Below are 122,500 nucleotides of genomic sequence, written 5' to 3'. Positions count from 1 at the left end.
CAATATATATTCCTATTCAAATAAAAATTATAGTTATAAAAGAATATTTTATTATTGATATAATTAAAGATAGCTCAGCTATAAAATTGAAAGTTAGAGTAAATGATACGTTTGTTTAAATTATGATAAAAGAAATAACACTTAGTAAAGGCGTAAAAATAGTTAATCCTTTAAAATATTTTACAATTCTAGAATAAAATCTTAAGTATATAAACATCCCTGAACTGGATAATACGTGAGCTATCATCATGAGTAAAGCGCCTACTATTCCTTCAATTCAATTAGAAAGTAGTCCTATAACTACTAATCCCATATGTGAGATTGAAGCATAAGCAATTAAACGTTTTAAATCAACTTGACAACAAGAAGTAAAAGCTCCATATAAAATAGCTATCGTACTAATCACTATAACAAATGGACTGTAGAATTTAAAAGGTAAAGGAAATAAAGGATAACATAATCTTATTAATTCATAACCGCCCAAATTTAATAGTGTTCCAGCTAATAATATTGAGCCTGCAATAAGAGCTTCAACATGCGCTTGAGGTAATCAAATATGAAAATCTTATGGATTTAAGACTAACTAGAGTACATATAGGTATTAATGTTATGCTTAATCCTATGAAAAACAAACGAAATTCTGTCAATAGCAAAAATTGAATTAGTTCAATTAAAAATAATGAAATTAAAGTTTGATCAATTTAAGGTTTCATTAAATCAAAGATTTAAACTCTTAAAATATAAAATTAAAGTTATTGTAAAATAAACAACTAATAATAGTGATCACAATAAAGATATTTTGAAAATATTTTTTTTTTTTTTTTTAATACAATTATATTTAATATTGCTAGTATAGGGATTATATAAATAATTATTATAAACATCATTTGGGTGATAAGCATCAAAAAGCTCATAGAACAGAATTTATTATTAAAACAAATGATATACTTCAAGGTAGATAACATTTTCATAATAAATACGTTAATTGATCATATCATATCCTTAGGAATGATGCTTTACTCATACAAATAAAAAAAATCAATAAAATCAACTTGATAAACAGTATTACATCATCATTAATTCAAATACTAAATTGTTTTCCAAGTAATAAAATTGTAAAAAATATGCTCATAAAAATTATTAGAGAATATTCTGCTAAAAAAAAATAATGCAAATTACATAGAAGAATACTCCATATATCAGATACTAATTCTGATTCACCATTAGTTAGATCAAAAGCTGCTTTTTTTGTTTCTGCTAAAGAAGAAATAAAAAGCATTTAAGGTCAAATTATTATCTATAACTTGAGCTGATTTAATAGAAGTAGCAATTTATTCTGTAATCTCTTTTTGATAATCAAACTGATATCTCCACACGTTCCGTAATCTTTATCTTGTCTTCCGGAATAGACAACTTCTCTTCTTCTTGAAGAGAGTGAGAAATTTTTTTAATTTCAGCTTTAAATACAGAATCTTGTTCTGATAAAGGATCCGTAGTATTATTTTTAATAGATTTCCCTTTATTCTTGAAGCATGGAGAAAGATTGTATGCTTACTTCCAAATTGATCTTCAATCCCAATTAATGCTCCGTAATGTGATGAAGTAGTAATCTTCCAATTGTTAAGTTTTAAAATTAGCTCTTCTTCAGATATAAGATTAGGAGCAGTCTAGAAGTCTATATCATTGAAATTTGGTAGCAAAGTTAAGCTTAATGGATTCGAGGTTTAGACCTTCCTTAGTGTCTGAAATTCCTTTATATTCATCCTTTATTTCGATATCTCCACTAGAGAAACCTTCTTGAATATTAAGAGGTTTTTGAGGATTAATACATTTAAGCAATTCAGGGTCTTGAGATATATTTACACTCTTTTGAATGAATTGGGTTAAATTTTCTTTAAGAGTTGTGAATGATTTTGTAAAAATTACTGAAGAGTTTAACCAGCATCTTGCTCCTGTATTGTTTTTAATGCCTTCTTGTTTATTTGGTAATAAACTTGGATCGTCTTTTACTGAATATTTAACGACATTAGCATCTTCTTTTGCTTTATCTAAAGTATTTGTATTGACCTCATCTCTTTGAGCATCATTGTAGCTATACCATTTACCGTCATTTTCTTTTACATACGCTATGTAGTGTCCCGAATTTAAGCTTCCGGTATGCCTGATAAATGCAGTTATTTCATAATCTTGCTCATTTACCTTAATTTGATCAAACTCTATAAGGTCATTAATTTTGGCTAAATCGTTCCCAAAACGCTTTATGCTAAAACAGATTTCTCTTCTATTGTCTGGAATTATTGTCTTTGTGGTTTTAACTGTGTCTATTTTTACCTTCGTATTACCATCTATTTTTTCAAACTCGACTTTATTGTCGCCTTTCATATCTTCTGTTTTATTTAAAGAAGCAAGTAGCTGGCTAAATTTATTACTTTTGTTTATTTCTAGCTGTATTATCGCCGTAGGCTCTTCTTTAATCTGTGGTTTTTGATGATATTGATCTACTTCATCTTGGTTTTTGCAAGCAATATTGGTTATTATCTTATACATACCAAAAGCATTAGAAAATAATGGTTCTAAGAATTCTGTTGCATCCTGATGTTGATTGTCTGGTTGTAATTTTAAGTTATTAACTGATTCTTCATGCTCTGCGAGTTTGCCTAATAACTGCTCTCTTAATTCGATCGAATTAGTATTACTTAAAAATTTATTGGCCAAGAACTGTGAGATATCGATTCTACTAACCTTATTCAAGTATTGAATTATAAAATTTTTAACATGCGTACTGATACCCTCTATTTTAGCTTCGCCTTTAAGAATATTAATTAAAGTGTCCTTGTGCTCAGCAGAAGCCGTTAAAAGATTCTGAATACTTAAACTATTCTTATCTTTCATGTATAGTTCATGCCAATATTTAAAAGCTAATTCTTCTCTATTATTGGAATGAAGATTGCTAAGGTTAGCAAAACCCTGATTTTTCTTATCAGAATTTTCAAAATTTGAACTTGAATGGTCTTCAATTTTTAGAACTTCAAATTTCTTTCTTGTTTCTTCTGCACAATTATTTTTGATGATTGTTTGCCAAACTTTACCGTATATGTTCAGCAAAGGATTATAACTATCAGATTTTGAAATTTGTTTATCAATGTTTTCCCATGGAGACTTTGTGTCCTCGTAAAATTGAATATTAGCTTCGGGATCTATATACACTAACTTACACTTGACATCTTCAGCTTTTTTCTGAGCAATTTTTATTGCTATTTTAGTATAAGCTTCTTTTAATTTGCCTACGATCCCCTTATTAAAACATTTGCTATTACCACAATATCTATTAATATATCCACCTCTGTGTTTTTTAGCGATCTCTTCTCTAAAAAATTCTGGGGAGCCATGTTTTTTTGATATTTCATTATTTTTGTTAAAAAAAGATTGCTTAAAAATATTCTGATAAAAAAGACTTTCTGAGCCAGTTTTTGCATGATCTTTAGATAAATTAGGAAATATTACCGGCACTGCTGCAACTATTTGCCCTTCAATTATACCTCCTAAAAATGCAACTTCTAGCTGATGAAGATAATGACAATCTGATAGGATTCTAGCGGTTTTTATGAGCTGAGTTATATCAACTTTATTTTCGGCATTATATTCTCCTAATTTATGCAGAGTAATAAAAATCATACCTGCCAACATATGTTTTGGTATTCCATCTTTATTATATTGAGGATCAACAACTTTCTTTTTATCATTTTCAAAATGGGCTAAAGCAAATTTAAACGCATGTTCTGGTGTTTTGCTGGTAGATATTATAGGACTAGCAGAGACTTCTAAGCGTGTTGTATTATTTATTAGATTATAAAAATTATCTGGCTTACTACAAAAAGTATTTACATATTGCTGTATTAGACGATTAAAATACGTTTCATTAACTTTATTTATATATGATAATTGTTGCCCAATTTTCCTATCTAGAGATGTTAATTGATCATCTTGATCCTTATTTAAAGTTGTATAAGGATTTATTTCTTTCTTTTTCTGGTTATAGGAAGAATCAGAATGAAGATGTTTATTAATATGCTGTTCTACGTTTTGATTTTTTTTATTAGTACCGCGTACAGCATACTTGCCAAAATCTCTACGTTTGATATCAGAAAAACAATCTTTAAGAAAGGGATACCCATAAAAATGAGCCACAGCATAATTATTATATTTTTCAGCTATATCTATATTTTTTTCAATTGAGCTGTTAGAATTAAGTAATGCTATATTCTCTATATCATGTACACTATTATTTCTTATATTAGTGTCTTCCAAAAGTTCATCCATAATATCAGAATAGCCGCTAGAGCTTGCGTCTGAATCTTCACTCTCTGAATCTGGTTCTATTCTTTTACTCATTTTTATACCATATACTACTAATAATAAAAAAAGCGCAATATGAAAATAATGAAAAAAGTGATAAAAGTTTCAAAAAAAAACAAAAAAAAACACGCGGAAACCTTCTTTTTTTGGTCATAAACTTGAATGCATTCTGTAATACATAACAACCATGTTAACAACCAAATAAGTATTAAAACCGTTCTGCAAAGTAGCAAAAAAAAAAATAGATTGGGGATTCGAAAAAAAAACAATCAACTTATGAATAAATTGTACAAAACCGTAAAACAACAATCCAAGTAAGTCTTAAACAAACCGTTGTTCTAAAGAATTCACGCCAAAAAAAGATCAACATTAAATATTTACAAGAAAAAAAAAAATTTGCAAAATGAGTGCACTCCGTCGTTAAACATACTCAAATAACAATTGCATATTAAGAAGAAATGCTATCTTTAGATAAAAAACTTTCCACTTTACAAAAAAGTTTTTTTAACATTCAGAAAAGTCAAAATGAAAACGCGATTAAAAATTTTGTCAAAATTGTCTTTGCTTAAACTTTCTATTTAAATTCCACAAAAATGTTTAGACCAAAAAGGAAGAACAGACAGGGAAAAAAATTTTACCCCTCGTTTTTAGCCTAAAAAAGGCAGATTTAAACATTATCTATTAAGAATTTATGAGGATAAATATCCGGGGCCAAAAAAGGTAAACAGAGTTCTAAAAACAAAAACTCTTCTCTTAATTAAACTTAACACTGTTCCTAGTTATAACAATGTTAAGACTTCCTGTAATTTAAAAACTTTTAGTAATTTTTATAAAGCTTCAAAAAGGTTGAAGTGCTAGAGCTAAACCACTTAAGTTGAGAGTAGGAGTTTTTTTCGCATGCTCAACAGAAAAGGGACAAATCTAAATGTTTAAAAGAAACTGTTATTGTTTGCATTGTTGCCAAGAGAATTATTTGTGCAACATAATTGGCAGTTTTACTTTTTAAAATTGAAGTACATTCGTTTTGTATGAGAGAATGGATCCCACAAGCTTGATTGACAAAATAAAATGTATATACACTTGTTATTTCTATCAAATGCTACTACTATAAAATGCCGGTTCTAGCGCATTGATACCCTTATATATTGGGAAGTTTCAATATTTTTCCAAGATGGTGGCTGTTTATAAAGAAGTAATAAAATATTCTTGTTAGTTTTAAAGGTTTTTTTTTCAATCTTTAAAAAAATTCCAAGATGGTGGGTTGTTAAAATTAAAGTTTACTTACCTTTTATTCAAAAAAATGTCTTGCTACAATAATTGCTAAGTTGTAAAATATTTTCTTCCCGCAATGAATTAAAATTATTTTCTTCTTAAAAAAATGTTTTTAGCGAGAACAAAGCATGCAGGTGAGATGAAAGCGTTGTTTGATCTTTTGTTCAATAACATGAAGATGGTGTGTTTGAAGATAAGTAAAGAAGGAATTTGTGTGAAAACCAAAACAACGATAAATTAAATGTTTGAAGCGGAGCATTTAGCAGATCGGTTTGAGGAGTACGTGTTTGATTTTGAGAAGCCGTTTTATGTGGGTGTAGAGAGTTATATGAGCAAGGTGTTTAAAACGGTGAAAAGTAGTTGCGAGTTGACTTTGTCGATTTTGAATGCGGGAAGTTTGGAAATCGCCGTGAGATCTTTAGACCAGTTTGCGTATAATATTAAGGTGGTGATAGAAAGCGTTCAAAACGTGAAATTGAGTGCGCGCTATTCTTTTCGGTCAAAGAGAAGAATTTCGGCTTCGAGGTTTAGGGATAAGTGTAAGATGATAAAGCCGACGTCTGAATTTAGAGTGTGTTTAGAGAAAGGGCTGTTGATATTTTCAATGGAGACATGCGGTGTATTTACTGAGAGTTTTAAGTTTGGAGAAGAAACTGAAGATGAATTGAAGGTGAATTTGGTGCGTCGGTCTGAGCAGTTGTATCGAGTTTTAAAAATAGTTTCTTTTTCAAGCGTGTTGGATGTGTTTATTGGGGAGACGTTGATGATTTCATCGACAGGAGAGATTGGAACGGTAAAAGTGTATTTTCTGTGATTTTTTATTTGACAAGAATAAAAAATTTTTCAGATCATTTGGACCCATGGAAATCACAAGTGATTTTTAGAGAATGGCTCCTAAAAAAGGAATGCTTGAGAAGGGTTAATTGGGTCCGAGCAATAAACCGGCTCCAACAGATTCGTAGCCTTTGCCAGTTTTTAAGAAAAGTCCGTCTCCGTTGACGCTTTTAAACCAAGGTCTTAAGTATAATCCAGAACCAGCTGCGGTGAGTTTCATTCCTTTTCCGTTTTTGTTCAAGTAAACAATACCACGTCCAGCGATTTTTTCGACCATGGCAGAACCGGCAGAAGAGCCTAAACCGGCAAGAAGTCCAGTGGCAAGAGCAGGGACGACTCTTGTGGCTAGAGTGCTTCCGAGCATGCCGAGCAAAGGGAGTAGTGCACCGATGAATCCTCCTTCTATTTTCGAGTTGTGCATGAGTTGTTTTTTGCTGAGTTTGAGCGTGACTCATTTACCAGCTTCATACGCTTTTCTAATTTTGTTTAATTGCGCGTTAGTGACAGCTTTAGTAATAGCGCGTTAGTAACAGCGCGTTAGTGATAGTTTGTTTAATTGCGCGTTAGTGAATGAGTGATTTTTATGCTGTCGTCGGTTTTGTCTTGAATGGCTTTTTTAACTTTGCCAGCTTGTCCTTGCGAAATGTTTGTTCTGATGTTTTGAGAGCTCATTTTTTAATAGAAAAGAAAAAACTTTTTTAAGATTATCGGTTGAAAGCGCTTCCGGAAAAAAGATCGGATAGAGTCGAGGATATTCTTTCTCTGATGTGATATCTGACGATGATGTCTTCTCCTTTAAAATCAATCAAGTTTCCATTTCGGTCGACAAATTGCGTTTCCATTCTTAAAATTTTGCTTACAACAATGGGAAGGTAAATCAAGTGAAAGGTTTTTCAACAATTTTGTATCCGGGTTCAACCTGTGGGTAAAAGGAGTAAATATCGTTTGTTGTTTTTCCGTCTAAATAGGACGGGCCGATGATGTCGTTGGTTACTCGGATCACTGCAGTATCTTCAATTCTTACGATGTTTTCAGACTCGTAAGTGTCGATCACGCTGGTGACTTTATTGGGGTCAACAAGGTCTTCTTTTTTTTCCACGTAGGTGTATTCGTTTTTGCCGAATCCGAAGAGCAACCCTATGCTGTTGTTCACGTTAAAGTCTACCCAGTATTTAGTCGTTGCTCCAGGCTTTCCAAAGGTTAATACGGATTTTAACGAAGACTCGTTTGCTGTAATGGTGACTCCGTCTACTCTATACAAGTTTCCTGTTTGTTTTTGCATTTCAGTTTGAAGGTATTCGTTGATCTTGTTGATGTCATAGTCTCCTTCTTGAATGTAAATGGTGTAGCTGTTTGAGCCAGCGTTTGGACTGTATCTGAAAACATTATTTTTAGAGGTGATGTTGGGATAGCTGCGATAGGTTTCGAGTCCTACAAGAGCCATTTCGTACTGTTTGTTTAGATCCAGCTCGATGGGTTTTTCAAAGTATGTTTTGATGGAGCTGTTTGATACGGTGGGTGTATCATTATTTGATTTTGCGAGCAAATAAAATCCAGCCATGTTTTTTATATGTTTGGAAAATAAAAATCGTCAAATCCGCTTCGGTACTTTCCCTCGTTCTTTTTAGAAGAGAGATCGATGACGGCAAATCCGTGGGGTTGAGACCAGCAATGTTTGCAAAAGGCTTTAAATTCTTTTATGTTCATGTCCACAGCAGCATGATCCGTGTAGATGTGATCCACGTTTTTTGAATCTTGAGGAAAGAGGCAAATAAAGTTGGCATTTTCTCGGATGATTTGTCTGGGAAGCGTGAAATAGTTTTGAGCGAGATAAAAGCAGTCGATGTTAGAGTGTCTTCCTCGGATGTAATATTTTTCGCACTTGTTTTGATTGGTCAATAGCAAATCGTCAAAGATCATCAAATTGTTTTTGGTTGCATCGAGATCTTGAGGTTCGGGGACATCGTCAGCAGTTTCAAAGAATTGACACTCCATATCATCGTTGTCGGAATATGTTTTCGAAAGGTCGTTAATAACATCTTCAGGGTTTAAATTTAATTTTTCCATTTCGTTTTGATGGTGAATAATTGAAGAATGATTTGTTTTGGCAGTTTCTTCTCAAAGGATCTTTTGAGTATTTTGTATTCGGTTTGGAAAAGGGATTTGCCAAAGACTTGCAAGCGGTTGTAATCTAACCATCCCGGTCTGAGCAGTAAATTGAGCAGCAACGTTGTTTTTCCGCAACCGAACTTTCCAACGATGATTCCTCGAATGCTTTTTGGTAAAAGCTTGCTGTTGTATCTTTTGGTTTTTCCGATATTCCATGACAAATCAATGACTTCCATTTTCTAATAGGAAAAATTTTTTATTGTATTTAAAATGTACTGTGTTAAATGCAAAAGAGAGACTGAAACCATTCACTTGAAAAACGAGATCACAAAAAACAACAGGCATATGTTGAAAGGGACTTGCGACTCTTGCGGGACAACCAAATGCAAGTTTGTTTCTTCGCATGCGCTCACAAAAGGAGGAGACTTGATGGAATCGATCAATAAGATGTCGAGCAAAATCAAGCTTCCATGGGCTGAATTTCCAGGAGAAATGCATATTCCTGGAATGAACTTTGCAGGACCTGGCACCAATTTGGATAAGAGATTGACTTCCACGGACATGTATCAAGATTGGAGCAAACCGGTGGACAGAGTGGACAATGCAGCGTATCACCATGATTTGGCTTATAAATATTTCAACGACCGACAAAACAGGAATGTGGCAGATCAAATGATGCTTGAAGAGATGAATTCGATTCCTAATCCCACTCAAAAAGAAATCAACGAGAGAAAGCTCATTACGCCGGTGATTAAAGCCAAAGCTAAACTTGGATTAGGTGTCTCTGCAAAAAAAAAAAATGCCCATGAAATGGACGGATCAGCTTGCAGAGGAGCTTCATAAACCGGTGATTCATCATTTTAAAAGAAGAAAAGTGTTTGTGAACGACATTGATGAAATATGGGCAGCAGATTTGGTTGACATGCAATCGTTTTCAAAATTCAACAACAGTGTAAAATATTTGCTCATGGTGATCGACGTGTTTTCAAAGTATGGATGGATCGTTTCGTTAAAAAGCAAAACGGGACGTGAAGTGGCTGAAGCGTTGAAAAAGATTTTCATAGAAAGAAAATGCGACAAAATGTGGGTAGACAAAGGAAAAGAATTTTACAACAAGCATGTCAGAGCGTTGGGTGTTCAATTGTATTCTACTGAAAACGAGGAAAAAAGTTGTGTTGTCGAGCGATGGAATAGAACAATGAAAGAGAGAATGTTTAAATATTTTTCAGCCAACAACACCAATAAATACATCGACGTATTGGATGAGATGGTGAAAAATTACAACAGCACAAGACACTCTTCCATCAAAATGACGCCAGTTGAAGCCAGCGATGAAAAGAATAAATATAAGGTCTGGATGAACCTGAATGGCAAACAGAAAGAAAGAAAAGATCCAAAATTCTTAATGGGTGACAAAGTGAGGATCGTAAAAAAGAAGTCTCATTTTGAAAAGGGCTATACGCCGAGATGGACTGAGGAGATTTTACCGTGTCAAAAGTTCAATATACGAATCCGCCCACGTATAAAATCTCTGACGCTAACGGTGAAGAAAATCAAGGCACCTTTTACGAGCAGGAGATGCAAAAGACGCATCAAGACATATTCGGAACTGAAAAAATCATTCGCAGAACCAAGAGCAGATCTTTGGTCAAATGGTTGGGTTATCCAGACTCGTTTAATTCGTGGGTGGACAATAAAGAATTGATCAGTTTGCTTTCGAGCGACATTGGTCATTTTCTCTGTAAAAAATCACAGATTTTCCCGGATCCAAAGGATCTAAAAAAATTTCCTTCCCATTAAAAAATGAGCAGGATGATGGTTTTGTTTGAGCCTTTTATAAATGAGTACCTTAAGACGGAAGATTACGAGGAGTCGTATTATTATTCTCCTTATGAAGAAAAGTATCATTACAAGATTTACAGCTTTGAAAATGATTTGGATTTCACCATTATTCGTCGAATGGATGAATTTGAGTTGAAAATAAAGTGTGGAGATATTCGTTTTGAAAAAAGCGGTATGCCAATAAAAGATGTGTTCGAATACGCCCGAAGAAAAATAAATAAAGCAAGGAGCAGAATAAAGTTAAATCGTTTAATTTTGAAATGATCTAAAGAAAATTCTTTCCCGTTAAAAACGATGAATTTTGTGACGATTGAAAATTTTGATGAGAGCAAATTATTGACTGGAGAGACTTACTCAAGCACAAAGCCCATTCAGTATCAAAAGATTCCGTTGTATTATGAGTATGCGAATGGAAAAGGTCCTTTTATTTTAAGGACCCCCGTTTTGTTTTCTTTGGGTGTGTTTGAAAGCTTAGACCTCAAGACAAAACGGCTGACGGGATATTCCATGTCCTTTGTTTCTTTTGACGAGAAAAAGGGTATGTCATCAGAAGAAGAAAAGTTTATGGAGGTGACTGAAAAAATATCAAAATTTCTTCGAGAGCAAGTCGTCAAATTAACACCATTGTTAAAAAAAGGAGGAAGAACGAAAAAAATAGTGACGGAGGAGTTGTCCATTTTTAAGAAGAAGTCTGAAAGTCAAACCGCCATTTTTTTCGGAAAGTTGTATACAAAAGAAAAGAGCATCACTTCTTCGTTTTGCAAAAAGGAGAATAAAAAGCTTGTAATAGCAGATCCATTGACGTATGTTCGACAAAAGTGTTACACCATAGCCTCTTTGAGAGTGGAAGGTGTTTTTTTTGGATCGCAGATCGAGTCCATTCAGGTTAGAATTCCCGAAAATCAAGGCTACCTTTAACGCAAACGTTCCTGCAGACACTCAAGCCTTTGCCGTGGTGATCTCTGACAAACTGCTCAGAATCAAATCCGACGGAAGCCAAATGAACGTGGTTTATTAGTAAAAAATAAATGGGCTCTTAATAAAAGGATGAATTATACAAAAAAGGATTTGAAAAATTTACTTATTGAAAATGGCGTTTCCAAAACGTCGAAAAGCAAAATGGGATTGGCGATGATTGCGGTGGAGAACCATCTCATCGACAAAAATGCGCTGATGGAGGACGTCAAGCAGATAGATTCAAAATATGAAAGACTCCGTTTGATCAGAAACAATCCTGTGACTGTAAAAATGACTCATGCTGAATCAGGCAAAGTGATCGAAAATGGATCTCTTTACAAAGCGATGAAAGAGACGAGACACGGCAACAATTATTTTGAGAAACGATACGGAAAATTAGATGAAAACGGATTTAAGATAGAGATTCTGAAATAAAAAAATGTCGTTTCATCCATTTTTTCTGGAGTGTAGCAAAAGATAGTCGGATGAGGTTAAAAAAAGACAGCTCGAGGCTCTTGCGTTTAAGGATGAAGACGTCTCGTTCAAAATTCCTGAAATGTACAGCGATGAAAAAAGAGACGAACTTTACGCAATTTTGTGGGAAGACAAAGAGGATGACTTTTCGCGAATGGAAAAAGAAATCGAAGAGCACAACAGAGAATGGTGCAATTTAAAAAAAGCAAGAAAAGTTGAGAGAGATCGACAGACGCGTGTTTGTCTTGGACTGCGATCTGAAAGAGAAGAAAAAAAAGGTCTGGAAGAATAAAAATGGATTTGCTTCTAATAAAAAATTGAATTCGTGTTAAATAAATTCCAGCTCTAATAAAAGATGTATTACACAAAAAAGTTTTTGAAAAAATTACTTATTGAAAAACGGTGTTAATAAAACAGCAAACAATTTGATGGCTTTGTCACTGATCGCGATTGAAAACAATTTGCTTGACAGAGACGATTTAATGGGAGAGGTAAAAGAAAGGAGGTCTGTGGGAAGACCGAGATTGCCTCCAAAAGAAAAAAAACCTGCCGATCCAAAATGGGCAAGACTTGGAAACATTAGAAATCGTCTTTTCACTTATAAAATAACTCATGTTGAAACGGGTAAAGTGACTGAATATGAGTCTCATTACAAATTAGCAAAAGAGACTGGACACTATTGGAAGTATTTTGACGGCAAACACGGATATAACATAGAAGTAATCATTCCCGAAATTTAAATTTGTTGAAAGTTTAAATTTTTTATTTGGGGGCATCCATAAAGTACGTACGCAGGTATGGGGGGAGGGGGGGGGGGTTACCAAAAAACGTACAAATGCGTACAAGGGGAGGGGGGGTTTCAAGACAGCGAGTACGTACGCGGTTTGACTATCTTTCTCTGGAGATATTTTTAAAACTTGATCCGTACAAAAAGCAATCAATTTTTCGAATGTAAAAAATCTTTTTTTTTTAATACGCAACCTGGTTTTTATCTTTTCAATTAAAACATTACAACAAGTTAATTTTTTATTATTTTAAATTAATATTTTATTACTAACTTTTTATTAACAATGTACTACTTCAAATTATTGTTAAAGTTTTAATGTATTTTTTCTTATTATAAAAAACAATTATTTTTAAAAACAGCAATTTTAATGCTAATAGAAACCAACACCTTTCATTGCGAAATGTGATTGCAATTAATTTGAGTCAAGTTATTTTTTTTACGTTCTTCGCTTTAACGACACTGAATCTTATGATTAAATCGTTTATTTCCAAATAAACAAAAACTTTTATCTTTCCATTCAAATAACTGAATACGTTGCAACAAAAAAAAACTGCTTATTTCCAAGATGTCGAACGAATTTGTTGGGAACGAGAAAAAGTATCTTCAACTCCTTGAGTTATATAAGAAAGCATATTCAACACTTGAAAAACAAAAGCAGTATCAGCACGCACAGGAATTGTGGAAAATAGTAAAATATGATCAGTCTTTGTATGAAAAAAAAAGTAAACGAATTAAAAGTGAAAGCAACAAAGTCAAAAGGATCAATCATGTCATTCTGGGGAAATGCTTTATCACCGCCTAGCAAAAAGAAAAAAGATATCCATCCAGTGCCGTCTTCGTCAAATAAAATACAAAGTTTTCCGAACGCAACTACGACAGAACCTGAAAGGATTGAACTTAGTAAGCCATTTTTTGTGATAATTTACAAACTTTTTCTCTCGTGATTTTCTATATATTGAATTCAACCGAATTGGTAATTAAACTACCTTGTACGACTATATTGCAATCGCATAGTTTTATTCATCATAACTGGAGATCTTGACCAATTTCTCTACATCCAATCTCTATAACTGTCAAGAATTTATAAAATTTTATTTTTGGGTATTTCCTAATTTAGATTTAACATCAAGCGAGAAGGAAAGAGCAAATCCGGCGCAAGTTAAAAGTCGGAAGAAAATCTCAGATCTTGAATCACAGCTTTCATCCTTGATAATCTTACGCGATTCTGGTTTGTCTACTGTAACGAGGAAACAATTAGACAATGTGAAAGAAAGCATAAGAAGAGAAAAAACAAACTTGGACAGGTAAATGTTAAGAGATATATCGAATAGAGCTAAGAAGTATAGACAGACCTCTTGGCCATAAAAACCAAACTTTTAAGCAGGCAGTAACTTTCAAAATTTTGTTTTTCAAATTGTCAATAAGAACTTCTAATTGAGGATTTACAAAGTTCGCAGAATCAAGGAAACCTTAAATATAGAAGGTTTTATTACGGAATCAAAGATTTGTGTAATATTTTGCTTTCAGATTGATTCGTGAATCGGCACGTCAAAGAAAACGGAGACAAAAACTTAAAGAGGGCATCGAAACATTTTGTCAAAACAACCCTGAAGTATCAAGTGCTTTAAAACAGTTTATGCGAAACCATCCTGGACGACCACGGCTCGAAATTTATAAGCCAGAACTTTTATCAACAGTCATAAAAATTGTGCAAAGTTCATCAGCAGCAGATGAGCGTCGAAGAACAGAATGTCTTCGCAGTGTCTCCACTTTGGATGATCTTCAGAAAGAGCTGACGAAAATAGGCTTTAACTTGAGTAGAAGTGGTTTGTACCTTCGTCTTTTACCACGACGTGAAAACACTCATGAAGGAAAAAAGCATGTAAAAACAGTTCCTGTGAAGCTACTACGTCCAGAAAATTCACTGCGAAAAAGAAACGATGAAAGAATGTTTGCCAAATCTTTTATTGATGACATGTTTGAAGTTTGCAAATTTTTTGGACCAAAAGCTGTGCTTTTCATGTCCAATGATGATAAAGCCAGGGTACCGTTGGGTCTTACTGTTGCAAGCCTTCAAGCGCCGTTGCTGATGCATATGGAATACAAGGTCAAACTTATGGATCATGACTTTTTCGTTGGCCCACAGCACAAGTTAATCCCATCGGTGAATGGCATATGCGAAGTTAACAATAATTTTTTCAACAAAAATTTTTTCATACGCATAAGAAGTGAGAAACACTATACATCGAATGCTTTTACACATGCTTTTGATGTTAGGGAGCTTTTTGAAACCAAGTTGGTTAGACGTAAACCAATTATGTTAATGGAGACTGATGGAGCTCAAGATGAAGCACCACGCTTCCACCATGCTTCCCTAAAACGTTAGCAACTGCTGTTGATCTTTTCCGCTTGCTGGATTTAGATGTCTTGCTTCATGGTGTGAATGCAGCTGGGCTTTCAGCCTTCAACCCCATTGAAAGAAGAATGGCACCTCTTTCTCGTGATTTGGCTGGAATAGTTCTTCCCCATGATTATTTTGGCAATCACCTTGATTCTTCTGGGAAGACAATTAACCAAGAACTGGAGGTAGAAAATTTTCAAAAAGCGGCTGACGTTTTATCCCAAGTTTGGGAGAAAACCGTCATCGACGGTTACCATGTTAATTGCCGGGCAGTACCAGTTGGAAAAGCATATAAACCGCCGAATCCTGATCCTGTTTGGGTAGAGAAACATTGCCAGCAATCGCGTTATTGTCTACAAATTGTGAAATGCCAGGACAAGTTATGTTGTTCATCGTTTGAAACAAATTGGCTGAATACCATCCCCCAACGTTTCATTCCATTTCCGGCCATCTACGAGTACTGCGAGAATGGTTACAAAGCGATGGAACCATCTCGATATTTTAAAAACGTATCAAACCATTCAAACTTTGCACCTCTGACGCATAGGCTTTTGCTACAAGACATACCTACAGAAGGCTTAAAGTACAAAATTATACCATTTGATCTGTATTGTCCTTCATTGGAAAAAAAGCTTCTAAACGGAATTTGCGACAAATGCAATAAATACTGGCCGAGCAAGGCAGCAATGAAACGGCACAAGAAAGCACACAACAAACAAAAGATAAAGATTGATATGGAGAGTGATTTAAGTGAAAGTGAAGAAGTCAGTGAGAAGATTACTAATGAAAGATTAGAAGCAGAGTTCATGCCTGTTTTCCATAACATTTTCAATTTATTTAAGTCACCATTTGTGGAAATATAAATAGCTAAATTAAAAATACTCGCAACACGAATCCTTTCTAAATCATTTTTCTTTCCTTTCGTTAATAACTGCCCATTTTTTAGTTAAGTACAGAAAAATCTCTAACTAAAAATGTTGATCTTTTTTGTATTTAATGTTTTGAAAACTTTTTTTTTTTGGGTGGGTGGGTGGGGAGGTCATACTTTTTTAATAAATAACGCGTACGTACGCAGAGGGGGAGGGGGTGGTTAAAAGCGTACAAGTGCGTACAAGGGGGGAGGGGGGTCCAAAAGTATTAGTTTTACTGCGTACGTAATTTATGGACGTCCCCTTTGCTGAAGATTTTTTCGAATTGACTTAAGGTGGTAGTATGGTCAAAATTCTAAAATCGTTTATTTTAACCAAAAAATATTGATTTTTTCAGATAATATTAAAAAACTGCATAACACATTTAAAAAAAAAAAAAAAAAATTAAAATTTCACATTTGAACCCACTTTTTGGGTCCCAAATCCTAAAAAGGTCAAAAAGCGGTGCGATAAATATTGAGACAATGGTAAATGCTATAAAACTCAAACTTTTACTGTTTACTTATAATATATCAAAGAACTCATGGAAGCAAAATTATAATGTTAGCTTAAACCATCAAGGAGATACAGCATATACAACTAATGGGTCAAAATTCACCCTATAACAGCCCCCTTTTGGAGCCCATAACTCAGCAAAAAAATAATGTTAAAAAAATATACTGCTTCAGTGAGTTCACCATATATTTTATTATAACTGTACAAAATTTTAAAGCATCATAACAAGTAGTTCTCAAGTTATTTATCGCAGCATGCTAAAAAATGCCATTCTGAGAAATCAGCAATTTAATACAATTAACATTAAAAAAAACAAATTAAAGTATCAAATAAGCTCTCATTTTATTTCTAAAAATTTTTAATCACTCCTTAATGTAATAGCAGTAGCAAACTAAGTTTTTCATGAGTTTTATCTAATTTTTTAAGTACCATACAGAAGTTGATATCCTTGTTAAGAAAAATAGAAAAATTTTAAATTAAAAAAAAGTATTTTTAACAGCAAGAATTATGATTACCTAATTCAACTTTTTAAATTAAATAGCTATATCAATTGGGAGATTGAAATAAAATAAAACTCTAAAAACTTCTATAGTCCTTGTTTCTGTCATGTACCATCACAAGAAACAGTAATATCTGAAGTTCCAGTATCATCTCTTACTTTAATCTCAAGAGCTGTATTGTTCATTGATTGTGTTGCTATATGGCAGATATATTTTATTCTAAACATTAATAAATGTGGCTTTTTGAAGTGGAGGTGGTAAGTTTAAAAAACCAAATAGTTTTTCTAATGCACTATGTCCTTTTCCAATTTCATGTAATGCAATTACTGAGCGTAAATTTATATCAAAAGATTTCTCAGAAGTTTTACTTGAAACTTTTTTACTGGTATAGAACTTTGTATTCCATAAACACTCAGTGCAACTCAATAGCAACAAAGAATTTAAACCTTTTTTATTTTTATGATCTTTATTCATGTTGATAAACAGGGCATATTCCAACTAAGGTAAAAATTTGTAAAATAATATCAAGATCAATTAAAACATCGGTAGACTCATTTTTATTACTTTGAGGTTGTGGAATGGCTTCATTATTGGCAATAACATTGCTGGTTGATGCTGTAAAGTTAGATAAAATGCTTAAAGTATTTCTCTCAATTAATGGCAATTCTTTGCTCACAAAAATATCTTCATTTTGGAAAAGAATTGGCAAACTTGATTTTTTAGAAGTGCTTTTTCTTTTTTTAAACACTCTGTAGCCACCAACATTTCTTCTCCTCAAAGCATCAATTTTCATATTGAACAATTATAAATAATATATCTTTTTTAAGCTATATTAAATAATTTAAAAAACAATAATAAATGATTATACTCAGGCTATATTCAACATCAATAACTGAAACAGATAACATTTGCTTTTAAGTCACTTTACAAATATGACAAAAAATAGTGATATCAGCATATATAAATGCTGGTTTTGCAATTTTTAAGGCAAAAAAGAAGCCAAATATTACTTAGTATTTTCTAAAAACTTACAATAGAAAATACTTGCTTAAGGTAGTTCAATAAGAATTAATACATGATGTTTACATTGTTGCTATGCCGTTGCTAAGGAGCAATACTTCATAGTACTTTTTTTTAAATGAAAAATAGAAGGCTTTATGTAAATTATATTGGAAAATAAATGATTCTATCATTTTCAGCATAAATGAAAGTCCCAAGAAAAGTTATTTTCAAAAAATGAAAAATTTTGATATTTTTGACCATACTACCACCTTAAAGAATTTTTTTTCTCTATATAAAATGGATAGAATGAATGTGAACAAATTAAAAATAATGGCTAAAGACCGTGCCATCAAAGGCATCTCAAAAATGAGAAAAGCCGAGCTTATTGAAGCTATAAAAAACACAAGACCAGTCATTGGGTATGGTCCTCGTAGACTACCGATTTCAAGACCTGTTGTTGTGAGACCTATACCTGCGCCAAGGTTAAGGACTGACGACTTGATTTCATTTGGACCTTCTGCTCTCTTTCAAAATCGGGTGACAAGAGATGAACCCTCTATTCTTAACACACCGGTTATTGATTCAAAAAGTGTCATTACGCCGAGACCTGCTCCAAGACCTGGAATATTTTCAAGGATTGCAACGGCAGTCTTTAACGGTTTTAACCAAGTGCTTACTGCTATTGATCCGTATGTTCCAACACCTGTGAAGAATACAGTGAGCAATGTCAAAAATGGAGTGGAAAAAACAATAAAGTCTCTCAAAGGGCTTGTATTTGATGCTCCTGTTCCAGCGCCAAAACCTTATAAAATAAAATTTAAGTTGACTGAACATTCAATAGAGCGCACTGTTAGGCAAATATCTCATGAGCCTTCTTCTCGATATCAAGACATTGCAGCCTTTTTTAATTTGGTAAGAGAGTCTGCCATTCAAACCATGGAAGGAGAAAGAAACACCAGAGTAAGAATTATTTTAACGTGTGAAATGAAATCCGTAAGCCTCATGACTGGTGAAGAAACGACTCGACAAGCAACCTTTTCATCAAGATCAGAGATTATTCTAGCAGCTACGGATGTAAGAACGTTAGTGAGCGAAATGAAAGAAAAAGTCTTGGAAAGTAACGCTAAATACAATGCGTTGGGATCTAATTGCGTGATGTCTAAGATATTAAAAATGGACATTAACTTTATCGATTACGTGCCTCTCAGGGGTTCTTCCTACATAGAGCTTCCCCATGACTTGAAAAGCAAAAAGGCCATCATCAACATGGAAAACGATGACAATCAATGCTTCAAATGGTCAGTCACTCGAGCGTTGAATCTGAAAAATAGAGACAACGAAAGAATTGACATTGATCTTATTCTAAAATCAGAAGAGTTGAATTGAGAAGGAGTAATATTTCCTGTGGATTACCATAAAATCGACAAGTTTGAAGTGAATAATCCAACTATCAGCATTAACGTTTTTGAGTATGAAAATGAAAAACCCAACCCTTTGCGAATATCTGACTTTGTTGATCGAAAGCATTGCGTTGATTTGCTGTATATTTCAAACGAAGACACTAGCCATTACTGTATCATTAAAAGTTTCAGTCGGTTTGCTGGTTCTTCAGCATCAGCTCGTCAACATAAAAGATATTTTTGCAGAAGGTGCATGCAAGGTTTTAACCAAGAAGAAAAGCTTCAAATCCATCAAGAAGACTGCAATGATAACGCTCCAATAAGAATCGATCTTCCTAAAGAAGGGGAAATCCTTGAGTTTAAAAACTTTAATAAGACTATGAAGCACCCCTTTCAGTCTATGCTGAATTTGAAAGTTTCATCAAACCCATCAACACTTGCACCCCTGACTCAAAACAGTCTTACACCAAACAATATCAAAAACATGTTCCAAGCTCCATCGTCTATTATATCAAATGCTTTGACGAAACCGTTTGCAAGAGGAAGCTTGCTTCATACACAGCTGAAAGCGATGATGACGATGTGGCTAAAAAGTTTATCACCATGCTTGAAGCCGACCTTACAAAGATTTGAAGCGATAGCGATTTACAACAAAAACAATGGGAAAAAAAGAAAATAATCACTGATAAAGATGAAAAGAAATTTAAAGATGCAACCGAATGTCACATTTGCAATAAAGATCTTAAAGATGATAAAGTATTAGACCACTGTCATTTAACCGGAAAGTACCGTGGATTATAAAATTCCAAAATTTATCCCCGTTGTCTTTCATAACTTGTCTGGTTACGACAGCCATTTGTTCATCAAGAAATTAGGTGGAATACTCAATTGCATACCCAACAATGAAGAAAATTACATCAGCTTCTCTAAAAAAAATCAAAGTGAGAGACTTTATCAATAAGAAAGGAAAACTTCAAGAAGTTAAGAAAGAAATAAGGTTTATTGGCAGCTTCAGATTCATGGGAAGCCCGTTAAAAGATTTAGCAGACAACCTTGTTAAAGATTTGTGTGATGAGTGCTCTAAATTAGACCCAAAAACGTGCAAAAAGAACTGTCTGGATAAGAAAGGTAAAAAATGCAAATGCAAATCCAATTGCGATGATTGCGCTTATAGAAGATCTAAAAAAGGAGATGAAATGTGTAAGAATCTAAATTCACTATTCAGCGGAACAAAACGAGATTTGCTAATAGGAAAAGGAATTTACCCTTACGAATGGGTGGACTCCATTAAAATGTTTTCCGAAACTCAATTACCTCCTATCAAAGACTTTTATTCCAAACTAAACGACACTAAAATAGAAGAAGAAGACTACGCGCATGCTCAAAAAGTTTGGAACGAATTCGGATGCAAAACGTTTAAAGATTACCACGAGCTGTACAACAAGTCTGATGTGCTGATTCTAGCAGATATCTTTGAAAATTTCAGAGACGTTTGCATAGAATATTACGGTCTTGACCCTCTTTGGTATTACACCTCTCCTGGATTGGCTTGGGATGCCATGTTAAAAATAACTAAAATTAAATTGGATTTGTTAACCGATATTGATATGCTCAACATGATTCGAAAAGGAATACGCGGTGGGATTAGCATGATCTCCAACCGACTTGGAAATGCCAATAACAAATACATCAACAAATACGATCCTTCACAACCATCAAAATTCATTCAGTATTTAGACGCTAATAACCTTTATGGATGGGCCATGAGCAAACTTCTTCCCGTTGGAGGATTCAAATGGATGACTGAAGAAAAGCTTAAAAATTGGCGTCGCATGCCTTGCATCCTTGAAGTCGATTTAGACTACCCCGATCACCTTCACGATTTACACAATGACTACCCTTTGGCTCCTGAAAGATTAACCATTGGAAAAGTGGATAAACTCGTTCCTAATTTAAACAACAAAGAAAAATACGTCGTTCATCATGAAAACCTAAAACTCTATGAAAGACTGGGATTAGTCATCACCAAAATTCACAGAGGGATCACCTTTAGAGAGGAACCTTTTATAAAAGAATACATTGACCTCAACACCAATAAAAGAAAAGACGCTAAAAACGACTTTGAAAAGGAATTTTTTAAACTCATGAACAACTCCGTCTTTGGAAAAACCATGGAGAATATTCTAAAGCGTGTTGATATCAGACTTATCACCACAAAAAAAGAAGCCTTAAAATTGTCCAAAGCCCCTCGTTATGAACGAAACACCATTTTTGATGAAAACTTAATTGCGGTTCACATGAAGAAAACAAAAGTCTTTTACGATAAACCCGTTTACTTGGGAATGAGCATCCTCGATATAAGCAAGACTTTGATGTTTGAACACCCCTATGACTACATGAAGCCTAAATACAGTGATCGCGTAAAATTACTCATGACCAACACAGACTCGCTCTTTTACGAAATTGAAACGGATGATTTCTATAAAGATATTGCCGATGACTTAGAAAGCAAATTTGACACGAGCGATTTTCCTAAAGACCATCCTTCTATTCAAAACGTTGGGTTTAAAGTGGGAAAAGATAAAAAGATCATCGGAATGTTCACGGATGAAACCGGTGGCAAGCAAATCACACAATTTGTTGGGCTTAGGCCTAAACTCTACTCTTACTACATCCCTGAAGAAAAAGAAGAAGAAGATAAAGAGCACAAAAAATGCAAAGGGGTTAAAAAGAAAGTTGTTGAAAATCACATCAAACATCAACATTACTACGACTGCTTAATGGATAAGAAAAAACAACTTGCAACCATGAACGTTTTCCGATCCCGTCTTCACGAAATTGACACAGAAGAAATTAACAAAGTCGCACTCAGCCCTAACAATGACAAGAGCATTATACAAAATGATAAAATCAGCACCTTAGCTATTGGTCACTACAGAACAAAGCCCGATTACATCGCTGAATAATTTTAATTCATTGCGGGAAGAAAATATTTTAAAACTTAACAATTATTGTAGCAAGACATTTTTTTTGAATAAAAGGTAAGTCAACTTTAATTTTAACAATCCGCCATCTTGGAATATTTTTAAAGATTGAAAAAAAACCTTTAAAACTAACAAAAATATTTTATTACTACTTTATAAATTGCCGCCATCTTGGAAAAATATTGAAACCCCCCAATATATAAGGGTATCAATGCGCTAGAACCGGCATTTTATAGTAGTAATGCTTGTTAAAAGTAGTTACACCCAGATGTGGTAGAAACTCCCAGAAGACACCTGCAAGACAGATATCTCCAAATACGATGAAGAAAAAAAAGAAAAGAAAAAGGTACTAAAATCACAACAGACTTCTGACCATATTTATGAACAATCTTTGTTTCTAATAACTTTAAAGTTTTTAACTGTTTTGCCTTCTTTTGTTTCAATTATTCTAACATCCTCATTTGATGTGCTTCGGATATTTTTAAAATCAGAACATTTTTTTCTGATTAGATAAAAAGATAGTGAAAGTTATTATTACATTTACAGATGTTTATGCATGTAATGTTGGAGAATATGAGATATTTACAGATTGAAGATTTAGTTGATCTGGAAGAAATTTGTTAATATTAATAGATAATGGCACTTCACGATTTAAAACAATTAGTCTCCCCATGCCATTTTATTGGCGATAAATATTGATTTAAACTATTACAAAGCAATAATTGTTATTTTTATTTTAACAGTCAAAACCATGTTTTGATGCAAATGTTTTTAACTGTTGATGAATACTTATCACATGTACTTTTTTATTCCCTCCAATTCTTATGAATGTGTTACATATATGTGTTGAGAAAAAATGAAGAATTAATCACTCTTTTCAACTTCAAAGCCTTTTTATGATTTTAAATCTAACCTGTATAAGATCATACAACATGATTTGCATAAATATTCAGGATGAACTTTTTGATTGTCTGAGGTTATGTCCAGCTAGTTAAAACTAAGTATTGCTTGTTTAATGATAACAACACGTTTTAACTGGTAGTGACATTCCTGTTTTATTATGCAACCACACTTTCTACGTAAATGTTTTAAATATTCCTCATGAAGACTCATTATTTATACAGGTATGAGATAATAGATAAGAATATAAGATTACTTCTTTTGATATATCTAGAAAAGGTTAAAAATATGGTTGTACATCACTTGTAGAAGGCTCAAGAATATGCAACGAAAGGTATCGCCTTATTATTTTTATTATCATATGTTGTTACCATTAGTAACAACAAAAATAATAAAAAATAATAAGATCATTATAAGTTAAATAGAAGCTTTACATGACTGACTGTTTAAAAATGCTTTATCAAAAATACTCATTAAAAATACATACTTAATATTTCTTTCTAAGTTCTGAAATCATTAGTTTTTTATGAACTTTAAGATGCTTTTAATTATAATACCTTTTGAGATAATGCAATTTAGGTATCGAAAATAAGAAAATTTATAACTAGGACGTTCGCGAAAAAAAAAAAATCACAAACTCAAGAGAAAAAAGAAGCGAGGTAAAGAAGTTCGACATTTCCGACAAAAATAAGAAATACTCTCTGATTTGAGCCTTAAAGTTTAAAGCATAATCTGAGAGTGGGGTAAAAAGAACACTGAAAATCTCTTATTCGACCTTTAAACTATATCATAGCAATTTCAACTTAACAAAAAAAAATTTGTTTCACTTTACTCTATTCATTCTAGTAAACAATACATACTCTTTTTGAAAAAGCCTAGTTTTAGACGTCAATGTTTAAACACAGTTAAATTTTTATTAAACAAAGTTCATAGGTCAAATCAACCTTTTTCAGATTTGTGACCTATTCTTGATTATTTTTTTTTTGCCATTTATAACTATAAGCTTCAGTAAATGCATATTTGTAATGGGTTTACTGAGGGAGGTTAAGTGAAACAAATTTGACGGGTAGAAGTCGGAATATCTGTTTCAGGAATTTAGAAAATTGACGGTAGCACATATAGTTTTTGGCTAATTGGCAGTACCTTTGATCTATAACAATGCGTTGAACGTCCATCTATAAATACATCCTTGCGTAAATTGAGTTTCTAAAAAGTTTTTTGAATACCGATAGTTTAGGGATGAAATTACGCAAAAGCTTGAGAAAGTTTTTTTGAAACGCAACTGGGCAAGTTTGGTGAATACGACTTTAACAACTTTGAATATACGCTAAATTAATGCTAAAAAAAGTTTAGTCAATTTGCCCTCAGAACTTTTACGGAACGTTCTTATAACGTGTCCGAACGTTTCTAACGTTCGCGAACGTGCTCGAACGTTTCTAACGTTCGCGAACGTGCTCGAACGTTTCTAACGTTCGCGAACGTGCTCGAACGTTTTCTTCTAGCTGGAATATTTCAACTTTCGTTTTTTATATATTGTGAAAGCGGATTTTTAAATTAAATAATTAGTTTTGTCTTGTGAAGACTGGGACTGAGGTTGATGGTTTGGAAAGTATGAGGTTAGGAGATTAGTTTGGAGTTTAGTTAGAAATGGGTAAGGTTTAATCGCTAAATGGTTAAGATTGTGTTTGCCGTCCTCAGTATAATCTATTATACAATAACTCAATAAAAGTTCTATCAGTGTGTGATGATTTATTTAATACAAATGACACTTTCCAACTCTACTTGTAATATTTGATACTTTTTTTTATCAGTTATTCCTCTTTTTGTTCCTTTTTTTAAATACGAATATCTCTTCTTTATTTGAAACTTCTGATTATTCTTAGTTAATCCATATTTCTTCTGATTTCTATTAAAATCTTTCTTTCTTCTGATTTTCAAAAATTTCTTTTTCTTTTTCTTTTTTGTTTTCTTATAAAATTTCTTGTGTCTCCTAATAATTTTTAATCACAAAATTTCTCTCTCTTTAAATTCTTCTTAAAAAAATTTCTTAAAAACTCTCTTTTAATTCTCTCTAAAAATTTGCCTTCCTCTCTTTTTGTCCTTCTCCTTCTCCTACTCCGTCGAACTTTTATTTTTTGAGTGTTTTAAATCTTTTGGTTGTTTTTTGTTGTGATAGCACGGTCGTTCAAACTATGTTAATAAGCGACAGGTTATTGTGCAGAAGCGCAGTTGGATTATGAAAATTTTAGAACTTTCAAAATGGCTACGGACCTTCGCTACAGAATGAATTTTTACTTAGCGACCAATTTTTCATTACTTATCACGTTTTTTAAAATCGTCTACGTTGATAACCAGCTTTTAGGCTGATAGTAATGTCTCGGTACCTTAATTTTATGAAGAAGTAAGTAAAATGAAAGGGGAATATTAACAGAACAAATTATTGAAAAATTACGCAGGAGAAATGAGTTGAAATTTTTGTATCATCCTTCCCAAGTGTTCAAATTTTTTTAGAAAAATAGATATCTACCATTAAATAACTTTCAGAATATTCCTAAAATCAATAAAGCACATTCAAGAGCCGTTATTAGTCATTCTTTCACTCATTCTCATACCAGCAACAATTGCGAGTTTGTAAAAGGTATGCTGATTCTATTTGTTTTACCGGACAGAATATTGATTTACGAATCAGATTTATAATAAAAATAACTTTAAAAACTTGCGATTTATATTGCACTCTTACGAAAAAGAAATAAAGCCATTGATGAACCACTAGAAGCAGGAACTATCTCTAGTCGAGATACCAAAAGGATCCTAAGCTAGACTAGAAGCAGGAACAATGTCTAGTCTAGATATCAAAAGCCAATTAGTGTGCCAAACGAGCATTCAGGAACTTAATACTGTCTGCAAAAGCAAGAAAACGCTGTAAATTAAATCTATTCTGATCAGTTAATAGTCATAAAAAACATTTATTAGATATTGTCCACCGATTAGAAACTTTGTGAACTCTGTTGATATTGTTAGATATATGGGTGTTACTTAATAGATACTGCATATACACACTTAAAATAAAGTTTGTAAACTGCATTACTTGTGTTCGCATTGGAGTATTCTAATATTTGAAATAACTCGATTCAAGCGTTTGACTTAGTTTTCTCATGTAAAAATTTTTCAAACCATGCTACAGAAAAATTACGATGTAAAAATATTACATATATTATTGATAATCATGTTTTGAGACAAAGAAATAATCTGATATTAATTAACAAATAGAATAATTCTTAACATATATCTAACTAACTAATCGTGCGTAGATGCTTTACGTTATTTAACAAGCTAATAAGTTAGTTTAATAAGCTTAGAATCTTTTTTGAAATGAAAGTCTTTATTCCATAACTTTGTAAAATAAAGCAGCGAAATTTTATTGAAATACCTCCGTGCTTTATGATGCTAAGCCCTAAATGCTCCGTTATGGAGAAATGTAACCGGTATGCTAGCAAGGGTTTGAAACAACCTGCTCATGAGGGAATCTGTTCTAGGTATGGAGGGCATTAAAATTTCATGAGCAACTAAAACAAAATGGTCGATAAAAGACTTTCAGACCAACCATCTTTTCGTTTTCATCACATAATGTATAAAATAAAATAAGCTTGAAGCAGTTACAAACAAAACTTTCATAGAACATAAACACAGATTTACAAAAGTTTGAATAAAACTTACCGCGAAACTTACTCAGCCAAGTAATTAAAAAAAAAGCTGTTGTCTGTCTGACGAAATCTTTTAAAATCCGCAAAAACTTTTCACAACTATGATGTAAAATCATCTAACGTGATAATATTGAATGTAATATTGATCTTATTATTACAGTAGCAATGCAAAAGAATGGGTTTAAATATAGAAATGATAAATATTAAATAGGTTTCAATATTGCTTGAGCATAAACCAAAACTTAAGTTTAAAGGACACGCTCTTATCTTTAACTAATTAAACAACCTAGAAATACCAAAAAAAGAAAAAAAATTTCATTAACATATCATTATTAACTTAGATTTTTAGTTTTCGACCAAACAATATGAGGATTTAGAAATCTGCTTATATCCTTGTATCCTCAGTTAATTCTCATATCTGTGGGAAATTCTATTTCCTTGAAGATTTTTTTTTAAAAAAGTATTGCTACCAAACAAGTTTAATATCCATAAAGGTATACTGCTCAAACAAATGCACTCTCTTTAAAAAGCTAATAATGTAAGTACGAACTATCTAAACTAAGAGTTTTTTTTATAGAACCATTTTACGAAACTATTGCTAAAAACCTTTTTTCGTTCGTCCAACTAATAGAGAAAATCTATCGTTGATTGAATTATGCCAACTAAGTTATAACTTTTCAATTAGAATACCACTTAAGAACAACTTATTATAATAAAACTATTAAGCAAAAAAACAATTCAGCTTGAACAACGTTTGACTAAAGGAAATTAGCTCCTTTATGACGTGCGTTGAATAATATTAATAGCATATTCATGGCCTTCAATTATACACAGCGCACGTAGGAGTATTTGACGATTTTAACTGGCCAAAATTGGAATTATTAAAAGTGGCCGTACCCACTTAATTACCTACCCTTATTATCTCTCGATAATGGTCGCTTAATGAGCAGTTAATTGTTTGGTTATAAAAGTAGTAATTGGAGCTACACAGTCTAGTTAAATATCCGATCTATATCTGCGTGGTTCATTTTATTTACAAGCGATTTTAGTGGTGTTTATTGAAGCTGTGTACAAGTGTTTACAACAGAAGTTTTACAGTGTTATATCATGGATGAATCTATGACAGGTATGTACATTATTTACTCTTACTACCGTTTTGAAATATTAATTACCACGAGAGTTATGTACCATGAAAATTAGCATTTTTTTAAACGAATTTTAAAGTAAATTTTGACTTTAAAAGTGAAAAAGTTGTAGTGCGCATTGAAACCCTCTTAGTTTTTTTCGTTTTTCTATGAGTTTATACCACTAGCTATTTAAAAATCTTAATTTCAACTGCCTGTTGATGCCATCTAAATTTTAATCATGTTCTAAGCACATCAAGGTCCAAGATGAATTTTTCAATTTAATTTTTTTTCTAGATGAGTCATTAGGAATGCAAACAATCTCTCGTTTGGATTTCTACAACAGTATTCAGCAGCAGGAGGCTCCAAATTTCAAAGAAAAAATGGACTTAGCTGATCAAAATTTGTTATCAAGAAATCAATATACCGAAGAACTAAAAACAGTATACAAGCGTCAAATGTAGCGGTTGAAAACTATTTTTAGAAAAATGTGGTCGTCTTCATCCAGAACTCATGAAATATTTATTAAGAAGCATGGCCCTTGGCTGCAAGGGAGTTTCCAAACACCGGATACCCCATCCACTCCATCATCAGCAGGACGACCAAGAAAAAGTTTTGTCGATTCTAGTGAACGTTCAAAGAGGGGAAAAACAGAACAGCTCAGGAAAGATGTGGTCTGGTTCCATGCTATTGTTTTTGCAGCTGAAACTTGTTTGACAACAAGTGACAAAAGAAGTGCTGCAACCGTCCTCAAAGATCTTAAAACATCTTCCAAACGAGCGGGAAAGTATAAAAAAGCCTATCGCAGCAGTCTTGAACCAACAAAAAAATCATTGACACCGTTAGAGACTTTTTTAATATTTACTGACGCAGGCCTAACAAAATCTCAATATGAAATCGTACGTACAAGTGACAAGAAGCAATGGCCCTGCTACAGTATTTTGGTCGAAGAAAAAAAAACATGCTATCCTGATCCGTAAACAAATAAAATTATCTACGAAATGGGGTTGTGATGGCTCCCAGCAGACACAGTTTAATTAAAAGTTTGAGGATGACTCTAATTCTGATGCCAGTATATTTCAATGCTCAATGGTTCCATTACAGCTGACTTGTGGAGTAAATAAAAAGGTTATCTGGCAAAACTCTACACCATCGTCTCCAAGGTTTTGCAGTCCAATTCGAATTAGGTTCATAAAAGAAACTGCTGATGTAATAGCTGAAGAAATTGCTTACATGGAAAACAAAATTGCAGGCTTGAAACCAACTCAACTTCAAGACATAGCAGCAGAACATGTGATGATGTTAACTATGATTGACGGAAAAGTCTGTAACGCAGCAACCACCACTAAATCGACCATGCGATGTTATATTTGTGGAGCAACATCAAGACAATTTAATGATTTGGACAGAACATGTGTTGACAATCAAAGCAGCTACAAATTTGGACTATCCAATCTGCATGCTAGAATACGGTGTTTTGAAAGTCTCCTTCACCTATCATACAAATTGCCTGTAAAAAAATGATAGAAAAGGCTGAATGAAGATGAGAAGAGACTCATCTCAGATAGGAAAAAGAAAATCCAAGATGAGTTCAAGAGCAAAATGGGCATTCTCGTTGACATACCTAAGGTTCGATTTGGGAATACCAACAACGGCAACACAAGCCGGAGATTCTTCAACGACCCGGAAACATCTGCAGATATCACTGGAGTAGACTTCCGTTTAATTTCCAGAATGAAAATTATCCTAGAAGTAATTTCCAGTGGCCACAAGATTGATGTAGGAAAGTTCAGACAGTATACTTTGGATACTGCAAAGCTTTATGTTGAATTATACCCCTGGTGTCATATGACTCCAACTCTGCATAAAGTTTTAGTACATGGTCCTGATATAGTAGAGAATGCGCTTTTGCCAATTGGACAATTGTCGGAAGAGGCTGCCGAAGCCAGAAACAAACATTTCCGGGAGTACAGACTTAGCTATGCTAGAAAATTTTCTAGAAAAGATTGTAACCAAGATATCATCAATAGGTTATTGTTAACATCCGACCCTCTGTTGTCCAGCATTCGGAAAAAGAAACACAAACAAAAGAAGCTGTGGAATTGCTTCTTCCTGGAGAAGTCCAAGATTCCGACACTGAAAACAACGAAAATGAAAAATATTCTGACAATGACGAAGTCGAATCTAATTAAATATCAAAATATAGTATGTTATTTACCATAATTTAAGTTTAAAAAATAATATATCTTTTATTTCCTCAAATCCTATTGAATAGAATAAATTGTAATCCCTAAAGTACCCATCTTTCCCCTATATTGAACGCCACTGACTTGGATTTGTACAAAAAAAATTTAATTTACAATTTCTTGTCATATGGTAAAGTTTTCAGCTGTTAAAAAGAAAGAAATAATTTTGGCCAGCTAAAATCGTCAAATACTCCTACGTGCAGCGCATGTTTAACACATATTGGTTTGTAAAAAACTTAGAAAAAAGAAAACTTAAAAAAGTTTTGAAAACATACCTGAGTAGGAGGTCATGAAATAGATTTTAATGGACAGTCCTGCTTCATAGCTCATTTAAAACACTTAAACACGTCAGCTACTAAACTTCTAAAAATAATATTTCAGATGTATTTTTAGCTTCCTTATTTCAAAAATAAATTCTTTAATTAATAAGGGAACCCGGGGTAAGACGGGATACTGGGGCAAGAAGGGATTATGAATTTGCGCTACATCAGCTGCATGTTTTGGAAAAGGCAAGGTACCAGACTGTGAAATTTTGATCACGTGATTTTTTACTACAACGAGAATGAAAGTTTTAAAAGCTTTGAAAAAATATTAGAAAAAGTTTAATTTTTAGATGTTGATGTAAAATGCGATGAAACTGATAAAAATATATAAAATATAAAGAAGTAAGTTTTCGCTGAACCTTCAACTCGTTACTTTAATGCTGGCTTATATGACTGAATTTGTGATAAATTAATCGAGCTTACACGGCATTTGTTACTGAAAACATTGATAACTTATCATCACACCACTTGGGGCAAGGTGGTCTAAGGCCTTTGGGACAAGATGGTATAAGTGTATCCCATCTTGCCCCATGCACTATATATTTACATAGTTTACCATTTTCTGAAATTCACTTTCTGTGCTTTTTTCTTTTGCATATGCTAAATAAATAAATACTTTCTGCCTTCTGGGCAATAGGTTATAGCAATATGCCCATACGTAGCATACTTTTATATGCCAATAGTGATTAAATTTGGCACTCATTTAAATTTTTTTCACTTTTATTAATTTAATGTAATTTAGCATCATTTTTATTCATGGGATTTCTGTGTCACTCCATCGTGCCCTGGTGATTGGGTTAAGATGGTTTGGGTATCCCATCTTACCCCTATACCGGGGGCAAGATGGGATTTTCAGGACCTTTGCCATATTGAAGCTAGCCATCATGGTGGATGATATATTACTATGTTTACTACGGAATCATACAGGATATACATATGGCTTCTTGATCAGTAAAATAGGGGGAAATATGTAGGTGTCTTCGTGTCCCAATCTGACTGTTTTGCTTAAGTATTTCGTCTTACCCCGGGTTCCCCTATAATTAGAGTAATATTAAATTATAACGAATAACGTTTACTTTCAACATATATTGTTAACTAATTTTCCCTGTGCTAAAAAAATATATTTTTTTAGCACAGATAAAAAAAGTTTATTAGATTTAAAAGGGAATCAAAACTGTAAATCTGGAATAGAAAATTATCAAACTTGGTGTCTAATAAACTTTATTTGTGAATTGAACCAATTTTTTCTAACCCAATCTGCCCAAAACCAGATGTGTAGAAATCATTGAAAACCATAGGAAAGTATGAGCAAGTTTTGTTGTCTAACAGCTATTTCACAGTTATTGTTTTGAATTGATAAACTGTTTTACACAAGTAGTTAAATAATTTAGTTGATACACTGCTTCTCCCTAACAATTAGCTGAAATTAATTCTAACGAACTTAAAACGTGAGTGTAATTTTTTGAAACGAAACGTTCATAATGCAGCAAATCAAAATCTAACCAAATACTGTTTTATTTATTTTATTACCAATCGCAAACTAAATAGGAGAATAAATTACTTCTTGAAAAATGTAATCTACGCAAAATAATAATATAACATCAGCTCAATATATTAGTGCACAGTGAATCGCTTTACATAAGTTTGATGGGCTAATATCTGTTCAAAGAACCAAGTTGCTGATGATGCTATTTCAATAATAACCAGTTATTGGTGATAGACTAAATCAATAATTATAAAAAAACATTCCGAAGCAAAAACTCAAAAGCAACTTTTATTTTTTAATTTTTAACGTATTCAACATTTTGAATCCACATTTGTTTTAGCTTATATTTTGAAAACTGTTTTGCGAAAACTCTTTAACTGAACAATTGTATATAATTTATGACCACAACAATCCTCAATATTCTTAATTTAATTTTTTTTTCTAATTGTGTGTATTCTTTTTCAAAAAAGAAACTACTTGAAGGTTGTTGGAATTACAAGCGAGAAGAAAAACATTTCGGTAATTGGACTATCTTTTTCAAAGGAGCCGTAAAAATGCTGTGGAAATGCTTTCTTGATACTGCTCAGTTGTGATGCGAAGTTATTTAGGTAAATAAGATGCTGACTCCCAAATATTTGGGAGTCAGCATCTTCTTAACAATAATTTTGAAGTCGTTTGTTCAAGTCTTCCAAGACATTTAAAAAGTTGTCCACTCCTGCTCCGGAGTGGACAAAATTATTGATATTGTGATTGCTTTTTAAATCAATTTGGAATTTCTCAGGTAGTATTGTTTAAACAATGCGACACTTCCTTTTAGATGTAGTCTTTTGTCCACTCATAAAAGTAAAGTTTTTTCCCGTTCAATTATCTTTACAAAAATTAAGCATGCGGTTGAACTTCTTTCCATTTCCAGCAGGGTATGTCATACTGAAAAATTTTTGAAAATGACATTTGGAAGTGATTTTATTATGGGTTGGTGTAATTTAAACAATAGTCAACCAAAAAAAAATAAAAAAAACTTCATCTACGCGACAAAAAATTAAAAAAACTTTTTTGTCTTTTAAATTTTTAATCATCTAACTTAGACAAATGGGCTTAAATTCTAAGTCCATTTGTAATGAAGTATCTTCTGAAGAAAGCTCCAATAAAATCAAGCATAAAACTTCCCCACTTGTTACCATTAAACAGAATTACAAAAAGATCCCCAATACAGCTCAAGGATCTCTTCGATTTGGCACATAAGCTGTTGTTATATCTGCAATTGTATCTGCTTTCCTTCAACATTTGATAAAATCTAATAACTTTACTCAAATAACGTCTAGTTTAGCATGCGATCCAAAAACGTTTGGAGAACCAGACAAAAAGTTATGGTTAAAACTAGAGTTTCGTTAGAAAAACTAATTGTTGAAGTACCTATCAAAGGGATATTTCTAGACGGAAAATATGATCCTACTCTAATTTTGATTGAAGATTTAATTACTAAATCGTTTTGTCGAATACTAGAAAAGCAAGAATACTGAAGTGTTACATCTGAACCAGATGGAATCTATTTGATCCATTACACACCTTTAAAGGGTCCGAACGAACCAGTTAGAGAAGTTGCAATCGGGTTTTATAACTCGATGATTCCTAGAAGAAATGATCTAATTTTCTTGCCTTGAATCAAGTATCTTAAACCTTCACTTGTTAACAAAAAGTGTGGAAATATTTTCCTTAGCAGGTGGCTTAAAACTGGTCAGACGACCCTTCCAATTAGTGAACATGGCTCGGAAAACGATGTTTTAAAAAATCTAAACGTTCTCTCTCAGTTCGTCGCTTAAGTATACTTTCATATGTAATTTAGAATCAAGGGAAAACACTCTATTTTCGATGAGCTCCATCATCTAATTAAACTTCTTCAGTTATAAAGAGGTCAAACAGTCGAAGTTAAGAATGTTGTTACAAAGCCTATACAAAATTAGGTATTTCATGCTGACTCTGAGCTTCTTCTTTATTCTCTTCTTGCAAGCTCATTAAAGCTGAGTTTAGGCTTTTTTCGGTTTCTTACACACTTGCATCAGGTGATGCAAGTGTGTAAGAAACCGAAAAAAGCCTAAACTCAGCTTTGATGCTTTGATCTTCTTGAACGCATAGGCTGGATAATGAACAAATCTCGAACCGAATTTTACATGGAGCATGACAAAAAAAGTTTTTAAAAAAGTAATAGATTTTTCTATGGAAGTACCTTACCATTCTGTTAACACCCAGTTATGTGAAATAGTTGTAAAGCAAGTGACTGAAGCAGCAGCTACTGCTCATGATTTTCAGAAACGCGATGGTTTCATCAGAGCAAGAATAGAGCACAGAGATGTTGTTCCAAACCTCAAATCTAAGAAAGATTTAATCAAACTGTTTAGTTCATGCTGAAGCTTGATTAAATGAAAATTCAGTTCAATGAAGATGTATTTTTTTATTTAACAATTTATTTAATTATAGTATATTCGGACTAATCCTTGTGCGCCTACAAAATACTTTGATATTTCACACATAACAATTTTAGGCAGTTCATCTGCAGGTTTTAAATTCCATATAATACTTTTTCAGTGTTAAAAAGTTATGATCATGAAAAGCTTGCAATTCTCATTTTAGAAATAGTTGAAGTCTACAATGTCATAACTTTCGAACGCCAAAAGATTATTAGATCAAACCTTTTGAAGAATATACATAGAGTATAAGATTGTAAAAATATATATTTTATTAGTTCATCGCCCTTACGCATGAGGACAAATGAGCTAACACGTAAGAGAAATCTTTTTAGGTGCTTTTTTTTCCAGACTTTAGTTGGTGCTATTATTTGCAAAACATTGTCATTTGACATAAGCATCAACATACTTAAGTTTGCAGTTAAAAATGGCTCAAGATTTCATATAAAGCATAAAAAAATAAATGCTTGCCCATGGACAAATCTAATTCAAAACATTTTATTTTAACCTACTTTACTTGGTTTTTTAACTCATATATAAATTTAAAATAATGTTTGAACAACCACGCGTTATATAAATGTAACGTGATTTTATCCATTGTTTTCATTTTAACGGTATTTACTTAAGAATCGCATTACTCATGTTAACTCAAAAAAGAAAAAAAAAATTATTTTAGCTTAGAAATACCGGATAATTAAATCATTCACCGAATTGTTATTTTTGAAAATTCATAATTTTTTATAAGTATGAAATACCCTAACTTTCATATTTTCATTTTTAATATGCTCTCACTCATTTATAAAATATTTATTTTGTTTGACGTTTCTTAACAAATTCCTTTTTTCTGATATGCAAATAGTGCATTAAATTATTTTTCAATCGTAATGATGAACATTATTAACAGATAAAAATTACGTGTGTAGCTTAGACTTAATAAATTACTCAAATTAAAATGCAGCATTTGAATGAAGCTGAAAATCTTAAACTTAAGATTAATTTAAGATGCAGCCATCTAAAATAGTCACCCGAAAAAGATTTATCAAAATACTATCATCTGTTATCTTACATTTTAGAAAGAGTTTTAATTTCATATTTATATATTTTTCTAGAAAATCTACTACTGTGGAATTTGCAACTATTAAAAAGAGGCAAGGATAACCCACTTTATTATTAGTTGTTTCAATTGTATCAGCGATAAAAATAATTAACTTTAAAAGATGTTAAAAGCAGATTTTGTTTTTACAGTTGAATATATAGTTAAAAAAATTTCTTCTTTTTCGTTTGATTTTTTCTTTAATCATTTCTTTGTTTCTGCAATCTTTTCTTTCATAGAATGCAACTCATTACAAATAATTACAATTAAACAGCATTAAACATTGCAAGTAATGCAGCAAAACCTGCATAACCTACTATGGTTAACGATGTTATGAATGTAATGCCATTGCTATTTAATTTTTGTAGTATTTTCTTGCTCATAAAATTAATGTTCATATGAGTAAATACTTTTGTATTTTTGGGGAGCTTCTATAAAATTGAAAATATTCTTTTAACTACATGAAGAAAAAATATGTCTTTTAAACCTAAATCTGTGCAATAGATTTTAATGTGTCATATATACACGTATGTTACGCAATTAAATACATGTGAAAGAATTTTTTCTGATTTGATGTGAGCGTAAATCTTACCATATACAATATTGTTATATATTTGAGATATATAACGGTAGTAGGTCTGATATAACCGTACACTTCAATTTCTTTAATTTTTTCTACATTTTTAATACTCATCACGACAAAATTCCATTTTTTTATCTATGCAAAAAAAAAATTGTTTTTAAAATTTATAAATGAAAAATTTTAAAAGTTTTCTAAGATAATTATTTTACAAGACAAACCAGAAAAAATCTGCGCGGACATATTAAACTATTGTATTTCGATATTGAATATTATATATGTTTTGAAAGTACATATATTAATATGATTAAATTTCACTTAAAAAAGTTTGTTAAGTGAAACAAACTTTTTTAAGTGAAATTTAATCATATTAACATATGTATAATATGGGCCAAATTAACGGGTTACCCGTGTGTGTTCTTAAAAACGACAAAGGACGTTTCTTGAGGCATACTTTAATGTGTTTTTTGGTGTCAATTGTTCCCGTAGTCATAAACAAGAGCTTCTTTCACCACATTCACAAATTGCTTGCCAAAGTAAGAATTTCTTAGCGAGTTTTTGCATTCCAATGCATTTATAATTGGAATTCTGTTTCTTGCAACTAATTGCTGAATAATATTGGTGTCCTGGAAGATATCGGAAGTATGCAGCGAAATAAGTTTCTTCTTAAATAATCAAACAAGATTTTTAGCGCATAAGTTTTTATAGAGCAGCTTTGAACATCGAATTGCGACATTTTCTTGCTTTTCTTAACGACGAGGATTTTTTTTTATAAGATTTACAGCCACAAGTTCTCTTTACTCTTTGTATAGTGGAAGCACTTGTCTTAAATTTATTTGCTTTTTTAAAAAATTAAAGTTCGAACAGAAATCTCCGGTTTTCTGCCTAAGGCATCTTTCACTTTCTTACCAAGATCTCGTCTAACAAAACATTTTTTTCTTCCACTTCCTGATTTTTTTTTTATTTTACTAGTGTCCTTAAATCGTTTCACTATGCTCTTCACTGTTCTCAAAGCAATCTGCAGCTCTTTAGAAATTGTTTTGCTTGCTTTTGGTGAGAATATACGTCAAGTAAGATACTGAAACAGCAAAGTTCTTCACCAATATTCCCACTTGTATTTGTTCAAGTAATTGTAACTGTTTATAAAAATGTTTAGCTGTATTGGTTTTAATAGATATTTAAATTTTCGCAAGTAAAAAACTATTGTTGAAAATTTTAGCCGGGCAAAAAGGTGTAAGAGAGACCCAAGTGTTGTAGTCACCTATATTGTGCAACAAACAACAACATTTTATTAGATGTTTATGTGTTAATAGTATGAAGTGTTAAGGATAAAGAGGTATGGTTCGGAGGATTGTATTAAAGGTTTTGGAAGGTAAAGCTTGGGCATGATGGTTGTGTGGGAAGGTAATGTGGAGGTAGGGATTAATATTGATGCTGTGAGAGCTACTTGGTTAGGAAAGGGCAAGGTCTGGGGATAGTTTGGTTAGGAATGGGCAAGTTTTAATCGTTGTTGAATTAAGTTTATATTTATCGTGCTAAGTTTACTCTTTTATATAGTGTACCTCAATAAACATTCTGTTAGTGTATAATGGCTAGCATTATTTTTATTCATTACGTTTTTAAATTACATGTAATACTCTCTTACTCTATATGTAGAGTTCAATACTCTTTTTATCGGTTAATCATTTTTTCATTCTCCTTCTTTTTCCTCTTTTTATTTTTTTTCTTTTTTATATAAAACGGCCAGAGCATCTGTTTATTCTTCTTTAATCAATATTTTCTCCGAGATCTGTTTGATTCTTTACTTCTTGTGTTTATTAAAGTTTTCTCTTTTTTTTCTTAGACCACTTATAAAACTTGTTGTTTATATAAAAAACCAGAAATTCCTTTCTCACTAAATATTCTTCTTAAAAACTTCCTTGAATCATCATGTGTGCGTCTTTACCCAGTAATTGTTTTTAACTTTTCTTTTTCCTTTATCATTTTCTTGGCATTTTATGGCAGGTTGAATATGTCTCCGAGTGTACGTCTTTTCTCAGTTGTTATCTTTTATTTTATATCTGTTCGCTTTATTATTTATTTATATGAAGAGTTGACGAGTCATCTTGTGTACGTCATATTCCGATTGTTGGTTTTAATTCAATTCTTCTTCCACACAAAAAGTGATGACAAAGTTTTCAGGATTGGAAAACCAATTAAATGCTCAAGAAAAAACGTGAAAGTAACTAAGTTTTATACTATTCATATATTCAATATCTGATAAACTGGAAGTCTTAACCAGGGATGGCTATAATGCGTATCGCGAGCCGCATGCGGTTCTTTGAATTTCATTGCGGCTCTTTTCGTATTAAGTTTACTTTACAGCAAAACTAATTATTTTAAAATGGAAAAAGCAAATACAAACGACAAACAAACATCACAACAGAAGCAAACTTTGTTATAGCATGGAAAAATGCAAGAGTAAAACCTCTTCACACTGATAAAGAATTTGTAACGCAAAATATTTCAGATGTTCTCTCAGTTTAGATCCTAAAAATAGCAAAATCCAAAGATTAATTTCATAAATTCTTATTTGTCGACATGCACCTGAAAGACGAACATCTGAGATTAGCGTTGATATTGAGCTGCAATTGTTGAAAAACTTAAAAAGCTGTGATTCATTCAGTTTAGTTCCGGATGAATCAACAGATGTTAATGATAAACCTCAAATGACAGTATTTTTTAGATATGTAATATCAGATTTAATTTAAAAAGAAAAATACTAGATTGGGTTGAACTGAATTACACAACTTGTGGAGTTGATATAAAGGAAGCCCCTGAAACCGTTCTAGATAAAACTGAATGCACCTATCAACAAACATGTTAGTGTTGCGACAGATGGTGCACCAGCAATGGTTGGCAATGTAGGACTAATTGGCTTGTTAAAAAGTGATCCTAAGTATTCAGAGTTCATTGTGCGTTCCAGTTCATTACAGTTCATTGTGTGATTCCTCTAGAACATTTAGCAGCAAAACATTTTAATTTTTCAATCGTTTTAAAATCAGTGTTGGAAATTGTATGTAATATTTAATCAAATGCTAAAAATCCCGCGCAGTTTAAAATCTTTATAAATGAACCAGATCTAGCAAACAAACTAAATAATATACCATTTTTTATAGATTTGAAGAATTGTTAGAACTAATTAAATTTTTTTATTGAAAAGGAAAAAAACCTAAAATTCTTAATGATAAGAATTTTTTTGCTAGATATTCTGTTTTTGACCAATGTAATGCAATATTTACAAAGTCTGAATTTGTTTCTTCAGGGAAAAGAAAAATATTATTTCTGATTTTTTTAGCTTTCAAAAGAAAACTTTCCTTTTTCAGTGAGATGCTACTTTAAAAACCTTTAACCATTTTACTCAAATTAAGAAAATGATTATTTCTAATCTTTCAATTCACTATGATGATTGTAACATTGAATCATACAGGGAAAAATTACAGAATTTACTTAAAGACTTTTAAAACAACTTAAGTCATCTTTAGGATTTAGAGTTAATCAATTTTTAATTGATATTATTAGTGATAGTTGTACAATTCTATCAAAGATGGTTAAAGAAATATCTCAATTTAAAACGGACCTATTAGATCTCCGAGAAGATAAAAATTTTCTGATGTTACATAAATCACTATCTTAATTGGAATTTTAGAAGATAGTGCCTAAAGTTAAGTATCATCAGCTGAAAAAGGTTAGCATAAAATTAATTTCATTTTTTGGTTTAACATTCAAAAGTAATTTTTTTTTTCCAGTATGAAAACTGTCAAAATATTTTTAAGCAATACTCTTTATTGCTATAATGTATTTTAAATAGGAGTAACATGAAAGAGATACCTTTCTTCGAAATTTGATAAAGTTTCCGAATTTTAGCTTTTAGAGTTTTAAGATCTCTGGTATTTTTTGGAAAAATAGATATTTTTGAGTAGAACTTGTAAAAATAATGATATATATATATTTTTTGTAAGAATCAAACTCCTTTTTTCTATATCTTCTATGTTTTCTGGCTCTCATCATTTTGGCCTCCTTTTTTTTTTTTTTTTTTTTATCAATTGTCTGTTTCGTTTTCTCAACACTTGTTTGCCTTCTTTGTACATGATTTTTATAGTTAAAATAGATAACGATAAGAGTTGTTTACTTATTTTTTATTGTTATTTCAGAAATTTAAAAGAATTAATTAAACAAATTTGGCTAGCTAAATAACCTTAGCAAGTATTAAAAAGTACATAAAAGTGCTTGTAAGTAAATTTAATTAACAAACATAGGTCAATAATTACAGATTGTTCCAGATGGTTGGCATTTTTTTTAATTTTAACGCATTTTAATCTAAATAGTTATACTTGATACCAATGCAAGATAACTCTTTGAAATCTCCGAATTTGGTTTTTCAAGTGCGAATTATAAGATTTTTAATTAGGTTAAATTTCATTGACTTTCTAAGTATAATAGTTCCCAAAAAGTTTCTGTCCCCCCTTAAAAGCCTTATTAAAATTATCATATTATTATTGTACAACAATATTTTACAAATTCACAATGAAACGCTGAAGTATAATCTTTAACAATCCTTCGACCCTACAATAAAATTGGGTAATGAATTGTCTTGACAAATCATATGTTTAATATTTCGTTGGTAATCCTTTGATTTTTTAAAATAGCAGTAATACACGAAGGCATGCTGCTAAAGGTTTATGCACTAATCTCTTAACCTCTCCATTTTCCAAACTTATTTCAACAGCTTTTTAATTCTATTTCAGAGCTAAGGTTGGTGAGCTGTAACTTTGCGCTTTATAATAATCCAACAATATTCGATAAAATTTGGATCTGACGAGTTCGAAGGCCAATTGTGTAGAATTTCTACTCGACTGTCAACAAAGCACTTCTGCGTCAGTTTTTCCATATGGAAAGATGCTTAGCCCTACTAACTCATAAGATTCTGTTACAGCAACTAAGGCTGTTATTGGACGTTAAACCATCAGTTGTGATAGATGCTTCACAGTTTCTGGATACTTTTTAGCGTTTAACAATTGTACTTGAGAGTATCCTTCATTATATTAATATCACAATTTGCTTCTAACAAATTCGCCACACTAAATTAGTACAATTAAAATAATCTGTTCAGAGTAAAAAAATACGTGCAAAAACATATTGATACTCTTTGATTACACTATTTCATATATAACTGAGTTATCAATTTTTAGACAACTTAACAAACAGAAAGCAGATAAGGTAAACTTATAGTAGTTTTTGAGAAAACTACTCGGTATAACTTTGCTATTATTAATTTAAACAGGTATTACAGTCAATTGAAAGTGTTTTATGTTTTCAATAAAGTAAAATATAAAAAACAGACATTAAAAGTTATAATCAAAGCTCAAACAGTGGTTTTTATGTAAACTGTAATATTTTGGCCGCAATTGTATAAAATAGGTAGATATCTAAAGCTTTAAAAAAAGCAATAAATGGATTTAAAAAAAATTTGGCTGTACCAAGTATTTAACGAATTTACATTTTCAGAGCTCAATTTGTTTGCTAAATTTCATTACATATATTTCCACTAGTAAAATTAGTTATATTGGATTGCTGAACGATTTTTAACTTTGGGAGGATGGGTAGGAGTGAGCCACTTTTTTTTGAAGCAGTTATAGCAATGAAACAAAAAATGAAAAAAATACTAGATTAGTACCTCAAGACAGTTTGGTGAATTGGGTACCTAATAGTCATGAAAGAAATATCAAAATGTGTCCAGATTTTTACAGACTTAAACAATAGTACATGTATACATAAACAATAATAAACGTATTTAGGTAAGTAACAAACACTTTATCATTAAGAACAACATAATTAAGTAATGAAACAATAAATTTTAAGATCATTTCAAATTCATTTCATAAAATTTATATAAGTTATAAACTTTAAGAGAAATTACTTGTTATAAAAAATTATTCTGTGTATAACAACATAACGACAAAACAAACAACTGCAATTGCAAAAACTAATTTGCAACGAGAAAGCGTTGCATATGGGGCGTTAAAAGTAATTGCTGTTCCTCAACTACTTATTCTTTTTTGGATTAAAATTTAAGCTACTTTCATACCTTTACTGGAATCTTTTGCATTAGAAGTAGGTCTTCTATGCTCTCGAGGCATTACAATACTTAACAAAAACTATAATAACTTGGTGATGTTTTTATGCAGAAGACGAAACTTTTTAAAGTAAAACTTACACTAAGTCCGACTGAGCCGCAGTTCAATCCTACCCCAGAATGAATTGTTCATTCCTCCCCAAGCTGTGCAACTAGATTAACATGCAAAATATGTACGTGGTTTATACATAAAAAACCAACATTTTCTTTAAAGAATTTTCATAAAGTATAGAAATTTTACTTCTGCATAGAAAAAAGTGGAATACACCGCTAATACAGACACCCACACCAACATCAAGTAAAAAATTAAACAGCCTTAAAAATAATTTATCTATAATTACTTAGAGAAAGTTTGGGGTCTTTTTCAAAGCTTATTTTAGCCATGGGATCAATGATTCACTCCAACCCGTGGCTTTCTCCTACCCATCCTCCCCAATATATAGATATTATATGCCGAAAATTTGTTTCTCTAAAGTCCATTTAGGATTACAAAAATGATTTAGTAACACAAAGAAAAATATAGAATTAAAAAAATCCTATCGACTTAAAAAAAACTAAAACAAAACAAACCAGAAGAAAGTCTATGTGTAATAAGTATATGTACTTAGAACTTTTATTTATTATATGCATACTTTAAAAAAAGAAAAAAATTACCTTAATTGAATAATCAAATCTATCGAATGAATTAACAAGTAGTATACCATTAAAAAAAATCTTGTATTTCAACTTTTTTTTCAATCTTTAATAGTGCATAACATATATAATACAAGGTGTATACTTAATTTCTGACCCCCCACATGTTACAAACACAAGATTTTGAGTTGCTCTCTTAAATGCTACTTTAGCCCGAAAAATACTTTAGTATGTATTTTGGTGTAACTATACTTTCTGCACGTAAAACGCTCACTTCAGATAGGATATGACCTCAGAAAATGTTTATGGGAGCCATTTTGTCAACATACATAAAAATGATATTTTCATTCTCCTTGTCTTCCACGGCCTTTGGCATTATGACTATAGTTTTAGCACGATTTTTAAGTAAATTGTCCTTATTACTCCTTAATATGTGATCTTAGTTTGCCAATTAATAACACATTTTTTCTTCACTGTTTATGACGTATTGCTACTCTTCGAAACCGGGGTCAGAAAATAAGTTTACACTTTTTTAATGTTTAGCATTTTGGCTACAAGAAATAATCAGCATTATTTTTATTTGCCTTATTTATATCAGTGATACTTGGTGTCTGTTTATGATTTACATTAATTACTCTGTGTGTATTTATATGTATTATATGTATATGTTACTAACATGTATTATATAACATGTGTTTTTTAGCAATTTACTCTGAAAATGAGTTCTGATAAACAGTTACTTCGTCACCGAATTCAAGTTTTATGTAGTCAAGGATTAAGCATTAAAGAAATCACTAGACAGTGTAAAGTTTCTCGAAATACTGTAAGGAAGTGGGCAAGAAAACAAGAGGGTGACGTCACAGACGCTCAGCGACCTGGAAAGCCAACAAAGTTTTCACCAAGAACCAAGGACAAGGTCAGAAAGTGGGTCAAAGACAAAGTCGGAGTTGGAACGAGAACTGTAGCTAAGAAACTGAATTTTTCAGACAGTTACAAAGAAAGAGGAAAAACAATTTCACACAGTGCTATCAGTAAATACTTGCGCAAGACCACATGGGGAAAGCATGCCTATACACAGAAAGTGAAACCCATGTTGTCGCAGAAAAACATCACTGATCGCGTAAATTTTTGTACTCGTTTGCAAGAAGAGGGATTCGCAGATGACTCACCGGATGGTAAAGTGAAACGAGCTCACGTATTGTGGACTGATGAGAGTCCGATTGAATTATATCCGGCTCCAAACCGTCAAAATCAAAGAGTTTTTGCCTAGTAGAAAGCCTGCCAAGGAGAATTACCCAATGCATAGAAAGAAATGGACAAAATACTGATTACTGACTATTAACATATATTCTTTGTCTAATTAAATTGATATGACAGTAATAAAATGGTATGTGTTGAAATACCGTATTCTTAAACCGAGATATAGGGGGTCAGAAATTAAGTAAACACCCTGTATGATTAAAATAAAAGTAAAGATTTTAAAATTTAAAAAAACTAATTATGCGCATAATTATTGATAGACAAAAGCCTAAAAATGAATAACTGGCGACAGGGTTTTTTCAGCAACCGTAAATAAATTTTTACTTATGCAATTACAACATACACTAAAAGTTTTGGATTTTGAGCAAAAAAAATCAAAATATATGCGTTTTAGTCATATTTGGAAGTTTTGGTGATAATTGAGTACACAAAATCACTCACAAAAGTAGAACACAATTAGCTGTAAACATAATTCTAGTAGAGGTTGCAAATACATGTGTTAGAAACAAGTATGCCAAATTTCAGATCAAATCGGTTATCGGTTTGAAAAATATCTCCGTCGCCAGGCTATAAAAGATGATTTTGAGAAAAACTCAATTTAAAAATAAAAACAAAAAAAAAATTGTTCAAAACTCCCCACTTCCATAAACTGCACCATTCTAATGTTTCGCTTTGATCACAAAAACCTTTTTATATAGCTCTTAAATTCTTGCATCCTTATTTCACTATACTTGTACATTGTTTTTCTGCTTTAGAAATGCGCTTTGAGTCATTTATAAGACAATGGTTATGTAGATTGCAACCTACTGTTATTTTAAGCTTATCAATTAACATAATTTACATGTTTTTGTTTCTATTCGAAAGTCAATACATTTACCACTTTTACCTGAAATTGCCATTTCAGGTAACTTGTACTCAGACCCAGATTTTTTTTTTCCAAATCTGTTTCATTTAAAACACTCAAGCACCTATTCTAAATGCAATACCAAAGTTTCACTTTGCCTTTCTTAATAGTTTTTGCTGAATCTTGGCCGGCGCAAATCATATTTTCTGCTTATTTTAGGGGTTTTTTGGGGTATATGCAACAATCGTTGACCAAAAAAAAAGAAAAAATGTAAATTTTTTGTTTTCATCATATTGTATGTTAGATTACTTAAAAAGCTTTCTTCTATTGTCTATATTTAAATTTGGGGGATAATCCCCCTTAAGCTTCAAACTGCCATTTTAGAAATGCTAAGAATCCAAATTTTTGATTTTTGTTTTTTTATAATTGTGTCTTTGTTGATGTGTAGTGTTACATCTGCAAATTCCAAGTTCTTTGATAATGTGTAGTGTTACTACTAAAAGTTCCATTTCTTTTATAATGTGCAGAGGGCCCGAGTGCAATCCTACCGCTTAAGCAAAAAAATCTTAGTGCGCCTACTTTTTTTAAAACCATGTTATCTATATAAAGATAATACAACATTCTACGATTTAAAATAAAATGTCAAATTCTGGAGCTGCTTTTACTTTTTTATTAACTAATTCAAGTTCAAATCCAAAATATCAGCGAGTTGGATCGTGACAACAGGTAGATATTATTTTCAGAAAACAGCAATTGTTAGAAAAAGATTGCGAAGAAAAGATTAAATGCTCCTCATCAAATTTATTTATTGAGCTGCCGTAAACTTTAGATTTTCCAGTTTTGATGGTGGCAACTTCTTCGATATTTTCTTCCTATGCTTTTTTAACCAACAGAAGAATGTTCCTTCGTTAACCCTTATTGTTAGAACTGTCTACTAAGTTAAACAGACTGTATGAATTTTTTAAATGTATTTCAGCCTACTAGTTATAATCATTTTAAAGTTCAAAAGAAAATACAAGCAAAACTAAATATATTATTACAGGGCGACAGGCATATTTTTTATAGATGAACTTAAAGTTAAACTTAAATTTAACTTATAGTTAAATTTAAATTTAACAGAAATAATTCAAATAAACTTTACAAGAAATATTTAGGGGGAGGTTCACTGCTCAAAATCTCATGCGATGCGGAATGAGCTTCTTTGAAGTGTTCTAGGGCTGTTCTTCCCCAACTTAAAATCAAAATAAATCTCACTTAAATGAGTAAGCTTTTACACAGATGAGGTTTGAGTTTCTGCTGTAGATTGAACGACGAAGTGGTGCACCTTTGCTCTGTAAGATTTAGTAAATAAAAAAAAATTATTGAGTATTATGATGTGCTTCATCGGTAATAAATGAAATAATATATTGTAACATAAAGTTGATGAATGCTAAAACAACCACAGCATTCTAAAAACCGAAAAATAATTTCATCTTACCGCTTTTTAGACCGATGTACAAAAAAAGTGATGGCAGCTATAAATATAACAAGTCCACAAAAATAGCAAGTAAGAATTATTGCCAGAGAAACGTTTATGGTTTTGATATTGCTCTTCGTACTTTTCTGCACACCATAAGATATAAGCGCCATTCGCTCATTTTCGTATTCAAATGTTATTCCTAGGTTTAAACCACCTTCTACTGTTTCTTTGGTCAGAACATCTTTAACAGAATTGATGATGAAAAAACTTAAAGTTAACCGGTTGTTCTCAGAAGAGAATGCCGAAAGATATGCACTAAACTCAAGCTGATCAACCATGTTAGTCCTTAGAAAGCAAAAAAGGGGCTCATAAAAAGAAGATAAAGTTTAAAACGATTTTTTGTTAGAGAAACCTATCGCCTTTAAACTTTTTGATTTGGAGTTATTTCTTTCACTTTAAAATTGCTTTTAATAAATTGATTTGAAGAAAGTTTTCTTTCATTAGCCAAATTAAAAACTGTTTATCTTTCATGAGTAACTGCGGCATAAATATTTACGCATTATTTAAATTTAAAAATTTGCAAATAATTACACATACATTAAGATTTATTTTTTCTTTTGAATTGTTTTTAATGATGCGCTTTCAATTATTTAAATTTTAAAATGTATTTTATAGTAAACTTATAATGGGTAAATGCATACACCGCATCTTGCATTATAAAACTCATTCAGAAGTGTGGGTAAAATGTTACCCCCCATTGGACTTAACATAGTAGCAAAGGCGTTGTGAACAAAAATTGAAGAAACTTGATACCAACATCATCTTAACGACATCTTTAGTCACCTGGTCGAAAAAAAAATGTCTATAAATGTTAATTTTTATAAACAAATATTATACAACTTTAAAGCTGTACCTCAAATAAATCTTAAGATAACTGTTTCATGATTTCTAATAATAATAAATTTATAATAATAATAACATTAATAACAATAATAATAATAAAAAAACTAACAATAATAATAATAATAATAATAATAATAATAATAATAATAATAATAATAATAATAATAATAATAATAATAATAATAATAATAATAATAATAATAATAATAATAATAATAATAATAATAATAATAATAATAATAATAATAATAATAATAATAATAATAATAATAATAATAATAATAATAATAATAATAATAATAATAATAATAATAATAATAATAATAATAATAATAATAATAATAATAATAATAATAATAATAATAATAATAATAATAATAATAATAATAATAATAATAATAATAATAATAATAATAATAATAATAATAATAATAATAATAATAATAATAATAATAATAATAATAATAATAATAATAATAATAATAATAATAATAATAATAATAATAATAATAATAATAATAATAATAATAATAATAATAATAATAATAATAATAGTAATAATAATGATATTCATAGTAATAGTAATGAAAATAATAATAATAATAAAAACCCTTATTACAATTTTTACAATTAAAAATCAAAACAAACTTATAAAATTGCTTTGTCATAAACTAGAATTTCGTAGAGAATTCAAGAGTGTCAAACTTAGCAATGTTTTTTAAAAAAGTTTTTAGGAGGCACTCACCTGAGAACTTGAGACGTCAAAAACTGCAGTTACCTTATGTGAATCTGAAAAGAAATAAGTAATTTTTTTGATACAAATAAAAGCTTAAAGGGAAAATCGACGAAAAGTCGCATTTGCATTAAAGTCATAATTATATTTGATTTAAGTTCGTGTTGGTAACCTGAGTCTGTGAATGATACTAAAGAGGAGAATTATTCCAGGAAACCGAAAAACAATTATCTCTTTCACAATAAACTCGGTTTAGCGGTTTTTTAAAAAAATTTTATATTGTTTAAAAAAATTTTATATAAGTTTTATGATTTTAAGCTTGCGCTACATTGAATTCCCATTTAAAAATTGGGTTTGTTAACGGGATTTGTTGATTTTTTATGGTACTTGTCTCAAGAGGTTTTTTTTTTGGTGTTTAAAAGAAATGGTAATAACTTCTTTAATTCCAATAAATTAGTGAAGCTTAATTTAATTCCAATATATTAGCGACGCTTTAACTAAAATCTTTTACATGTTTTTTTTTTTATAAGCATAACGCTTATAAGCATATAGAGGCTCAGATTTGGGAAAAAAATAAGCATATGTAAGCATATTCCTGAGCCTTGATAAACTATTTAAAAAATTAGAATTTTATTTAGTTAAAGATTTTAAATATATTTCTAAATTTAAACCAACAAAAACAACAAAAATCGAAGTTTATGTTTTGCAATGCAATGACTTAATGAAGTAATGAAGTCATTGTATTGCAAAACCTAAACCTCAATACTTGAACATAAAAACATAAAGTTTAGAAGTCGCTCTGAAGTGTTTTATTTCTCTCTTTTTTTTTCTCTCTCTCTCGCTTTTAATGTGTAGTTTATTTAATACCTTATTTAAAATGTTTATTTTATTTTTAAGTTTTATTTTCAGATACTGATAAAATAATAATAATAATGTCAAAGATAATAAAGAGAAAGCAGCCTACATTGGCAGCGTTTGGTTTCACAAAAAATGTTATGCACAGAGGAGAAATGAGTGCAATCCGATTGCCGTTAGAAGCTGTTGAAACTAGTGTTGAATGCAAACATTGCAAAAAATTATTTAAAAGCCAACAAGGACTAGCTTTTCATGTTAAAGTTATTCACGGAATTAGCAAACAAGATTGTAAATATTCACAATCACAAGTTCTTCAAAGAAACGAAGAACTTATCACTCTAGCAGTGAAAGATGTGCTCAATAATATAGTCAACAAAGTTGTTAGTGAAATGAAAAAAAGTGAAGAGTCTCGCCAATTAGCTGGTAAGAAACGCCACCAATATACTGCTGCCTTTAAAGCAGAAGCAATTAACGCCTATGGTTATGAGGCAAATCAAGAAACTATAGCAGAGTCGTTTGGTGTAACACAAAGTCAGATTTCGCGATGGCTTAAAAAAAAAGAAACTATTATTAAAGATGCCGAATCATCCTATCGCAGATTGTTTCTGAAGGGAAGACGTTCCACAAAATATCTTGAACTGTACGAAGCTATTTACAATGAATTTTTACAAGCCAGATCGAAAGGTCATATTGTAAACTTTTCCTGGCTTTGGAGTAAAGCTAGAAATATACAATTAAACATTGATCCAAACGTGGAAATAAAACTTCATGTTATAGTTCGATTTTTACAAAAAAAAGAGTTAAAATGAGATCGAAACAAAGAAACAAAAGGAAACATAAGAAAGAAATGGAACCATTATTATAGAAATGGCATGCCACATTCAGAGAAAAGTGTATCAGAACAGGTTCTAAAGATCCAAGTTACGACAAAAAATGGGGACGGTACCAACCTGGACAAAGGCTCAATGTTGACCAGAGCCCACTTCCCTTTGTTGTTCATGGTAAGAAAACTTATGAGTATGTACCCAAGGGTCAAGGTGCAACACATAATACATGGATCTCACAACCCGGCTCAGGATTGGAAAAAAGGCAATGTTCCCTTCAAATTATGTTTCGCCCAGAAGGAGAGCAACCAAAGCTAGCCATCATTTTTAGAGGTCAAGGAAAACGCATTTCAAAAGACGAAAAGTTAGCATGGCACAAAGATATTCACGTTTACTTCCAGCAAAATGCTTGGTTAGACCAAAACGTCTGTAAGCACTGGTGTGATAAAACACTTCTTCCATTTGTAAAAGAACAAAAGCTTGATAAATTTGTTCTTTTGCTGGACAACTTGAAGGGACAGATGCAGGAGGATTTTAAAGATGTTGTGGCTGCTGCTAAAGGACTTCTCTGGTACGGTCTACCAAGTGCCACTGACCTTTGGCAACCAGTTGACGCAGGATATGCTGCCACTCTGAAAAGACTTATTGCCATTGAACATCAAAAATGGCTCGATAGAGATAATCATTTTGATAGATGGTTCAGTAATGAAATGCCCTACACTGCAAAAGAGAGACGAATTTTGATTACACATTGGGCAGGGGAAGCATGGAAAGCTTTAAACACTTCAAAGTATGACAAGCAAAGGAAGAAATGTTGGACGATGACTGGATGTTTAATGACTTCTGATGGCTCAGAAGATTCGCTAGTTAAACCAGAGGGCCTTGATTGTTATAAAGTTCCCCCACCATCCATCATTGATCCTGGAAGTGATCAACCCATAGGAAATCAGGGTGATATTCAACCAGTGGAGGTAGATGATGCTATAAATGAAAGTGCCAACGAAATTCTTCCAGATGACACCTTTATTGGTCCGGACGAGAAGGAATGCGAAGTTCATATCTTTGATTTTATTGATAACATTTGTATATAGTATATATGTTTTATTTTTTATTATCATACTATAACATTAATTCAGCTACATTAAAACCAAAGCAAATACAGAGCATAAGTCAACTTTTTATTTTTCTTATACCCATTAACCTTAAGTAACGCGTACACTTTAAGAAAGTATTGAAATAAGCATATTTTATTAGAAATATGCTTAAGCTTTAGCATATTTTTGAGCCTCTTTTAACTTTTTGCTTAAGCATACCCGAGCCTGTTTCAAAAATTTCATATGCTTATAAAAAAAAAAACATGTACTTAGGTTTGGTGGCTAAGAATAAAACTTAGGCTTAGAATTTAGGCTTTAATATTTTGGTTTTTATAGTTAACGCTGATAAAGTGAGGTAGGATAAAATTCTCAAGGTAGGTAAAAACGGGTCTATTGACAAAATACTGCGTTGCTTTATATGATGCGGCAATCACTCTAAAATAATATCTAGATGGCTATAAAATCTGAATAAATTTTACTCATTTTTCACCCTATAGAAAACAAGTTCAGTTTTATTTAACTGCTCTCATCATCCTAAACAGCCCATTTTATTACACTTATGTCTAATTTTATTATGTTCTTGTTTATGTTAAAATTGATGCTATTATTTTCAGCATATTTAGTGTGAAGCAATAAAAAAAATTTCAGAAAAATGTAATGGTCTGGTTAGGCGTTTATTCGAAAGAAATTACTCATTGAACATCTTCCAGAAAGGAAAGGATTGTATTGAAAAAGCAGTGTTTTGTGACAATTTGACGTTTCAACAAGACAGTGAAACGGATCACATTCATTACCTTTCACGGTCGTTCAAGTTCTGTTAATTTGCGACAGGTTATTATGCGCAAGCGCAGTTGAATTATGAAAATTTTAGAACTTTCAAAATAGCTACGGACCTGAATGAATTTTTACTTAGCGACCAATTTTTCATGACTTATCGCGTTTTTTAAAATCGTCTACGTTGATAACCAGCTTAAAGGCTGTTAGTAGTGTATTGGTTACTTAATTTTATTAAAAAGTAAGTAAAATGAAAGTGGAGTATTAGTTTCTGATTGAAGTGGATCTACCTAAAAAAAACTTTTTCTTTGATTTGTTTACAAATTTGGAAGTCTTTTTACATTTTTTTTTGAGCGGTAAAACTTTACAGTTTTTCTACATTTACTCAATTTTTAAATCAATTTTTCAACTTTTTATTACTTATAAAAAATCTTAGCATTAAATTTTTTTTTCTTTTTCAAAATTTTCATCTAACCATTGTCCTAAATTGACAACATTTTATTTATATCGTTTGTGAAATAAAAATTGTCCTGATGTAAAAAATTTCACAAAATGTTTCTAATAATTTTAAATAAAATCTTTTACTTTATATGCAGTTTTTTATTGATTTATTAGCTTAATTTACTTCATGAATATAGACACTACGTAATGCATGTGGTTAAGTTTGATGGTTATTCACAAGAACTATCCAAAAAGTTTTATTATTTTTAGATGAAAATGCATTACAAAAATATGAATCTTATTTACAGGGTCTGTGGATATTTGGTTGGGAAAAAAAAGTATCCTATTGGAAGAAACCAAAAAAATAAAATTGAAATAGGTATTACATGTTATGTTGCCAGATTTAGAGAATGTACACCTATCAAAAATTTGTCAAAACGTTATGATACCATAAAGAATGTGATCAAAAGAATGAAATCAATAACACTTCTTTTAAATATAAACTGGCAAACTCATTGCAATAAATGCTATTGCTGTCAGCAGGTAGAAAAACTCAGTAAAAGTTTAAATGTTACTAAATCACTAAACCAAAATAAAAAGCTTATTGGTCACGCTGGTATTGGTAAAAGAGTGTGGTCATTTTCCATGATTGCTACCATTAAAAAAAGCATTTTGACAGCACATGACTTGGAAATAGATATTGAAGAACTAAAAAAAGAAGTTAATCCTTATTGACAGCTTTGCCAGTGTAATTTTTGTGGTAAAATACCAAAACAACTAGGAACTCTAAAAAATGTGCACACTTATTTTGTTTTTTCTGTCTTGTGGAAAATGTAAAGATAACCAACTCAAATGAAACATGTCCAAAATGTAAAGAGCTTATTTTACCTAAAGATTTGATTTCCAGTATTAAAACAAATTCTCTTTTAATTATGTTGATTGTTGCATGTATATGTAAGAAAAAGTTTAATTCAATCAAAGTATATGATTTAGGTATTAATCATAAGTGCATCTACCTTGATAAATCAATAATAGTAGCACAATCAGCCCCATCGTTATCATCATTAATATTCTCATTTGCATCTAATTTGGTTTCATCATCATCACCGTCATCATCATCATCATCATCATCATCATCATCATCATCATCATCATCATCATCATCATCATCATCATCATCATCATCATCATCATCATCATCATCATCATCATCATCATCATCATCATCATCATCATCATCATCATCATCATCATCATCATCATCATCATCATCATCATCATCATCATCATCATCATCATCTATTTATTTATTTATTTATTTAACACCAACATATTTCGTTTTAATTAAGGCTTTTAATATGCATTTATTGTCAATAAAATGACTGCATAGTCTTTTTAGATGTAGTTATATTCTCAATAACTGTCACTACATTACCTAAATAGAAATCAAAATTGCTGTGGCAAAGGAATAACTATGACAAGGGAAACACACACACATAGCCTTGTAAAAACCAATTCATAAAAAAGAGTTTTTTGTCGCATTTGATACTAATTTTCTCCTCAATTCCCATTGATGTTAGTAAATATTTTGATGAATTGGCAATTTGTTTGCTTAAGCAGAGGCTTAAACAAACCAACAGCAGGAAACTCCTTACTCTTCCAGGTTTTTCTGCAATCCGCCAAACCTTTTGCTTCATATTCATGAACAACTTCTATGAATTGATGCAATAATTCATCAGCTGTTTGGCAACTTCTAACTGGTGCACTAAATATATATATATATATATATATATATATATATATATATATATATATATATATATATATATATATATATATATATATATGAAGGATACAAGGGAAAAACAGGGAATGTCAATTTTTCAAAATTTTGAGATAGCGCTGCCAGCCGATTGTGCATTGCGATAGCTAGCTTCTGTCAAAGTACTGAAGTGAAAAAACATGCATTCTCAGGTAAAAATAGCCAATTAAAAATTACCCTGCTACAGAAAAACAGATAATGTCAGTCCTCTGCAACATAAAAACAAGGATAGTCAATTTGCCGCTTCACTAGAAACCTTTTTATTTGTCGTATTTTTGTCACTTTTGTACAGGTTTTGTGGGCTGGGTACAAAAGACGAACAGGACGCCATGATAGCTGCTGCCATAATTCCAATAATGGTGAAACAAAGACGACCTAGGAAAGAGGAGAATGAGGCCGACCTGCACAGTTACTCATATCAGTATCATTTGCTTATTCCTGATGGAGATTTATGCTCAAGAATGCAGATTTGCTTCAAGGCACTCTTTTCAATATTTGGAGTGACAAAATCCAGACTTGAGAGAATTCAGAAAACATTGACACCATCAGGTGAGTAAATCTAGATCTTTTAGCTGTATTTTTATGCTTAATCTTAATTAGATGTAATTTCTTTATTAGAAGTGTAGAATAACATCTTTATATCTCAAATCTATTTCACAGGTTTACCACCAACTGACAAGAGAGGCAAGCACAACAACAGACCGTAATCTTTCATGGAGGAGAAAGTAACCTCCATCATAAATCTCATACGTTCATTTCGAGGACGACAGTCTCACTATACTTTGAAGGATACAAAAAAACAATACCTCCCAGAGGAGCTGAATTTGACCAAAATGCATGCAATGTACCTGATAACTCATCCAGGGGAAGCATGTTACAGAGAAAAATACAGGTATCCAATTTCTATAGTACTGCTAGTTTAAAAAAACTTTCCTCTTCTGGCTTTTTATATAATTTAACTTAAAATTATTATTTCTTAAAGAATTGTTAGAATTTTTTTTACGCTATGCTCAGAGTGGATAGTTAAGTAAAATAAAGATTTAATGAATTTTCTATATTTTGTTTACTTTTTATTTTGTGGCTCAGTGACTGTTAAAATTTTGTAACCTTATGCAAAAAATAATGTAAAATTATGTCTCATTCTACCTTTAGCTAGGTTCTCTGCACTTTCTTTATTGCTCAGCCACCTGTTCTGCCTCAGTTATGACCTTATTGTGTTTATTGGGTGTGAAACTCTTAACTTAACAAACAAAATAAACAAAGTTAATAATGTATTTTTTCTGTTACAAACAGACGCATCTTTGTTGATAAGTTCAACATTGGATTTGGGTATCCACGCAAGGATACTTGCTCGACTTGCGACCATTTTAAAATAGAAGTTGCCAAAGATCACTTAGAAGAGGAGTTGAAGCGACTGACAACAGAAAATGAGCTACATTTGAGGAATGGTCATATTTTTTATGACCAAAAAACTACTGCATTGCGGAAAGTCTTAGAAAAGAAAATTTTGCGCAACGCAAAAACTAGGAATGTCAAATTTTGGACATGGGTGACATAATGCTCTGTAAAATCCAAACAATACATTAAAAACGTTTTACATAAACTTATTTTAAACCTTGTCTGGATACTGATTACAAACAAACAAAAATTACTGTACGCTTCACTGACAGGTATTTTTAGTTTTCTCAGTTTGCGAAAAGTTGACATTCCCTGTTTTTCCCTTGCATCCTTCATAAATATATATATATATATATATATATATATATATATATATATATATATATATATATATATATATATATATATATATATATATATATATATATATATATATATATATATATGAAAACATTTCATCAGTATATGTCCTTGATCCTAAAATAGCACACAAATGGTTATTGTAATAACAAACAAAAAAGAGACCAATTATGAATACAAAGCGAAAGTAAATAAACCTGAAAGAGTAAGGAGTGGGAAGAGAAGTAAGTAAAGTTAAAAAAAAACACCTGAAAAACTAAATAATTCTTGCTATTGGTTTGCCTAAGCAAACGAATAGCAATTAAGCCCAATTCAGAAGGCAAAAAATATCAAAATGTAAAAGAAAAAATATATGTTTGTATGTATTTATGTATGTACAGTGGGTTCAAAAAGTATCCGACACAAACGAAAAACTTTATCTAATTAAAACCTATTCAACAAAATAACATAAACAAATACTATTCTAATGTAATTTTACATGGGAAATAAAAATATCACATAAAAACAACATTATCATTAAATGTTTACTTGATAATTGCAATTTTGTAAAAGTTAAAATTCAAAAAGTATCCAACACATCGTAAAAAATTTACTTATTACTTTATGTGACCTTTAGCAGTCAAAACTGCTTCTAAACGATTGGAATACTTGTTCACAAGATTAGCACATATGCTAATAGGAATTTTAGCCCATTCTTCCTTGCATGTTTCTTTCAATTGGATAAGATTTCTCGGATCTTTCTCCTGTACCCTCATTTTCAATTCCCGCCAGAGATTTTCAATTGGATTGAGGTCATGTGATTGGCTTGGCCATTCCAATAAGTCAATTTCCCTCTCCTGAAACCATGCACGAGTTGCTCTTGCCGTGTGCTTAGGGTCATTGTCTTGTTGGAATATCCAACCTCGAGGAAGGTTCAATTTTTCGGCTGACTTCACAAGACATCTCTCAAGAATGCCCCGATACATTTGGAGTTCATCCTTTCTTCTATTATTTCCGATTCTCCAGGGCCTGCAGAAGAGAACTAACCCCAAAACATTATGCTGCCACCTCCGAACTTCACTGTTGAGACGGTATTCTTCGGGTGAAACGCAGAGTTCTTCTGTCTCCAAACACGACTGACACAGTTCCGACCAAACAACTCTATTTTAATCTCATCTGATAATAGTATTTTATCCCGAAAGCTTGAAGGTTTACTCAAGTGCTCTTTAGCAATATTCCGGGGTTTTTTTTCCGCGAAATTTCTTCATGAGAGGGGTTTTTCTTGGTGACCGAGAATGGAATCCTCTCTTTCAAAGAACTGTCCTAATTGTATTCTTGCAAACATTTGTCCCAGATTATTGCAAGTCCTTTTGCAGTTCTGAGCGAGTGAGTCGAGGATTATTCTGTACTTTTCGAACTAAATTCCTAGCTGTACGGTCAAGCATTTTTGTAGGAAGGCTTAAACGAGGCAGACTAGTCGAAAGATGGAAGGATTTCCACCTCCGAACAGTATCACCAACTGCCGAAATTGGGATATTTAACACAGATGAAATTTTTCTATATCCTAAAACATCTCTGTGCAGCTGAATGATTGATTTTCTAGTTGATTCAGACAATTCTGCAGTTTTAGGCATTGTTGACGAGCGTAAAGTTTAGGCCCCCTTCCAATGAAGATGTCAGGTAATGAATAAAGTTTTTCCTTTTTGTCGGATACTTTTTGCACCCAATGTATGTATGTATATCTGTATGTGTGTTTGTATGTGTATTTACAAGAAGGAAAAATTGAGTGCTAAGATCTGATAAAAGTGTTTAATGCTATAAAAACTCATCTAAATTAAAAAAAAAAATTATTTAATTTCTACGCTCAGAAAATTAGATTATGTGTTTTTAAAAGTGTAAACAAATCAGCATATTCAAGAATGTTAATTTACTTATAAATGCACAACTTTAAACTTCTTGATATAATCTTTTTCCTATTTTAACCATTTTCTTATGCAACTAAGATATGCTTATTATGATTTCAGTTTTAGAGGGAGTTTAAAATGTTGATTTATATGGAAATATATATAAGTAATCAGTCAACAAACTATAAAAATTCGTTGCTCCGGACCATAGCCATTACTAAAATTGGAATTCTTTTAAGTTACTACTGCGCTTGCGTATAATAACTTGTCGCTTCTGAACGACCGTGCTTTTTCCAGCCGTAATAGACAAAAAACATTGGCCATAAAACTCTCCGGGCCACAAATTTTTGGTCTAATTTGCTTGGGACAAATTTCTTCACCAAACTCAGTGGGAAATAGTTGAAGAAAAACTTGACAAGTTGAAGCTTGGTGCATTAAAAAGCTGTGTGTTTTGGAAGAAACCTTTTTATGTCTGAGAAGAACGTAAAAACAATTTGCATTATCGAAAGTGAGGTTTTCTTTGTTGAAAAAGGAAAGGTAAATTTTTTTTAAAATGTGTTGACCAATTTCACTAAAGCTGGGTAAAACAAGTAAAAAAGAAAACTTTTCAACAAAAATTAAAAAAAGAAATGGAAGAAAATGGCTAACTGGGGTAAGTGTCAATGTCTTTTTCGTTTGTTTTATAAATGTCTCAGTTAACAATTAGTGAAGTTTATTTATCATTTAGCTGATGATAAAGATCTTTCAGGCATTTCTTTTATTAATATAGTTGACGCTGTAAATTAGTCTTGCTCAAGTTGTTTGCAATCGGATTTTAGCTTATGCTAATGATTCATTGATAATTCATACACAATATAGTTGTTTAAATTTAACTAAACTTAAGTTACGGTTTTTATTGCTCTTTTACAGAATAAGTTGCAATCTGCTATATTGATTACATTTGTTGTAGTTTTTATCATGTTTTTTAATGGCATATTTGACGGTATATGTGGAATGAATTTTTTTTGGTAAACTTCATTATTTAGTACAAAATAAAGTTCTAATATCATTGGCATTCTTTACAGCACACTTGTTAAATATAAACAGATTTTAAAAACTGCAAATTTTATATGCTTTTTCTAGAACGATTGATGGTTTGGCGCAGTAAACACCCTGGAACCCAGAAATGTAAGGTATTTTATATTCTGGGTCCTAAAGGCAGTGGCCAATGTTAGCTTTTCAACTGTTAAATGGGGCTGGAGATTTTTAATAATATAGTTTTTTAAAAATATTTTATTTAAAAATATTGATTTGCAAAGGAATAACACTCAAACACACATATTTACTAGCTAACAACATATGCCGATCACAAAGCTATTAGGTATAATACAAATTATAGTTTATTGGTAATCACAAAATTGCCTTTATTTAACAATAATTTTAATGTCAATAGGCAACTGACTGGTTGCGATTCTTAATGTATTCTGCAAGTAAGTATCTGTCAGTACAGATCCTGTTTTGGATTTTGCAAATTTCATACGAGAAAAAACACTTTCACACAAATATGTGCTACTAAACAAGACACCCATCATTTTTGCATTGTTGACTAAGTTGGTGTACTTATTTTGGTCAAGATTTTTGTAAAATAATAATAAATTTTGTTTATTATATGCTTCTCTCAAAGCATCGCCGCATTGAAGATCAATTAACTCCATTTGGAATTTATCTGGTACAGTTTCAATATCAGCAGAGAATGGCTCTGTGAACAATTGGATTTTGCCTGCATGATTCTTAACACCTGAAAACCTTTTTGAAAATCTTGTTTTCAATTCAGCAATACAGGTAACAAATTTTGCTGTGTTTCCAGGATTTAGCTCACCCAAAGTTGGAAAATGACTGAAGTTTCCAGTTCTTAACTGCTGCTCCCACAAAATTAGTTTCAACTGAAAAGCTAGAATAAGGTTGTAATTTTTCCAACTAATTGATCTTTTTCTTGGAGTTCTTTGTTATGTATATTGTAATGTTGGGTCAAGTCTACTAGAAATGCAAATTTTTCAATAAGCTCTTTTTCTTCTGGCGCTGGCAGATAATCTTTGTTGATAATTTTGAAAAAATCCAACATATTTTGTCTCAAATTGTAAGTTCTTTTCAGCATATTACCTCTAGAAAGCCATCTCACCTCAGTATAATAAAGCAGACCACCATATTCAGAGTCATTCTCAGCAAGAAAAGCCTCAAATTGTCTACTTCGTAATGCACTGGACTTAATGCTGTTTATTGCTTTAACTACTACAGACATTACATTTTCCACATACATAGACTTTGCTTTTAAATTTTGCTAATGAATAATACAATGCAGCTTAATTAATGACAAGTTGTTTTCTGCCATTTCATTTTCCAGTCTGGAAACAACATCCATTTTTTTTCCAATCATTGAGCTGCCGCCATCTGATTTAATTGAAATTAATCTGTTGTAAGTCAAATTGAACTTTTTAAAAACTTTCTTTATGGCAGGAAAAATGTCTTCTCCTGTTGTTTTGCCTTGCATAGGATAGATGTCAAGTAGCTCTTCAGTAAAAAGGAAATCATTATCAATACCACGAATAAAAATAGCTAATTGAACAGTTTGTGATATATCAGTTGGTTCATCAATAACTATTGAATAATACTGAAATGCTTTTATTTTTTCAGCCAATGAAAAACTCAGATCATCAGCAATATCACATGTTCTTCGAGTAATTGTTTGTCTTGAGAGGCAGATATTGTTTAAAATTTTCAATTTTTCAGGACAAATGTTTTTGAACACAATTTCAAGAGATTCTTTAATAATTTCCCCATCACTGAATGGTTTACAACTTTTAGCTAAAAGAAGACTCACTTCATAACTTGCAATAGGAGCATTTTCTGTTTCAGTGTTGCCCCTTTTTAACAAATCTTGTTGTTTAAGTAACTTATTTTTCAATTTAATTGATTTTTCTTTCCACACCTCGTTGACAAACTGATTATAAGTTTTTGAATGTTTTGTATCATAGTGCCTCCTTAAATTATATTCTTTGCACACTGCAACCGATTCATTCCATATTAAACATACTAGCACTGAATTACATTCAACAAAAAAGTATTTAGTTTACCATTAATTATTAAATAAACGACTTAAAAATATATCATAAGTTGTATACGTCAGTGCTCAATAAAGTAGTTTCTGGATTTAAGACACTTTCAAAATCAAAAAACCGCTAAACAAAAACAAGGTTTCTGAAATGAGTATAAGGTCTATTAAAAGATAGCAACGCAAGCAATACATTTTACCGTAAACGCATTCCAAAGCATCAGGTTGAAAAGTCATAGTTGTTGAGCAATAGCAGCCATCAAGTAAATCAGGACAGATACGAGAACAACCTTGATTGTAACAGACATCTACACAAAAAATACATTTTTCATTCATAACACCTTGCCAGTAATTATTATAATCACACTGGTATACAAGGCGGATTAAACAAATATTGTTTACACTAAGTATGCAAAAGTACTTAAATCGTGTTAAGTTTAAATGGTCTTTATAAAAACAAACGTTGTATTTACAAACCACAGAACAAAGTTTTTTAAATGGCTTCTATTTGTTTAAAGAACGGAAGAAGTATTGTTTCCACGACAATATCTATAGAATATTTCTCTTCGCTGCATTTGACAATATTGTACAAATTACATTAAATATTAACTCAAATATGATTTGATTAATACGAATTTACACCTTGAAGATATAAACATCCTGGATTCCATTCAGTTTTAAAACCATATAATTCATCAATCAAAATAGTCCACTTGATCCCAATAGTTTTTAGAATTTACAAAAAAATTAATACAAATAACTTGGTTTCTACCTGAATTGTGAATAAAGATCTTGTATTTTGATTTTATTAGATTGAAAATAATTATGCAGTTTATCTTTTAAACAAGACTTTCGGGATAGGAGGAAGTCTAAAAAATTTAGCCCTTGAAAATTAAGCTGTTGCGTACCCATTTTTTTTAAAACGTAATCTAGTTATAGCTGCCTGGTGCATGGTTGTGAGAAGTGCCGAATTCATAACGCATTAATGACAAGCCTCTTTAACCAAGCACAAAATTGAACACTTTCAATTCAAGACAAAAATCCGAATATAGTTGTAATTTGTTCCCAATGAATTATTCAGTTGATAAAATTGTTATAAAGTTTCACAAAATAACAGTTTATTAGAAGAAACCCATTTTATAAGCAAAATTTTTGCAGCATTTAAAGACCACACTCCCATTTGATCATGTTTTATGATCCCTTGATTTTGCTTAAATGGTGAAATGTATTTTGCTTCTTGCATGCCAGCAGTTTATTTTACTTATACTTTCGGCAACTAATATTTTTTTTTTATCCGAAGTAAAGAAGGGTATACTTGCCATGTTTATGAAGTGATCTATAAAAAGAACCCTTAAAAGGTTTTTTCTGTAAAAGAAAGGAGTTCATTTACTATTTTTTAGAATGAAATCTGTTTTTGCGGATCAGAAAACAGGATTTTTCATAAGCTTTATTTTATTTTTAATATATTAATATTTCTTTATGATAGTTTAAAAAAGTTGCATACTACTTCCCTACTATGAAAAATAAAAAGCATCTAAAATGATTTCACATCATTATAACACTTAGAACAATAAAAAATCAAAGTAAACTGATTTTGAGTAAAAATGTTACTGTTTTGTTTACCTTAGCAAATGAATTCAGGTGTTTGCTTGAGAAACTCATCCCTTCATAATTTTGCTAGAATTACAAATATTGCCACTCATCCAAAACAGTTTTACTTTTCTAAGTTACAAAATATTGAGGATAGAGGTTATATTAAGAATGATTAAAGTTTAAATTTTTTTGTTAAAAGATCCAGATTAACTTAACTATTCCAAGTACATATGTACAGGTGCAAAATGTTATTTTTCAATTTAAATCACGGGTATTGCTACAATCTATTGAACTTCAATTACATCTTACAAAACAGGGTTAAATAGCCAGAGGAAAGCTGCAGTATCTGGTTGAAAAACAAAAACTTATGATCACTAAGGTGCTGCGGTTATAAATGAAATATTGATATAAAAAAAAAATGTATTTGACTTTGAAATAATGACGTAAAAAAGAGCAACAACAATAAAAGAAGCAACTCAAAACAACGTACAATTTCCAAAAAAATCTTTTTAGTTATTTCTGTAGCAATTTATTATTTCTATATTTCTTAAAAATTACTACCGAGACTGTTTAGAAATCATATAAAGTGAGTAATCAAAGATGATAGAATCTAAAATGAACAACTTGCAGAACTTCTAAATTAAATTTATCAAAAGAAATATTCAAGGCAAACCTTAATCATGGAACTGACTAATGCACCCTTCCGTACCCTCCAGAAAAGAAAACTGATTATATTTCCCTTAGGATAAAGAATGCAATATTTTTTCAGATATTTAAATGCAGCCTCTGTTTTTCTAAATTGCATTAAAACCAAAAAGGTGTGAAAGAAAAAAGTTGAGTGTAAGAAGGTGTGAAACACACCTTCTTAGACTCAACTTTTATCTTAGTTTTTAACTTTTTTAAAAAATACTTCAAATGATTTAAAGAGTAATTGGGACAAAAAACGCTAAAAGTAATTAACGATAATCAAACCTAGATTATTTGAAGAAAGACCCATTTCAACATCTATATTTACTTAATCTAGTATTTGTATTAAAAAAGAAACTATTAAAAAGTGTAAATGAGTATCTTGATAGACATAGAGGTATACGCTTGTAAATAAGATAAATAAGTATAAAACACGTATTAGTGTAAATATTTTTTTTGAAGTTATCCTAAAACAAATTTAATATATTTTTACCATAACTACAAGTGCTACCACCCAGCTGCAATTTCATTCCAAATGGGCATGAGCATACTCCGTAACCTGATTCTTCAGTGCAAGTATGAGAACAACCTCTGTTAAAGCAGGGATCTTAAAGAAAAACAACACAACACTATTATTTTAAAGCATGTGATGCTACACAGCTGTATTACATTGTTGAAGCATAAAATCTCATTCAAGTGATTACTAATATTTCTTAAAAGACAACAGATAAATTGCCTTGCCTACATAGTTGAGATACAGTTTCTTAGGCTACCTAAAAAGTTTAGCTTTTGTATTAATTTAATTAATTGAGATTTAGGTTATTCCTTATTTTGTTTTTGTCATAATTTTTTTCATGATTTGTTTGAAAATAAACCTTTGTTCAATTAATTGTGGGAAACTAAAATGTTTTTCGATGATTTTTTTATTGAAATAACGAAATTTACTTAAAAATTTAAATATTCAATATAAAACTTCAAAAAACACATTTTTAGTGAAACCAGTTCAAAATAATTAATAGACAAAATTCAGGCTAGGATAATTTTAGGAAACTTCAGAATAGATTAGAGAGAGAGGACAACAAACTAGTTTTGAAATCTACACACGAAAGGAAATCTACTCACGGAAGGAGATCTAAAAATGGAACGAGATTTATAAAAATTATAGAAAAAAAGAGAGCTCACAAAAATTATAATTGAAAGTGTTGAATTAAAAATTACTGTTGAAAGTGTTCTGCAAATAGTAGAAAAAATGGACAAGAAAGCTAATTACTTTTTTAAACCAGATATTGCAACTAAAGCAGCATTAAAAAGAAAGTTTATTGTTCTATATAGGAGAACTTTATCATGATGATTGACTTTCGTTTAAAGGTAAAAATAACGCCATCTTTGTTAAGAGATTAAGGAACAGCCTCTATTTTCCTAAAACGCATCGAATGCGTTAACAAACCACACTGAGTAAGTTTCTTGGGCTCAGCATTCTTTTAAATTCTTCATTTTTTCATTCTATGTTTAACGAGTTGCTATGGTTTCTATTCTTTTCTTAATATCAGTACTCGTTTTGTTTGCTCACCTCTCAAAACATATTAATTTTCCTTCACATATAATAATTCGCTTCTCTTCTACCCCAGTTAAAATTTTTTTGTCCACTATATATTAAATAAAAAGCATAAATATATTATCTTTTCCTATTCCTAAAATAACGACAAAGGAACCTAACATACTTAAAGATATCTAATTGATAATGTTTGATTTCGAACAACTGAAATACAAATCTTATAATACTCTTCTTTCCTAGTTTAAAACAAATTGCTTTGTTGAGTTAGGTAACAAGTATGAAAGCACCTCAAATTATTTAAAGAGTAATTGGGACAAAAAACGCTAAAAGTAATTAACGATAATCAAACCTAGATTATTTGAAGAAAGACCCATTTCAACATCTATATTTACTTAATCTAGTGTTTGTATTAAAAAAGAAACTATTAAAAAGTGTAAATGAGTATCTTGATAGACAGAGAGGTATACGCTTGTAAATAAGATAAATAAGTATAAAACACGTATTAGTGTAAATATTTTTTTTGAAGTTATCCTAAAACAAATTTAATATATTTTTACCATAACTACAAGTGCTACCACCCAGCTGCAATTTCATTCCAAATGGGCATGAGCATACTCCGTAACCTGATTCTTCAGTGCAAGTATGAGAACAACCTCTGTTAAAGCAGGGATCTTAAAGAAAAACAACACAACACTATTATTTTAAAGCATGTGATGCTACACAGCTGTATTACATTGTTGAAGCATAAAATCTCATTCAAGTGATTACTAATATTTCTTAAAAGACAACAGATAAATTGCCTTGCCTACGTAGTTGAGAAACAGCTTCTTAGGTTATGTAAAAGGTTTAGTTTTATAGTAATTTAATCCATTGAGAATTAGGATATTGCTTATTTAAAAGAGAAAAGTTATTGTTATTATTGGAATCTTTAAAATCAGGAAGCAAAAGCATCACCTTATGAAATGATAATCAGTTTAAGTCGTAAGTATTATCTTAGCATTGTGTGATACTCTATATAACTTTTATTAATCACAGGATCAATTTTAATGCCAAATTATCAAGACTTGTACTCCTTTTTACGTAATGTTTAGTTTAAATTTACATTGACTGAGTCCATGAAAAAAGGAAGGAGTTGAGAAAAGTTTTCTTGGGGAATTTCAGTTTTGCTAATTCAGCACTTTTTTTAAAGAAAAAAAGGAGCCTCTTTTTCTCTCTAATTTGAGATTAGAGAGACAAAGCGTCAGTGGAGAGTTATTGAGTAAACTTAGCTTAAATTCTTCATTTTTCTGTAAGCCTTTTTTTTTTCTATGGGTATTTTTTTCTATGGGTATTTTTTTTCTGTGGGCTTTTTTTTTAATACTACTTTTCAACATTTTAAAATCCGAAAAAATGGCACACATTTGAATATAAACATTTTTTCTTTAGAGTGTTGTATTACCTTTTTCAAAGTATGTTAAATGAGACATTTAACTGTTGATGTTAAGAAATTGAAAGAAAGTTTTCTTCAATTGCATCTTAACTAGCATTAAACAACTGAAATAAGCTATATATTATCAATTTCTTGGCATACAGAAATTTTTCTTGCAAAAACTAAACAGTTTTCTTTAGGAGTCACCCTTTTGAATTATCAACCATTTTTATAGTAAGGAAATATTAAACTAAACGCATAAGACGACCGCTACTTAATGAGCACATGCATTCCTGGCGTCCGCTACGATTCTATCAACAAAGCTTTTATTTCACACAAAGATTTATGCGTTAACAGAATTTTCCAGAGAACAATATACGCATCTGTCCTAATTAATTATTGTAAACATTTATTTTGATGTTTTTCCAGATTTGATAGGAAATTTTGAAAGAGATACAAATCAGATCATATATTGTTGTAGTATATCTCTGGGTAGAATCTCGGAAGTAACAGCTATGAGAATATCATTTAAAAATAGTTCTAAAGTGCTCTAATCATACACGTAATGGAAGATTTACAGCCAAATATCGTTAGGATAAGAAAAAGTATGAGCTAGTACGCAGTTAAAACAAAACACAATAGTTCCGCATTATACATCACATTAATGACGTTTAGCAAGATTTAAACATTTCATGTGAATAGAAAAATTGTTAAACCGTTAGAAATTACATGTGATTTCTTTTTGTTGTTCAACGCATTTAAAAGCCATTTCTATCTTTAATTCTTCCTCCTCAACAGTATTATTGTCCCACCAATGAAAAAAAAAATCGTTCGCTATGTATATCCCTAAAAGATACAACTTGCAACTCTTGTCGACAATTAATAATCATTATACGAAACGTTATAGTAATAAAAAAATACAACATGTGACTTCACAACATCTTCCTTAGTTCAACAAGAGCTCATACATAATTGTGATACTTCATGTTAGGAAGTGCTCTTCTTCATTAACGAGTGAATCAAACAGGCTTCAACTCTGTCGCAATGAGTTGGATAGTTTTGATTAGCGCTGTCCATACAACTGTCAGCTTTGACATCATCCAAAGAATTTATTTGAGAAATTGGAGCTTCATTGACGACTTGTTTTAAATTCATTTCGGGAGTTTTGTCAGCTCGTAATTGTCATCAGTTGTTATGTTTCCTTCTCATTTGTCCACACGACGATGCTGCAGATGATAAAAATGTGGTGGTAACGTATGCTCGTTGACTTCAACATCAGCTGTTAATCCATTATGCAGGGCCGCAATACTTCCTTTTAACCATCGTTGTGTACACGGCGTCATATCCATTGGTTTCACCCACACTTTCTCGCCAACTTTCCATCCACGATGCTCAGTCTAAGACTTTTATGTTGATTTGACTTTATCAATCCCAAGAATTCAAACACGTTTATAATGTTGAAAAAAGATTTCAAAAGGTGTGCTGTGTTTTGATGGAAAGGTGTTGATTAAGAAATTCAGACACGGGTATACCATATTTACTCTCACATTTGTTACTTTTACCGTCCGATGAACCCTTTCAACAGTTCTATTTCACGATGGTTTTTCAATAGCTCGATAGATAAGCCTTATTGCCCATTTCGACGTCATAGTTTGTATAATTTGAAATCTAAATGACTTAGAATTATCGAAGAGAACTTCAGAAAGAGGTCCAAGTGATGACCATATTGTTTCCAACGATTGAACAACAATTGCTGCACTTTCGTCTCTTAATGGTGTTAATAACGTGTATCTGCTAGGCCACATTCAATGCAGGTGAGATATAGTACCAACTAAGATTTTCAAGAGAACTGGTCAAAATTGTCAAATTTAATTAAACCACTAATTACTTAACAAACTACTTACAAAACATCCAAAAATTGGAGGCACTTGATATACAGTACTTTCTCTTTAATTGAAATCTCTATAATTCAATTAAATGTAAAGTCACCTGAAATGCGCTAACGAAAAGTCAATTTTCAAAAATTCAAACTTTTATTTTTACCCATGTACTGTATTTCAAAAACTCTCTAAAGAATATAAACAGTGCTATTAATGTAATTAATACAACAAGATACCCATGCTTTAAAATTATCATTTTTTAGTTTTTCATTCTAGTGATAACTAAGCTTCGTAAAAACCAAGAATAAATTCTCACATGAAGCTGTCTACAAGTTGGCATTATACCTATTTAACAAACTGGATAACTTTTTTATATGTTTTTTTTTCTAATATAAGTTAATGGTGTTCAATTTTTAATTACTGTATACATATTTTTATAACATTACTAAAAATATATTTTAAAAAAATTTCTTCATATATATTATTATAAAAGCAAACATATCTGAAAGAAAAACACATTTCATTTGCATACCCATTTCACATTGCTTGCCATCCGCCTGCAATTTCATTCCAACAGGACATGAGCAGACTGCAATGCCAGACTCAGCAGAACAAGTGTATAAGCAACCATTATTGTAACAACGATCTTTAAAGGAAAAATAAGAAAGAATAATCAAAATATAAAGTAACTCCATTCCTTCAAATTACATAATATTATGGACCAGTGCTGCATTTTCAATATTTTGTTTATCATTCTAGTGATAGTTTAGAATTTGTGAAAATGAAGAGTTAATATTTTTATGACATTGAGTAATAATTGGCAATATGGTAATTGAATAAATTGGACAATATTTTTTATGGTTTTTCTTTAATACGATTTACTGTTGTTCCCTTTATTAAAAAAAATCAATAAATAAATAAAGGACTTATTGGTCGATATACTTCATGTATGTTTTTATAAAACAAATGTCTATGAAAAGCAAACAGAAATACTGTCGTACCTATTTCACATTGCTTGCCATCCTCCTGCAATTTCATTCCAGTAGGACATGAACAGAGTGCAATGCCATACTCAACAGTACAATTGTCAGAACAGCCGTTATTATCACAAGGATCTTTAGGGAAAAAAAACAATTTAATTGATTTTGATCTTGCGTTAGTATATCGCAATAATGAACTATCAATTTTTTATTGGTCAAGTTAATTGTAATTAGTTTATAAAAAACAAAAAATAATGGTCATCTAATGACATTTAAATCTGCGTTGCATAGTAGAAAAGCTAAATGTAAGCGTATAGTTATCAATGTTCATATGAAGCTCTCTGCTTCTCTGTTACCTAATTTTTTTAGGATATTTTTAATTTTATGGATACCATACTTATTTTGATTGAACACCGCCCTTTGATCAAAAATGTGTTTTGCAGCAATTCAGTGCCTAGGTCGTAACAAAACATATTATCAAAATCTATATTTGCTCTAGATATTTGTTAAATGCAAATTTAGTATATTTATTTTTGAAGCTTTAAAAACTATTTTCCTGAGATATATAATGCTCTCACTTATCCATGCAAAGCAAACTTGAAATTAAATAAAATCAATGATAAGGAATAATTACTCAATTGCATGCTTTCAGTCTTTACCTGTGGAAATCTTAGTTAAGGGTTTGTATACGGGTTATTAGCATTTGTTTCTATGAAAACTAACTTAAACTTGATTAGTTTTAAAAAAGCTTTTCTTCAAATAAACATATTGGAAAATTCTTATTTTTCTTTCTTTAAACTGCTTGCTTTTAATTTGAAATAATCTTAAACAGCCATTCTTTATATGAAAACGAGAATTAATATTAAGCTCAGTTTTTCCCTGAAACATCCAACGGTTCATTAACACTTGTTTTTGTTTTAAAAGAGTAATTATTATAAATGGTTTGTTTAACGATAAATTATTGTCTATATTTTTTATAATGCATTTAGTTCATCAAATTAGTGCTACCCCAACTTTGCATTTTAAATCCATTGAAGAAAGTATGAAAACTTACAATCAAAAACACACAACCTGTTGACTCACATCCGTTATTTAAATCTTTTTTGGTTATATATAAAAGCAGTATTTTATTTTCAAATGCTGTTTCAAATATTTAAAAGGCTGATCCACTGCTTTAAGTGAACTTGTATCTCTTCCTTTTTAGCACTCCATCTACTAAGAGTTCATAATCTGTAGCAAATATTTCAAAATAGATGACGAACTGTTAGAAGATATAGTTTTAATACCTTAAGCAGTCTAAAACTATGGTGAGTTGGATTTTCCACTATTTTAAAAATATTAGCAGAATCGATGTAATTTAGAAAGAATTTCGTCACTTAATAAATCTGCGAAGAGACATCTGTCAATAAAACTCCTTAATGCAGTAAATAAACAAAAATAAAGTTGATGTATCATCTTAAAACTTTTTCCAAAATTTCTTGTTTAAAAGCTTAAGTACCGTAGCTTTCCATTAAAAACGTTGGCTACGACAACTTAAATTGTAAAAACATTTGGCTACGACAATTGTAACTACGAAAATTGTAACGAAAATTGTAAAAAACTTTATAATAAATAGGTCTGATATAATGAGAAAATTAGCTAAAAAGTGTAAAAAGTGTAATTTTTACAGTAGTTTAAAATGATTTCTAGCAAAATATTTTTGTAAAGGAAGCATAAATATTTCAATTTGTTGTTTGAAAACTCTAAACCACTTACTTTACCTTAATCATATAAAGACTTTACAAAGTTAATGTGCCAGCAAAAATAAAATAAAACAAAGCAACTAACCTGTACAAGTTTTCCAATCAAATGAAAGAAACATTCCAAACGGACATAGACAGAAACCAGTATTAAAGTCTAGGCTGAAGCATGTGTGAGAGCAGCCTCCATTGTTAATAGAACAAAATCCTAAGGTAAAAGAACACAAAAAGATTTTATCTTTAATTAGTGTTATCTGGCTAAAAGGTTGTTGGAGCCCATTATTTAGCAAATATAAGTGTGGTTTATAAAAAGCTCCTTCAATGTCTCAAATACAATAAATGTTCAAATCAACATTTCTTTGTTAAAGAAATAATTCGAACTTAAAAAATAACAGTTTTGTTAGAAAAAACAAATTAATATTTACAAATTAAATAGTAAAAGATAAAAAAAATAGGGATAGTGTCCATTCTGCAAATCCCCAAGAGCCACAAGATTGTTTGAAGTAAAATTTAAAAGTCCCATATTCAGAACTATCAAATTGAAATCCGACCATGACGTCCACGAAAATAAATTGATTTTGAAGTTGTTGAAGAAAACTGATATTTGGTCAGATTTAATAAGGCACTTCCTCTTTGACAATTGAGACATTTTACCAGTAGATAACCTCCGATTTTGGAAATTTTTGATCGCTCTGCCAATCTCGACATTTCGGAGGTTTTACTCAATGATGCTATTCCCCTAATAATAGTCAGCGGCTTTAAGCTTCGACTGCATCCCCCAATTCTCAAGAAGTCCCTTCACTTCTAAATGGATTGTTATTGTCCGTCAATACTTCCTCTGGTACTCCTCTTTCACAAAATATGGGCTGCAAATGTCGAATTACTAACAGCTTTCCTGAGATTGGGGCAGCTTACGCCACAGTGCGAATCTTGAAGGACTACAGGCAATCAAGCTCAAATAACTTTTCCCTCTGTAATGAGTGATATCCAAATTTGAATCCAGCAAATATACGTATCTCTTTTGACATTTTAACGGTATTTGAAGGATTTTTATCAAACTTATCAATTTCTTTTTTAATGCAGTTTGCGCTGCAGGTAAAATTTGGTAGCCACATGAAAACTTCAAAAAAGAAATATAGTAATATTTAAAATCAAAATTAAACAAAATTTGCTTATAAAATTTTTTGTCAGAATGTTTGAAGTTTTATAGTTTTAGTCATGAATTATTTTATTTATCAACGGGCGCATGACGTTATTACCTGATCTGTTTAGAAAGTGTATTTATACTTTGAATCGCAGATGGTTTGGATCACAGTTAGCAGATATATTGTTAATTTACATCTCGGGGATAGATGAAAAAGAACCTTTAAGGAAAGACATTGGAGCCACACATCACTGAATAAAATTTTCTGCATGAAACACAGAGTATGGGCATTTCTTCTTGAATATTACTCTAATTTTATTTAAATATTTTCCTAATATCTGATGGGCTACTGAACTTAAATGAACTGGGGTGTTCAGGCCTTTTCTATTGCTACAAAGACGTCCAGTTTTAATATTCCTTTTTGGAAACTATTTGCTGCATTTAACAAACCGTCCGTACGTTATTAGCACTCCAGTGGTATCTAATGCTGAAACTAATGTTTGTACTCCCTGAGTTGGTTGCCCCATAGTACTTCCACTAACAATGCGCAGAATTTAAAAATGTCAAATGTTTGCAGCATAGTCTTTTTATTAAGAATATGAAATAAAAAAATTTAATATTCTAAAGCACACTCTAATAGATGTTTAGTTTTGAAAAGAATACAAAGGCGTGAATCGTATCACATAGTTTGCATAAAATGAAAGCAATTAACAAATTTGAACGATTCCATAATTTTTACCTGCACAATCAATACATTGAAAATAACTCCAATATACTTCAGCATGTTTGTACTGCTCACAGTTTATCTGATTTATTTCCGAACAATTTGTTGCAGAGCTGTACCATGAAAATGGATCATGGCATACGGTACCATATTGAACTGCATCGCAAAGACTGCATACTAAATTTTAAATTAAGCTGCAAAAATATAACGTCTCCAAACACAACAATCAAGACTCAAATAATTACATTTTAGGGTGCAGTGAATAAAACCTGAAAAAAAAAAGACTTTAAAATGTGACAAATTTAAAAAGTTTGAAAAAGCCTGGCAAATACCCTAGAAACATAACTTTTATTTGATTAACATATTACTGTTTGCAGTTTTCAAGCATATTTACCATCTTCTTTCATCAACTTTTCTTTAAACCCGTAGATTGTTTAAAAAAAGTTTTTCTTCCTTTTCCTTTATTCTAAGTTGTCGGAATTTTAATAGAAAATACCAACAACCATTTATTTTGATCTTCTTTTAAAAACATTTTTTCACTTATAACAGTTAATTAAAATCAAATTGTTTTGAAAACTCGCAACAGCAATTATTACCTAGCAATAGGAATCTTCATTCATTAAGCTTCAGCTCTTTGTTAGCTCATACTAAGAATGTTTCACAATGAAAACTAAGAATGTTTCAGAATGAAAAGCTCAAAGTAGGATTTAGTTGCATTAAAGTTGAGATTGAAATACGAGTCGTAATTAAGCTAGATGTTCAGTCTTGAGCAATTAGAAAGTAATTTTCCTTCACCCATCAAGCCAAAAATTTTGAATAAAAAGGAAAATAATGATATAAGTATTTAGTATAACGTATCAACATTGACCTTAGTGCTAGAGCAGCGGGTTTATTATAATTTTACTCTACAATTAAGCTGTTACAATCACTGAACTTTTCTTATCATGAAAAATTTTAATATCTCTGTGAGATAAGCAAGAATTTTTGCTGCATCTTTTTAAGCTATAAGTTATTAAGAATAATTAATATCATTCCACTTGGGGCAACCAAATAAAGTTTCAGTGTGGACGTTTTCAAAAAAAATGTATTGCTACTTTATGAGTATCAAAGGAATGAAACTTCTGATAAAGTTTGGGTAATAAGGTATCGGGTTAATTGGAATTCGATTTTGTCTACCTTACGAACTCAAAGCATAGTTATAAGAGTTAAAACTTTTTGAATTAAAAGCTATATATATTATAATACAAACTAAATTATAAGTTAGACTTATTAACTTATAGTTAACTTTATAGTTTTGGTACATAACTTTAAGTTTTGGTGTCGATTAATAAGCTCTAAAGATGAACTCGTAAAGGTAAGAAATATTTTGTTGGATGACATCAATAGCCGTGTGAAAAATTGTATCTTTTTCATGAATGGCATTACACAATTGACATGATAGTTCAAATCCAATCCTATCAAACATATCTGTACTTTCTTTCAATATAATATTGACGAGTTTTATTTTGAAACAGATACTTCAAGATTTTTTTAATACATATTAAACAGTTCAACAAAATTATTGATGAATTGATCGAAATTATTTATCATTCCAGACAGACTTTCCTATTCACAAGAAAACATGTGTGGATTAAGAAACTAGGGGACTCTAAGTTTGACGTTAGTGAAGGAAACTTTAAAAAAGCCGAATTGTGCCAATTAATAGGGCTCTTCATATTATATACTATTGCCAAAAATTATAGGCTTAATACCACTGGATTATATAGAGACATACGCTTTTGCTGCTTCTATAATATTAGTGGCCCTCAATCAGAAAATTAAAGAAAAATTTCATTAACATTTTTAAAGAAAAATTCAACCTTAGCATTGCTATCAAATCTAATTTTAAAATTGTAAACTTTCTCGATAATATACTTAATCTTTCTGACAGCACCTTTAACTTTACAGAAAATTAGGAGATCACCCTATATATATATTAATATCAATTCCAATCGTCCACTAAATGTCATTAAATAGATACATGAAACGATTTCTAATCGTATTTGTAATATACCTTCATGCATGTAAGTTTTTTATAGAGCAGCAACATTTTATAATGAGATTGTAAATTCCTTTGGATTTAGAGAAAGAGTTGTATTTACTCAAAATATCCAGACATTATTTGGTTTAACCCTTTACATTCAATCAACCTTAGAACAAAAGTGGCCAACATTATTATGGGTTTAATTGATAAATGCTACCCTAAAAGTAACAAATTTTATAAAGTTTTTAACTGGAACAACTTAAAAGTTAGTTACAGCTGCCTTCCAAGCATCAAAAAAGTTGTTACTGTTCATAATAAAGGTATGCTATCTTATATTACTGGCTATAAAAATCAATCATGCAATCGTCAACAAACCATTAGGGTTAGGGTTATGCTCACTAAATGTAAAATTCCTGACAAAAAAATTGTTTACATTTGCAACGCAAGAAATCATCAACAGGAAAGGGGATTTATTAGATTTGATTTACCGAGAAAACCTTCAACGACAGATGGCACGAGCATTAAAATTTTTTCTTTTTTAAAGTAAGACTAACTGCGTGGCTGTAAAACAATATTTAAGCTGTAAAGCTATCCCTATGTGGAATATTCATGATCGAGCATAACCGTTTAAACCGAGCCGTTAATCTTGTAGTTTGTGCTTGACGGGAAAATACAAAATGATCAAGTCGTTGACTGGACTTACTCAATAAACGAAGCGAGCGAAAAATTTTTATAAGACTTTTAATGTTATCATTGCAGGCACTGCATAGCATTTTTTTGTATTTTTTACCGTTATGTTTTTCACTGTTTATAACAGCGTTGCTGTAACCTTAGAGAGTGCCAAATTTCTGAAAGGTGGCTTTTTTTTTTGACTCAATGGCATCTTATTGCATTTTGGCATTGTTTTGGCATTTTGACACAGCAAAATTAAAATTTTTTAAAAATGCATTCTTTGGAAAGAAAAAGTTGAAAACAATTTTTACTCCTCGTGATTTTTAAGGATGATAAAAAACACCTATTGACTCCCAATGCAAAAATTAACTTATTGATCCTATTTTGAAATGAGCACTAAGCGAGCACAAATATGTGTAAATAGTATTTGTTTCTTTAGAAGTACAAAATGTCTAGTCTCGCGTTTGATGAAGTTTTTTCAAAAAAAGTGACGAAACCATTTTGAAACAGCCACAATTTAAAAAAATGGTATTATTCTGGTATTTCACATAATCGTTTTCAGCGCTTTACATTTCAAAATTAAATAAACCTATCTATTTATTTAGTTTTTTGATAGCAGGCACATTGAGTAAAAAGAATATCACGTCGTGGTATTTTTGAAAGAGAGAATCAAAGTAAAGTTAGTCACATTGCTTATAAAAAATGGCAAGACAAAATCTAATGCTGTAAAAATTAGGAAAGGTTCTTGACAAATGTAACTCGTGGAAGTAAATGTACATGATATTTGTTGAAACTAACAACTTCAATATTCGGATAAATAACTCATTTGCCAAACTGCAAAGAATGTTTACAAAAAAGAATATCAACAAACCATTTTTCATCACTCATTAGCACCACGTTCATGACAGAATTTAAAACTAAATCCAAAACTGATTTTATTCTATATTAAAACTAAAATCATATTAGTGCAAAAATGTAACTATTTAAAATAATAACCAATTTTATTTTAGTTTAAAATTAATTTTTTTTTAACTTTAAAATGAAATTCCTTTGTTTTATATGGAAATTTACTTTTATTTAAAATGAAAAACATCTCTTTTAAAATTAAGTTTAATTTTGAAGTAAAGTATCCCCGAAAAATTGTTATTTGAAAGTAATTTAATATACTTTTCTCTAAATAATTAAATTAAAACTTAAAACTTTCAAAATGTTTAAAAATCAAATAAAAGAAAATTGGCGTAATTAAATTTGCATCAAGAGCGTAAGTTTGAGCACAAAACTAAATATAAAATTTTATTAATCAGTTTTATTTTCATTTGTTTCAAAGATCCTTTACTCTCATTATGATTTTTAATTTAATAACTAAATTAGCATTAGATGATCTTTTTTTTAAATCTACAAAATAATTTTTGATAGAAGTATAAAAAGTTTTAAATAGATTTAAAAAAAAAAAAGACTTCAAAGAATGTGAGATCAAACTGTATGTATGATCAGTATAATCGCATAAACCGTAATTAAATCTTACCTTGAAAGTGACTCCAAAAGATGAGAAAAAAAGTCACTATTATCATGATGGAAGTTTTTCTCTATAATTACTAAATAATAAAGTTTATAGTCAAAAGTTGCCAATCATAATATTTTAAATTTAGTGAGCAATGCAAAATAAAGCCTATCGAACAATTAAAACATTTTTAACCTGAAGCGTTGTGTCCGACAATTTGATATAATTCGTAATATATACATTTTTTTTTTTTTTCGATTGAAAAAAATTAATTATTTAGGACATTATCTGTCATATGAATTCAATCTTAAGTATTAATAAGTTCCTTGCTGACCGATGTAAAGAGGTTAATCAGTTTTAAAGCAACATTTTTATGATAGAAATTTTATATTGAACCGGTCAACAAACTTTATGATAATCGTTAATTTAAATACGGTATTTGTAACGTATTAAAGTTTTTTTGTCATTTTCACGGTTTTAAATATCTTGAGCTTCATCAAAAGCAAACGTTAGAGTAGCTAAGTTCCTTTACTTACTTACTTTTCGTGATCCTTCAATTCAAAAAGTGGTACATGGCCGAGCATGCAAGTTGTGTAATAGCCCTACGGGGATTTACTGATTTAAAATGGATTTAGATCGCGTTAAAATGACATTTAAATCAATCTGAGCGTTTAGGAATCAATTCTAAACGGATTCAGAATATTTAGGAAGCGTTTAAACGCTTAATCAAGATCTCATATGAGGTCTTGAATAATCATGCTGCCCGATCCATCGGGCATTATGTAGGTACGTGCGTATCTGCGATTTACGACACCGATTTTAAAGATAAAATCTGTAACCATTTTTTCACCGCGTGCTCGAGGTAGGTTTCGTAAGGATGGATTTTTCTCGTCATTTTTTTTAGAATTTTATATTGACTTAGATAATATTTTAAAAGTAGTTGTAAGTTTATTGCAATTTTTTTTTTTTTTTTTTTTTGCAGTTACTACCGTTTTTAGTGATTTCATTGCTATTGAAAACTTCATTGGTGTTCTGAGAGTTAATTGACATTGAAGGGATCATGGGGTTTTTTTTTCTTACCTTTGAATCAATTTTATATATCTATTTTCTATGTGCCTGCCAAATTTCATTAAAAAATGATGACACGCTCATATTCTATTTTTGCACGCAGTAAAGGTACTAAATATTCTTCTGTTTTAGAGGTTGGGGGGGGGGGATTCACGATTATGAGCATTTTGTATATTTGACTTTTTTATTCATTAAAAAGTTGTTTTTTTAGAAAAAGGAAACTTTATTTAAAATATTGGTGATTTTTTTAAAGTATTCAAAACATGATTTACACACAAACACACACACACACACAAAAACCATATTCTGTTATTAGTTGAATAAAAATATAACCGAGGCAAAGTAATGCGCCAATAACTAAAAAATGAAGTTCTATTATAAAATCACCGTAAGCCGAACGCTAATTTTTTAAGTAAGTTGCAGTTTTCTTAAGCATTCCTTATAATGAATTTTTGTCACTTGAATGGGCAATAATAAAAAATAACTATAATAATATTGTATATTTAAGTGTTTTTAAGTAAAACAATTATTTATAATTAATTTTCATATCTAATGTAGTTGCAATTTATTTACAATATAGTAAAAATGGAGCAAAACATTGCAACCAAGTAATTTATTGTACAAAAAAAGTGATGATGTGGTACCACAAGATTCTGAAGTTGATCAGTTGTGTCAGTCTTTACATCTCTGAATACTAAGAATATTTATAACAAACATATAACATATATACAACTTTTCGCAAATGCAGTTTGTTTTCTTAAAAGGTTTTGTAAAATATTTTATACTTTATTAAGTAAAATATTTTAGCATCAGTACTTTCACAATCTCTTTTTCTGATAACTAGAAAACTTAATTCCAGGATTCCATTATTGAGGCAGAGAGCGTCTATATTAAAAGACAATATTCTGGATCAACCAAGTAATACTTATTTTTTTATATTAAGTTGGTGTTTGTATCTTTTTGTTTTTTTATATATTACTTATTTTTAAATAATTAATGTATTTTTACATATTACTTATTTAAAAATGAATTTTTTTTTTTTTTTAATTCTTTTTGCATACTTTATGTAATTTAATGGTTTTTTATATTGTAGTTAAACCATCTGTATTTCCACAACCACCTCTAAAATTAAACAGAAACTTTCAAACAAACAGTAGTTGTATGGCAACTGCACCCCATATCAATGAAATGGATCAAGCAAGTAAGTTATCAAACTTTAAAAGTTTTTTAATTTTGTTTGATGTGACCAATTCAGTTGCTTAAGCTATAATCTTTCTTTTACCATTATCTCTGGATCTTATAACTATGAAATATGGACTTTTTAAGCATATATTTTACAACATACATTTTAAAATAAATTTAAAAAAAAAACTTAAGATTTAAAAAAATGATTAAGCTAGTGTGCCAAAATTTAAGTAGTTTTTTAGAAATCCTTTTCTTATATGAATAATGTAATGTATTTAATAGAGTTCCAGAGAAAAGTTCTCTATCAGCTAGCAAATTTGGCAAATGAAATTAAAGATTTGAGAATAGCAATTGAAATGATGAGTACACCAAGTTCAGAGCACATAGAAAGTGGTGAAGTTCATCTGGAAGTTATTGGTGGACCTATTCAGAACTTAAATATGGGTATAGAAATTTAGAGGAGCAGTGTGCAATACTTGCAAATAAAACAACTTTAGTTAGTAAATAGCTCATATTTTCTTTTTCAAGTTCAGTATCCTGTCATTTAAAATTTGACAATGATTTTAAAATTTTTATTCAAGACTGTTTGTTTTGATGTCTAAAATAGGTTTTACTTTCACTGAATAAGCAGAATTTATATTTTGATTCTTAACTGGAATTCCATATCTATTAAAATATGCATTTTTTAATAATTTATTTGTAGTTTCACCTTCTTTCATGAATTGGGGGAACATCTACAAAAGATATTTCAAAAAATCTCTTGAAATGACTTTTTTCTAATTTTGTTATGTCGCATTTAAGTATGGATGGAAAAGGCACACTTAAAAAGATTCCATTTAGAGACACTGCTTTATGTCAATTTGTTGTTGGTAAATTATTAACTTTTTTTTTTTTTTTAACTAAAATCAAATTCAGGTTATAATTCTATTCTTTAATGTACTTCAAATCTTTAACACCATTAAAACTATGAAAATAGTTTTTGAAGGGTATGATATAAACCTTTCATACATTGAATAGGGCTTTCAAAGAGAATAGCGCCATCTGATTAAATTTTTTAAATATTTCTAAAAAGATTAGTAGAATATAAAAGTAGGGAAGCAATTTAAACGATTTTATTAATCTATTGGTGCTCTATCCACGGCTCCTCTTGTACCACTGTTGATTTTTTGTATTAATTTTTTTGCATCCACTTGCTAAAATCTTCGGACCCTTAATCCAACATTTAGTGTAAACGTTAATACTGATTTGATTGTTTTTAGAATGTGTAATGAAACGTGATTGTACCTCCACAGTATCGGAAATACATTCATTCATTGGTTCCCATCTTAGAATGCCTCCCTTCCGTATATGTGGAACCGGAAAAAGTCATTTAAATGCTCATTTTTCAAAATCGCAAGATGGAGAAGTTGGATTGATCAATTTAAGTAAAAACAATGACGAGGATTACCATGAAGACGATCTTGATGGCAATAATGACTATTAAATTTTCATGAGTTTATATGTATTTTCTTCAAACTTAAAACTAAATAAACAAAAATTTTTTGACGTTTAATTCCTTCATACGTATTTAGACAACGCTTAACTTTTTTTGACGTCGAAGTTAAGAAAAGTTAAACGTTGTCTAAGTTTAGACAACGATCGTTTTAGATTACTTTTAAGTACTTAGTACGATTTTTGAGTTGTTTTTATTACAATTTATATTCACAATGTTTTAAATAAGCTAAGTTAGTTAAGTTTTATATAACCTGTAAAATAATTTATTTGGACATGTCCTATTACAATTTTAAATGCATAAATGTATAATCAGATGTTTTCTTATTACTTTTCAGCATTTAGTACGAGTATTATACTCATACCAAATACTGACAAGTAATATAAAACGATCGTTTCATTTGTCACATTCGTACGGCGTTTAAAACGAACACTTAGATGGAGTTTAAATTGCGTTTTAAACTAACGTTTAGGTAGGGTTTAAACGGAACATTCGAATAACTTACGTTCTAAATGAAAACGAAATTAAATTTAAAAATTTCGGGCGAACTTTAATTAAAGGTTGATTAAATGTTAGTCTGCCCGCAGGGAAGCTATAACTTTATATGCATTAATGTAATGCATTCCTACACATCACTTGCATGTAAATATAGAATACTTGGGAGATATGTATTTACAGTTGTAAATTTGCATCATAAAGAAGTTTACCCCTTTAAGCTACCATGCAATAAAATGTTTTTAAAAAATGGCACTTATACAAACAATTAAAATCGCAAATCCACAATAATAGAATTTTATTTTATTTTTTATCTAACTTGTATTTAAGAAAAAAAAAAAATTCGTTAAAAAGGCGTTTTTTCGATTGGAGTCAATTGAATAAATTATTAATCACATTATTTTGTATTTGTTATATATTAGATTTTTTTTAATCGATTAGGAAAATTAATTATTTAAGAGCAATATCTTTTCGATGAATTCAATCTTAAGTATTGATAAGATCCGTGAGGACAGGGTAAACGGAATTTTCCTATTCAAAACAACCTTTGTATAAAACTTTTCAGTTAGTTTTATATCGTACTGTTCAAAACGGTTTATGATAAATTTCCATCGCGGTCACGGTTAATACACATCAGCACGATATAGATAACACATTCACGGTTTTATGTTTTTAGCACGTTTTTAAGTGGTACATTCAAAGCAAATATAAAAACTTTAAAAAACGGCAAAAATATTTCAACCATTATTCTTTACTTATCTGGTAAACATCAACTTTTACAGATTTCTTTTCAATATTAAAACACGCTTACTTCCAAATAAATGCTAAAAACGAATCGCTTAAGTAAAATATTGCTGAGCCAACTTAAAAAACACATTTAAAAATCTTTCATTTACTGATATTATAAATATTCAAAAGATGTTCTCTTGATACTTGTCAAACAAATAATTATATTTTAAATAGTAAAAACTATCATTGTATGCAATCAAACCTTAATGTTTCAGTATTAATGTTAAAAATCTGTGGAGCTCCACAGATTTCTGTACACCCTATTATGACTTTATTGAACAATATCTGTTGTACAATATATCACAAAGTTAACATCCGACAAAATTAAATGATAAAAAAACACATTTCAGGAAAGACAAAAATATAAAATAAACAAAAAAGCTGCAAGAAGTATTTGTAGTTTAATCCTATGCAGTGAAAGCAACAGGCACATTTTAAAATTAAAAAAGGCAACATGGCTTCTGCAACAAATGGCTACATAACGAGTGACTATATTAAATTCATAGAAAACTGAAAATGTGTTGACTACATAAGAACGAAATAGTAATCACTATTTTTAATTATTAGCGTAAATAGGGTGATAAGTTTCATCACTTTAAAATTAGATGATGTCATTTCAAAACTCTTGATGAGTTCATAATAAAACTTCTAGAAGCATAAAACTTAGCTTTTTGCAATCGTCCATCTTTAAAAAAACAAAGTTAAGTGAATGGGTTGCACCAGCCGACGGAACCTCTAAGTACAAACTTTTATTTATACAATAATTGAAGGATTTTATATATCTATTAATATTAAATACCCTGTTCTACAGTAAGAGCTTTGACAATAAATCAACTAACAATGCCGAATTTTGCAGGAGTATTTGATAGATGGTTTTTGCTAAATAATCTTGGCCATATTTTTACCTTGCTTCTTTTTTTCAAATTGCCAGGAAGAAACTTATAACTTTGATGTGATGATTTATCAAAACTTCAGATGCTTCCAACTGTTTTCTATGGTATTTACATTACGATAAAACTTTTGTGTAATATTTCTTTTTGCTAAACTTAAAAAGATTGTTTATACTATTTTGATGTGGTTTAAATTCTATACATAGTAAAATTTTTCTATAACGCGTTATTTAACTGTTATTGACTTAAGAAATCCTTTCGTTAACTAAAATTAGTTATGGTTAGCTTCTATGACTGGTGGCTTAGTAACTCAACAGAATTTTTCCATTCTACAGCCTTTAAAACACTTTTATAGCTTTTAAAACACTTTTATAGCTTTTAAAACACTTTTATAGCTTTTAAAACGCGTTTTTACAGCTTTTAAAACGATTTGTAATGAAAGGTTCAGATGAAGATTCAAAAAATGTTAAACCTCGTGGATATGTTGTGATTTAAGCGTGTTGACAAGTAGTGCCAGATTTAAAAGTCGGGCGAAATTGAAATCTTCTTTTAGAATAATTTTTTTCTACGGTAACTTTTCCAGGAAGACAATTAAAGTAGTGATCAAAGAATTCAGATGACAACATTGATGACATTATCAACAACCAATATTTAATTGCATCTTTTTAGAACTTGTAACTTCAGTATATACAGCTTCAATAGATAAGTCAGTTCTAATGTTAAAGTTTAAGTTTGAATTAAGATAAATCAAAATACTATCCTTGTTGGCTTCAGTTTTGTGGGAACAGCATTAAATCCATTTAATTCAACATTATTTGTATATCTCAATTATACACGTTACTTTCAGTAATCCAGATAATATCAGAGAAATTGTCAACAGATGCAATAGCATTTATTAAAGTAATGTTAGCACTGACATTTTAAAGTCGTAAATATAATAAGTTAGTGAGGCTACGTTTAAATGGAGATAACTTACCAAAATTTTTGACCAGCCATTGTACTTAGGATCATCTGCATTAGGATGCGCCATATTTTAAAAAAAAAATTGTTTTTTTGTTGAATCCCAACCACCTGGTATTGTTGACACATTAGTAAAACACCAGTTTGATTTCAAAGTTAAAAGCTGCGTTATTTTTACAAATGATACTAAAAAGAGACAAGAACAGACAAAAAGCAGATATAGAAAGTAGCTAATTTTTTTTTAAACTTGAGCTAAATCCGAAATTTTTTTCTATACGCTTCAAATTACTCTTATTTTATTAGTGGTGTTAAAATGTGCATTAAATAGACCAGGATAAATCCCCTTAATGTACTAGCTTAGTAGATATTGATTAATATTTGAATTTAACGATTTCTCTCTCAATTGAATAAAAAAGCCATCCTCCTCACCACAAAAAAAAAGACAAAAATAAAATAAAATATTGCTTTGGATTTTTTTGCACGTTTTTATATTCTCTTGTTTGCTTGCTCTATGTTTTCCTAGACCTGAGGTCAAAATATGATTTATTTTTGATGCTTTTTGAAGTTAATTTTATATATCTATTTAATATCTTATACTTACTATAAGTTATAAAAAACAAAAATAAACAAGCATCGATTAATAAAGCGTCATCTCAAAACAGTTTACTGTCAATAAAACTTAAACAAGTTGATTTTTAAAGTTTTACTGACGAAGTTTAGCTCTTCACAAAAGCATGAAAAAAATATTTGCCTTTTAAGATTACTTTTTAAAGTAAGATAAGTTTAGTTTAAAAACTTGTAAGTACTGTATCGAAAGCAGAATTTAAAAGTATACATATTACCATGACAAAATCAATATTTAGGTTTGCTTTTTTTTTGAAGAGGAAAAAAGTCTTACAAAAGCTTTTTGTAACATGGCTCGTAATAAATGAATAAGAAATTTTCGTAGTTTTCAGGTAGGATTAAGATTAAATTTATTCTTCGAGAAACGTGATTTTAAGTGGTCAAATCTTTGTAAAGAATATTACACTTCAGTATGTAGTTTTGTAAAAATGAAAATGATGGTAAAGCAATTATACGTTTATAAGCATTTTCATTTATACTTTGATCTAAATTTAATTTTAGTAATGCAGATTTCTGTTTGACAAAAATACCAACATCGAAATCTGTATTGTACGCAATTCTCGAGATCAAATTATTGTATCATGTAAAAAAGAAGCATATCCTTAAAACTGCATCTTTGTTGCTCTAAAGAAACCCTAGATAGATGGAGGATATGGTGACATCATTTACTTTATGATGATAAATGTATTTTATCAGAGAGGAAAAGAAATTGCGGAGAAGAAGTGGTACTATAAATTTATGAACGATAATCCTTCCTTAGTCTACGTACTCAAGAGGCAACATTAATGGCCTGGACAAAAGCTTTCAATAAAGAAATAGGTTGTAAATTCTTTGATAAATATGAATTTATATTAGACGAATATAGTTTAATTGCAAACCAGATTTATTAGATTGATGAAGCAAGGTTATCCACCGTACATTACTATTTACAGTAGCTGTTAAAAAGGCAAGCATCAGGTTGGGGCAATTACAAATGGTTTCATGCTGCATGTGAAAATATTTAAACGTGCATGGATGAACAATTGCTTTAAAAAAAAAGCCCAACCGGGAACTGTTTTTGGATGTTCTAAGACCGGATGTGTAACATTAGAGTTTTTATTGAATGGTTAAAAGCATTTCATCAAATATATCATGTTGGAAAAAAAGTCAAAAAACAATTACCAATTCTTTTGTTTAGGCACTCAACGCATACAAAAAATATCGAAGATATTGATCTACTTGTGAGTATAGCATTATTATCTTTTCCTGCAAACACAGCGCATCGTCTCCAACCTCTCAACCTCCAACAAATCTTTTTTCAAATCTCTAATTTCCAATAATAACTAAGCTTTATCTTCTTGGTTAAGAAATAATCCAAGCAACAAAACTAAACAAAGTACAGTCATAGCTATTGTGGATTGCGTACACAAAATCTCTTCTTAAGGATATTACTTCAAATGACCATGAACCTACTGTTGTTTGGCCATGCAAGACACATGAATTTCAAGATGAAGATTTTTGCCGTCTAATGGAAGATTTAATGACTAAAGATTCATTGCGCACAACTGTAAACCATGTTATACGTAATGAAACTCCTCTAGCACATGACACAACACAAGAAACCCAAGAAGAGGAAGCAACTGTGGATCTTATAACAAGCCCTTCAACTTCAAACCAAATAAAATAACAGTTAAATTTTTTACATCTAGTTCCAAATATAATAAAGAGAAGTTGTACAAGCATAACTCCAGTAGGCGGAAAAACGTCAAGTGTGAATAAAGGAAATGTAAAAAATGCAATGTAGAGAAAGAAAAATGCAAGAAAAAAGAAAGGCAATCCAACTATAGACATAGAATATTGGTTTTGTTGTCTTTGTGCAGAAGATCGAAAGGAAAATATGATTCAATACCTGAAATGTAAGTTATGGGTACATGATCTATGCCCAGAAGTTAACAATAAAACAAAGAATTATGTGTGTGATGCCTGTACTAAGAAGAGAGAAATTAATTCATTATTGAATTCTTTTTTTTGTTTTGTTTTGTTATTGAATTTTAATTCTTAATCAAATGAGCATTCTAAATAATTCATTCTAAATAAAAACCTAATAGTTGTATATTTTGAAAAGTATGACTTAGGCCGTAGGATTTGCCACTCAGGACACTAGTTTTGTAAGTCGTACCCAAGCAATGTTTTTGAAATCTTAATAAACTTATATGACAACACAAATTTTTTTCAGAGTTATTTTCATGAATAAAAGATATATTTACGCTAGAATCGAATACCAAATACAGATTTTACATACTTGCTAAATACTCAGTTGTTATGCATGTTTTTTCTTAGAGGGTACGACTTGGGCAACCTTAGCCTTACAGGTCTTTCCAAAAATATGATGCGTTTTTTACTTTTCAAAACATTAAAAAATACTGGCAGATGATTAAGTATTGAACATGTGCAAAATCTTATAATCTAGGAGCTCAATAAGTACTAGAGAGTTTAAAGGACCAAAGAATTTAATGGAGAGACTTACGCAGGATTTGTATCATACCTTGGTTCTAATTTTTCTCACAGATCAAGAGTGTTGAAATATAAAAAGGAGAAAGTTACAAATATTCTGCGATCTCAACATATTCCTTCACTCTTTGAGCCTAATGAAATGCTTTATTTCAAGAAAAATCTGAACATAACACAAATGAAACAATCTTGTTCGTCACACTGGTCCGCAAGAATTCATAGTTTTTTTCAGCCAAGTTTTTAAATAAGGAAAAATATAGATATTTACTGAACTGCCATGGATTTTTCTGAAGCTTGCTAACCAACTTAAAACTTTTTTTATTTTGTTAGCTGATTATGTGCGGTCAACGACTGCTTTGAACGATGAATCAAGCTTTCATTGAACTATTTGATCCTGTTTACAATGAAGAGTACAGACAGAATATCCCGTTGGCTATTAAAAAAATACAGACCAATTCAGGACTGACAAAAAGCAAAATATACAGACTATTGCAAGAAAAATTTGACTTTTACAAAGTATAACTTCTTGGCAATCTAAAAGCTTTTTCACATAGAAGCTGTAAATTTGCACTGCTCGGAAGCAATAACGTAAGGTCTAAGAAGAAATTGTCGTAGTTTCCTTGTATCTTTTAACTGAAAATCTTAAAACTATAGTTTATGTGGATTTTTTTACATCAGTATTTGAGTGATTTCGGTAGAATATGAGCAAGTGTAAATCGAACGCGAAATTATGTTAGAACATCCATGAAAAGCGCTTTTTGTAAAATTATCATGCTGTTATTGTACAACAACATTTTACACAGTCAAAATAAATAACTGCAATTACTCTTTCGTATTTCTTTGACTTTACATTGTTAGGATGGTAATTTTTCATGACAATACATACATGTTTAACATTTTGTCGGAAATTCTTTGTTTTTTAAAACAGCGGCGATATACAATGGCACACTGCTCAAGGTTTATGCATTAACCTTTAGATTAGTGCTGAGCATTATTTTGACCAATCCGGATTACGGATTACAATTATTTAATCCGAATTTCGGATCAATCCGTTTTATCCGAATTCACGGATCCAATCCGTCGATTCGGATTTCGGATTCAATCCGTTGATTCGGATTTCGAATCCAATCCGGCTTCATTGTTTTTGAGATATTCAGCTATTTTTTCATTATTATCAAGTATCAACCTAAATAATTCGAATTACGATCTCAGATGTATTGACAATCGACTCAATATAAGACCCCTAATAGCAAATACACCAGGGTTTTCGAGTTTTTCACAATTATTATTAGATACCCACCTATGAGGTAGGAACTAGGAATTAGAAAGTAGCAAGTAGGTATTTACTATTTTTAGTAATAAAAAAAGGAGATGTTATGTGCGTATTTGTATGCAATTCATAGCCAAATCTAACCTCATGTGGTTTTAAAATAAAAAGTCAAAGGTGTTAAAGTTTATTTTATTGATTTTTCTAATCAATTAATATATTTTTTTCATTTTCTCAAGTTATTTTTAAAAAGTATATGTATGTCCCATCTTGTAATATAGATAATATATAACATGGGTTTTTGATCAAAATTATTAGGAGGTCCCAAACCCAACTCCCAAGTTCTATCCTACAACTAGTAACAAATTGAAAAAAAATAAATTTTCACCAAATGTTTATATTAGTGTTGAGTTTTTTAAATTTAATATTTAATTTTTCCAAGTATTTTTTTTTTTGAATAAACCGGATTTATATCATAATCCGGATTTGGTATTTTAATCCGGATTAAACGGGTTGTTACTTTTGTTTCAATCCGGATCAATCCGGATTGGTAATCCGGATATGGATTGATCCGGATTTTGTGCTCAGCACTACTTTAGATTTCTCTGTTGTCGAAACTCTGTTGTCGAAACTCTGTTGTCGAAACTCTGTTGTCGAAACTCTGTTCTCGAAACTCTGTTGTCGAAACTCTGTTCTCGAAACTCTGTTCTCGAAACTCTGTTCTCGAAACTCTGTTCTCGAAACTCTGTTGTCGAAACTCTGTTCTCGAAACTCTGTTCTCGAAACTCTGTTCTCGAAACTCTGTTCTCGAAACTCTGTTGTCGAAACTCTGTTCTCGAAACTCTGTTCTCGAAACTCTGTTCTCGAAACTGTGTTGTCGAAACTCTGTTCTCGAAACTCTGTTCTCGAAACTCTGTTCTCGAAACTCTGTTCTCGAAACTCTGTTCTCGAAACTCTGTTCTCGAAACTCTGTTCTCGAAACTCTGTTCTCGAAACTCTGTTCTCGAAACTCTGTTCTCGAAACTCTGTTCTCGAAACTCTGTTCTCGAAACTCTGTTCTCGAAACTCTGTTCTCGAAACTCTGTTCTCGAAACTCTGTTCTCGAAACTCTGTTCTCGAAACTCTGTTCTCGAAACTCTGTTCTCGAAACTCTGTTCTCGAAACTCTGTTCTCGAAACTCTGTTGTCGAAACTCTGTTGTCGAAACTCTGTTGTCGAAACTCTGTTGTCGAAACTCTGTTCTCGAAACTCTGTTCTCGAAACTCTGTTCTCGAAACTCTGTTCTCGAAACTCTGTTCTCGAAACTCTGTTCTCGAAACTCTGTTCTCGAAACTCTGTTCTCGAAACTCTGTTCTCGAAACTCTGTTCTCGAAACTCTGTTCTCGAAACTCTGTTCTCGAAACTCTGTTCTCGAAACTCTGTTCTCGAAACTCTGTTCTCGAAACTCTGTTCTCGAAACTCTGTTCTCGAAACTCTGTTCTCGAAACTCTGTTCTCGAAACTCTGTTCTCGAAACTCTGTTCTCGAAACTCTGTTCTCGAAACTCTGTTCTCGAAACTCTGTTCTCGAAACTCTGTTCTCGAAACTCTGTTCTCGAAACTCTGTTCTCGAAACTCTGTTCTCGAAACTCTGTTCTCGAAACTCTGTTCTCGAAACTCTGTTCTCGAAACTCTGTTCTCGAAACTCTGTTCTCGAAACTCTGTTCTCGAAACTCTGTTCTCGAAACTCTGTTCTCGAAACTCTGTTCTCGAAACTCTGTTCTCGAAACTCTGTTCTCGAAACTCTGTTCTCGAAACTCTGTTCTCGAAACTCTGTTCTCGAAACTCTGTTCTCGAAACTCTGTTCTCGAAACTCTGTTCTCGAAACTCTGTTCTCGAAACTCTGTTCTCGAAACTCTGTTCTCGAAACTCTGTTCTCGAAACTCTGTTCTCGAAACTCTGTTCTCGAAACTCTGTTGTCAAATGCTTTTTCAAGTCCATTTCAGAGGTTGAGTGGTGGACTGCAACTTTGTGCTTATGATCCAGTAGTATTCGATAGCATTAAAATCTGGCGAGCTCGAAGGCCAAATGTGTAGAATTTCTACTCCTACTATTGTCAACTTTTCCCGTAAGACATGATGCTCATTCTACTGAAGTATTGCATAACCACCTAAATTAACGTATAATTTAACATTAACCTCTAAAACTTCAATTATGTATGCAGCGTTTATCTTAAAGTCCTTCCAAAAAACCTCAAACTAATTAGGTCTTGCTGTTGTTATCACACACTAAACCATTAGTATTGGAGGATAATTCACAAATTCTTGATAACTTTGAGAATTTCCTTTTTATTCAAATCACAGTTTGTCCTTTAGCAAAATTACCACACTAAGTTTGTACAATCGAAATAATGCATCAAGAGTAAAAAAACAACAATTGAAATATATTGATACCATGTGATATAGATGACTTTTCAAACAGGCAGCAGTTAGGATAAACCTACAGTTGTTTTTAACCAGGCTTTTTGATATTAGTTGTTGTTGATTTAAACAGCTGATGCTGTAAACTGAAAGTGTTTTACGTTTCCCAAAAATTAGAATATACTAAACCAACATCTTAAGTTCAAATCAAAACTCAAACATTGTTTTTTAGGTTAACTCTAATATTTAGGGGACAACTGTATTGTTAGACAATTGCTGGCAGATTTTGAGCTTAGAAACAGATAGGAGTGAACCATGCAAATGGTAGGAGTGAGCTATTAGCTTCATTTACCAGCAAGTTAAAGTAAGGTCTTGCCTGAATTAATTCATTGAAAATTAGATAAGTAACAAACACTTTGTCATTAAGGATTAAACCATAACTAACAATGTGACAATAAATTTCAACACCATTGTAAGTTTATTTAATGAAATAAACAAAAGGTGTAAACTACAAGAAATAAAGTTGGGTCACATTCTGCGTTACTTACTGTGTATGTACTATCAAACAAACAACTGCAATGGCAAAAAATAGTTTGCAAATATTCCCAGCAAACATGTCAGCGTTGAATCAACGTTGAAAACCGGTCGCAGCGTAGAAAAAGCGTTACAGTGACAAAAACAACGTCTTTTCAACGTTGAATCAATGTCCGTTTTTGTATACTAAATCGCGGTAAATTGAAACGTTGAATAAGCGTTGAAATTGTAACGTAATTTAGCTTCTCAAAATAAAACGTTTATTCAACGTGGAATCACTTTACGCAATTAGCCACTTTAAAAACGTTTCAAAATTTATGCTTTATCAATGTTAAAAATAAACCGCTTTTTAAACGTTACATTTTCAACGTTGAAAAAGCGTTTAAATTTCAACGTATATTATCTTCTCAAAAAATCGCGTTTATTCAACGTTGAATAAAAGTACGCAAATAATCACAGTAAAAACGTCCCAAAGTTTAAGGTTTATCAACGTTACACATTAGCTGCTTTTTCAACGTATTTAAGCTATCTATAAAACAACGTTTATTCAACGTTACATATACCAACGTTGAAAATGTGGTTATTAAAAAACGTTGAAAAAGTGTTTTTTTGCCAACGTTAATAAAACGTTGCTTTCGCAACGTTGAGGAAGTAGCACATTGACAATTTTTGTCTCATTGATGTAGCCATTACTAAAATAATTTGCCGTAGTGGAAAGGCAAGGAAAACTTAATAGAATGCATGCAGATGGTATAAAAAATATTTTAAAGTTATATTTTATAACCTATTTTTAATGCGACTAATTTAAAACTTTTAGATTTTATATCAAAGTGTATATAATATACATAAATCTCAGGGTAAATTCTATTTATTCAGGTTATTTTTGTCTATATTTTTATTTTATTTTAAGTTGACCATTTTAATAAAATGCTCAACTTTTTAAAAAAAGTTATTTCTTAGTTATAAATAGTACTTTATTTTAGTAATGTTCAGATGTACAAAGTAATATCAAAGCTTATAAAATATAATAAGTCAGACTAAATTTAGTCTGTTAACAGACTTAACTTTAAAGACACATTGTGTGTTTGTATGTCTGTATTATATATTCATGCTTTTTTTAAAATTTCACATAAATGTATATAAATATCTATACAAAATGAATTTCAGCTCAGTCAGTAGCAAACTTTGGACATTTTTAAATTAGTTGTTGGAGTAGTAAACTATTAAAAGAAAATTCTGCCTCAAACATTTTCAAAACATGACAGCTAGTGGCGTATCTAGGGTAGGGCAGGCAGGGGACGTGCCATGGGCGCCAGCCTGAAAGGGGCGCAAAAGAGACTTGGTTGCGATACAATAAGCGAGAATTATATAAAATAAATTAAGAAATAATATATCATATAAAATAAATATATTATATAAAATAAAGTTTGTGTCATCATTTATTAAAAAATTGTAATTAAGCACTTTATGTGGGGGAAGAGGGGCGCGAGATCGGTGTTTGCCCCAGGCGCTATTTACCCTAGGTACGCCACTGATGACAGCTATTTGTATATATACACATAAATTATATATATATATATATATATATATATATATATATATATATATATATATATATATATATATATATATATATATATATATATATATATATATATATATATATATATATATATAAAGATATCCATTTAGATAATCTATTATAATGGCTTCACAATCTTGGGCTTAAGTTGTTTATTTTGAAAATAAGATTGAAACAGAGGCAGTTGTTCCATCTTGTTGGGTAAAAGATAGTTGGTTATTTTTACTGTATTCATTGCTATATTAATTGTTAAATAGGAATAAAAAAAACTATTATTAATGTTTTATATTAATAGTAAAGTGCAATATCAAATAAACTTTTTTCTTTCTAATTTGGGATAAGTAATATTTTGAGTCTGTTTATTTTATTATTATTGCCTAGATATATATTGTAATCTGTTTACACTTATTCTACATTTTAGTTTTTACATTTATGGTTTATATTTATTTTACTAAATAATTATTAATAGATAAAGAAGCATGTGAAGGATTTAGTTTCATGACTCTGGAATGAGGAATCTGAAGAAGAATGTGAGTAATTATCTTTGTGAATAATTGTGTTTCTTTTTGGATTTGTCTTTTCTTTGTTTTTTATATGGTAAAGAATAAAAAAAAAAAGAGTTGTATGTATTTAAAAAAAAAATGTACATACATGCTTAATAAATTGCATTTTTTTTTTTTAGAATTTCAGAAAAAGGTTTTCAAACAACTTTTAGAAATTGAAAATATGGTAAAGGATCTTCAAAATGTTTCTTCAGATATATGCGAAGATCTGCAAACAAGTGCATTGAGTTCAATAGAACAACTTATTGAGCTAGATACTACATTAAATGACAGTGTCATTTTTTCTAAATGGGTAAGTTACCCTGTTGCTATTGCTAGTTTGAATTTTTTCTTTATATTGTCATGGTAAATTCATTTATATTATTAACTGAAAAGTTGATTAAAGAATATAATTTTATTTTATTTATTATAATTTGTCATTCTATACATACTTTTTGTTTTTTCAAGTTTCAATGTTTTTTAATTTGTTTAAAAATATAAGGGATTTTATAAAAGATTGCCTTATTTTATATAATTATTTAAGCATTGATTAAAGATTTTTTTGAAAGCAGGTATCGCAAATAGCGAAAATTGGTGGAGTTAACTTAAAAGATAACGTAAAATGTGTTATTTAGCGGTAGGTCAATTTTCTACACCTTTCCAAGCAAAAATGGCAATGGTTTTCATTGGATTATTTAAAAAGTGTTTGCGAAATATATTTATTATATTAAATATAATTATACGCTTTTTTAAGCATATCATTATATGCTTTCTTTCTTGTAGCATGAATGTTGCATTGTACAATATTGTAAATATTGATTCAAATAATTACTAACTTTTTAGACTGTTAACGATTGAGTTGCGCTGTTTGTTAAACATGAAGGGACAAATCAATTCCATGAACAAAACCAAACAAAAGTTTGCTTTTTCAAAGACAAAATTGTATCGTGTTTGAGTTGGTAATATGTTTTGTTTAAACTTTTTAAGTATGCAGATTTTTACTAATAGCATTTAAGTTTGAATTTTATATTTTAAAGAGTGTCTCAAAAAGATACCCAGCTGAAGCAGGGATTTATGAAGCTGTAAAATCAATTCTGAAAGATTTGCCAATAAATTTTTCTAGAAAGCAGTAATCGGAAGTTTAGAGTTTTTTAATGACATTTTAGGATATGTGATATGATTTTGTTTGTGTCTTGTGTAAAGCGCTTTTTCTTAAATATATGTTTATTTGTTTAATCTTTCATTGTATTATAAATTGTTTTATTCAAGCTTTTCAAATTTAAGCAACTACAGTCAGCTAATTAGATTGCTTCAGAGAAACTGATGATAGTAAAAGTTTGTTATATATATATATATATATATATATATATATATATATATATATATATATATATATATATATATATATATATATATATATATATTCGTTTTTACTTTATAAATTTATTAATAATCATACTAATTCATTATAATTTTTTTTTTACATTAGCTCTCAGACCACTAATGATAAAAGTTTTATTTTTTGGTTTAGATTCTGTATCTCAATGATATCCTGGCTTATCGATACGATGTCCTGTAAAATGTATTTTTATATATTGTATAAATATATACAGACACTCACACATATAAATCTTTAAAAAAGTATTTATATTTTTATATATATCTATGAATTGTATATTTTAGGCTTTTTTTATATTTATCATTCTATATTACTGTTGTATTAAAAATCGATTTTGGAAATATTGCAAGTGTAGAGTACAACAAACAATTTTGTTTTATTTGCCAATTCAAGATATATATATTTATTTGCCATTTCAAGATATATATATATATATATATATATATATATATATATATATATATATATATATATATATATATATATATATATATATATATATATATATATATAAGCGTTGATTCAACGTTATATTTCAACCTTTATTCGACGTCTTAGAGTAACGTTAAATCGACGTTTTACGATCAACGTTACAAATCCTTGCAAAATCGACTGCTTTAACAACGTTTAAGCAACGCTTTTTTAATAACGTTTTTTCAACGTTATGTTGCGACGTTTATGCAACGCTTTTGTAGTAACATTTTTTCAACGTTTAGTTGCGACATTTTTGTAACGTCTTTTAGTAACGTTTTTTCAACGTTACGCAACAACATTTAATCAACGTGACTTTAACAACGTTACATATCTTTGCAAAATCGGTTACTTTGTCAACGTTTCCGCAACATCTTTTGCGACCGGTTTTCAACGTTGAATCAACGCTGACATGTTTGCTGGGTTAAGATGTTCAAAAGTAGTATAATTATATATAAACAAGCAGCTGAATTGTATATATGTAAATATATGTAAAGAAATCGTTTGGTTTGAGTCTTAAATTTTCATCGACCAAAATATTTTTCCGATAACGACAAAGCATTGTATATGGGATTTTAAAAGTCATTTCAGTTTTTCTAATACTTTTTTTCTTTTTAATAAATTTTAAGCCTCTTTCATAATTTTTCCGGAAGTTTTTGCTTTTTAAGTAATTGTTCTATGCACTCGAGGCATTGTAACACGAAGCGAAAATAAATCTTTAAAGTTGCACACGAGGTTCATATAGAAATATTAAAAATTAAATTTGGTAAGATTTTTACGCTGAAGACAAACTTTTTTAACGTAAACTTTACTGAAAGCAACTTTGCCGCAGTTCAGTCCTGCCCGAGAATAAATGGCTCATTTCTCCCCAAGTGTGCAGCTGAATTAAAATGTTAAATGTAAAATAAGTACGTGGTTTATGCATTAAAATTATGGATGTCCCGAAAGAAAAGCCAACATGTTTTTTAAACAAATTTCAAAAAGTACTGAAATTTTACTTTTGCGCGGAAAAGTTAAATAGACCGTTAACACAGTTATCCGCGCCGACATCTAATAGAAAGCTGACTTTTAGCTATGAGATCAAATATTCAATCCAACCCGTGGCTCACTCCTACCTATCCTTCCCTACAGATAGATGTTGTATCAAGAAAAGTTGTTTGACTAACTTTCATAAAAGGTTACAAAAAAAATTTAGTAACACGAAGATAAACATTGAGATAAAAATGTACTACTGACTGAATAAGAAAGAATAAAAAACAAAAAAAAAGAAAAAAGTAATAAGTATATAAACTTAGAATATATACTTGTTAAACATATACTTTTTAAAAAGATATATCTTAATTGAACAATAAAATTTGCTGCCTGAAAAAAGTTAATAGTTCATTTATACCTAACAGTTTACATAACAAAGTATAGTTTTAACTTAGAATTACTCCTGGTTTTACATTATTCAGAGCGCAATAAAAAAATTATGAACGTTTACCTTAATAAATGTATAAATACAGTAAAAAAGTTGGTGTAATTGTATGGTACTTTAAACAAGTTTTAAAAGAATCTTTAGGCACCAAATAATTTTAAAGCCACGTCATATATATTAGGATGACACAACATTGCAAATTAAAAAAAAAACAAAAATCAAACTACAGTTACCGTTACCTATTTTTCAACAAATTCAAGCCCAAATTAAAAACTTAAATCTTTTGGACTCATGAAAGAGACTTTTTTTTTTTTTAGTAAATATCTTAGCCATCTATGATACATTTATCATAAATTACATACTTCAAATTTGTAATCTAATGTTTTAGTATTAAGAAATAATTAAATGTCTTATTACTAGATTTACATATTTTTTGAGTTGCCGTAGGTAATAGCATTTCCAGTGTTTTGTTTTTCAATCCACATTGTATGACTTCTTTAAAAAGTATTGATTTAGACCAACTACGCTTAGCTCACAAGCCGGCTAAAAAAGAACTAAGATTAATGAACATTAAAATCTGTCGGTGATGTGTTCATCACCGAATCTGTAACAAAATATTATTTTATTCCCTTAAAAATTCAAGTTGAGAAATGTTGTATTGTTAAGGTTGATAAACGGAGAACAGATTTTATGAATTTTTTAAATGTATTTCAGACAACTAGTTATAGTTTTTACATGATTAAAAATAATGTATTAACAACACTAAGTATTTCGTTATTAAACATCTGTTACGAGTATATTTATTGTTAAGTTTAGAAACAGTAATAAGTAAACGTTGCGAGAAATATTCAGGAGGAGGTTCACGGCTGAAATTCTCACACGATGCGGCAAAGGGTATTGGTTCTTATGTGGGAGAGGGTTCATTGAAATTTTTCAAGTTGTTCTTTCCCATCTGAGAGTGGAAACCAATCTCATTATCAAATGTTCGCACTCTCACTAATGAGGTTTGAGTTTCTGCTGTAAATCGTTCAAAAAAGACAATATTCTGAGTTCTGTTGTTCTGTGCTCTGCAATCAATAGATAAAAATGGTATTGAGCTTTATGATGTGCCTCAAAGAAAATAAGTAGAACATATTGTTAAAGTAACATTATAATGTTTGAACGAACATAGCACTGAAAAGATCATAAATTGTAATGTAAGGTATTGTTTATTTAGAGACTTTTTTCAACAGACGCTTTGATGGCTCTGGAAAGACTGTCCGTTGAGTGCTGAAAACCTGCAAAAGGTATTGCTTATCGAAGAGTTGAAGATCTAGATTGAAGCAACCCCTCTCTCCGCGTAGTCATTAACTACTTTCATTTGCATGGCATTTTCCCTGAACTGAAAATAAATTGGATCCATTTGCCAAAGTACGGATGGCATTGAGAGAAAAACCTTAGCCTTTTCTGCTCCGTTGTTGATGAGAAGGTAAAGAAGATAAGATGTTCAGCTTGTAACGTATGATTCCAATGGGTTTTTTAATTAGAATGTTTTGTCTTCAATTATCTTTCGTGACTTTTTTTTGGTACATTTAAGATTCTGAACCACGACGCATTTTGCATGAACATTAACGCAGGGGTCGAAAAAAGTCAAGTCAATCAAGCATTCTGAAAAATACCATAGGTGCCTTTTAAATTCATAAAAAAATTCAACCACATTTGGAGTACAGGCACGAGAGGTAGCAGTAGACAGAGAGGGAGGTCCTTAAAGGGCAGCAGCTTCATTAGATTGTTCTTTAGCAGAAGTCAGCAACCATTTCTTGATCATGACTGTGCCATAGTTTTGCTGGATGTACAAGAGTTTTTCCAATTTTTCTGGCTGCAACTTGGTTCGTTGGTAGGAGACTTTAGTACCTCCAACACTAAAAGCTCTTTATGATGAAGCAGTAAGTGCAGGCATACAAAGCCATCTTCTTGCAGATTCTGCCAACAAATTGAAACTTGTGTTTTTTGGTCCTCCAGAAGCCCAAAATATCCAATCCAGTGACTGCAGGTACCTTGAGGTACATTTCCCATGCAATAGTAATGGAGGACTTAGCAGCTGGGTTGGAAGTAACTCTAACTAGGATTTCACTAGCCAAATCAAAGAAAGGGTCGTCATGAGGTTGAGAACCTTTGAGATCTTGCCGCTTTTAGTTTCCGGGCTTTAGTCTCTTCTGTTGCGTGGATCCATTCTTGACGATTCTGAAATTGTGTAATAAGAGCGTCATAGGCCTCATCAAATCTACCAATCATTTTCAAAGCCTTACTCTTGTAAAGAGGATTCTGCAAGTTGCCGACTAAATAGTAAAAGTTGATTGCTTCAGATTCAAGAAACCAGAAATCAATGACTTTGACTAGTTTTCGGAAAAACATCTCAGCAGTAGGAGACAGGCCACCACAAATAGCTTGCAGAAGTCAGTATATCAATCTATACAGATGAGAGATAACTCTGTGAATTGAGACTTTCTTGTCAGTTGAGAGGCTTTCTGAAATGTCCGAGATTTTCGTCAAAGAGGTCAAACTCATCCTCACTGAGAATAGCGAGTACAAGTTTGTTAGGGTCAGAACCTGGATTGTCCTTGATTGAGCTCAAAGGTCTTCTCATCCTTAAAATACTATCAATCATAATTAATGTGGAGTTCCAGCGGGTTTTGACAGGTGAGATGATTTTGATATACTATAATTCCGCCTTGTCAACTGTGTCGCTGTCATCTAACATGTTTTGAACCTCCTTCTTGATTCGCTGGTGTAACAAAGAGGACTTTTGGCATTGAGATGACAATTTTGTGGCTTTTTGGCTGATTTCAGATCAAAACCTTCAACTGACTTAGCTTCTTTAGTTGCACCTTCCGCAACCATGTTCAAAAGGTGATCAGCACAGAGCAGAGACTCGTAAACAAACTTGCATTTAGGGATGGCTGCATTCATGTCAAAAGCTGAGTCATGAACACAGACAACATAGCTGTCTCAGGCATTTCTGGGAATCTCTGAGCCATTCCTAAAAATAAACAAAAAATTAATAAGTATAATATTATACAAATTAGAATTTACATTAAACAACTTAATACCTTTAGTTACAATACTATATTATAAAATTATAATTATAGGTATAAAAATATTATTTTTAAGGGCTAATATCACTAATATGTTAATTTTACAAAATTTATACAACAGCAAAACAACAAGTACTAGGTAATTAGCGTACTTAGTAATAGTAAGTTAAATTATAAGTATAAGTACCACTATTTTAAGTTTTAAAAAAGTTCTATAAAAATTTACTTACTGATCAAGTCTGTTTGCAATAGCTTCTGCAATATGGCATCCAGAAAATGGTGATCAATAACAAACATACGGAAGTTGAAGTTTTTATTCATGAGTGGAGGGTGATGGCTTAATAGGCGTTATTGTTGCGACTTTGCCACATATCAGAAGAAATGGCAAATCCAGGACTTTTTGGTAACTCTTTCTCCAGAACTTGATCCACTGCTTCTTTCACGTTTTTGTAAACTAATGGCAACCTAAAAGAAGAAAAAACTAATAAAAAACTGCTGTTTATGCTAATTTATAGTTATTTAAAAAACAAACGATTTGCGTGGGCTGGTCTAGAAGCTAATGATTTTAAAATCAAAAAGTGAGCTACTAACTTGTTCAGAAATAACAATAATGCAGTAATGGCATCATGGACCTTATGGTGTCAATTTCAGTGCAATTAAAATTAAGGGGTATAGAATTTTAAGTTTGATTTAAACCTTATACAAATTCTTTAAACTTTTTCTCCTCATAAACCAAATGAAACCATCCAAAAATTATTTACTTAACCAAAAGTACAATATATGAAATATCTTACTTAAAAAGTGAGTATGCTGTGGCAGACTTGATCAGCATCTTTGGGTTGAAACAAACAATCAGATTCTGGAAGCCTTCATGCTTAGCAAGGCTAAATGGTAAGTTGCATCTTGAATCTATGAAGTTCCAATCACTATGACGTTGATCCCTGTCTTGTGGTTTAAATTTTAACCAAGCATTCATCTTTTCGTTCTGATTGGTCGTTGATGGACTGCCCAGTTTACTTGACTTTACTCTTTGGTCCAAGACCAGAGGAACCTTGTCTCCATGATCCTTTTCTTAGGACTCATCCTCCTCGCATAGCCTTAAAATTAAAATAATGTTGTTAAACATTTATATCACAATGTGGAAGCTACATAGCGGCTAAAGCCTGTTGTTGATTGTGGTGTTTAAATTTTGAACATTCTAAACATAGAAATACTCAATTAAAATTTTTTTTTTTCATAATTGTTTTATTACCTTTTCTAGCTCATAAAACACCAGCCTTCCTCTTCTTCTCTGGCTTGTCTCATTCAATCTGGGCAAAATCAACTGGATGCTTTCCAATAAAATGGATTCTCATCCTAGAAGTGTTTTGATCTGCAATCTTGACAACTGCCGGACAGGACTTACACTTTGATTGGACGACTCTTTCACCTGCTGAACTTTGATTCACCTCTTTTTCAAAGAAATTCCAGATTTCCGTTCTTGGACGCGGCATGATGCTGGCAGCTGACATATATATAATCAAACTTCTAAACTAAATAAAAAAAAGAATATTTTAGTTCACAAAAAAAAAGTAATATGGAAAATATTACTACTGTCCAACAAGTCTCTTTGACTCCCTCTCGAAAACTAGACTTTTCCCAAAAAATGAAGAAGTTTTTTAGTAAAACATATCTATCGGGCATTTCAAGTAATTAATATTTCAAGTTTTATAACAATATTAAATTATTAGCAATATTTTAAAAATTTATCTTTTCTTTTAATACTTTGAATAACCGGCAACAATAAAAATCTTTGTTATCTAAGTTTAACCATATTTCATTATAAAGTTTAATAAAAAAAGTAAAAATAGACATTTCGTAGATACTATTATATTGTAACAAATTAAATAAAACAAAATTTATCATTTCTTACCCTCTAAATTGATTAAATTTAATTATTTTTAAAAACTTATGTTTTTTTTTTTTTTAATGTTTTTTTGACTTTGGTTGATCAACAAAGTGTTCAGCTGACGTCCTATATGATTGGTCTCGAAGGATCAATGAAATATATTTACTAGATCTCTAACTTGCGCTTCCACAATGAAGTAAACTTTTGGCCAGCCAGATTTGTTTAGCCAGACTAATATGACGCAATTGTAAATCAAAGCAAAGCAAAAATGAATAATTGTCAGTTTTAATAAAACGGCTACCAGCATTAAAAACTTTAAAAACTTGCTTCACTTTTTCTTATGGTTTTTTCGTGAAGTCAGACATGTAGTTAATATATAAAATTGGTAAGGATTAACCTGTAAAACCGGTAAAGGTGCCTACCTTAAAGCGAGATCTTGCCTCGACTAGAAAATTTATTATGTATTTGAACTAAAGTTTGACATTTTAAAAAAGAAAAAAAAAATTCGATTATTGTAAAAAATATCGTTATTCTCGTTATCTATCAGTATCTCTCGTTATTTTATGGATTACGATAATAACGATAAAAAAACTCGTTACTATTGTTTCAAACAATAAATTTCCAGTCAGTTATTGTTTAAAACAATCAGTCATCGTTTCACAGAGAAAAGCGAATCGTTTCATATTGTTATCGTTTCATATCGTTATCATTTCAAAATATCGGTTCATACTGATAAACCAATAATGATACGCCGATGTCAATTAAATCTGCTGTACGTAGTTTCTCCAACGCAGTTAAATCCAAGATGCATTTTTCTTTTCCCCGCATTGACCCCAGATTTCTCCCGTATGCGTTATAAATATATTTAATTGTTTCCTTTTTTTTTTTTTTTTCAACATCATTACAAAATTCAACAAAGACCAGTTCAAAATTAAAGGGTGGTACTTAAGGAGTCCTAGTTTTTGCTAGAAATAATTACTTGTTATATAAGATATATGCATTTAGGTTTTTCAGGCTTTAACTTCATATTGGTAATTATTTAATTTATCTTGTTTTCAGTGAATTTCATTTCATCTTCTATAAATAATCCAGTTTTAGTTATTTGGAAAAACTAGGATGTGCATATACACTTAACTGAAAATTACCACACCGTATTCACATTCTGATTTATTTCAATTGTCAATATTATCTTACATTTTAAAAAACATTAAGAATACAACGCATGAACAGAATTATTTGGATCATAACAATAAAATTGACCTTACGGATGGTGAAAAAAAAAGTAAAACCTAAAGTATAGTTCGTTTAATAAAATAAAGTGAAATGATTATTATTGCTATGCACACGAATGCAGCTTCTTTTTAAACTTTTTTGAGTTATCAATAACTAGTGTTACCACCTCTTGACGTTATTACAGCCTGAAAGCGCCGTGGCATACTTCAATTTGAGATCTAATTGTTTCTTAAGGAATCTAGTCCCACACAGTAATAAGACTTCGTTGCCAATCGTCTGAGCTGTTCAGTGGTGGATGTTGTTTCGAACACGGCGTTCCATTATGTCCCGAAGATAGCTCTATTTGACTTACACCTGGCTGCGAGAGGACCACTCCAAAACTTATATACTAACATTATTGAAATGTTCAGTAACAATATGTATCGCATGTGTTCTACCATTATTCTGTAAAAGAAGAAATCCATCTCCAATGTACGATACAAAAAGTTCTAAAATGTCTTCTATACATAATTGAGAAGTCAGATATCCACTATTAACAATAAAAAACTCTCTGCGAGCTGTTAAAGATATTCCGCCCCGTACCATCACTGAGCCTTCTCCATATAAAGTGGTCTCTCGATTGTTACCAGGAAAATATCTTTCATTTGGTCTTCTGTACACTCTTGGGCGACCATCAGAACTTACAACGCAAGACCTTGACTCATCTGTAATATAGATCTGTCCTCAATCATTTATTTCCTAATTCATATGCCTCCTTACAAGATTTGTTTCTTCCCTTGTCTACAGACAATCTGCCCCCTGTAGCTACTGCCCAAGGTCGTAAGTTTAAAGCAAAGTCTTCTTTTTGTAATATCTTGACTAACAGCAGTTTCATGAACTTCAGCAAGTTGTATTTGGAGACTTTGTGCAATAGTGAACCGTTCTTTCAGTGTTCGAAGAATTAAAAGTGGTCCTCCACGACATTTGTAGTTCGTTTTTTGCGTTGGCCAAGTCGTCTAGCATCATCATTTGTCTTTACAAACCTTTGTAGAACCTTACCGACTGTTGTATGAGCCACTCCAAATCTTCACCAAGTTAGCGATTTGTTAATCCTTCATCGGAATCAGTTACAACTTCAGCACATTCATAACGGTTTAAATTTTGCCTAGTACGTTAGATTGCAAAGAGATGTGTTGCTCAAACGACAGTTATCTTTTTTACAATTAAAACAATTTAAAACCAATTCATACTTTTCTTTTAGAAGTGAGATTTAATTACAGCAAATACATGCTACTTATATAGCTTATATAAACTTATATAAAGCTACTATGGTTTTTTTTATAAAAAAGGAAGACGGAATAAAACCTACAAAAGGCGTAACAATAAATATCTTTATCATCTTTGCAATAGGGAAAAACGCAGCTTTATATATGGTGCTATAATATTGCGGTAAAGTGTATTTAATCATTTTTTGGTATTTTTCTGCTTTTCAGGTTAATACTGTAAGGAAAGAAAATGAAATAAAAAATTAAAAACATCATTTTTAAATTTTACTTCATCATCTCCCAAAAAAACACGCCCCTTACATAATTTACGCCATCAGATTTAAATCTTCCCAAAAAAACCTTCGCCATCACAATACTTTGTTATTGAATGTGAAGTCGTTTCTTATTTATAAATTTTTCCCTCGTTATGGTAACTGTAATTAGTTAAGGAAAGGTTTTCTTTAACTTATAGTTTAAAAAAGTACATGACAGGGGGTAATAAAGCTTTTCCTTTATGTAAAATATCAAGGAATTTTAAGAGAAACAACTTGAGCGGACCCTACTTTATAAGGAATGAGAAAGTTAATAGAGACAGAGTAAACAAACTGCTTTAATCGGTGAGCTGTTATTTAGTACGTAATAACCATCAGCGGCTATTTCAACTTTTCGAAGCGTTTGGGCAATACTAATTGTTTTAAAATAATTATCTTCGGATCTCAACTTCAATAAATAAATGAAATGTTCCGAAAAAGTTGTCTCCTCCATAATAAGAGATTATATCTTATTACTTATTTAATTAAGTTAATTTGAAAACGTTCGGAGCAAAAAAAAGGTAACTAAATTCCACTTTTTAGGTAACTAATTACAGGGCCTAAAAACATTGATGATGAAAATTCAAAAAAAGTTTAAAATCTCCCGATGACTTACTAATGAGTGTGTCAATATTCAGAAGTACTAATTGATTTTAAAGGTTTTTAAACATTTGAAACATAATAATTAAACATATAAACATAATATTTAAACATAATTGATTTAAAGGTTTTTAAACTTAAACAATTAACTAAAGAAGATAAAATTGGCATTAAAGTTTATAAACTTACTGAGAAGAGATATTAGATCGATAGCATTTTGTAAACAAGCAGTCTAGTAATAACTTCAGATCATTTTAGTTAACTCAATAAAATTTCAGTAAATTCATTAATTTCAGTAAATTCGTTTATTTCAGTAAATTCGTTACTTTCAGTAAATTCGTTAATTTCAGTAAATTTAAGAAAATTCATATAAAAACTTCAATAATAGTAATTCTCTCTAATAAAGCTAGATTTAAGGAACATGTGAGCGCTAATCATTGGGAAAAAAGTTCAAACCAAATTTGATTAAAAACCAAAGTAGATTAGATGCTAATCAAACAGTGTTATTAACTCGAAAATAAATTTTTCAAGTTCAGTTGATCTGTAAAGAGAATTTCAAAGCTCCTTAAAAAAATTTCTAGCAACTACAAACACATACAGAAACTGCAGAATTATAAAGTATACATTACCAAAACAAGTTATATTTCAATATGACGAAATTTATCTTTCTATCTATATATGTCTTTTAAGGATTACTTTAATTTCATAATTTGAAAAAAAAAGAGAAGTTAATCCTTTAGATGGAATAATCAGGAGGCGGTTCACTCCTGAGAACCTCAAACGAAGCGGGTATGGGTGTTGGATCATAAGGCGGAGGAGGTTCATTAAAGCAACTAAAGTCGTTCACGCCAATCTGAGAGTCGAAATCGATTTCATTAACTAGATTTAACTCTCTCTCAAACGAACTCTGAGCTTCTGCTCTAAATTGTATCGCAAAGTTGTTCAGTATTCTTTAATTTAGCTGATAAAAAAGTATCACACAGCTTTTCATCAAAAATAAGTATAATTTAATACTAATATGGTATAATCTAAATATTACTATAATACTAACTTTTAATATAATCTTAATGTAAAATTAAACAAAACAAGCTAAGTACAAAACAAAAAGTAAGTGACTATCTTTTCTTACCGCATTTTTTGACGCACAAAAGAAATAATGGCTACTAGAAATATTAGAAGTCCAGAAAAAGAGCAAGCAAGAATTAGTTTTAGAGAAGCGTTTGTACTTTTGACAGTTGCATTACTCAACCTATTAGTCGGCACATCGTCTGATGCAATTGTCATCCAGTCATTTTTATAGCTGAATGTTATACCACTGTGTAAAGCAGCCAATAGTGTCTCTTTAGTCACAATTTCCTCTGCAACAATAAAGTTTTTAAGGTAGAAACGCAAAGTTAACCGTGTTTCCTGAATCCAGAATGCCGTAATGCTTGTACTTATGTTTAGCTGTTTGATTGCGCAATTTAAACTAAAAAGTAAAAGTAAAAAAATCAATCTCGTAAAAACCAAACTTGTATGTTTAAAAACGCAATATAAGTTTTGTGCAGAGCAATATAAAGGAAAATGTTTTATCAGCTAAGCAAGGACAGATTGATGTTACACTTATGCAGCAGCTGCTTTGCATCCCACAACTATTGAACTATTAAGGAAGATTAATCCCGGACAAATGTTTTTCAACACTTTTCAGCTAGACAAGAAAAACTATGCCTATAACGGTTTCTAATATCCAAATGAAAATGAAGTTTTTCCGAACTAGTAAAACAACTGACTCTTATTCAACTTCTATGCCTAATTGCACCCTGTGTAAAATCCACGCTAGAATGACTTTTTGAAGTTGTTTTAACATCTGTGCAATCAAGATTGAGATTTTTTGGCCATCTGAGCAATTGAGATTGACTTTTTATGCATCAGAACATAATATACAACGTAACTAATAAATTGTTATATTTTTGGACTTTTGTTCTTCATGCGGCTTTAACTGTTCTTTTCAGAATAAAAATGACTGCTTTTCAGTTCTAAACTCGAAAATTCCAGACCATTTAGTCCGTATTCATACAGGATGCATCAAGCTTCTAACCACAAATAGTTTTATTGGCACAAGAAATAATTCCTTTTCCTGGTGCGAAACAGTTATGCTATCCACGTCATGGCCGTAAACAACTTATTTAATCTGGGGGGCTAGAAAGAGAAGGGGCGCAAATAACATGTCTCTTAACAATAAAACTCCTCGGAACTCTGTAGTAATGCCTATACTGTATGTATTACACTAACTTTTTTAAATGTGATATCTTAAAGATCTTTGAAATAACCTATTACCTAAAAATATTTTTGATAATATTAATTAAAGTTCGGCCTAAAAAATTCAAGAATTTACTAATGCGTACGTGATTCGGAAATTAAAATATAGATCAGAAATAGAGACCAAATTTCGGTAACTTTTGCAAACTTCAAGTTTTATATAGTATAAGAATTTTATAAAACTATTACTTAGATGCTTTTTTTGGTATACTGTAACATTGGAGGCAGAGTTAACATCATTGTTGGCTGAGTTAGTAATCGAAGAATAAAATTCAAAGACCGAGCTAGAAGATGATGCCGAAGTAACAGTGGATACAGCTCCAGCATAAAAAGAAGTATTAACAGCGGTCTCAGGGTTAGCAAGAGATGCAGTAGTAAAAGTACTGTAAAAAACCATTAGAAATCGAAGTATTATCTAAAAGAATTGTTGTAGTAGCTGTAGTTTTAGGGCTTGATGTTGAGGGAAAGTTAGGAGAAATTGATGAGATGACAGTTCTTGTATAGAAAGAAGTAATAGTGCGGTTGGTATCTGCCCCTTCCAACATTTCCCTTACTCGTTTACGACGCTTCCCAAATGCAACAGACAATTTTTGTTTTAAAAACATACCACTTAAGTAAATCATACCATGGATTGTTAAATAATGTTACTATAGTTATCACAAACTTATTTAAATCTAATTGGCAAACTGTAGTTGTTAGATAATAAATATCATCTAATAATATTTAAATTTAATTATTAAATTCATGAAACTTAAAACTCTAAATAAAAAAAGGAAAATGCAAATTTATTTAAAAAAAAACGCCTCACATGAACAAAACAACTTTTTATTAGTTGTAGCAAGTTTAATACCACGTTGTAACAAGTTCTATACAACGAGTTCTTTTTTTTTATTCGAAATGTAAAACTTACGGTTATTTACTAAAGTTTCCATATTTACGGTATTTTTATTTTTATTTTTCATTTAGTTGCGAAATATTTTTTATAGTTGTTTCGCAATTTAAGAAATTAGTTATATTTATTTAAATAACGAAGGTTATATAAATGTTTTTAAATTGCTTATAAAATTTTATCGGAGGCGCAAGAAATCGAAAAGCGGAGGGCTGTGCCCCCCCCCAAGCCCCCGCTTGTCTTCGCCATGCACGTAACCATCTACGTAGCGGATAGTTTATCATATTGTTCCGCCGTTATGTTTAACATTTATGAACCCATATGATTTTAATTTTAGAAAAATCTGGTAATTTACGTTATTAAAATATACTCTTTTCAAAATTTAGAGCTTTTTTCCTTAAAGTAATCAATAATTCTTTCGCAAAATACGTTACGATATTTATTTCTTCTAACTTCTGATAATGTCGATGAGAAAAGCACTCACAAACTTTTTTGCTTTGCAGAATATAAGTTATATTTATATTTTTAAATTATAAATGTGTAATCCATGCATTTAGAGACGGAAAGAGTTAAATTTTAACTGCTGGTTATATTTGATTTTTAGAAGATTTGATTTGAATTTGAATACTCTGACCACAATTTTCTGCACTCTTCTTTCAGAACTTAGTTCCATTAATTTGAAAAACGAGAATACTAAGTTATAAAAAAATAAAGATAACATATATATACCGAGGTTCAAACTTACCGTTCATTCCAGTCAATATAACAACAAGAGTAAAATGAACAGTAGTCTTTAAAATACGATGTCAACATTATCTTTACAACATCTTTGGATATCTGAATGAATGAAAGTAGTGGTAATCTTTAACATAAAAAAGAGACAAATATCACCATCTTTGTAAAATTTTTCATCAAGTTAAAGTCAATCTGGTGTCGTTCAAAGATCTGTAATATGGATAAATAATAAACCACACTATAAACATACTTTTAATTTCATTTACTTCTTATTAATCAAATCTGAACATATTATTAATAGTTTACAGATATACGAAAAAGTTGTAGATATACGAATATTTATTAGTGATTAAAACAACTTTAAAATAAGTCATGGGCTTAATGAAGAAAAGTTTTGATATTACATAAATAAATCTTCAAAGAATATTTTTTAAAACCCCACCTGAGGACTTGAAACCTTAAAATTTGCTCTAACCTCATGCGAACCTGAAATTAAATACCTAAGTTTTAGTAACAAAAAAAAAGTATAGCGTAAAATTACCCTTTTTTTGCTCTAATGCTAATAATGAAAGATAGTAATTTATAAATTTTCAATAAAAGTTAGATTTAAAAGAGAAGATTATGTATTTACGCAACACTTAAATATTTTATAATTTATGGAAAGGAAATTTTTAAAATCACTCTTCTAAATCTATAAAGAAATCTGACTAATATAAAAACTGAGATAAAGTTATGGGAGTTATCAGCAAATTAACTTCAGCTATTTTTAATTGAATAGGAAAGCAAACCATATTCACTATATTAATAGAGATTGAAAAACAAATTGAGCATGATTGTTATGTCATTCACTTTACAGCAATTTATAGTTTAATCTTATGTTTACACATGGAACACAGTTTGCAATATCTTTCCTTGATTGCTGTCAAATCATTAAAATAACTAACCGTAATGCTACTTTCGAAAAATCAAATTGTTAAATTTTTGGGTAATGATGTGGTAATAATAATTTTTTTAGTAATGATTTGGTAACCGAAATTTGATTGTTAATAAGCTTGACACCTTATTAAAAGTAGCAATTTCCAAACATTATGTTATAGCTTCGCTGCTTTTTTATTCTCGATTACTTTTTTTTAACAACTCTTCTCAATTTAAAAGAAAAAGGAACATATGTTAACGCATGCTTTAAGTAACTTATAAATTAATTGATAATCAAACATTTCAGTTTATACTTAAAAAACTTATCAGCACTTTGGTTTGCAGCTAAAAGTTTTTAAAGAACTTCGGCAAGAGGAAATCCCTGAAGCTTTTAGACATTTAGACATTTTTTAAACGCATAATTTCTGAGGCTACTGTAAGTCTCACAAAATATTAAATAATTAAACCTTTACTATTATATAAAATATAAAAAAAAAGAGAAAAAACAGCTATAAAGAACCGTATATAAAACATTTGAATTAAATTATATGGAGAGTGTCTGTAGTGAGAACAGACAAACTTAGATAAATATATCTTCTTACTATATAAACAATTCAAGAAATCAGGCTGGTGATCCATAATAGCAGTGCACAAACATCCACTAGGCAAAACAGGACATGAACGAGAACATACTCTACTTAGAGAACAATAATCATCTAAAAGAGAAATGAATATATTTCTTCATGATAATAATGACTCTATCATAGTAAAAACTCTGTTTGTAATATCATGATTAACTTTATTATATTGGTAGATTAAACCCGGATAGTAGAGAATAGCATTTTAACTTAATAGGGCTAAATTACTTCCTTAAAAAATTTTTTGATAATAATTATTTATAAATACCATACACGTTTTACGAAGTTTAATAGATCGCAGTTTATTTTGTTTACATTAAAGACAGTTGTGTAAACTTTTAACTTAATATCGCGAGAAGAACAAACCTTGAAAAAAAAAAAAAAGAAGTTAAACCCAATAATCTTATCTTAAATATACCCTACAAGTTCATAAAGGAAATAAATATTTTTGTGAAACTAGCCACCATTGTTTATGTTCAAAAAATGTGTTTTAGGAGTTTTAAGACTTTTTTTTATCAATCTACAAAGCCATCCCAGCAAACATGTCAGCGTTGAATCAACGTTGAAAACCGGTCGCAGCGTAGAAAAAGCGTTACAGTGACAAAAACAACGTCTTTTCAACGTTGAATCAATGTCCGTTTTTGTATACTAAATCGCGGTAAATTGAAACGTTGAATAAGCGTTGAAATTGTAACGTAATTTAGCTTCTCAAAATAAAACGTTTATTCAACGTGGAATCACTTTACGCAATTAGCCACTTTAAAAACGTTTCAAAATTTATGCTTTATCAATGTTAAAAATAAACCGCTTTTTAAACGTTACATTTTCAACGTTGAAAAAGCGTTTAAATTTCAACGTATATTATCTTCTCAAAAAATCGCGTTTATTCAACGTTGAATAAAAGTACGCAAATAATCACAGTAAAAACGTCCCAAAGTTTAAGGTTTATCAACGTTACACATTAGCTGCTTTTTCAACGTATTTAAGCTATCTATAAAACAACGTTTATTCAACGTTACATATACCAACGTTGAAAATGTGGTTATTAAAAAACGTTGAAAAAGTGTTTTTTTGCCAACGTTAATAAAACGTTGCTTTCGCAACGTTGAGGAAGTAGCACATTGACAATTTTTGTCTCATTGATGTAGCCATTACTAAAATAATTTGCCGTAGTGGAAAGGCAAGGAAAACTTAATAGAATGCATGCAGATGGTATAAAAAATATTTTAAAGTTATATTTTATAACCTATTTTTAATGCGACTAATTTAAAACTTTTAGATTTTATATCAAAGTGTATATAATATACATAAATCTCAGGGTAAATTCTATTTATTCAGGTTATTTTTGTCTATATTTTTATTTTATTTTAAGTTGACCATTTTAATAAAATGCTCAACTTTTTAAAAAAAGTTATTTCTTAGTTATAAATAGTACTTTATTTTAGTAATGTTCAGATGTACAAAGTAATATCAAAGCTTATAAAATATAATAAGTCAGACTAAATTTAGTCTGTTAACAGACTTAACTTTAAAGACACATTGTGTGTTTGTATGTCTGTATTATATATTCATGCTTTTTTTAAAATTTCACATAAATGTATATAAATATCTATACAAAATGAATTTCAGCTCAGTCAGTAGCAAACTTTGGACATTTTAAAATTAGTTGTTGAAGTAGTAAACCGTTAAAAGACTTTTGGTTGGAGGAGGTATTTTAGTGGCAAACATCCTGTGGTAGAAAAGTTTTTCAAATTCTGCCTCAAACATTTTCAAAACATGACAGCTATTTGTATATATACACATATAAATATAAGTATATATATATATATATATATATATATATATATATATATATATATATATATATATATATATATATATATATATATATATATATATATATATATATATATATATATATAAAGATATCCATTTAGATAATCTATTATAATGGTTTCACAATCTTGGGCTTAAGTTGTTTATTTTGAAAATAAGATTGAAACAGAGGCAGTTGTTCCATCTTGTTGGGTAAAGGATGTTTGGTTATTTTTACTGTATTCATTGCTATTTTAATTGTTAAATATGAATAAAAAAAACTATTAATAATGTTTTATATTAATAGTAAAGTGCAATATGAAATAAACTTTTTTCTTTCTTATTCGGGATAAGTAATATTTTGAATCTGTTTATTTTATTATTGCCTAGATATTTATTGTAATCTGTTTACACTTATTCTACATTTTACTTTTTACATTTATTGTTTATATTTATTTTACTAAATAATTACTAATAGATAAAGAAGTATGTGCAGGATTTAACTTCACGACTCTGGAATGAGGAGTCTGAAGAAGAATGTGAGTAATTATGTTTGTGAATAATTGTGTTTCTTTTTGGATTTGTCTTTTCTTTGTTTTTTATATGGTAAAGAATAAAAAAAAAAGAATTGTATGTATTAAAAATATATATATATATATATATATATATACATGCTTAATAAATTGCATTTCTTTTTTTAGAATTTCAGAAAAAGGTTTTTAAACAACTTTTAGAAATTGAAAATATGGTAAAGGATCTTCAAAATGTTTCTTCAGTTGTATGCAAAGATCTGCAAATAAATGCATTGAGTTCAATAGAACAACTTATTGAGCTAGATACTACGTTAAATGACAGTGTCATTTTTTCTAAATGGGTAAGTTGCCCTGTTGCTATTGCTAGTTTGAATTTTTTCTTTATATTGTCATGGTAAATTCATTTATATTATTAACTGAAAAGTTGATTAAAGAATATAGTTTAATTTTATTTATTATAATTTGTCATTCTATGCATAATTACTTTTTGTTTTTTCAAGTTTCAATGTTTTTTAATTTACTTAAAAATGTAAGGGATTTTATAAAAGATTGCCTTATTTTATATAATTATTTAAGCATTGATTAATGATTTTTTTGAAAGGAGGTATCACAAATAGCGAAAATTGGTGGAGTTAACTTAAAAGATAATGTAAAATGTATTATTGAGCGGTAGGTTAATTTTCTACTCCTTTCCAAGCCGAAATGGCAATGGTTTTTAATGGATTATTTAAAAAGTGTTTGTGAAATATATTTACTATATTAAATATAATTATACACTTTTTTAAGCATATCATTACATGCTTTCTTTCCTGTAGCATGAACATTGCATTGTACAATATTGTAAATATTGATTCAAATAATTACTAACTTTTTAGACTGTTAACGATTGAGTTGCGCTGTTTGTTAAACATGAAGGGACAAATCAATTCCATGAACAAAACCAAACAATAGTTTGCTTTTTCAAAGACAAAATTGTATCGTGTTTGAGTTGGTAATATGTTTTGTTTAAACTTTTTAAGTATGCAGATTTTTACTAATAGCATTTAAGCAAGAAGTTTGAATTTTATATTTTAAAGAGTGTCTCAAAAAGATACCCAGCTGAAGCAGGGATTTATGAAGCTGTAAAATCAATTCTGAAATATTCACCAATAAATTTTTGCAGAAAGCAGAAATTGGAAAGTTTAGAGTTTTTAATGACATTTTAGGATATGTGATATGATTTTGTTGGTGTCTTGTGTAAAGCGCTTTTTCTAAAATATACATTTATTTATTTAATCTTTCATTGTATTATAAATTGTTTTATTCAAGCTTTTCAAATTTAAGCAACTACAGTTGGCTAATTTGATTGCTTCAGAGAAACTGATGATAGTAAAAGTTTGTTATATATAAATATATATATATATATATATATATATATATATATATATATATATATATATATATATATATATATATATATATATATATATATATTTGTATTTTTATATTTATTTTTACTTTATAAGTTTATTAATAATCATACTAATTCATTAACATTTTTTTTTTACATTTGCTCTCAGACCACTTATAATAAAAGTTTTATTTTTTGGTTTAGATTCTGTATCTCAATGATATCCTGGCTTATCGATACGATGTTCTGTAAAATGTATTTTTATATATTGTATAAATATATACAGACACTCACACACATAAATCTTTAAAAAAATATATTTATATTTTTACATATATCTATGAATAGTATATTTTAGGCTCTTTTTATATTTATCATTCTATATTACTGTTGTATTAAAAATCGATTTTGGAAATATTGCAAGTGTAGAGTTCAACAAACAATTTTGTTTTATTTGCCAATTCGACGTCTTTGAATAACGTTAAATCGACGTTTTACGATCAACGTTACAAATCCTTGCAAAATCGACTGCTTTAACAACGTTTAAGCAAAGCTTTTTTAGTAACGTTTTTTCAACGTTATGTTGCGACGTTTATGCAACGCTTTTTTAGTAACATTTTTTTAACGTTTAGTTGCGACATTTTTGTAACGTCTTTTAGTAACATTTTTTCAACGTTACGCAACAACGTTTAATCAACGTGTCTTTAACAACGTTACATATCTTTGCAAAATCGGTTACTTTGTCAACGTTTCCGCAACATCTTTTGCAACCGCTTTTCAACGTTGATTCAACGCTGACATGTTTGCTGGGCGCTGATCTTAACCCAATTCGTATCAGCTGGTTTGTTTTTAGTTTGCTCTTGCATTTTTGTTTATTTATTGCTGTGAAGGCTTCATATTAGATGATAGTACAGTTTAGAAAGATATTTCATAGATATTGTGTGTTTAATATTATTTTTTGTTTTTTTAAGAGCGAAACTTATTCTAATTTAGGTTGTTTTTTTTTTTTTTTTTGCTTTTTTTTTGTATTATTATTTTTATTGTTATTTATGTAATAAAATGGGTAAAATTCCACTTCTGGAACGTAAAAAAATTATTGTGTTTCGTGAAGAAGAATATTCTCAACGACAAATTTTCCAAAAACCAAATAGTCAAGGACAGCCATTAAAGAAATTATAAAAAAATTTAAAAACACGAGATCTCTTGAGGATAAAAGTCGAAGTGGAAGACCTCCAAAGCTTACAAAACATGACATAAAGTATTTAAAATATGTGTCTCTGCGAAATCGGAAAAAAACCTCCAGTGAACTAGCCCAAGACATTTAGGCTGCGACTAGGACAAATGTTTCCTCATCTAGCAGTCGACGACATTTGTTAAAAGCTGGGTTAAGAGGGTGTGTTGCAGTTCGAAAGCCTTTACTACGTCGTGGCAATAAAGAAAATGGAATTAAAACAGCATAATAATTGGACGAAAGGAATGTTAAACCGTGTACTATACAGAGATGAATCTAAATTTGAACTGTTCGGTAGCAGAAGACGAAAGTATGTAAGAAGAAGGGTAGGAGAGGCTTATCGCCCTGATTGTCTACATCCAATAATCAGGCATGGGGTAGGTTTTGTTTTAGTTTGGGATTGTATTTCGTCACCGTGAGTAGGTGATTTAATCAGAATTGATGGCAAACTGACAGGAGAACAGTATAAAGAAATTTTAAGACATCATGCAATACCATCTGGAATAAGACTAATTGGTAATAATTTCATTCTACAGCAAGACAATAATCCCAAATATTGTTCCGGAGTGGCCAAAAAATATTTACAGGATATGTCAGCTGTACAACGTCAAAACACAGTATCTGTATTTTTCATAATTTTTTAAGTTGGGCCGCCAACTTAACTTCATATTATGAAGTTTCAAGTTATAAGTATGAAGTTAAGTTGGCGGCTCAACTTAAAAAGTTATGAAAAATGCAGATACTGTGTTTTGACGTTGTACAGCTGATGTGTGAGGAGGGAGTTCTCGAAGTAATGAACTGGCCTCCTCAAAGTCCAGATTTGAACATAATTGATTATGTTTGGGATTATTTGGATAAAAAAAAGGCTGAATGTAACTCCAAAAATGTCGAAGAATATTTTCGAATATTAAAAAGAGAGTGGGACAATATTCAACAAAATTTCATTACAAATTTATATGAATTAATTCCCAGGAGATTCGCTTCTGTGATCAATGCAAAAGGCGGACATACGAAGTATTAATTGTTCTTTCTTTTTTTATAATGTTTTATCAAACTATTTCTAGATATTTTTGCTTATAATATGTGTCTACAAACCTGATTTTTTTTTCACTTCATAAGTCCTTTATATTTTTACGATAAAATCAAAGATAATTATAAACTTATGGTGGGCTAAAACTTATTCACAGTACTGTAAATGGCGCAAAATACTTGAATAATATTATAGTATGTAATCAGTTTTGTAAAATGTTACAAACTTAAAATGTATAATTTAATAATGTAGGACTTTTGGGACAACATTAAACAAGCGATTACAAAGAAGGTTACAGATTCTAAAAAAAGTGGTATTGAGGAGTCAAAATTTAACGCCACTGGATTAGATTATTTTTGACATTAGACTCAAATAGGTCAATAGAATTTAGTACAACTATACTAGAATCAAATTCTGTCTTTTTATAATCAAATTCAGTGTGTTCTACTGCAATATAAGGAAATCTGTGTTAAACTATTTGTAATTGGAAAAGCAGTTTCTTTTATTATAAGTGACACTAACCTTAATAGTCTCTTTTTTTGCAAATAACATTTAATGATTTATTTGGTGTTTGATATTTGTGGAGAATCTCTCGTGAAAATATAGTTATGTCTGAAAGAAGTTTAAAACCTAGCTCTAAAACTTATTCGTGACAAATTCATATTTTAAATTTCTTACCAACTGTTAACTATCTGCCGTCAAGGTAGACAGTGAAAAATGAAGAAATGTACAACTTAATACTCTACCTATTTCAATGACAAACACTAGAGATTGGTTTGATTTCCGATTTTAAATTCAAAACAATAAACTATTAGTTAGGATAAGATAGCTCAAATTTTCGGATATACGATTTCCGTTACACAAAGATCGCGTAAATTTTTATCGGGTTTTCACGCTTATATCGGCGAAAACTACAATATAATATGTTTGTTGTAGCAATACGCACTTTTCAGCGGGCTTCAGCTGAAATTGTTGAGAATTCCGATTCGAATGTGTTTGATTGTAGAATCCTTAGTAAAAAATACTGGGAAAATTTGTAAAGACGGGATTTGATTGGAGAAAAGATTGTTGTTATTTGATCTGTTGCGAAAAAACTACAAGCTAGCTGGACCATGGAACCAAGTATGAAATTGTTTGATAGATTTTAAACGTATGATTGCACTTAGGATGCTGCTCTTTGGTTAAAATTGACGAAAATAGTTACTGAAATTAAGAATCTAAAGCTTAAGCTGTTTTTTCGGACTTTCCTCAGAAAAGCTGTCATTGAGTATACGATGCCTTTTCCGCGAAAGATGAAAAATATGCAATAGAAGTCAAGCGTGCATTATCAACAGTGTTTTTCTATAGATCCTACTCTGCATACAAACTATTTAAAAAACGAAAATTAAGTGATGGAGAGAAAGCTGATATGCTTTTGGCTGACTTTAAACAATTGGCCTGTCTTGCTTAATTGTATGAAGAATCTATGCATTTTTGCCAAAGGTTTGTGCAAGTTTTATCATCAAGATTTCGAAGGCCGCCCCACCAGAAAGAGTTCAGAGAACCAAAGAAGAAGGAACATTCATGTTAATCGATTCTGATTTTACTTCCTTGGTGAACAAAAGACCAAAATCCTCGAATGCCGGACTCAAATCGTGAATAAGGCATTACGGAGGCTAAGTTCGACGAGGAACTCGATATTGGTGCATTAAGAAAAGGGGTAGAGGTGCAGAGTTTATTAATAAAAACTTTCGGTTAATATTTCACATCCTATAGATAAAAAAGAAGGAGTTACACGTGGTAGAAGTAGAGGCAAAGGAGAACGTGATGTTGGAAGAGGAAGTGTTAATCAAGATGATGACTTCAAGCTTAGTATAAACAGTGGAGATGAATGGAACAGTGGAGATAAGAAGTTGTAAGCCATAAAGAAATGCAGTTTTAGAAAGAAACCACCCTACAATTTAGATGATAGCAGAACGAAAAGAGAATCTTCCAACAAAAAAAGACATGGAATAAAAATTTCAAATTGGCGATAAAGTTCCGCATAAACCAGGGGTGGCCACAATAAGGCCCGCGGGCCAACTCCGGCCCTCAGCAACCTTTTATCCGGCCCGTCAGTTAATTGTAAAGATAATAAAAAAAACTATAAACATTTATATAATATTAATAAATTATATAACATTTAAATTTATAAATTAATAAATTTGTAAAAAAAACAATCGCTTTAAATAATTAAAAATATATTAAAAAAATCCTGCCTGCAATTAATCGCAGGATTATTTTCCGGCACTGCCGGCAATTACCATTTGGGTTTTTTAATTGTAAATGGCATCTTCAAAATCAAAACAACGAAAAATTGACGAGGAATGTCGTTTATTTAATGATGAATGACAAACTAAATACTTTTTTGTTGAATGTAATTCAGTGCTAGTATGTTTAATATGTAATGAATCGGTTGCAGTGTGCAAAGAATATAATTTAAGGAGGCACTATGATACAAAACATTCAAAAACTTATAATCAGTTTTTCAACGAGGTGCGGAAAGAAAAATCAATTAAATTGAAAAATAAGTTATTTGAACAACAAGATTTGTTAAAAAGGGGCAACACTGAAACAGAAAATGCTGCTATTGCAAGTTATGAAGTGAGTCTTCTTTTAGCTAAAAATTGTAAACCATTCAGTGATGGGGAAATTATTAAGGAATCTCTTGAAATTGTGTTCAAAAACATTTGTCCAGAAAAAATGAAAATTTTAAATAATATCTCCCTCTCAAGACAAACAATTACAAGAAGAACATGTGATATTGCTGATGATTTGAGTGTCATTGGCTGAAAAAACAAAAGCATTTCAGTATTATTGAATAGCTATAGATGAATCAACTGATATATCACTAACTGCTCAATTAGCTATTTTTATTCGTGGTATTGATAATGATTTTCTTATTACTGAAGAGCTACTTGACATCTGTCCTATGCAAGGCAAAACAGCAGGAGAAGACATTTTTCCTGCCATGAAGAAAGTTTTTAAAAAGTTCAACTTGAATTACAACAGATTAATTTCAATTACATCAGATGGTAACAGCTCAATGATTGGAAAAATAATGGGTTTGTTTCCAGGCTGGAAAATGAAATGGCAGAAAACAACGTGTCATTAATTAAGCTGCATTGTATTATTCATCAGCAAAGTTTAACAGCAAAGACTATGGATGTGGAAAATGTAATGTCTGTAGTAGTTAAAGCAATAAACAGCATTAAGTCCGGTGCATTACAAAGTAGGCAATTTGAGGCTTTTCTTACTGAAAATGACTCTGAATATGGTGTTCTGCTTTATTATACTGAGGTGAGATGGCTTTCTAGAGGTAATATGCTGAAAAGAACTTATGATTTGAGACAAAATATGTTGGATTTTTTCAAAATTATCAACAAAGATTATCCACCAGAGCTAGAAGAAATAGAGTTTATTGAAAAATTTGCATTTCTAGTAGACTTGACCTAACATTACAATATACTTAACAAAGAACTCCAAGGAAAAGATCAATTAATTGGAAAAATGTTCAACCTTATTCTAGCTTTTCAGTTGAAATTAACTTTGTGGGAGCAGCAGTTAAGAACTGGAAATTTCAGTCATTTTCCAACTTTGGGTGAGCTGAATCCTAGAAACACAGCAATATATGTTATCTGTATTGCTGAATTGAAAACGAGATTTTCAAAAATGTTTGCAGATGTTAAGAATCATGCAGACAAAATCCAATTGTTCACAGAGCCATTCTCTGCTGATATTGAAACTGTACCAGATAAATTCCAAATGGAGTTAATTGATCTTCACTGCAGCGATGCTTTGAGAGAAGCATAAAATAAACAAAATTTATTGTTATTTTACAAACATTTTGACCAGAATAAGTACACCAACTGAGTCAACTATGCAAAAATGATGGGTGTCTTGTTTGGTAGCACTTATTTGTGTGAAAGTGTTTTTTCTCGTATGAAATTTGCAAAATCCAAAACAAGATCTGTACTGACAGATACCAACTTGCAGAATACGTTAAGAACCGCAACCAGTCAGTTGCCTATTGACATTAAAAATATTGTGAATAAAAAGGCAGGTTCGTGATTACCAATAAACTATAATTTGTGTTATACCTAACAGCCTTGCGACCAGCATATGTTGTTAGCTAGTAAATATGTGTGTTTAAGTGTTATTCCTTTGCAAATCAATATTTTTAAGTAAAATATTTAAAAAAAACTATATTATCAAAAATCTCCGGCCCCATTTAACAGTTGAAAAGCTAACTTTGGCCCTTATCAAAAAAGTTATGGCCACCCCTGGCGTAAACCACCAAACGCGAAAACCATACCAAGTGGCAGCAGATTAAAATAACTGGCATGTATCGAACCAAACTGTAGAAGTGAAAAGCATTTCGCCTCATAAGCAACATATTAGACCTCAAAATGGTGTTCTTTCTGCATGACTCCTGACGTTTAATTAGAAATGAGAACTGACACTCGTCAAAATAATGCGGAAAACTTTGGTGAGCAAAATAAAAATGTGTTAAAAACAATCGATAAAATTATCGAAGTTAAAAGTAGACCCCAAGAAATCAATTTACCTTTGCGACAGAGTGCTCAGTAAAATCGCAAGTCTTCAAAATACTTTGAATCCTAATTGTATAATCCGTGAAGATCAACAAAGATTGTAAATCCGTTGTGGAATGTGCTAGAACGTTTAATGAAGTTACAGAGCTAATAACTTTAATACTTTTTATAAGTGAAAACCAAAAAAAATTGTAAATAAGTGTAAACGGTTTCTTTTGACGGATTTTTAGGCATATTTATAAAAAACTATCCGGTAAAAGAACAATAAAATTTTTAAAAAGAATTATGTTTGGAGATAAGAATTATTAGATCAATACAATTCTTGCGAAAAAACTAAAAAGCTCTTCTTTGAATCTTGATCTAAGAAGAAACTTGGGGTGCTGACGTAACTCAAAAACGATAGGAAAAAAGAGTTTGATTTGAGCCTCTAAGTCTTAGAGGAAAATTATTTTTACAATATTTGGAAATATTACGATGCAACAATGCTATCAGGAAGAGAAAGAAGGAGGTTTTTTTTTTTATAGCGTTAATGGAAAGTAATACATATTAAAGTGAGCTAAAGAGGTTGTTGAAAAAGAAGCAAACTGTGATAGAAGTACATAAGCATATTCAACAGATGTATGAAAATGAATCATTCTTAAACATACTTGAATTAAAAGATAAGGCTTTACGGAATGAGTTTATTTTAAATAATAATACAATTATGCTAGATTAATAAAATAATTTCTCAGTACTGATAATAAAAGCTATATAATGACAGTTTATTGATATAATGAGTATTTATTAAACATTATATATGCAAAAATAATTTTAAAAAAATCATTTTAGATATAAAATAGAAACCTTTGGTAACATCAACACACTGTTTACCATCACCCTTCAATAAACGTCCAAAAGAACATATGCATTGTGCACTGCCTGATACTTCAATACACAAATCAGAACAATTTTCATAATAACAGGGAGCTTAACAGAAAAAAGGCAAAACCATCAAATAACATATGAATAATCATTGTTTATGTTATACTATATAAACAATTTTTTAAAAAAGTGCATAAATTTTATGAAATATCACATTATCTAACATTCCGTCCTTACAAAAGTGTTTTTCAATTAACCTTGGTTTAGAAACATTTGTTGAAAAACAATAGACACAAATTCTGGTATACAAATAAACATAGAAATTCGGAAATCAATTGGCTTAGCTGGTGGATTAAAAATTTTCAATTTTATAATTAAACATTCAGAATATAATGTTTTAGAAATGTCTGTTAGTTAAAATGGTTATGTAAATTAATTCATGACTTTTTGCTTTTGCAACTTTGTTTCCGAAAAATGGAAAAATATTTTAAAATTACTAATTGAGATTATAAAGTGAAGATAGTAAAAACAAACCCATCGCTTTAAATATTGTACATGATAATTTCAAAAGTTCAATACCGATAACAAGAAATTCAGAAAACTTAGTTCTAGTAAATCTGAGAGCTAAAGTTAAATTTTTTCTTTAAGATCAGGTTATTATTTTTAAAACTTCTAAAAGAAGTAAGTAAAGTGGTTCAAACCTTAATGAACTCTTAGTTTCACAAAAATTACTTACTCGAGATAATTTAAATTACTTTTGAAATGTTTTTTGACGAATAATGCAACTGCAGAAAAAAGTCCTGTTAGAAGAATTACTTAAAACCAAATTTGACCCATGATTTACAGATTTCACTTAGCATATGTTACTTTAAATGCACTAGCGACATGTAATAAAAACTATTAAAAAGAAGCTTCTGGAATCTAGATTAAA

At 30.5% G+C, this 122,500-nt stretch overlaps 4 protein-coding genes, 2 long non-coding RNA genes and 3 pseudogenes across 30 annotated transcripts in view; 5 read left to right on the top strand and 4 right to left on the bottom strand.

The window, feature by feature from the left end:
* LOC145194147 (uncharacterized) overlaps nt 1-17,749 on the bottom strand; it is a 99,778-nt pseudogene extending 82,029 nt beyond the window's left edge.
* On the bottom strand, nt 916-5,768 carry LOC149891358 (uncharacterized). Of its 4 annotated transcripts, none has more exons than XM_090082651.1 (3): nt 5,642-5,768; nt 4,494-4,575; nt 916-4,409 (listed from the first exon to the last, which is right to left on the bottom strand). In XM_090082651.1, the coding sequence occupies exon 3, from the start codon at nt 4,390-4,392 to the stop codon at nt 1,681-1,683; it is 2,712 nt and encodes a 903-aa protein (XP_089938777.1). In that variant the 5' UTR covers nt 4,393-4,409; nt 4,494-4,575; nt 5,642-5,768; the 3' UTR covers nt 916-1,680. The 4 variants fall into 4 exon arrangements, with proteins under 4 accessions (XP_089938777.1, XP_089938778.1, XP_089938779.1 ...); XM_090082652.1 differs by having other exon boundaries at nt 916-4,406; XM_090082653.1 differs by lacking the exon at nt 4,494-4,575 and having other exon boundaries at nt 5,642-5,758.
* Nucleotides 13,025-15,961, top strand: LOC149891357 (uncharacterized; annotated as a pseudogene).
* A 25,463-nt stretch (nt 17,750-43,212) lies between the features above and the next one.
* On the top strand, nt 43,213-44,338 carry LOC149891356 (uncharacterized). Its single transcript, XM_090082085.1, has one exon. It carries the CDS (start codon nt 43,787-43,789, stop codon nt 44,336-44,338), a length of 552 nt encoding a protein of 183 aa, XP_089938211.1. The 5' UTR covers nt 43,213-43,786.
* Nucleotides 44,339-46,125: 1,787 nt separating this feature from the next.
* Nucleotides 46,126-76,944, bottom strand: LOC149891355 (uncharacterized). 7 transcript variants are annotated; one of them, XM_090082274.1, is made up of 13 exons: nt 76,908-76,944; nt 76,737-76,806; nt 72,532-72,693; nt 70,737-70,856; nt 68,931-69,044; nt 68,462-68,575; nt 65,199-65,312; nt 63,580-63,693; nt 61,007-61,114; nt 48,280-48,323; nt 47,383-47,474; nt 46,650-46,976; nt 46,126-46,503 (listed from the first exon to the last, which is right to left on the bottom strand). In XM_090082274.1, exons 2-13 carry the CDS (start codon nt 76,780-76,782, stop codon nt 46,443-46,445), a joined length of 1,416 nt encoding a protein of 471 aa, XP_089938400.1. In that variant the 5' UTR covers nt 76,783-76,806; nt 76,908-76,944; the 3' UTR covers nt 46,126-46,442. The 7 variants fall into 7 exon arrangements, 6 of the variants coding, with proteins under 6 accessions (XP_089938400.1, XP_089938399.1, XP_089938402.1 ...); XM_090082273.1 differs by lacking the exon at nt 76,908-76,944 and having other exon boundaries at nt 76,737-76,898; XM_090082276.1 differs by lacking the exon at nt 46,126-46,503 and having other exon boundaries at nt 46,853-46,976; nt 47,333-47,474.
* A 1,392-nt stretch (nt 76,945-78,336) lies between these two features.
* LOC149891354 (uncharacterized) lies at nt 78,337-80,510 on the top strand (annotated as a pseudogene). Its single transcript, XR_016451348.1, has 6 exons — nt 78,337-78,451; nt 78,640-78,698; nt 78,874-78,981; nt 79,248-79,461; nt 79,669-79,834; nt 80,225-80,510. The product of XR_016451348.1 is annotated as an uncharacterized LOC149891354 (transcript).
* A 10,683-nt stretch (nt 80,511-91,193) lies between these two features.
* Nucleotides 91,194-94,782, top strand: LOC149891353 (uncharacterized). 4 transcript variants are annotated; one of them, XR_016450942.1, is made up of 7 exons: nt 91,195-91,652; nt 92,595-92,685; nt 92,954-93,014; nt 93,167-93,339; nt 93,596-93,663; nt 93,870-93,968; nt 94,558-94,782. It is a non-coding gene; the product is annotated as an uncharacterized LOC149891353 (long non-coding RNA). The 4 variants fall into 4 exon arrangements; XR_016450941.1 differs by having other exon boundaries at nt 93,870-94,355; XR_016450944.1 differs by having other exon boundaries at nt 91,218-91,652; nt 93,599-93,663; nt 93,870-94,355.
* Nucleotides 94,783-104,904: 10,122 nt separating this feature from the next.
* The window catches only part of LOC149891351 (uncharacterized), a 42,203-nt gene continuing 24,607 nt past the window's right edge, over nt 104,905-122,500 (bottom strand). For 6 of the 10 annotated variants that reach the window (XM_090082452.1, XM_090082445.1, XM_090082453.1 and 3 more), the window contains 6 exons: nt 121,552-121,674; nt 110,103-110,216; nt 109,028-109,071; nt 108,596-108,687; nt 105,793-106,131; nt 104,905-105,583 (listed from right to left, as the gene is read on the bottom strand). In XM_090082452.1, the coding sequence (XP_089938578.1) occupies nt 105,400-105,583; nt 105,793-106,131; nt 108,596-108,687; nt 109,028-109,071; nt 110,103-110,216; nt 121,552-121,674 (896 nt within the window). In that variant the 3' untranslated portion in view covers nt 104,905-105,399. Of the gene's footprint in view, nt 105,584-105,792; nt 106,132-108,595; nt 108,713-109,027; nt 109,072-110,102; nt 110,217-121,551; nt 121,675-122,500 lie in introns of those variants that run through there. The other 4 variants (XM_090082447.1, XM_090082449.1, XM_090082450.1 and 1 more) reach the window with 3 other exon arrangements.
* On the top strand, nt 112,053-114,330 carry LOC149891352 (uncharacterized). Of its 3 annotated transcripts, none has more exons than XR_016450905.1 (6): nt 112,053-112,166; nt 112,432-112,492; nt 112,655-112,827; nt 113,091-113,155; nt 113,362-113,860; nt 114,081-114,330. It is a non-coding gene; the product is annotated as an uncharacterized LOC149891352 (long non-coding RNA). The 3 variants fall into 3 exon arrangements; XR_016450904.1 differs by having other exon boundaries at nt 113,088-113,155; nt 113,362-113,477; nt 114,081-114,313; XR_016450903.1 differs by lacking the exon at nt 114,081-114,330 and having other exon boundaries at nt 113,088-113,155.

The sequence above is a fragment of the Hydra viridissima genome, unplaced genomic scaffold (assembly GCF_058129835.1).
Source record: "Hydra viridissima isolate aposymbiotic clone 2 unplaced genomic scaffold, HvirCarnegie_v1 scaffold_3, whole genome shotgun sequence".
Lineage (NCBI taxonomy): Eukaryota > Metazoa > Cnidaria > Hydrozoa > Anthoathecata > Hydridae > Hydra > Hydra viridissima.
This window is presented reverse-complemented; position numbering and strand designations above follow the sequence as displayed.

Excerpts from the sequence above, each read along its gene's own strand:
- LOC149891358 (XM_090082651.1), bottom strand. The coding sequence starts at position 4,392 with ATGAGTAAAAGAATAGAACCAGATTCAGAGAGTGAAGATTCAGACGCA.
- LOC149891356 (XM_090082085.1), top strand. The coding sequence starts at position 43,787 with ATGAGTTCTGATAAACAGTTACTTCGTCACCGAATTCAAGTTTTATGT.
- LOC149891355 (XM_090082274.1), bottom strand. The coding sequence starts at position 76,782 with ATGATAATAGTGACTTTTTTTCTCATCTTTTGGAGTCACTTTCAAG. Across the intron at positions 72,694-76,736 it reads CTTTTGGAGTCACTTTCAAG|TATGCAGTCTTTGCGATGCA; the intron begins GTAAGATTTAAT and ends TTTAAAATTTAG. Across the intron at positions 70,857-72,531 it reads TCAATGTATTGATTGTGCAG|GATTTTGTTCTATTAACAAT; the intron begins GTAAAAATTATG and ends CTTTTACCTTAG.